This window comes from Saccoglossus kowalevskii, chromosome 5 (assembly GCF_978046115.1).
Source record: "Saccoglossus kowalevskii chromosome 5, keSacKowa6.1, whole genome shotgun sequence".
In the NCBI taxonomy this organism is placed as follows: Eukaryota; Metazoa; Hemichordata; class Enteropneusta; family Harrimaniidae; genus Saccoglossus; species Saccoglossus kowalevskii.
Window position 1 is genome coordinate 11,681,703 of NC_140645.1, and position 144,179 is coordinate 11,825,881.

The window sequence follows — 144,179 nt, forward strand, 5'->3', positions numbered from 1 at the left end:
TATTTGCAGATCACAGTGAACGACCTAAAGGTCATTAAGCCAGTTACCCCTCGTTTGCTTGTTTGTTGTGGTGTGTGCAAATATGTATTATTTTAAATGGCAATGTATGAAATTTTAAACGAAAAGTCCAGAAACCAAAACATGCAAATAAAAAAGCAAGCCAATTGCACCGCTATGATGTGTACTGTGTTTCTGATCAAGTGTCTACTTATAATATGCACTGGGGTCAGTATATAATGTATTTCAAACTGTACTGTATACAAATTTTATGTTTTTATAATTACTGAAATTAGTTTTTTTTGTGCAAAATATAATCAATCTGGATGTTTATTGCACGTATTTATGCTAAGCCGGAAAAACTATCAAATGAATCAATTTCCCACTTATTGAAAAAGTGTAATTAAGCAATTATTTGGATAGCAAACATTCGTATTTTGTCGAGCCAGGCACTAATTGTTGCTGTTCATGTCAGAACAGGATTCCGTAATGTTTAATCAAACAGGTGTGAGCATAAATTAACGATGTCGGCTAGGATAACAAAATATTAAAATAAATATTCGTTAATGAAAACGTCTCTAAATTGCTGTCAGAATACAGCAGCACATATTCAAGGCGGTTTTTACAATGCGTTACATATTCAAATATGATTAAACTAGAGACTGTATACATCATCCAATTATATTTCTTATACCTCCACCAGCGCCTCAAAGTACATCAGTAAGGAAAACGTGCAAAGCAAATTAGTCACACCACACACAAGAACATGGTAACATACATAGTACGTCAATTTTATTGTGTGGGTATCATCTTACCAAGTATTTCATTAATATATATATATATGTATATATATATAAAGGTGATATAAAACCTCTTAAATCAGGCTTTCCTCAATACTTTAAAAAATGTAAAGTGTAATAGCTATGGTAGATGTATCAATATGGTGGTTCACAAAACATCTCGTAGTAGTCATCAATGTATATGTGATACATCAAGATAAGAAAGATGTTATACTTCTGGGGTATTTTCAATATACTAATGACAATATACAATTATGCAGTTATTGACATTTCTTTGTAAGCCATATTATTTCCGTGTATAATAAATTATTTTCACGAATATCAATAAATTTGTTTAATGTGCTATTTTATAATTTGCGTGCTTACTATTGTATATATTTTCCATCAATCGTTACTCGACAACATGCAGCTCCATTGTGAGCATCAGAGTGACAATCGTAAAAATACCAGTCGCCTTTTATTTACCCCAGGCTGAGTAGCATTGCAGACAATGACACGACAACGCACCAGGTCGTTACGTGCAAATTAAACTAACATAGGTCATATTCTCCTTCACATTTTTTCCATGACATTCAGTTGTTTGGCAAAAAAAACGTCATACTGTGAATATGCTGATTATGCGGCATCGATAGAAATGTATGTGGAATTATTACATATTTGGTTTGTTTTATAAACGATTGTCCAATTTGTTGTCAAACGTTATCCAGTGTAAAAAAAACGACAGATTGTGATGGGTACTGATGTATTTGATGTATAATTTATATATAATCCCACTGTGAGTGTTATATTATATGAATATATTATGCATAGAAAGTGCGTACAGTAAAATATGTATGTCAAATTAAACGTCTCTTGCAATGACTGATTACAATAAACACTATGTCAAATCTTGTACGCACGTCAGCCTACAATTAACACAAACGGTTGTTCATATCCGTTCGAAATAAAATGAAATTTTAGTCGTAAACTACCTTATAATTTTGGGGGTTTCATACTATTATGTAACATTAAAATCTATAAAAATGCGCAAATCCCAGTAAATGTTTGAGTGTTTGTCCCGAGTTGCCATTGTTCCAAATCAATATCATCATCATATTGGTCGCATTAATTTGGAGCTGTAGCGAATTGCTGTGAACCAACGTTGAACTGTTCAAACTGTGCAAAAGTATTAGCAAATACGATCGCAAAATTGAAAGACGAACACGATGAACATAATCGACAGGCAATACATTTATATCCTACGATTCGCATATAATCCGGACACCAGATACTTCACAAAATAGTTAAAAAACAAGAACTACCCTAGAGTGCAAATATAAGTAACATAAAAATAATGCATATTTCCCACATTGTCATTTTCCAAAACAACATTCATGTCATATATGTTTACTTGAAATGTTTGTATAATATTAGTTAATATAAATCACCTTTGTATTATTGTACACCACAGTTTGCCTTTCGTATACGCTATCCGGAAATTAAGATTGAACTTTGACATTAGGTAATTGGTTGCATAGAGCAGATTCTGTGTTCCAGCACTTTCAGCAGAACCGCGACTCCAAAATATCGAATTATTTAGAAATCGAAAATCCTCATAAAGATTAGGGTAATCCTTATTTTGTCTGGCATGTTCAAATAGATTGTGAACCTTAGGTGGATTCATGTGAGTAATATTTGTTTTGGTTCCAACATCCCTGCTGTACTCAATTTCAGGGATGTTACAGCGGATGACGATGTGGTTAGAGTCAATCGCTTCACCACAATTTCTATCGAGAAGAATCCCACTGTTACCAACCACGGCACATGTGTTCTGCTGAGGAATATGAAGCGTCGAACCATCTTCTTCTTTGACGACAAATGAACTTGACCCCAGAGGAACGTGTCCTTATCGTTTGCTGTAAAACAATAACATGACAATAATAAAGATTCACCGCTGACAACCACACAACTTATGATATTATCTATTGATGAGAGAGGCTGAACTAAACACCAAGAAAATCCGTCCCGCCCACAAGTGGCGCTACTGCGATGATAACCGCAATTTAATGTGCCACATATCACCATGCAACATAGCTATTGCCTATTGAAATAGCGTGCGCCTTCTTGTTGACGCCTTGCTCTTGAATAACATCAGTAGTAGTAGTTCTTGGTTTATGAGCCGGTGATTGTTCCATGATATCGGTATTATGTAGTATTACTGAATCGCGTTCCTGTCGCCTATAACATATACATCATATATAATTTAGAGATGCCATATCTCTGTGATAGCGATAATTATTAGTACCCTTGTACACATAAATGCATCGATCCATTTATGAACATTCCGATGAAAATCACCGTGTTTTATCGAGCAACATGTTGGTAATTAAAATTTACTACATATTCTCGAATAATAATATAATCTTATTATACGCAATGATTTGTTCACAATATAAACCACAAAATGATATTAAACTTCATACGTCGACATATGTAAGTTTTGAACATTCTATGATACTTGTATATCATCAGATACACATATTTATGAAGAAAAAAAAAATATCATTACCTCGATGTGAACTGCATGTTGATTTGTCTTCTTTGTCTGGTCCCAATATGGAAGTATGAGTGCATTACAATAAAGAGAAATATTAATACTACAATGAGCGATACGAGAGATCTTCTAATCAGGAACTTCATAACGCGAGTGTGAACGGACTGCATACAGTGAATGTAAAATCTACTGCACTGAATTGCAACCAGATTTCTAGAGAGGAGAGAATATTCTCATGTACTATACGTTTGAAAACACATATGCATAAAGGTGGTACCGGTATACAAATGTTGCTAATAGCTATCAACAACATAGAGTACTGTGTGATTTCCATTATTAGAACGAGGCATTCTCATTGTTCGATATATACCGCATTTGCGTTTTCCGGCGCTAATCGACCAGTGCGTGAATCAACAATATATTTTATCAATATCTGTACGAATCGTTTGACAATATATTTCATCGCGTTAAAACATTGTTATTTTTAATTTTCCACGTTCTTGACACGTGGACGTTCTTAGATTATCTGAAGTTGAAGCGTTTTTACTAAGGAAACGTTCGATTTATTTTTTCTCCATGTGTATATTATTTTTCCGACTTTTCACTGTCATATAGTTGGAATAAAAGATTGAGATGTCGGCTTACATCATTGACATGAATGGGTCTCCGTCATTATAACCAGATTTTTGTTCTTGACAAAATTGTCAGTGGGTCATTCTTTATGCCCTAATTACACCAAATTTGATCTGTTGTAGTTACTCTAGCGGTTGTTTTGTAAATCTACGATTGTAATGAGACGAGTAAAACACATTAATAATCTAACTGTGAAATAATGGTCTTCATTCATCGTTTTTTTTTTATTTTGGTATTATTAAGCATTGTCGTTTGATGTATTAAAAAAACACAAAAAAACATGGCAATATTTTAAATTGATATAGAGTAGTTCACGGCGTCTGAACACGCACACATCATGCATGTGGGGGCAAATAACTCTTTCTTTTAAAAAAGAAAATATATCTCACCAGAAGTCTACAACATTGGAATATTTACTCAGTCAATATTTTCTGGTCATTACGAAGGAATTCAAAGCCATCGATCCAGTTACAATTGCCGACACTGGGTTTATTTGATTGTTGTGTACATGCGTGTTAGAATGACGTCACTGTGCTAGGGGGTTCTAATATTTAAATTTATCGCTAGTATACGTGTTATGTCAATACATTATTCATTAAAATTGAATAAATATTTGCTAACAGAAGAAGAACATGTGATTTTATGCGATATTTTTAATATTCAGAACTTAGTCCAGTTAGCAAAATAAAGTAAATGTTTGTGACCAGCGTGTTCGTTCAAGGTTGTGCTTTGTTTTAACACAGGCATTTGATATCTGTAGAAAATAATACTTACTACAAAATAAAGCGAACTTTATAAAATAAAAAGCAGTTGTTAATTATTTTTACTCTTATTGAATTTGTAAATATTTAGACAATTACATTAATGTATGATTCGTAATTAATAGTGAGTAACAACACTCAAATTTTCACACCAACAGAGATATAATAATGTATATTATAGGCTATCCAAAAAGATGACTGTTGTAGTAAATATTTGTATTGCTATGTACGTTTTTAGTTTAGCAGTCTTAGTATGAACTAACACCAGCGGCGACTCAATGTGCGTTTGTCACAAGCTCAAATCCGGTGTGCAAGTTCATAAAAAAAAAACTAAGTTGCGCGCGACTTGATTTTAGACTTCAACACCAATGTTTTCACTAAACATTACAAATGACATACATAATCGTACTGCGACTCACACTTTCTGGGAACTGCAGGCCAACAATTGAGTACAAGTTATGTATCCTCAAGAGAAAATGGTCCTGTATAAGACACACACGCAGCAAGCCACAAACAAGCATCACACAGCAGGCCCTAACCTGGAACCCAGTCGGCAAGCGAAAGAGAAGAAGGCCGAAGAACAGCTGGGAAGGGAATGTATATATAGTATACATTAATCATTCTATTAATTACATAGTCAAAGTCATTGAAACTAGTTACTGCATTTCTTTATTCACACTTGCCAGAGACTAATGTTAAAATTCCATCTCTGTCCAGCGATTGTAGTATCGAGTACTCCTGTTTAAAGTTATGCCCTGTGTCAAAGTCATCTAAAGTTTTGCTTTTCATCTCTCCGAAATAGTGATACGGTATCGTCCTGCCGTCTGGCCCTATACTGAAAGGATAAAATCCATATACACTGATTTTCTCACAGAGACAGAATGCTTCAGCAATTGCGACCATACCTGCTGTTGGGGCTTTAATTTCATTCACAGAACTGCAATTAAAATAAAAGCAAATGTCAATAACTTTTTGAACTACATTTTGTTTTAGTTTTTCTGTTTAATTAATTGTGTAGTATTTAATGTTTATTATGTAGTATTTGTGCATACCATCCTGAAATATGCTGTACATTTCATGAACTTGCTGTATTGCTATATTACCGTACGTCACAATAATTCGAATGAGAAACGAGTTGTTATAAATCCCGAAATACAATACTACTTGTAACAATCAGCAAACGCAATTCAAATATAGCAAAATATTGAAAGCCGAAATGATCGTCGATCATGAACTAGTTCTTACATCATGAATGATTCTTGAGTACAACTTTTATTAGCATGAATATAGCGGTATATATTATTAAACAAGGCTTTGCGTCACTCAATAATGTAAATTTTACATGTTGACCATTGTTAATTAGCACAACTTACTTTTTTAACACAGGACACTGTAGTTTCCATTTCGTGTATACTAACGAAAAGTTTAGGTTGAACTTTGACTTTAGATACTTAATGGAAAAGTCTAAACGACTCGTTCGGACAGTGTCAGTAGAACCACGACTCCATAATATCGAATTATTTAAAAAACGAAACTCCTCGTAAAGGTTAAGGGAGTCTTTATCTCTGTTCGCATGGTCAAATAAGTCGTAAACCATAGGTGCATTCATGTTAGTAATGTTTGTCTTGGTTCCGACATCTCGGCTGTACTTCTCAATTTCCGGAATATTACAGCGGATGACGAAATCGTTGGAGTCGATCTCGTTTCCACAACAGCTATTGAGAAGAATCCCACTGTTACCAACAACTGCACATGTTTTCTGCTTAGAAATAGGATGGGTTGAATCGTCTTCGTTTTTTATGACGAATGAACTTGACCTCGGTTCCAATCGTTTGCTGTAACAACAATTTAGCATGATTACATATAAATATACTGATTTGTATTGAAGTAAACATATTGATTAAACACTATAAAATTAAGACAGATTAAGATGCGAAGGCACAATGTTATCAATCGTGTTTGAGTGCGAGCTACATAAACCTATTGACGCACCTTTCATTTATTACATTATCATCGGTATTTGTGTTGATGCCTTGCGTTTGAATAACATTTATTGTGGTACTTGAGATCTCCGTTGTAAGTTTTTCAATGATATTGGTAACATACGGAACCGAATTGTCTCCTAATTTTCTATTAATATAATATACTTGTTATTAAACATATTTCGTAATACTTGCATACTTTGTGGTATGAAACATGTTTGATGCCTTGTACCTAAGATGAAGATTTATTTTTATTGAGAGGAATTTATTTCGTATTCTGTCCACAATGTAATGAATTAAGTGTGTTTGTAAAATTTAACTGTGATGAACTTCTCTAATAATGAGAAATTCTAACTACTATTTGCAATGCCATCATAATGCAAAATCAATTATACAATTAAACACTGATTAAAAAAATATTTCTATAATATGGACAAGTGAGCATATCTCATAGTATTTTTATATACATTTATTCAAACATGTGTCAGCCACTAAGCTAAATTTATTATGATTTAATATACATGAACACAAGGAAAACAATAAAATATGTAATCTCAAATTGATACTTCAATTGGTAATAGTAATGTTAATTTGTGGATCAGTCACATTTATTTAACAATATTGGTTAAAATGAGATTGCTTGATTGAGTATTCACATTGGTACAGTTACAATATATTTATAAGTGATGTACATCGACTTGTATCAGAATCAAACATTGTTTTTCTTTATGAATATCGACGCTAATTATATATATTCATAAAAAATATGATTACCTTTCTATAAACTGCGAGCGGATTTCTCCCATTTGCCTGGTATCGACATGTAAGTTTGAATGTATAACGATGAACAGAACTAATGCCACTGCAATGAGCGAAACGAACAATCTTCTAATTATGAACTTCATAATGCGAGTGTACAATTACTGCATACAGTGAAGGTAAATGGTGCTGAACTGAATTGAAATCACTGTTCCAGGAAAAAAAAATATAATATAACTGCTGCCGTGATATGCAAATTGGAAATGCAAACTAAAAAACGCTGTGTATATACAACAATTACAATCATAATATCGGACAAATAATATAGGGTCGCGTTCTAATTGTTATTAAGGTAACTGCTCGAACAAACATAAACATTTTGTTCATTTCATACAATTTAATTGTTTTCGTCTGTCGTGGGCAAGTCCTACAAGTAACTGAAATATTTCTTCAAGTGAATTACCGTTTGTATATCAATTTGTTTACTTTTCTGTGCACTATAAATAAAACAGGATTATAGTTTGAAGATTTAATTTGTTTCAGTTTGCGAATCTAATAGTGAATCAACTACGCAATACCAGTATAACCAGTTGTGTGCGGCCTCTACGCCACAACGATAACTAATTCTCACAATAATGTTTGCAACGAGAAATAACATCAACAGATTATAACACACATAATTTTCATTATTATCAAAAGACACATCCGATTTTATAATTTATTTGCGTGTACTATACTTGTCATTATCTATAGCTCGCGGAAATAATTAAACGGTGTCGTAAATTATATTAATATATAATGTTTTCTATTAATATGAGGTACCAACTCCTATTTTCCGCTAACGTGTGAATATTTATTGAGTCATTATTTGCAGATCACAGTGAACGACCTGTTGTTGTGTTGTGTTGTGTTGTGCAAATATGTATTATTTTAAATGGCAATGTATGAAATTTTAATCGAAAAGTCCAGAAACCAAAACATGCAAATAAAAAAGCAAGCCAATTGCACCGCTATGATGTGTACTGTGTTTCTGATCAAGTGTCTACTTATAATATGCACTGGGGTCAGTATATAATGTATTTCAAACTAAACTGTATACAAATTTTATGTTTTTATAATTACTGAAATTAGTTTTTTTTTGCAAAATATAATCAATCTGGATGTTTATTGCACGTATTTATGCTAAGCCGGAAAACTATCAAATGAATCAATTTCCCACTCATTGAAAAAGTGTAATTAAGCAATTATTTGGATAGCAAACATTCGTATTTTGTCGAGCCAGGCACTAATTGTTGCTGTTCATGTCGGAACAGGATTCCGTAATGTTTAATCAAACAGGTGTGAGCATAAATTAACGATGTCGGCTAGGATAACAAAATATTAAAATAAATATTCGTTGATGAAAACGTCTCTAAATTGCTGTCAGAATACAGCAGCACATATTCAAGGCGGTTTTTACAATGCGTTACATATTCAAATATGATTAAACTAGAGACTGTATACATCATCCAATTATATTTCTTATACCTCCACCAGCGCCTCAAAGTACATCAGTAAGGAAAACGTGCAAAGCAAATTAGTCACACCACACACAAGAACATGGTAACATACATATTACGTCACTTTTATTGTGTGGGTATCATCTTACCAAGTATTTCATTAATATATATATATATATATATCTATATATATATAAAGGTGATATAAAACCTCTTAAATCAGGCTTTCCTCAATACTTTACAAAATGTAAAGTGTAATAGCTATGGTAGATGTATCAATATGGTGGTTCACAAAACATCTCGTAGTAGTCATCAATATATATGTGATACATCAAGATAAGAAAGATGTTATACTTCTGGGGTATTTTCAATATAATAATGACAATATACAGTTATGCAGTTATTAACAATTCTTTGTAAGCCATATTATGTCCGTGTATAATAAATTATTTTCACGAATATCAATAAATTTGTTTAATGTGCTTTTTATAATTTGCGTGCTTACTATTGTATATATTTTCCATAAATCGTTACTCGACAACATGCAGCTCCATAGTGAGCATCAGATTAACAATCGTCAAAATACCAGTCGCCTTTTATGTAGCCCAGGCTGAGTAGCATTGCAGACAATGACACGGCAACAACGCACCAGGTCGTTACGTGCAAATTAAACTAACATAGGTCATATTCTCCTTCACATTCTCTTCATGACATTCAGTTGTTTAGCAAAAAAACGTCATACTGTGAATATGCTGATTATGCGGCATCGATAGAAATGTATGTGGAATTATTACATATTTGGTTTGTTTTATAAACGATTGTCCAATTTGTTGTCAAACGTTATCCAGTGTAAAAAAACGACATATTGTGATGGGTACTGATGTATTTGATGTATAATTTATATATAATTCCACTGTGAGTGTTATATTATATGAATATATTATGCATAGAAAGTGCGTACAGTAAAATATGTATGTCAAATTAAACGTCTCTTGCAATGACTGATTACAATAAACACTACGTCAAATCTTGTACGCACGTCAGCCTACAATTAACACAAACGGTTGTTCATATCCGTTCGAAATAAAATGAAATTTTAGTCGTAAACTACCTTATAATTTTGGGGGTTTCATACTATTATGTAACATTAAAATCTATAAAAATGCGCATATCCCAGTAAATGTTTGAGTGTTTGTCCCGAGTTGCCATTGTTCCAAATCAATATCATCATCATATTGGTCGCATTAATTTGGAGCTGTAGCGAATTGCTGTGAACCAACGTTGAACTGTTCAAACTGTGCAAAAGTATTAGCAAATACGATCGCAAAATTGAAAGACGAACACGATGAACATAATCGACAGGCAATACATTTATATCCTACGATTCGCACATAATCCGGACACCAGATACGTCACAAAATAGTTAAATAACAAGAACTACTCTAGAGTGCAAATATAAGTAACATAAAAAGAATGCATATTTCCCACATTGTCATTTTCCAAAACAACATTCATGTCATATATGTTTACTTGAAATGTTTGTATAATATTAGTTAATATAAATCACCTTTGTATTATTGTACACCACAGTTTGCTTTTCGTATACGCTATCCGGAAATTAAGATTGAACTTTGACATTAGGTAATTGGTTGAATAGAGCAGATTCTGTGTTCCAGCACTTTCAGCAGAACCGCGACTCCAAAATATCGAATTATTTAGAAATCGAAAATCCTCATAAAGATTAGGGTAATCCTTATTTTGTCTGGCATGTTCAAATAGATTGTGAACCCTAGGTGGATTCATGTGAGTAATATTTGTTTTGGTTCCAACATCCCTGCTGTACTCAATTTCAGGGATGTTACAGCGGATGACGATGTCGTTAGAGTCAATCGCTTCACCATAATTTCTATCGAGAAGAATCCCACTGTTACCAACCACGGCACATGTGTTCTGCTGAGGAATATGATGCGTTGAACCATCTTCTTCTTTGACGACAAATGAACTTGACCCCGGAGGAACGTGTCCTTATCGTTTGCTGTAAAACAATAACATGACAATAATAAAGATTCACCGCTGACAATCACACAACTTATGATATTATCTATTGATGAGAGAGGCTGAACTAAACACCAAGAAAATCCGTCCCGCCCACAAGTGGCGCTACTGCGATGATAACTGCAATTTAATGTGCCACATATCACCATGCAACATACCTATTGCCTATTGAAATAGCGTGCGCCTTCTTGTTGACGCCTTGCTCTTGAATAACATCAGTAGTAGTAGTTCTTGGTTTATGAGCCGGTGATTGTTCCATGATATCGGTATTATATAGTATTACTGAATCGCGTTCCTGTTGCCTATAACATATACATCATATATAATTTAGAGATGCCATATCTCTGTGATAGCGATAATTATTAGTACCCTTGTACACATAAATGCATCAATCCATTTATGAACATTCCAATGAAAATCGCCGTGTTTTATCGAGCAACATGTTGGTAATTAAAATTTACTACATATTCTCGAATAATAATATAATCTTATTATACGCAATGATTTGTTCACAATATAAACCACAAAATGATATTAAACTTCATACGTCGACATATGTAAGTTTTGAACATTCTATGATACTTGTATATCATCAGATACACATATTTATGAAGAAAAAAAATATCATTACCTCGATGTGAACTGCATGTTGATTTGTCTTCTTTGTCTGGTCCCAATATGGAAGTATGAGTGCATTACAATAAAGAGAAATATTAATACTACAATGAGCGATACGAGAGATCTTCTAATCAGGAACTTCATAACGCGAGTGTGAACGGACTGCATACAGTGAATGTAAACTCTACTGCACTGAATTGCAACCAGATTTCTAGAGAGGAGAGAACATTCTCATGTACTATACGTTTGAAAACACATATGCATAAAGGTGGTACCGGTATACAAATGTTGCTAATAGCTATCAACAAAATAGAGTACTGTGTGATTTCCATTATTAGAACGAGGCATTCTCATTGTTCGATATATACCGCATTTGCGTTTTCCGGCCTCTAATCGACCAGTGCGTGAATCAACAATATATTTTATCATTATCTGTACGAATCGTTTGACAATATATTTCATCGCGTTAAAACATTCAGTTATTTTTAATTTTCCATGTTCTTGAAACGTGGACGTTCTTAGATTATCTGAAGTTGAAGCGTTTTTACTAACGAAACGTTCGATTTATTTTTTCTCCATGTGTATATTATTTTTCCGACTTTTCACTGTCATATAGTTGGAATAAAAGATTGAGAAGTCGGCTTACATCATTGACATGAATGCGTCTCCGTCATTATAACCAGATTTTTGTTCTTGGCAAAATTGTCAGTGGGTCATTCTTTATGCCCTAATTACACCAAATTTGATCTGTTGTAGTTACTCTAGCGGTTGTTTTGTAAATCTACGATTGTAATGAGACGAGTAAAACACATTAATAAGCTAACTGTGAAATAATGGTCTTCATTCATCTTTTTTTTTTATTTTGGTATTATTAAGCATTGTCGTTTGATGTATTAAAAAACACAAAAACATGGCAATATTTTAGTTTGATATAGAGTAGTTCACGGCGTCTGTACACGCACACATGATGCATGTGGGGGGAAATAACTCTTTCTTTTAAAAAAAGAAAATATATCTCACCAGAAGTCTACAACATTGGAATATTTACTCAGTCAATATTTTCTGGTCATTACGAAGGAATTCAAAGCCATCGATCCAGTTACAATTGCCGACATTGGATTTATTTGATTGTTGTGTACAAGCGTGTTAGAATGACGTCACTGTGCTAGGGGGTTCTAATATTTAAATTTATCGCTAGTATACGTGTTATGTCAATACATTATTCATTAAATTGAATAAATATTTGCTAACAGAAGAAGAACATGTGATTTTATGCGATATTTTTAGTTGTCAGAACTTAGTCTAGTTAGCAAAATAAAGTAAATGTTTGTGACCAGCGTGTTCGTTCAAGGTTGTGCTTTGTTTTAACACAGGCATTTGATATCTGTAGAAAATAATACTTACTACAAAATAAAGCGAACTTTATAAAATAAAAAGCAGTTGTTAATTATTTTTACTCTTATTGAATTTGTAAATATTTAGACAATTACATTAATATACGATTCGTAATTAATAGTGAGTAACAACACTCAAATTTTCACACCAACAGAGATGTAATAATGTATATTATAGGCTATCCAAAAAGATGACTGTTGTAGTAAATATTTGTATTGCTATGTACGTTTTTAGTTTAGCAGTCTTAGTATGAACTAACACCAGCGGCGACTCAATGTGCGTTTGTCACAAGCTCAAATCCGGTGTGCAAGTTCATAAAAAAACTAAGTTGCGCGCGACTTGATTTTAGACTTCAACACCAATGTTTTCACTAAACATTACAAATGACATACATAATCGTACTGCGACTCACACTTTCTAGGAACTGCAGGCCAACAATTGAGTACAAGTTATGTATCCTCAAGAGAAAATGGTCCTGTATAAGACACACACGCAGCAAGCCACAAACAAGCATCACACAGCAGGCCCTAACCTGGAACCCACAGGGCAAGCGAAAGAGAAGAAGGCCTAAGAACAGCTGGGGAAGGGAATGTATATATAGTATACATTAATCATTCTATTAATTACATAGTCAAAGTGATTGAAACTAGTTACTGCATTTCTTTATTCACACTTGCCAGAGACTAATGTTAAAATTCCATCTCTGTCCAGCGATTGTAGTATCGAGTACTCCTGTTTAAAGTTATGCCCTGTGTCAAAGTCATCTAAAGTTTTGCTTTTCATCTCTCCGAAATAGTGATACGGTATCGTCCTGCCGTCTGGCCCTATACTGAAAGGATAAAATCCATATACACTGATTTTCTCACAGAGACAGAATGCTTCAGCAATTGCGACCATACCTGCTGTTGGGGCTTTAATTTCATTCACAGAACTGCAATTAAAATAAAAGCAAATGTCAATAACTTTGTGAACTACATTTTGTTTTAGTTTTTCTGTTTAATTAATTGTGTAGTATTTAATGTTTATTATGTAGTATTTGTGCATACCATCCTGCAATATGCTGTAAATTTCATGAACTTGCTGTATTGCTATATTACCGTCCGTCATAATAATTCGAATGAGAAACGAGTTGTTATAAATCCCGAAATACAATACTACTTGTAACAATCAGCAAACGCAATTCAAATATAGCAAAATATTGAAAGCCGAAATGATCGTCGATCATGAACTAGTTCTTATATCATGAATGATTCTTGAGTACAACTTTTATTAGCATGAATATAGCGGTATATATTATTAAACAAGGCTTTGCGTCACTCAATATTGTAAATTTTACATGTTGACCATTGTTAATTAGCACAACTTACTTTTTTAACACAGGACACTGTAGTTTCCCTTTCGTGTATACTAACGGAAAGTTTAGGTTGAACTTTGACTTTAGATACTTAATGGAATAGTCTAAACGACTCGTTCGCACAGTGTCAGTAGAACCACGACTCCATAATATCGAATTATTCAAAAAACGAAACTCCTCGTAAAGGTTAAGGGAGTCTTTATCTCTGTTCGCATGGTCAAATAAGTCGTAAACTCTAGGTGTATTCATGTTAGTAATGTTTGTCTTGGTTCCGACATCTCGGCTGTACTTCTCAATTTCCGGAATATTACAGCGGATGACGAAATCGTTGGAGTCGATCTCGTTTCCACAACAGCTATTGAGAAGAATCCCACTGTTACCAACAACTGCACATGTATTCTGCTTAGAAATAGGATGGGTTGAATCGTCTTCTTTTTTTATGACGAATGAACTTGACCTCGGTTCCAATCGTTTGCTGTAACAACAATTTAGCATGATTACATATAAATATACTGATATGTATTGACGTAAACATATTGATTAAACACTATAAAATTAAGACAGATTAAGAAGCGAAGGCACAATGTTATCAATCGTGTTTGATTGTGAGCTACAAAAACCTATTGACGCACCTTTCATTTATTACATTATCATCGGTATTTGTGTTGATGTCTTGCGTTTGAATAACATTTATTGTGGTACTTGAGATCTCCGTTGTTAGTTTTTCAATGATATTGGTAACATACGGAACCGAATTGTCTCCTAATTTTCTATTAATATAATATACGTGTTATTAAACATGTTTCGTAATACTTGCATACTTTGTGGTATGAAACATGTTTGATGCCTTGTACCTAAGATGCAGATTTATTTTTATTGAGAGGAATTTATTTCGTATTCTGTCCACAATGTAATGAATTAAGTGTGTTTGTAAAATTTAACTGTGATGAACTTCTCTAATAATGAGAAATTCTAACTACTATTTGCAATGCCATCATAATGGAATACCAATTATACAATTAAACACTGATTAAAAAAAATATTTTTTATAATATGAACAAGTGAGCATATCTCATAGCATTTTTATATACATTTATTCAAATATGTGTCAGCCACAACGCTAAATTATTATGATTTAATATACATGAACACAAGCAAAACAATAAAATATGTAATCTCAAATTGATACTTCAAATGGTAATAGTAATGTTAATTGGTGGACCAGTCACATTTATTTAAAAATATTGGTTAAAATGAGATTGCTTGATTGAGTTTTTACATTGGTACATTTAAAATATATTTATAAGTGATGTACATCGACTTGTATCAGAATCAAACATTGCTTTTCTTTTATAAATAGACATGCCAATTATATATATTCATAAAAAATATGATTACCTTTCTATAAACTGCGAGCGGGTTTCTTCCGTTTGCCTGGTATCGACGTACAAGTTTGAATGTATGATAATAAACACAACTAATGCCACTGCAATGAGCGAAACGAACAATCTTCTAATTATAAACTTCATAATGCGAGTGTACAATTACTGCATACAGTGAAGGTAAATGGTGCTGAACTGAATTCAAATCACTGTTCCAGGTAAAATAATGTATGTTAGAACTGCTGCCATGATATGCAAACTGGAAATGCAAACTAAAAAACGCGGTGTATATACAACAATAACAATCATATTACCAAACAAATACTGTGGGGTCGCGTTCTAATTGTTATTAAGGTCACTGCTCCAAAAAACATAAATATTTTATTCATTTCATACAATTTAATTGTTTTCGCCTGCCGTGGGCAAGTCCTACAAGTAACTAAAATATTTCTTCAAGTGAATTACTGTTTGTATATCAGTATGTTTTCTTTTATGTGCATTATAAATGAAAACAGTATTGTAGCTTGAAGATTTTATTTGTTTCAATTTGCGAATCCAATTGTGAATCAACTACGCAATACCAGTATAACCAGTCGTGAGCGGCCCCTACGCCACAACGACAACTAATTCTCACAATAATTTTTGCAACGAGAAATAACATCAACAGATTATAACACACATATTTTTCATTATAATCAAAAGAAACATTCGATTTCATAATTTATTGGCTTGTACTATACTTGTTTAATTCCTATAGTTCGCGGGAATAATTAAACGGTGTCGTAAATTATAGTAACATATAATGTTTTCTATTATTATGAGGTACCAACTCCTATTTTCCGCTAATGTGGGAATATTTATTGAGTCATTATTTGCAGATCACAGTGAACGACCTAAAGGTCACTAAGCCAGTTACCGCTCGTTTGTATGTTTGTTGTGTTGTGTTGTGCAAATATGTATTATGATTATTCTAAATGGCAATGTATGGCAATTTAAATGAAAAGTCCAGAAACCAAAACATGCGAATAAAAAGGCGAAACAATTGCACCGCTCTGATATATACAAAGCGTCTGATCACGTGTCTACTTATATTATGTACTGGGGTCAGTATATAATGTATTCCAAATTATACTATATACAAATTATACATGTTTTATAATTACACAAATTGGCTTTGTTTTGCAAAATATAATCAATCGGGATGTTTATTGCACGTATTTATGCTAATCCGGACAACTCCCAAATGAATCAATTGCCCACTCATTATAAAGGTGTAATTAAGCAATTGTTTGGATAGCAAGGATTCGTGTTTTGTCGAGCCAGGCACTAATTGTTGCTGTTTATGTCGAAACAGGAATCCGTAATGTTTAATCAAACAGGTGTGAGCGTAAATTAACAATGTCAGCTAATATAAAAAAATATTTAGTAACTAGCACAATAAAGTGAAGTTACCGAGTATCGTTAATATTCGTTGATGAAAACGTCTCTAAATTGATGTCAGAATATAGCAGCAAATATTCCAAGTGAATTTTACAATGCGTTACTTATTCAAATCTGATTAAACGAGAGGCCGTATAAATCATCCAATTATATTTCTTATACCTTCACCTTCGTTTCAATGTATATCCGAAAGAAGAAACAAAGTAGTTGCACACACACACAAAAACATGACAACATAACTATGACGTCACTGTTATTGCGCGGATATCATCTTACCACGTATTTCAATAATATATATATATCGGTGATATAAAACCTCCTAAATAATGCTTTGCTTAATCCGTTCAGAAAATGTAATCTTTAATGTCTATAGTAAATATAGAGGTGGTGGTTCACAAAACAAGGACTGAACGGGCCCCTGTCTCTAATGAGTTTAAAATTAGTGGGTGGAATGTCACGTGAAAATTGGCAAATAAGAAAATTGCCATATTTTATTTGTTGATCGAGGTATTATTTTTCAACGAAAGGTCAATAACTGCAAAACTGTGTGAATGATTCAATGTCAACAGTAGATTGAAAATACTCCAGAAGTATAAAATCGCATCTTGGTTCATCTCATCGATCGAAGTATAGTATCCATCAAAAAATTTGAATTAGATGTGCGGTTGTAGTTGTTGATACTGTAATCATAATAGCTTAATCCTTCATAATCTTCTGATTTATTTTTCCCTGTATGAGTGATATTTGTGACAGTGCTAAAACACATGTTATATATGTGATATCTAACCAAGGACGTTAGGCAGAAGTATTAAATTAGATTTGTTGAAAAAAAAGGGTACAATGTAATGTATGTGTACCAGTTATAGTGAACATACTGATTTCCATGTTAGAATAATAATAAATAGAATAATATATGTGATAGATATACACACAATATTTTTATCGCTTCATCGGTTTGACACATATTGGTTTAATGGAGAATTCAATACGATATCATTGGCGGATTATTTAACAGCGCCACCATCGTCAAATAACGATTGCGCTCCCCCTTCATGGTCGTGTGCGTGCTTGTGTTCCGATAACAAAAATCTAGCGTATTTTTGTTACGCTAAAACCCCATTTCATTTCCACCCATTCCGCTTATGCGACTTCTTGTGAACGAATTTTATGCATAACAGTTTTGAAGGACGGTCAAATAACAAAAAAAAAAAACAGGTCTTCGTGATTTGTGTGTAAAATGGTACAATCTGTATGTGCCGGATTAAATATGATATTCAGAAATAAACTAATGTTCCATGTAAGTATTCAAAAACATTGTTTAATCGAGAATATTCTTTATATATTTTACACACATTGCCTTACAAACACTGTTCAAAATAAATTAGTTGTTGAGTTGTTAAAAGCGCATTTTGTTCTTTAGATCTTTATGTATCGCAGTAGGTTATGTCGTCCGTCATGAAAATAACTTGAAACGGGAAAAAAAACGTGCTATGCGTCGAGAAACAGCGATGCACCATCAAGATTGACTACACAGCAACACATATCATAGTTTTGGAATTTTACCACGAGTATTTTATAGTCATCCAAAATACGTGAATTGTAGTCATATTTACTTGATACGTAGCATATTTTAACACCGATCTTGCAGTATAATAAGAATGGCATGGTACGAGTAGATAATGTATGATAATAGCACTTGTTTGCACATTTTATGTGACGTGTGTTCAAGGACGCTCAATACAGTTTAACGAAAGTATATACATGAATACTTCGAATAAATTGCTTATTGTCATACAGCTTTCTCGTGCCGCTCACTTACGTTACAGGCAGTAGCTAAATGTTGATTCAACTGAATTCCGATATGCTAGAATTGCCACGATGTATAACATATTTGGCACACAATTTTGCATGATAAAAATATAGAGTACGATAAATGTGTAGTATAATTGGATAAACAAGTTTGCTCCATCACTAACCGATGAATAAGTGGGGTTGCAGTTAAATTATCAGACATTCCAGTCAAACATATCATACAGACGGGTGCTTAAACCCATCTTTAAAACCATGTCCTTAAAACGTATTATTACGCTTCCTGGTATAAGGTTGCGCATATATCTCAACATAAAATGATATATTATATCAATTACATCTCAATTGCATAGTACCGACGATATACCAATGTTTTTTCGTGATTAAAAAAACATCCCGTGCGTAAGTTATGATAACACACATACAGGGTAACTCCCAATGTCAACTTTACGAATATCTCGTAATGAAAACTATTACGATTCGCGGGAATGTTCCGGCTCCAAGCAGATGTAAAAGACTAATTTATTTGTGACAATTACGCTACTAAGCCAAGGAAATAATTCTTGTTTCCGGTGGCTCGCTCGTGAACCCGGAAGTATTGTCGACCATCAAAACTAATCGGCGCGTGTATATATTTTTTGAAATTGTGTGAATTGAGACAATTTTATATACATCGACGTTGACGATAACGATAAATTACATGAATACACTTCAAAAGTGAATTTGCATCACCGCTCGATGTATCTATTGTTCCAGGGACCATTTCATTCAACGACGGTTGCAGTAGAAGGAATATAATATACTATATGGAATGAACCACCATTACAGTTGAGTGTACCTCTCGACATTGCGCAATTCACGGCATATATGCATCTATGTCGCAAACTAAATTTCGTGGTATACCCGGCTGCGACAGTGGTTTGTTCCGTTTTTGTTGACAACTGGTGAAAATTTGCGTAATAAGATCACTATGCCCTTACTTTGCTCGGCCCGTTACTGATTCGTAGAGGGCGCTATTTAACCGACGATGAACAGTGACACTGTTAGTAAACTATTCATACACCGTCGTTAAAACACAGTTTCAGGCTTGCTACGACTCTAATTGAACGTGTCCGGATGTGCAGGATGCCTTTGCACTTGTATATATTGTTCGTGTCATGTGCTAGCTGCAATTGTGTGGCATCATTAACACACTTACACTTATTGCAAGCTCCTTGACCTGTCGTGAACCTTCTTTTGTCCAGATTCTTTTGCACGTTAGCCCTATTGTCATGTAAATGTTTCTCAATAACTTGGGTAGAGGTCGCTTAGATGATAATTATTTGCGCAGCAAATATATCCTCGTTAAATTAATATTTATTTGAAGGTAGTCTGTAATTCTGTTGTAATCGTTTTGATAAGAAACATTAACGTGAAACTCGTTTAAAATTGTGTTACAATGGCAGCAGTGCAGGGATTGAGAGTATTTACCGGCAGCACTGATACGTCGCTGTTAAAGGGGCCTGAAATACAAATGATGAAAAATATTAAAACTATAGCCTCCAATTCAACATGACAGTATTTATTTTAATCACAATAGGCATGCGTGTTTTTTAGGATATATTCAACGCATAAGATAGAGTGATTATTCCACGCCATTGAAAAGCAGCTGTTTTTATTAATTTATTAAGGTTAACATGTTTATATCATACATCACACGAATTCACGTCGCAACGCGGAGATGTTAATGTGCACCATCGCTCGATGTAACAATCATCGGTCTATGCTAGTACGAGAGACAATTTCATTCAACCACGGTTGTAAATAGAACGATTCAGATGCCCATCTCATTTGAACATTGTTTTAAAGTTAAAATGAAGCTGCTACATGAAATAAACCATCACCCCAGTGGGGGGTGTCCCTCTCAACATTGCGCAATTCACGCCAAGTATGCATCAATGTCGCGGTAAAAAATGAAGTTACAGAATCTTAGAGGGCGCTATATAACCGACCATGGAAATTGACACTGTTAGTAAACAATTCCCACACACAATAAACACGCAACGTCTGGCTTGCGACGACCCGTCAGGGGCATTGTGGGTATACTCGTGACGTATCACTGCTTACCTAACGAGGAAACTGACCAACAACCCTAAGGAAAAATCAGTGAAAACATGTTGGGTAATAGCACTCAGGTAAGTTTTGAAACACGCTAATTACGGTAAAATTAAATGTGTGTGTACGTAATACCGAGATTGTACAATTGTTGCAGTAACTTCCGCAAAACAACTCTGAACTGTACACACAACACACAAATCTGACGTGCTCGGATGTGCGCGGTGTTTTTGCACATATATATTACTCAGTTAGTTTCAAACTATTGTTTTAGTGCCATCGTGATATATTCTACGGATTTAGAGAAATCATTAACCCAGTAATACGTACTGCATGATGTTTGACCTAGCGTGAACCACTTTTGTAAAGACTATTTTCACATCGTGGCTATTATTATGTTAATGATTTCAACAATGATTTGGGTAGAGTTCGCTTGCACAGCAGTTATTTAATCTGTACATAGTTTCTCGTTAGATTGCTACACTCTACTGAGGTAATACTATTATACGAATACTTATATGCTCTGTGATAGTATTTTAACCACTAGGACAATGAATGTCAGTGAAAAGTTTTTACAATGCCAAGAGAGCAGCGACTGCTGGATGTGTAGACGACCACGGAACTAGAATATCATGCACGAGAGTTAATCTACCTAAGTAAATACTATTAGACCCCAAAACACCAGGACAGGGTTGTTGGAAAATTACCCCGAACACAATCGTCAATTTGTAAAAAGACGATAGAACACATCGCCCGCTAGCGACGAAACGATTGAGTGACGTAAATAAAGATTACAAATTATTTATTCAGATATTTAGTTTTATTGAAATGGCGAAAATATATAATTATGTTGACGTCACAGGAGCGAATTGTCGTTCGAGGACGTGCATGAAAGAACATCACTTGAAACTGACAGATTCAACATTCTGAAGCCCTAAACACGTTTCCTTTAGCACGAATTGCTGGTATTTTTTCCATCAAAATTGCTATAGGATTGTGTGTCAAAATATTTTAGGAATCCTACGGTAATTTGCTTTATTGGAATCCCATATAATCCAGTGTCAAAATGTTTTAGAAATCCCACAGCTACAGGAAACTGTCCTACAGAACGTTGTGTCAAAATGTTTTATTCCCTGTATAATTCTATAGTATGAAGATTATTTGGGTAAAAATCCGTCGATCATATATATATGATAAAGTAAATCTCTTCGTCGGAGGCTTCCGAAAGTGCGCCATCTGTGGTGACAGGAGCTACAGTCTCTATGTTCGGTAAACAATCTCCCAATATTCTGAAAAATAAACAAAATCGCAAAATATAATTAATCAGAGCAGATCCAAAGTTTTAAAAAATCTGGATTATTTTAAATTGTATAAAATTCCTATGAAATTCTACAAACGTGTATTAAAAATAAGTCTATATGAAAACTATAAATGGACAAGGCGCAAGTGTGAAGGACAGAAAATCATGGTACTTACAATAATACAATATCATGAAGCTAAACAAATTCCGTAAAAACTAGAACATTTCTAATATAGGTACCTCTTTTTTGTATAATACAACGTATGTAAATGGCATTAATTGTTTTTAATTTAATGTAAAATCTATTGGAATTTTTGTATAAGTATTTAATAATCTTAAGAACATTTTTGAATGAGTTATGTGAACTACTCTACATAATGCTAATGTTAAGTCATGGAAACTATAGATTTCTTTATAAAGTCAATCAATATGGATAAGAAGGTCTATAACAACCGTAGATTAGAGGTTTAGAAACCTATAAGTTTTTTTAGATAATTTTTAGAAACATGTAGGAAACTAAGTTATTTTTTTCTTTTAAAACTGCCATTGTAGTATAGGAATTGTATAGTTCTATAGGACTTATGATTTCACACTGCAGACCTATTTAATTGGCAGTTTAAAGTCCTATAAAAATTTTATAATCATAAGACTTATAATTTCATGCTTTTGTTCTAGTTCTATGGGTCTGGAAAAGTAAAATTATATAGGACCCATTGATTCTTATAGAATTTTGCATACAATTATATAGGGCAGTTTTGTAAGAAAAGCCATAACAAGGAAAGTTCATACGAAAAAAAAAATCAAAAAAGGGAACACAGATTTGATTTCTAGTATCATCGCCACACACACACACGTACACAATTTTGTTGTCAATTGTCTGAAGTGGTTTATTACTGCAGATGTTCGATATTCAATGTATGTAACAATGTATGTGTCGAGACTATGAATCACTCACCACACACAGTGAATCACCGAATTAATTGATTTTTAGTTCAATAGACAAACATAAACTTTATTGATCTTTTCAGGATTTGGAAGTTGGTTACCAAATTGAATCTCTGCCATCATACGAGGAATCTGTACGAGGTAAAAATAAGTTATATAATACGATTAGAAAAATTGAGTAACTTTGTAAGTGTAAGTAAGTCCTGAGTACTTTATAACATTGCAGACATGACAAAAGAACGTATACTCAATACAAAATACAAAATAAACAAATAACATATATTTTTCTATTTCTACAGTTTTTGGGCGGCAACTACTTTAGATCAAACTGGAAATCGAAAATAGAATTTTTTTACAGGGCATGTGAAATGGAAAACAGTGCTAATAATATAACATACGACGTGTAATATGAGCAAAATTACAACTGCTGTTGAGTATAATGGTCTCCCCACGATTGGGTACAAGAGCATAGAGGTTCAACATTAAAATTGTTATCTATAAGAAACACGAAACCATCAAAAGTGGCCTTATAAACAAACATTTAATTGTTAGTGGGGTGTGCGAATTCGGCCTGTGCTTATTTTCATTACTGTTGACAAGTTTGGCCACCCAGTTTGCCTTTCACTGTGATCATATTCATATAAGCAAAAGCTCCAACTATTGTCAGACTTGACTACCCGTTCTAAATTGTGGCACTTGGAAATTAGTGTTGTGACATGTGGCAAATGTCGTACTGTTTTGGGTAATAAAATTGGGTAAATTTCTACCAGAAACAGATTAACCTGTACACCTGTATATACAAAGCCATAAATTTGATTAAAGCAAAAGAAACTGCATCTATGTATATAAATACACACGGACAGAGAACAATTGATTGGAGCACAAAATGTGACAATGCTCTCACTTCCGTGCTGATTTAAATAGCACATATCACCCGACGAAGAGAAGGGTGGTCAAATAAGTGATTGACAGAATCATTGCAAATAACTGAATAGTTGTCGGCCAGCTGCAGTGCCCTGAACAGCTATCATGGCTTACATCACCAACCGGCAGATATAAATAAAATTTCTAGGATTTCTATGAATCAACGCTATAGTCCGCCATCTTTATTTTATTATTGGATGCAACCATTATCTTATGGGGAATCCACGGGTCGTAACTTGAGGGGAGTTAACACCCATGATTTTTAAAATGCCTTGATCAATAATAGTTTAAGTTACAGAAAAACATTGTTTTGATTTTTCAGTGAACCAATAAATGCATTTGACAGGGCAATATAAAAAGTCTACCACAGCATACATTTTATATATTATATATTTTAATGTGATTGGTTTTTAATTATAGGACCTCCTCCATCATACGAGAGTTTGTTTGCTAAGGTTGTTTCTGCCAACAGGGAATCAACTGGAAAAACAGATTTTGCTCTCAAGTTGAGAAAATTATTGTGCAAAACAGGTATTGAATTTGAGTCAACAATAATCATAATGTCGAGAAATGCGATATACATCACTATATTCAAATATATTCGTATCATGATAAGTATTGTGCCACTTTATCATATTTATACGTTTTATTCTCTACCTCTAGCTGGCTTTGTATGTTGCTGTGCAGTAGTCACTGTGCTTCTCAGCGGTATACCCATTTCTATGATTGTACTTGGTGAGTATCATAAGCACTCCTCAGGCCTCGACTTATTTCTGCCGTTGGGGGCGTGACCGAGGGTCCAGAATCAGTGTGTGCCACTTGCAACATTTTACACTCCAATACGCGGGATTACGCGTTTTTTTTTCAAATACGCTATATTACTCATATGTTTATTTATATATTTTTTATTTAAAAACATTTTCTCTGACCAATATTGAGCAAATTTTATAAATATTCATGGAAGCACGAAAAATAGACCCACCCTTGAGCACAATGACATGAAGTAAAAAGCGGTGCTTTCTGTGAAACTTTGAGCGTGAGAATCACGTGTTTGGATTTAGAAATATTAATCGAAGCAACAGAAACGTTTTCTGGTTAAGTAGGCTGATAATTTCCTACTTTCTCCTGTTTTAGATGTTCAATCATTCACCAAACGCTCACATTAAGAATACATAAATACTCGAATATTCACATTCATCTGTGTCAGAGACTAGTCCAGCACGTTCGGTCGATGCATAAAGAAACAATCACAGAGAAACAATGTTGAAATAACAATTAATAGGAGAACCAAAAAAAAAATGATGAAATGATCGCAACAAATAGTTATGCATGCATGATTTGAACACAACGTCTGGACTCGTCCATTTGACTGCCGGGGTCACTGTGAAGGACACTCATCTTTTAAAGACAATGCTTGGGTGGCAAGAGATTTAGAGTAAATAAATGCAAATTACTTTGTTCTTTCGTTTGAGGTGAATTTCTTTCCAAGATGAAATGTTTGTTGTTGATTTTTAATAATTGCTTTATAATAAATTTATAAATTTTCCCTGCATTATTTTTGCAAAATCCTACCCCCTCGTTGGAATGGTCAATCCCTGGTCGAATAAATATCCCCCGCGCTTATCATTCGAACTGAACATCAAAATGGTCAAATGGGTAAATGGTATCACGTGATACGTAATATCGTGTTCGCGGTTCGTGGTATTTGTAGTTCATACTTTGGGGAGCCGCTATTCGTCGCCCATTCTACTTCTTGGTTAAATACGTACATGCAACGACATTATTTTTAACATTATTCGTTAAATTGCAAAAGGTTACTGGTTGAATAACTGCAGATCAGTAAACTATATATTCTTGAAAACACTGTATGTGAGAGCAGTGTGTGAAAAAAAACACGAACTATAGACTTATGTTAACATGTATGGACAAATGGCGTTGTTTTGCCAGACGTTGATTATTTATTTAAAACGTACATCGTACCATATGAATATTGTTGAACATTTTACTCCCAGGTAGTATGTATAAGGATGACTGCGCCATTCAACCATACATTCCAATATTTCTGATTGTCGCTGGCTCGTTCCTGTTGCTGTTCTGTTTCTGCGTTGCATGCGGTTGTTGTTCAAAAGAATGTCGAACTGCTGGCGATGAAAATGAGGAGAATCAGACTGATATTGACGATGAGTGTAGCCAGGGCAGCATTGCTACTGGTAGCGCATTGTGTATCACTTTGTTCCTGTGTGCATGGTTCATTGCCGGTGAGTTGTGCAAATGCTACGTGTTCCTGTGCCACACTGTATAAATGCGTTGTCGTTTTCGTTACTTTAACTTGTTATAGGGTGACTTTTACACCAATAGTATCATAGTTGTTTACCTGTGTATCACTAAACATGCCACGTGAACGTATTACGTGGATTAAATATTACAATATCATTATTTCACAGGTAATGCATGGGTATACGGGGCACGCGAGCCATCCTACGACCACCCGACCTCTGACGATTACTGCAACAAGACACTGTATATGTTTGCATACTGGGTTCTGATTGGCAGTTACGTAGTCACCGGACTATGTGGTTGTTTTAGTGCTGTCTGTTGTTGCGTCGTGCATTGTGTTAAATGGGAAGAGTAACTACAAAATAAAACACAAATACTTTCGTCGTTGCAATCAATCTGGCGTGGAAACAAACATTCCTGTTTAATTCGGTTCAGAAAGAAGCGTTTATTTTGTAGTCGTATTTTTCGTTGGATGCAATTATGATTCAATGAGCTATGTTTATATATTGTATATATCAAAAACATTAATCCCATTTCCTAATTTTGACGTCACATATACCCGGTTCTTATTATAATTTGTCAGACATTAGATAACCGTTGTGCATGGTAGTATATACTTGACGTCATGCCAGTAGTTAAATTGAGTGAGCTCTAAATATCCAAGCTAAGCTTGAATGAAGTTGTTATACTAGTATGCCATTGGTGATTAAAATGATTGTAGTCACGTGCATGTGTATATTACACAATTTTCTATAAAAATATGTGGGTTTCATTTGTTTTCATATTGTATATGGTGTTTATGCAAATTGTGTACACGATCTAAAAAAAACAATATGTATATTTGCTAACGGCATCACCTTAGCGGAGAAAATCAACCACACGGCGTAGTTATGACTGGCAACAATGAGTCTGAAATTATAGTATTATGATTGTTTTGTTTGATAAGCACTGTACAGTAAGGCAACAATTTCTTCGTTTATTTAAAAACTAGTATTTTAACTCACAGGTATTTCATGCAGAATCAGTGTAAACCAAACCCATTCGTAGAAATACACGTGATTCTGCTTGGGAGAGAATATTGCACTGTGGGTCCATCCCTACGGAACGACATCAACGAAAACGGAGGGTCAAGTGATCATATTCAAGGATTAATGCAATCCTCCATGGTTTGGGAAATCTGGACGGCGTGTGAACCATTTGTTCCTACGTGATGTCGCTATGGCAACAAATATAGGCGCACGACCACGATTATATGATAAATATGAGCGAAGGACCTCGATTGCCTGATAAATATGAATTTTAATTATTAATACTTTTAGATAATACATACTAATACTAATAAGAGTACATAACAAATATGCATATACATACATTTTTTACAAATGCAAATGCGATTCTACGAATACAACTGGAAATTTTACAAATACAAAAAAGATTTACAAATACAAATGGAGATTGTACGAATACAAATAGAGATTTTACAAATACAAATAAAGATTTTAGGAATATAAATAAAGATTTACAAGTACAAATGGAGATTGCATGAAAACAAATGGAGATTTTACGAATAGAAATGGAGGTTTCACAAATACAAAAAAGATTTACAAATACAAATGGAGATTGTACGAATACAAATAGAGATTTTACAAATACAAATAAAGATTTTAGGAATATAAATAAAGATTTACAAGTACAAATGGAGATTGCATGAAAACAAATGGAGATTTTACGAATAGAAATGGAGGTTTCACAAATACAAATAAAGATTTACAAATACAAAAGGAGATTTCCTGAAAACAAATGGAGATTTTACAAATAAAAATGAAGATTGTACGTATACAAATGGAGGTTTGACGAATACAAATGGGGATTTGACGAATACAAATAGAGATTTGACGAATACAAATGGAGATTTGACGAATAAAATGGAGATTTTACGTATACAAGGATACAAATGGAAATTTGACGAAAACAAATATGTATTTGACAAATACAAATAGGGATGTTACGAATATAAATGGGGTATTACAAACACAAATGGGGGTTTTATGAATATAAACTTGCCATTTATAAACATTATTTGATATATATTACCACTAAGAATTTTTAATGAATATTGCAGCGCAGAGCCTTCCATAAATATTCATATGCTTATGTGATTGCTACATACATCTGTGGAATATATTGGAAACCGCTATTGTAATTCCGACCTTGCAACTCAAGTCAAGGTGCAACAACTATGAAGTAAATAACGCGTTAACAACACAATAACTGTGCACTGGCAATGCATCCATTTACTGAATCTTTCCCTTGTCCGAAACACTCACTCGAAAGTGTTTGTTTACAGATATGAATTTTACCGTTTTGGTTAGGGTCTTGTACATTGCAGTCGGGCTTGCACTTCCATGCATTTTACCAATACATTTTTCTAATACAAATTACACTCCGGATATAAAGATAATTATGGTTTGCAATTAGCATTAAAACAAATATGTGTGGATTAACTGATAATAAACGTACGAATTTACCCAAAACAAATCTCAGAATCTGAATGATTGATATACCCACACCCCAAAACGTAACTCTAACCCCCCCCCCCATTGTATATGCCCTCTCGTTAAGTATAAACGCCCTCAGATGGGGTACATAAAATTAAATTACGAAGCGCTGGAGGGTAGTGGTATGTTTATTGTTAAGGGCGGGTTACAAAAGGGACTATTTCCACTCTATATTCATGCAGCTAGAAATTGGCCGGTGACCAGTTCCGAAAGCAAGGGCGGGAGGTACACGACCACTCGTCACAATCTTTCATAGCCCTGCCGGTAAAGTGACTGATCCACGGTTTGGATATTAAAATAAAACGTAGTTCAAGTACCGAGTCTGATAATGTTTCATTTGCGGAGTGAGTTACATAATCGTACACATTCATCATGATAGAACCACTTCTGTCTGGAACTTTCATTTTGGTAAGTAAATATAGACAGTTCATAGCAACAACAATAAAACAGCTTATTTTCTGTGTTAAACCCAGGATAATATACCAAATTTAATGCATTTTTGGTTTAAATTTGTTGATGTATCACGCGCAGATGTACATTTAATGACACATTCACACCACGCGACTACGAACCTTAATAAATATATTGCTTCCAACCCGACAGCTGATATTAATATCTAAATCTCTAGAAGCGCCATGTTAAACTCTATTTGACTCCCACGGATGCATTTTTAACATTGTTTCACTTGGATTCAGACACGTTTCCAAAGCAGTATTAACAATGTGGATTGTTATTGGAGTTTATTCCAAGGAGAGTGACAATGAGGACCGTCTGATATTATTGCCAAGTCATGCTGATAATCATCTTTTAAAACATTAATATCACAATGTATTTATAGAACATGTCTCATGGAATCATACGCTTAATAACTGTCAAAGCCGCTATGCTCGCATGAATGCTTAATAACAGTGTAATAAAATAATGACACAGACATTGTTTATTTTTTAATTATATCTGACAAAAGATATATTCTTTGCATGCACCATATATATAATATATTTACATTTTGAATATATTGTTTTTCTTTGTTTTTCAAATGTAAACGTCGTGGTGATGTCTGAATGTTTACACTCACACTTCAAATCATGTACATGTCATATAAAGATTGTCTTTAATTAAATTTACTGAAAATGTAATTTATATTTAAACCGAATAATAATATACTAGCCGGAAACTGTATGCATAATCATAATCTATTTTTGTGTGACATCTACTTCATCATCAATCCACGACATCTAAAACCAACGATTTCATGAAGTACACGTATCCGTAACTTCGGTCGAAAATAGTTTGTTTGCATCGATGCAAACGATCTTAAAATGGGCATATATACTGTCCATTACACGTATCGAACGCATGTATCAGTTCCAGCAACAAAACAGAAAATAATTTTAGGCTTAGATTATATGTATGAATACAGAACGCTTATATTATGATGCGTCGATGAGAAAGATGATAACCTTTTTACCATAATATATTTTTTTACAAACCAAATGTGTGTGTAACATTCAGCATATATTCTTTTTGAATTTTCATATTGGCTACTGGTCTAGTCTGGTTGATACAATATAACATTTCCGGTATGAATAATGTAAATGTAAAATACAGTAATCAAACCCTACTTGTGAAACTTTTGCATCTTTTGCATGTGGCGAGAACTGCGCACCATTCCTCCGCCACTGGTGTGCCAGTAAATGGGATATCAGAATGCTTTCACAGTAAATATAATGATACTACCACGATGATAATGGTCATGTACTCAATGCCTATTTTTTTTTGAAAACTATCATAATTCACTACCCATCAGAACTGCATTAAGTACATGCGCTAACATAAGATACTTGGCGCATACAAGGATTGTGCCAATATTACTACTACTGTAGTGTTTTCAAAGTTGATTACGATGTCATAGAATATATTACTGCAAATATATTTTTACCCACAATAAACAGAAAATTATGTATTTTTTTTGGAATATTCGAGTTTATTTCGTATGTTCTCTATAACATTCGGGTTTCCCCACGGCCATTCACGCTATGTCAAATACATACACACAATCTAATTAATAATGAGTTTTTTTTTCTAGAATAGCGCATTGCTTTGATGTTCTGTGAAATATTATATTGTATGATCTGCCATCACAATGTCAAAGTAGAGCAGCATGAGCTATCAGCCGTATGATCAAGGAAAACTGTATAAAAACGAAGAAGTCCGTAAATGTTTTGAATTGGCGGATCGTTCGTCAGCCGATGAAGAAACATGCGTCTTGATTTGTTGGTCTTGGTTCTTGCGTTTTCGTACATATGTGCGAGCACGTTGGTGAGTTCAGAAAAAAAAAATCTATCAATTTGAACATAGTGTTTTTTACTTTGAACTTCAACGTTTTACAAGTGCAATACTTTCAATGTTTATTCGTCAGTCTGATTTTCACCACAAATTTATGACTTGTCGCACTTTAACGATGTGAACACTTGCATGGGCGATTAATACATTATATATTGTATAAACAACTTGAACTACGATTACGATTACGAAAGAAAAGCTAATTCAAAAACAAACTACTCATATTTTTCGTGTCAATCCTAGTGAAATTTCTTCTATATTTCATTGAACTTAATTTTAGTTTTAACGTTTTTTTTTCTGTTTAATGAAGTCACAAAATCACTTACAATGCAAATATAATTTGTATATATGTGATTATAATATTTTATTTTCAATCAACGGCATCGTGTAATGCTGTTCGTAATGTCTTGCATTGTAGGGTGGAATATCAAAAGTCGAAAGAAGCGTTGGAGAGCCGGCTGATAACTGTTAGTATTATTCATTTGCTACTTTATGATTGTGGTCACGTCCGTGGTGTTTAACCTTCAGACAGACTCAGCTTCCCATTGATAACGGAGTTCACGCAAGTCTATCTGGCTCAAAATATGCAAATGTAATACGAACAAAATGCAATCCGCTGCTTTCATAAGACCTTCGCTTAATTTCAATTGACAAATATGTTTTAAAAATCGATGAGGAATTAACTTTACAACACATTAATTTTATCTGTCTGTTTTACGATGTGATTGATTTTGCAAATTAAACATTCCCCCCACTTGTGTGTTCCACTTTTTTGGTCAACGAAGTTTTATTTTCTAATAAGATGCGTAAGTATGTTTCTAGTAAATTTCTTATGTACCAATTTTGCATGCAGGACATATGTATAATTATACTCAAACGATATAGAATTATCTAGATGAACATTTTCTATATATTTATAAAAAACTTTCAACAGATCTTTGCGCTATATGAATACCAGGTGTTGTGTTTCAAATTTTTAATTGGTGTTGATTTGACAGCACGCTTCGTTGGTGGACATATGTCTCTTTTTTTTCCTTGCCGTTGTTTTGGAAAAAATAAGATCTTGTACATAACTACCTATGACGTTACTGTGTTTAGAACACATTGGGAAATTGTTCATTTCAGTGTAATAGACGCGTAAACGATTTAATTTATAATCTGCAATGACTGAATGAACGAAGGTTTGGAGTACAGGGACGTATGTTAAGATCAATGCGATCGAGCATGAGTGGTGATCGGGCGCAAATGCCGATCGGGGCAATCTTACACTCTTGTGTTTATGAATAATAGATCAACAAATATTTACTAAATGGGCCTTAATTGTCAATGAGAATAAACTGATGGATGTGTAAATTGGAACACTGTATATTCAGGCGAAGGTTTTTTCTTCTTTGAAACATAATCACAATACATATAGATATAACACATGTTATATATGCGGTGTGATTCGTGATATCATACTTTGGAACACATTTATATATGATTAAATGATGTTAATGTATCAATAATCAAAATCATTGTAGATAATATTGAAATCAATACATGCAAATGCATTTATATATATACCTTAAGTCTTCAGGTGTTAATCTTTCGATTCCTTCTTTCAATGTTTCATAGCGACCTGTGAAAATCCACCCGAATGTATCCACGGCGATCTAAATCAAACAACGTGTGATTGTACATGCGAACCCGGAAGGACAAATCCTCTATGTGACGGTAATGTGCATACTTATTTTGATATAATGTATTTGCGGGTTTCAGGATCTCGTCGTCCTATGTTGGTGCTTTTGGTCATTCTCGTTCGTAATGAAATATATTGTAATCACACAAGTTATTGACTAATTGTAATAAATCACATCGCGATTTGGTAGATAAAACTGAGGTTTGGAGTACCTCCGAAATACTGATTATTTAGCCACTTGGAGAAATTTACATATCGTGTGAGCGAACTCGTGAGGTAAACGTACATGAATCTACAGAGTATTATACTGACAAGAAACTCACGTTGGCAGTGAAACGGCCTATTTCTATGTGATTTAGTGATGTAGTATAATAAAAGTTGAGACGTTATGAATTTACTCTTTTTTTACCAGACAACTGTTGATGTAAAACTATAAAATGTGTATTTAATATTATTGTCCACGTGTTGTTTCAGAATATGACTATGAATTGGTTCTTAAAAAATCCTTGCTATTTTACGAGACTCAACGTTCGGGGCATCTGCCCAATAACAACAGAATACCCTATCGCGGTGACTCGGCCACTTCTGATGTTGACAATGATGGCAACAATATGACTGGGGGTTACTATGATGGTAAGTGAAATTTGTGAAGGGATGCACAATATGACAATAAACAATCATCAATATCCGTGTTTACGCACGACGTATGATATGGCTCAATACCGTGGCTCAAGTGAATGTAGCGTTAGGCTTGCGATGTACCCGTTTACACGAACCCAATTAATAATCGGACAATCCCAATACATGTACATGGCTTTTAGTTGTATAGTATCGTATCTCACTTAATGTAAGTTGTATGTGTAATTAATTATTTTGTTTAGTTATGCTGTGTTTCAAATGACTGTCATTCTGTTCGATGTATTGCCTATTTTTGTTGTTATATTCTTGTTGAATTGATCGAATGACAATGTATTTTTCTTTCAAATCTGTAGCTGGCGATCATATGAAAGTCACATCGACTATAGCTTTCAGTATGACTCTAATATCCTGGGGTTTGATTCACTTCACCGAATCGTATAAGAATCCTGGGTATTACAACAGGGCCTTGGATTGCATCAAATGGGGAACGGACTATCTATTGAAAACTCTAACCAAGGATCTTGTTGTTGTGGTAAACCTTCTTATTTCGCCTTTGTACATTTCACCACTTTTCAGTCATTACTACGAATCCTATCTCACCACAATTTGCCCTGGATAGCGCGTCTTTTTTGTAATGATGCTTCTTCGCTTGCAGATCGGGAACAATACACAAGATCATTCCTATTGGGGACGACCCGAAGACATGACTATGGCAAGGCCTGCGTGTCATGCCAGTCCCGCCGATAAACCTACATCAGAAGCGATGTTAACATCCGCCGCACTGTCTGCAGCAAGTATTGTTTTCAAGAATAAAGGTATTTTCTATTCCCCGCACATAGTGTTTCTTTACGAATCTTTGAATCCCGAACTTCTGAAAAGCTAACATGACCGTGATCCTAGTACCACATCACACACTATCTAATATGGAATTTGTTGAATGAATATCACCACAGCGTGACGTTCTACGTTTGTGATAAGGAGTCTTGCCATTTATATTCTATATACTATATCACACAACACACTGTTCTCATCACGGTATAGTGATTTTGAAGCTTTATTTAAAAATATTATAAATAAATGTTGCATACAGTGATTCAAATCGCTTTAAAACGAGTTAGAAAGTTTCGTCAATGTAGAGAGTGTAGGGGTTTTCTGAATGTAACATTTGTTTTTGCGGGGAGTATTACCTAGGAATATGTTTTAATTACTTTATTTTTGACATCTCTAGATCCCGCCTATTCTGATGAGCTGCTGCTAGCGGCGAAGAGTGTGTACAATATGTACAGAAGTTCGCTAGGATTCTTCAACCATCTCTGTGAAGGAGGGTACACGTGAGTAGATTTTCACACGATAATAATTCGACACTAAGTGTTTCAGGTGATCACATGTTTCAAAAGAAATATTTACATGTCATGCAATTGTGTTTGATATAAATATGTGTTGGTTGATTTTACTGAAAAGTGCACGATTAACCGCGATTGAGGCAGCAGATTTCATGAGGTACTTGGACGAAACTAACACATGATACTGAAACCGACATTTTTTTTATCTAATGCAATGACATTAATGAATTCTAAATCAGATTTCAAAGGTTCACGGAAAAAGTGGTATGGGCCGAAGCATGGTACCACAAGGCATCGGGGAAAATAGCATTCCGTACCAGAGCAAAGGAAAATTATAACACATGGAATTTAAAAACAAAACAAAAAAGATTTGCCTGGAGCAATGTGAGATTAGGCACTCAGGTAAAACAACTGTAGTCATGAACATAGATTGACGTTTGGCATGTTTTAATGTTGCCTGGCCGTTTCGTGCGAGGTCAATGTTAGCGTATATTTCGGTTCCAGTTCATATTAAAATAACTTGTCAGATTGAAGTATATTTGTTAATGCCATAATAGTTAAGCAAAGTTACCAACATTTCTCATATATGTCTGAGCACAACTCCCTGTTATCTAATCACAATGTAGTTTTCATAGCAATACAAAATAGCACACAACTAACTAAAACTAAATATACATTTTTTTAAATAATAGCTTTACAAAATCATTATTTATCACCATGGAAACACACTTCTAAACAATATGTAAATAGTAAGTTAAGCCTATTGTCAGAAAAAATATCCAATTTATGGCTTCTCCAGCTTAACAACGTTTATTCCCCTTGACGCATGCTTTAGGGATTTACGAAATGATCCGTTTATGCAGATTAAATTGCGTTATATATTTGTCAATCGGTGATAACGTTGCATATGCCTTAGTCTTGTGATATGAAGAAATAATACATGCAAAACACAGTTAATATAATGTACCATAAGCACAAATTTGTACAATTTAAAGAAGGGAAGTCGTCACCTGCGCATGCGTCAGATGGCCATAGCATGTCATTGTTTACAAATAAGCGTCTACCCATGACCATTTGCGTTTTTAGCGTGTGAGGTTATCGTCGCCTGGGATTCAATTCCCGCGCCTGCGCAGGTGACTATAGAATAGGAAAATTTTCCTCACTTTTACGATACTGAAGAGCTTTATATACGATTTAATGTGAATAATTATTGAATGCTAATGCATTTGCTGATATATTAGTATTTTATTTGAGGCAAACATAATGTTGTTCATGTTCTATAGCTTCTGATGTTCGAGGTGACGAGCACTAAAAAATATGCCCAACACTTCAAGGCATTCATGAACATTTGGTTACCAACGGGAACTATCACATATACACCATTGGGGTTAGCACATGGTATGGATTGGGGACCACTGAGACTATCGGGTAAGCAGTAAACGTTATAGTAAACGAATCTCATTAGATATTGGGCAAGTAATATTTGACCCCCCCCCCATATTTCATGTTGAATTTTAATTATAGCCAAAATTATTTGATATATTGATGCTGCTAATGACATAGTTTTTGTAATTGCATTGTTATTCGTGTATAACTTACTCAAATATCAGATGAAAAATAAATTCAAAGGCATTTTAAATTACATATTTAAATTCATTGAAAATCACTGATCGGGATTTTTCGAGATATCTATTTTATAGTTCCAAATATTATTGATTTGTTCTTGAATTACTGGAAATAGAATATAATACTCATAGTGTTATAAACTCAAATATATCTGCTTTATGTAGAAAACACTTCATTATTCCAAATGAGACGTAATTATGGAATGCGATTCTGTTCTATACTCATATACATCAAGTTTTGGCCATGGTCCTAATGAATTGGGTGTTATTAAATTACGTGACCGTGATCGAAATAATTATGTGTCGCAAGTCTTAATGTAACCAAGGTAAAAATCATTGGTTGATATGTTTCACAGCTAGAAAGATACATACATTCCCCGGTATACATTCCCAAGCATCTATCTAGATTGGCCACGGTCATATTTAAGTAATTGTATCAAATTATGTCTTAAATATAAATAGGTACACGCCATATTTACATACTATATTCCTTGTGACGAAAACATTTCAATTCTATCAGCCAAATAGCATATAATATTCTGTAAATAAATTGTGGTTTCATCCGTGAAACTTTGTAAAAGTTGACAACACTGATATTATTATTTGTTATCAAATGCAGAAGGAGAAAAACTAGGTTGGCATATATTTTAACCTTTGCTTTATAAATGGGTCCAGGATAACCGTATAACCTGTACATACTCATATACATGACTTAATATAATATAAAATGTCAAATATGTATTATGAGAATCACAATTCTTAACAATTCATAATTCAAATCGAATAACAAATTGATCCTTGGCGAAAATGCAAAATAAAATAATTCTGCATAAAAATAACTACACAACGTTTACCCGTCAGCTACACTGGTTACCAGACCTTACCAGTAACATATGTATTGTCAGGGGCCGTATGATGTTTTTCAATGTTATCATTGACAAAGTTGGAATGACTCAAACTTAAATTCTTTATTAAGGCCAAAAAATGGCGATATTGTCTTTAACAATGAAAACGTTAGCAATATACAGAATTTATGTTCTATTTACGATAATTATCGTTTTGTAATTCAATCTGAATTGAAAATATGTCTAAAACACATACCATGCCTAAGAACACATTATAACCGGCTGTGACATACCATTAACATAACAAATGACAAGTACTGTGCACTACAGGAAAAGAATATATATATATATATATATTCGTGGTATACATTAAATTACGTAATGTGTTACATATATTCCTGATTTTTCTGATCAAACTGATATTTGCATTGTTTTTTACAGCAAACTTCGCATTTATGGCTCTGCTAGCAAGGAAACTTGGTGTTGGGCCGATTACGTATGAAGAATTTGCAAAACAACAAATTGGTTACATGCTTGGCGACACGGGAAGAAGCTTCGTTACCAACTTCGGGGTAAATCCACCTGTTAGAATACACCACAGAAGCAGGTGAGTCAATGTCACGTAGGCGACATTGATTATCATCATTGTTGACGTGCCGTCGATGTGTAGAGCGAATATATTGCCCTCCCCCCAAAGTCCATGAATAATTATGGTTTATTGGTCTTTCCATGCGCAATGTGTCACGTTCATCATTTTGATATATTTCGTCTAGAAGACTTTGTGACCTTCGCGCGTACAACTCCTTCGCTGAACATTATCGGTAGTTTACCGCCGATGCCGCGAGCACTGGCGACGCACTGCTGCCATACTTTGAATATTGCGAAATGAAGATTTGTCAATGTGTTGGTAGTTTCTGTATTGTATATGATCTAATTGCGTCCTCCCTTTGGCTTTTATTTTTTTATTTTTAAAATGAAAATGACATTCTCTGATTAAATACAGATTACAATATTTGTCAAGCCATGCGACAGGGGTTATTACAAGACAATCATAGTAGGAATAATTGTAATCGTCGACGCTGTTGACATTGATGTCAATTAAATTATACCAACTTCTCACCTACCGTAATCTGGCAATATTGGTTTTTAAAACCTAATGTGGAAGCATTGTTTTTTATGTCGACGTGTTATTGTATTTTTTTTTAAATTATAGACTCTTTAAAACAAGAACCAAAAATATGTCTGCGTTTTTGACCCAAAAATGTAACAACAGTATATCAATGTCTAATTTGCTAAATAAATTATGATAAACAAAGAAATTTAATAAATATTACTTACAATAGAAATAGGATAGTTCTTGATAAGTGAGACCATTTTAAATTTTGTATGGATCGGTATGTGCGCTTTGCAGTTCTAGTTTGAACAACGTGCCGAAATGTATAATAAGACACCAACCACTCAATATTAATTTTAGTTGTACTTTATAGACAGCCCTATAATGCTCCAATCATGCGTATATGTGTACCGTATGTCGTTTCACAAATATGTATAAATATATGAGATCAAACAGAGAATCTTTATTCGAAATAAGTTTGCTTAAACCTCAATTTCACGGAGCGAGGGGTAAGTCACGTACAAATCTGCTGGAGATTATTTGGATGTCAAGCCGAGATATACATAAGATTGACAAATTATACAGTACAATCCGTTTTACTGTTAATATGCGCGCTTATTAGTCTGGCAACCTTTGATTCACTTGTACTGTTCTGCTCTGGTTGGTTGTAACTTCCAGAAAATATAAATCCCGCAGTTTGTATTCTCCAAACTAGCATTCAGTTATTTTTGTTTTGTATTTAGATGTAATACTCAGTAACTTCACAATACACTACATTTTTTTCTATTCATGACTTGGAGTTTGCTTTATTTCACATGAGCTTATTGATTCACGTCAACTGCAATCGATATTACCACTGATTCCAGTCAAGAAATTAAAACGCAACATATGTCACGCCGCGTACTGTTCCACATGTGACCGATAACAATGTATGCGTGTGTAAAATGCAGTGTTCGATGTTGTGAAATTCAAACACGCGTTGCGAGACAACTGCAACAGCCAGCTTTTATTGATCCATTGTATATGGAACCCAACAAACATCTCGCGTTTGACTGGAATTTATTTTCCATCTTTTCAGTTCATGCCCTGATAGACCGGAACCATGCGACGTGAGTTATTTGGGTTCACCAGAGCCAAACAAACAAGTTCTAGAAGGAGCTCTAGTTGGCGGGCCCGACATTAATGATAACTATATAGACGATCGAACAGAATATAAGATGACAGAGGTAGCTATAGATTATAATGCTGGATTCCAGTCTGCAATTGCAGGTACTATAACATTAACTATTAAGTAGAAGTATTGCATTCTGGGGTACAGTGCAGAGCGATACCACACTGCAGTGCCGTAGAGTTGATTTCTGCTATAGCGCCACTCAGTTGTGTTGCTTTAAATATGTAGTTCGTTGTAAATTATTGTGATTGTGTGCGAATGATATTATGATACCACAAGGCATGCCATATAACTGAGTTTTAAACTCACAACAGAATATTTATTCATTCATAGACATAACACAAATGCACGTAACGGGGTTCAATACTTCCCATTGACACATACACTAAGCGCCATCACCGTCAGAAAAACACACACACACACACTACAATTCAAGACCTTCTCTAAGACAACTATCTACACAACTATCGTTCCACCAAATTCAACAACAACCGCAAAATATTTAGCATGTATGTAATATTAATATACACGTATCTTTTCTCCTAGGTCTGCTCTACCACAAGAACAAGTAAATGAATTGGAATTTCTGCAAGGCATTGCATTATAGTCATGCCGCCTGAATTACGTTCAATCGTAACTCGTTCACTGTTTAATAGTTCTCAAACTTGAATTCATTTTCTTCGTGATTCATCAGTTCTACAATCGCATCATAATATTATTATTTTATTCACAATACTGTTTATTGAAAACAAAATACGTTAGTAATGAATATTATAATACCAAATCCAGTTCTCAGCGTGATTTTATAAGTATGAATGACTGAGTGCTGCTTATGAATTACCACCCACGACGTTTGTTAGTGCGCTCCATGCTAATGGTACGACAATACGATCACGTGGCTATATTTTGATGTGTCTCTCCGACCTGTATACTGTCGGACAATGCATTGAAATATACAAAAGAGATTCCAAGTAATTTGAAAACAATTAAATCTAACAAAAACTACAGTATAGGAAAATGTGAACATGCACTGTGTAGCGGGTGTGAGGCTTTGAACCACGTGTGACTGCAGAAGACACCGGGAATTACACACAATTCGCTGATATAAAGCTAAACGAATTGTTATTATACATGACTGCCATCAGAATATTGTATATATATTTAAATATATCGACCTAATAATGAACACGCAAAAACCGTACAATTCAATATGAATTCATGACTGGGTCTGATGAAACACATAACATAATGAATGCAAATAATACACAATAATTGAGTCGTCTTTCCAAACAATAAAAATAAAATAAAGCTTGTTTATGCTGGTCGGCTAAACTCAGCACAAGTTGACGCACATTGCTGTGCAATACTGAATAATTCATACACTAGTGTACTAAGGAAAATAGAATAAAACCGAAAATATGAGAGCACACTTGTGATACATTCACAAACCGGGTTCTTTTTACACAATACTCTAAGATATACAAATAGTTCTACAATTGCAATGCAGCAACATTTTTTGAAATATCAATTGACTCGTGTTGTGCAATTATAGGACATTATTACGTTGTTTGTGTTATTAAGCTATGATTTATTTTTTCCATTAATGGTTTGCTATTCAAGACATTTCTGGCATTGACTTTAATCATCATCCCATATGAACCGATTACTAATTGTTTTAGCGTTGTTTGTCATTGGTAGAAACACCAACGTTGTATCTTGACATGTAGAAAAAACTACAAAACACAAACAGAACGCCGACTCAGTGAAACAAAGTACGATGTAAAAAACTACCATTGACATACACTTCGGTACAATCACAACTAATTTATTTCGGTAAAAGGAACGCATACCTCTGCAAAAGTGAATGCGGTGATACACCAACAACTGTGTCGAACGCTTTGAACGTCAATTGCCCTCATATTCGCATTTCTTCGTTAAACGAAAATGGAGTCCAGCTGCGGTATAACTGGTAAAATAGCTCTGTCAATGTCACACATTCACCGTAATGTGTAAATTGTATTCAAAATCCAAGTACAATTGTAAAATTACAAAATACCGACAGGAAAGCTATTTCATGTACATGTACTGGAATGCAACAGCGACAATACTCGCTTTGAACAATAAGGTATGTGTATTTTTATCATTCGCGGGCGTAAATCAAAGATAAAACATTATTTTATCTCGGAGCATCAAACGAGAAATCAGTGTAGGAGATATTAACCGCTACATAAAGTGTATATAAAGAGAAATGAGCAATGAGTGTTTAGCATCGGTATGTCTATGGTGCTGAAGTCGTACACGTGAATATGCGTTTATGTTTTGTCTCCGTGTTCTTTGCTGCGTTTACTTTGGTAAGTTTTATTTAATTCCCAAAGTCACGATAATTTTTCATTTATGTCATTTACGCGTTAGAAGCAGCGGTTGAATATCAAAAATTTGTCAAAAAAATACTAGTAAACAATCATTTTGATACTGAGAGTAAATAACAAAAATCTGGTGATTTTGATCTATGGGTATTTGTACGTCAGCATAACGCTGTTGAGAAAAAGAGATTTTACAATACTCATTTATGTTTCTATATCTGTGCTTATATTCATATATCGAAATTTACATTTTTCTAACCTCAATTTCATCTTTCTATATTTTGCTTTGTGATATATCGCTATAAGCATGAGACATTGCAAAGAGAAAACAATAATGTAGACAAAACAGGTGAGTGGTATCCGTATTACAACCAAGCACTCACTCAACCGGTACCTAATATTGTAGCTGATAGTATTTCAATTTGGTAGCGACTTTCTCCATTACATTGAGACCGGAAGTTCATTCATTCAGTTTTCAATTTCGTACACATGATCATTTAAATACTGATAGAATAGTCTAATAATGTCTAATAGTTTGAAAAAAAAATATTATTTTACATAACTATTTTTTTGTGAAAAGCAGAAAATTAACCCATGAGTAAACTGGACGAGAAGCGGAATGTCTGGGTTTTACAAACAAATATGTTGTCATGTTATATTTTCTGGCAAGTGAACAGTCTATGGACACACTTCATGACTAATGTAAGGTAGAAACATGTGACCATATATACTGTACGTACTAACGTTTGTATAGAGGATTACCTCACGCCCAAGTTCGTATTGTTACGTTTTGAAATAAGTCCCGGCTCGAAAATCATTTTTGAGTTGTTTGTTTTCTTCTTGAGACCAGGTCTTGATGAACTTGAATGCGCAAATAAAGCATCTCTTTGTTTATTCCAATGCTTTGATTGTTCTCATCGCAGCCCACCAAAACTGCCAAAGGCACTGCCGGAAGCATGTCAATAGTTAGTTTGTATTATCAGAAACGCAGACTTGCAGCTTGCATAGCTATACATTTTTCTATTGGACAAACGACAAAAGCACAATTGGCTATCGAGTATCTCAGGCTTTATACAATGCATAGTGTGTTATAGCAGCACGTTTATTTCTTTGCGAAGAATTATGAATCATAGATAAGTTTTTAACTCGTTTTTTTTCTATCCGAATGGCAGACTAAAACACGGCAGTATTTTACACAATAGCGGTTTGGTCAGCTTATGAAATGTTGTTTGAAAAGCTCGTAAGCAGACAAACTCACGTGACCTCGTGACGAATTCACCATTACTAGTGCGTATATATGCATAAATCACTACTGTTCTATTCATATCTTTCAAACATGAAGCTTTAAAAAACACTACGACTTTCCGTTTGCGACATTGTGAAATTCTTTCTATTAGGAATAATTCATAACGAAATGTACTCCATATGTACACCAATAATAACTTTCATACAGAAAATACAATTTGCCAAATTATCTATATTTGTGCAGTATATTTGTCTTGAATTATAAAACTGAATGCAATTGAATTACAAACGTCATATTTTAGACAGTCAAAGAAAACGATGGTTATAATTACTCTTTAATTTTAAATACTGCACAACAGTACATTTAATGTAGTGTCCAACTGTCTGTGTATGCCTTTCAAGTTTGTACATTGCCGACTATAGGGATTTGAATTCATTCTATTATGGAGCTAAATATGTATATTGCACAGGTCGTTCAAAGTATCATTAAATTACAACCGGTGAGCCAAACGATTTTTTTTTTGAATATTCACTAGCTTACTTGTGCTGTTTGTGTCACTATTTAAATTGTTGTTGTATATAGAGCTTTTTATACCGTATTCGTGTCGCGCAGTGACGGGATGCTCTTAGTTTAAACGCTATTTAATTTGTAATAAACCGGCTCTATTTGCGCGGAAGGTAAATAATGCCGTCAGTACAACGGAAGGGTATAATATACGTGTTTTCGCACCAATAATAATATGAAATAGCATTTCAATTGGTTCGTTCAAAATATATAAACACACAAGCCTTTTTGACCACAAATTGTGCCTTGCAAATTCGCGATTTCTTTCGAATTTGTAGCACATGAATATTTCAAACCACATGGTCACTTTATACTACACAGTCTCTTGGCATCATTTGCTTACTTGGTCTCCACGCAGCTGTTCCGGCCCCAGGACAAGAGTTATCATAGTATATGATTACTTAACATCACACAATGAATTCCAACTTGTCTAAATGTTTGTTAATGACGGATGAAAACGAATGCTTGCCTGTATAATTACATATTCACGAAAGTACGTTTTATTATTTGGTGACGGAAAACAATTCAAACAATTCAATCTGGTTTACTGTTATTGTTTGATAATACATTCATTACCATGGAAACTTTATATGCCAACAAATCAGGGGCTGGCTTGTTGCGTGTCGTACATTGGTACTACTAATGTTATCCCTATTATTATTATTAAATTGAACATATTATGAGGTTATTTTCTAATGGATTTGAGTGCGTGACGTTGGGTATAATATTATTGTGGTACAATGTGCAAACCGACTTTGAGAGACCTAGGACAAACTGGCATTTTACAAAGTGTTTTTTGTACAAAAGCGATCTCTCGCAATGAATCCGTATAATGCATGTCTAAGCAATTTAGTTCTTGATTTAAAAAGAACGCACATTACACGCATTTCAATATAAACAAGGAAATTGTAAACTGATATTACAAAATCTCTTACGTATAATTCATTCTCAACCTCTGCAAATACGAATGCAAAGGAAATATTCAGGCGCTGTAGTACAATCCAACTTATGAGTACATGCGATTTTATTTCTGGGGTAAAAAAATAAAAATAATTAAACCAGACAGATTACTCAACTGTTTTAATGTTTGCTATGTATTACAGATAAAAAGACGACCCCAGTGTGTGTTAATGGCATTCTGGTTGACAGTTCATGTGAGTGTCCTGCGGGTTTTATTGGTGAAACTTGCGAAGGTAAACTTTACTAAAACCTACCCATATTTACATCACATCAACCGATCGTTATGCATCTTTGAGTGTTTTTCCATAACATCATTTTAGAAAAACCAAATATGTATTTACTATCCAGTGAGGAGATCATTATCTACACACGATTTACGATGACCATGATCTCCCGAAATACTGAAATTATACAAGAAAATGAAACTGAACAGGAATGGCAAATTAGAACAAGAGGCACATATGTAGAAACAAAAATACAAATCCAATGTTTTGGGAAGAAAACTGTATAAATCGAAAATGAATGTTTCTATATACGGCTGCACGTTAATAACTGGCGTACATCATTTTGAAACAAAATCGTCTCGTTAATGCAGTGCTTCAATTTCACTTATACTAGCACAGGGTCCATTGATTTTCATTTCAAGACAAATAATTTTATTGGAAACATATTAAAATTTAAATAAAACATTCATTTACGAAACATTAACAATTTTAGAGCCTCGAATTTTCACAAGGCCCAGGCATAAAAAATTATGTACTCTTAGTGGTACAATGTCTGTTAAATTAGACAATAATTTCAGAAATTCATATTCGGAAGACCAGCCTCGTAACAGGGAGATGAATTGAATATCTATGGGCGTGGATTCTGTATCAATTTGCTTTGTTCTCGGTAAAATCATATAAACGAAAGAGTAACGAACGTCATATTGTGTTGTTTCTGACGCATTAATTTGAGAAATATCACGGAACATTGGGAAGCAGTTTTGTGTGGATTATGCCGTCACAACAAATGTTTTATTTGTTGTATCAACTAAATTAATATATCAAACCGTGAACAACACATATTTTGATATGTAATCATTCAGGTTTTTGTTCAAAAATTACAGTAAATTATTTAACTGATTTATTATCCCTTCTCAGAAATGTAGCACAGCACCGTATGATTTGATAGATGTTATTGCTACTTAAAACATGTGATTCACAGCAACCATGGCAATACATTGAAATATTTAGCATATATTCTTATGGAAACAAATGCGATAATTTGTTATAGATTATGACTATAAACTGGTACTTGAAAAATCATTACTATTTTATGAAACTCAAAGATCGGGATGTCTACCTCCGATGAGGAAAAGGTGCCGAAAACGGAAGAAGGGGTATCGATATCAACCCAACAGAATACCTTACCGCGATGACTCGGCCACTGGTGATGTCGATAACCTTGGCCGCGATCTTACCGGAGGTTACTATGATGGTAAGAGAATCCCCAAAAAGTATATCAAAGAAATTAAATTTCTAAATCATGCTGGAAACGTAATAATATTAAAATAATACTTATTTTTATACTACGTTTTTTGTATAGCTGGCGACCATGTGAAAGTCACAGCGACGATAGCGTACAGTATGACCGTCATCGCATGGGGTTTGATTCACTTCATGGATGCTTATATTTCTGCTGGTCAGTACACATATGCCTTGGACTGCATCAGATGGGGAACTGACTATCTATTGAAAGTGAGGACTGAAGATGACCTGATCGTTCTTGTAAATATGCTTTTCTGTAATTTAACTCAGAATCTCCGTTACTTGTTACCATTGTGAAAAACTCTGATGTGATTTCTATAATAGTTCCCTGCTGTCAAAAAAAGTGGCTATTCAGTGGCTGTCAACATTTATTTTAACTGGTGGTGGTGGTTATCAAAACTGAAACCCGAGTATGAACAAATGGAAAAAATAAATAATTTATTCATTTAGTGACATACACGGTTTGTCTAACAAAAATGTGTGAGATTAAAATATGCTATTTACGTTGTACTAGTCCGTTGCATCGCTGTCACACGCAACGTAATATTACCGTAATTGGTATAGTACAGGTGTGATGGTTCAAATACCAAAATGGCAACAGTAACATAAAGACTTCCCTGGCGGTGATGATAACATACGAACACGGAGCCAACAGATGAGGTTTCAACTGGTACTGGTATTATTATACTCTGCAAACATCAAGTACAATAACGCGGTAAAACTCCACTACTCCAATGACTAGATACTTAAACTCCAATACAATTCAACGAGATCTCCGATCTGATCTGAACAACAAATGGTCCTTCTCAATCATTTTAGGCACATCACTGGTAATTTGAACAGCACAGCTAGCACTGATATTAGACTCCTCTTTAACCACTGCAGCTGCACCAGTAGTAGTGCTGGGTTTGACACTCTTTCTTTCTTGACCCTTGTGTTGTCCACTACGGCAGAACTTAGCCACATGTCCTACGGCACCACACTGAAGGCACTGTTCACCTTTGTCATGGTTGACATCAGTAACGTGGGATGGACATTGTGCTCTCGATGACCAACACCCTGACATACATAACACCGGATAATACTACCCTGTCCCACATCAGTATTTCTAATGGCAGTCTTATTATCGTTACGCCTCACCTGGTCCTTTGTGGATAACTGTCGACCATGTGCCACTAGGTACTGCTTTGCTATTACTGCCAACTCATCTAAATCTTTGGGTGCTCTTTCTTTAAGATAAACTGCAAGATCTTTTGTACAGGCACCAATAAACTGCTCCTTTACCATCAAGTCGGTAACACCATCATATGTTGCTGCAGTGCCTGACAACTCAACCCATTTAGCAAAATAATTCTTAAGCCGCAAAATTAACTGGTCAGGACTCTCGGAACTTTCAGGTTTAATTTTACGGAATCGCTTCCTGTACCCATCCTCTGTGAAATCGTATCTTGTCAATAGCGGTCACTTCACACGATCATAGTCAACTGCATAAGTGTCGGACATCCTGGAATATACTTCCAGTGCTCTACCAATTTTGTGGCCCATCCATCTTTATGCCAACTCGCATTCGTTGCAAACCTCTCAAACCGCAATAAATAACTATCAAGTTCGTCCTTACCATCAACAAATGCAGGCAACTTTGGTGACTGTGCATCACTGACCACATTTCGTTGACCGCCAAAATCAGCCTGTTGGAGCCCCGGCATTGGTGCTTGCAGCTCTAATTTCCTCAACTCAAATTCTCTTTCCTTTTCTCGCTGTTCTGCTTCCATTCGCAATTTCTCTCTTTCGCCTTCTTCCGCTTCCAGCCGTAACTTTTCCTTTCCTTCCTCAATCTCCCTTTCCGCTTCCAACCGTAACTTTTCCTTTCTTTCCTCAATCTCCATTTTCCTCACCTCTGCTTCTATTTCCATTTTTGCCCTTCTCTCTTCCCTCGCGGCTTGTCTGTTAGCCCGCTGAGAACTCAGTTGCTCCAAAATAAATTTCCTTTTGTCTTCTCCAGTCATTCCCAGTTCATACGCCCATTCCATCAACCCTTGTTTCGACATATCTGTTATCTCGCTGGCCATGTTGTCTTCTATATGTCTTCACTGTTCCCGGACGAGCCCCCAGATGTCACACGCAACGTAATATTACCGTAATTGGTATAGTACAGGTGTGATGGTTCAAATACCAAAATGGCAACAGTAACAGAAGACTTCCCTGGCGGCGATGATAAAATACGAACACGGAGCCAACAGATGAGGTTTCAACTGGTACTGGTATTATTATACTCTGCAAACATCAAGTACAATAACGCGGTAAAACTACACTACTCCAATGACTAGATACTTAAACTCCAATACAATTCAACGAGATCTCCGATCTGATCTCAGTGCTGAACAACTCCCCTATATATACCCACACTGTCTATAAATAGACCATTACATCAGCATATATAATGAGTCTGGAACTTACTACAAATTTCTAGAATGTTCCATTACCTTCCATTGCCTCCTACAGTGTTCTATTACCGATTCAACCAGTTTCTAAAAAAATATAGAATATTCCACCCAGACACAGTACGGTTCTAGAACATTCTCAGTGACACGGAAGTGGTAAATAAGTCGTATGTGACAATCGCGAAACCAAAATATTTAAGTACATAGTTATATTAACACATAACACTTAAATGTATATGATTGAAACTATTTATAATGATTCCTGCAGGTCGGAGATTTTACGCTAGACCATGAATTCTGGGGACGTCCTGAGGACATGACTATGTTGAGACCTGCTTGTCATGCGTCTTACAATGACGATCGCCCTACATCAGAGGCGATGCTTACTTCAGCGGCACTGTCAGCAGCGAGTATTGTTTTCAAAGAAATTGGTAAAGTATGGCGTCGACTGGGGAAGATTTATGTAATACTCCTCGTAAGACGTATCAAATCGCTTTGATATATAATCAGCCATATCTTTTTTGCGGGGGGGGGGGAGATTTTACTATGTATTATTGGTTATTACTATATTTTATTATATTCTAGATGGCAACTGACTATACCTTCACCGTGTACGCCATTTTGACGTCACAGAAGAGCTTCGTCAGTGGAGGGCGCTACTTAAAATATGATCTACTTGCTCGCCATGAATACTATGTACACAGTATATATATATAAATATATATGCGTACAATTTGTTAATCGTTATTGTATACTTTATTCATTACATGCATACTATACAATACAACCAATTACTGGAATTACATTTCGCAAAAAGCTATGTAAATGTGTGGCTGTTGTCGCCTGATGATGCAAGTCTTCTCATTCAGATACCCGATACTCGAACAATTTACTTTCAAAAGCGAAATCAGTGTACGAGAAGTTTGAAGAAACCCCTGGTTTATTCGAAGGGCCATGCCTTGATCACTATACGTGAGTACTATCTTCTGTCAAATTATAGCTTCCCATCATGCAGTATGATTAATGCACGGCATATATATAATATAAGTGTGTTATGAATAATTATTCAAATAATAATCATTTCTATTTCCGGTCTCTTGTCTAGATTTCCCAGATACACAGACAAGGTAGTATGGGCCGAAGCTTGGTATTACAAGTCGTCGAATAATGAAACCTTCAGGAGTAAGGCTGAAGCTCATTATATTCAATGGGGCCTGGAAAACACCCTTGTACCGTTTGCTTGGAATGACGTTCGAGCCGGAACTCAGGTATTTTTATTTTTGTACGTGGCTGCTGATTCACAATGCGGCTTTTATCAGCCACAATAGTCACTGTCAAAATGTGCAATATTTTGTTAGATCCGGCTGACCGATCACCAATTTTTAATGATATCAAAGCCTAGATGTACCTACAGTTTTTAGAACAGAAATAAATAAATAGAAGAGCACTATTGAAATAACAGGCAATTAAATATATACTTTTGTATGGGTTTATGTTTTCTCGTTATAATATTTTTTATACGTAACGTATTTCAATTGTTGTGGAAGCTGATACTAATAATAACATCGCCGAATATGATTAGATTAGTGTTAATGTCACAAGACACTGTGATACATGATAATTAATTATGATTATTAATTATTAATACTAGGATCGAAACAAATAATAATTGCCTGCATTATTAGAGAGATACCTGTACACCATAATCTGTGAATCAATACTAATATGTTAATGTTATTTTTAAAGTTTGGTCGTTTGAATGTTTGTTTATTCTTTTTTTTTTTCTTCTTTCTTAATACGTTGCGTTAGCTTAAAACATGTGCGAAATAACGTTGAAGAGTTTGTGACGTAATATATGTGTGTAGAGAATATGAATACCCAACTGTAAACTATTGTTAAAATTAAGAGTGTTTGAATATCGACATTGTGTTCGTATTCGTAATATAATATATTCAAACATGCGAATACCATCAACTCATCGCAAAACCATTTGAAAGCATGCAATGTTATAACCATGGCATTCAGAAAATTGAACATTGTTTCATAATCTTATCTCTATATATCAGCTTTTAATGTATAATGTGACTGGAGAAAAAGAGTATGCGGTTGATTTTAAGACATACTTGAACGATTGGTTACCTGGTCATGAAGTTGATTACACACCATTAGGTTTAGCTCATGGCGATAATTGGGCACCACTCAGAATGGCAGGTAAGTATCAGATGAAGTATAGCACCCATGTTTAATATACTGTTTCGTGACCACGCTGTGCCATTGTGACTGTGATACACATAATGCGAACCCAGTAAATTTGCACGTGAGATATTTGTGCTAAACATTGTTCTAGTTGCGCGTGTTTTGGTCGTTGCTGTCTGGTTATGATCGATTGTTTTAGAGCATTTTACTCACCGAAGAACTACAGGAATTAGGCAAATGGATTTTATTATCACAGCAAATGGCTGTTTTTCGGCGGGTTGTGTTGGCCACTGAATATATATTTTATGTCAAAAATAACATACCAAATTGGTTGCGGAATGCAATGATTATTGAGAACCAAAATAGTAACCACAGCTAGTGAACTCATATTGAAGACGTACCGATGATATGATGGATTGTCACTCGCGCCATGACTTTATGTGTACTGAATGTGGTCTAGGAATATGACTTCATTTCAAGTTTGGTAGAAAAAGGTCGTTCACGAATATAAACTCTGTATCAACAATATTAAATTCTGTTCTACTGTATACATTGTCCTATATGTATATGTGTAAATATACTATATCCATGCATACTGCTATTATTATATGTCCATTGTACTTTGAATATAAGACTATTGGGAATGAATGTCAGTGCTTCTTATTTGACTTGCTTCTGAAATTTTACGCGGGCGTATTGTATTTAATTAAAGACGACAAACGTTAAATTTTGACTCTATTTAAAACGTTTATTTCGTGTAAATAGGAATATCACAATTTCAATGCCAGGTCGTACTGACGTCCGAATGTTGAAATTGTTGAATTCAGGCCAATACAGATTGTAGGTTAATTGAGCTGGCTCATATATCAATTTATATGCTCGGTTATTGCAATTAGGTCAACATTTTCCCGTCCAACCAGGGGTAAAGTTCAGCGTTTTTGCGTAATATTCCGTAATAAAAACAAACCTGGCTGCCACCAGGATTTGACCGGACTCCACACAAAGCAGTTCGCTGATACTGTTCTAAACATTTTGTATTTCGGCATTCCCATTGTGTATCTTTGGAAAGAAACGATGCTGACGTAATGTCTTCGTGAATACTGTTCGATATCCTCGTAATGTCCTAATATTATTACATTCATACTGGAGATTGTTTAGTTATTGGTATGTCTACAATTGATATATATATATATATATTGTTTAGTTATTGGTATTGTCTACAATTGATATATATATATATATATATATATATATATATATATATATATATATATATATATATATATATATATATACAAATGGAATGCAATGTGAAACGACTAAACATACAACAAGTGATATGATTAACTTTGTCATATTCTATGCAATGAGAATCTAAATATATAGATGGGGTCACATGCGTGAGTACTATTGCGACACATTTGGACAACTATTTTGCATAATATTAGCATAAATACATGTCGTGCGTTACCCATTTAGTCCCACAAAAGTTTGAGCTCAGTAATTAGTAATCAGCTCATATCACTTTTCACAACTATTGCGTATATGTGCGCTCATAAAATACATGTTTATTTTTGTTTAGCAAACCAGGCATTCTTAGCTCTACTCGCAAATAATCTCGGTGTTGGACCAAAAACCTACACAGAGTTTGCTGAAAGTCAAATTGGTTATATGCTTGGAGACACGGGAAGAAGCTTCGTAACAAACTTTGGAGTAAATCCCCCCGTCAGACCGCATCATAGAAGCAGGTAACACAATTGATCCATATAACCGAGGCGACTTCTTTATTTGTAAATTGATCGCATGAATGAGTGAATGCTTTCCTGGAAGTTAAAATGGTTATTATATTTGATATTGCATAATGCAGTATATTGCTTATTGATCAATGCAGTACAGAGCATGATGTCATCAAGGATTAATGAGCTTTTAAATAATGATTATTATTATTATACATCTGTCACCAAAACGCCATATGTTACAGCGTGCCGTAATTCCGCGGTATTTCACGGGGTATTGTCATCCTGTCATATAAAGAAATGCGAATTTCAAATATAAAATGATTACGCGCGTAAGCGTCCTCTAATAACAAAAACAAATATGACTGCTGCCAAGGTTTGACCGGACTTCACACAAACAAGTTCGCTGAGTCTGTTCTAAACTTTTTTTATTTGGATTACGGCATTCCCGTGATGTAACCTTTGGAAGGAAAAGATGTATAATAATAGGGTTATTACGAGGATTATTATTATTATTATTTATTATTATTATTATTATTTATTATTATAACTGTTTTCATTGGCATATTTCCATATGATCACTGTAGTTCCTGCCCTTCAGAGCCAGACAGTTGTGGCTGGGCTTTCTTGACTGCAACAGAACCAAATATTCAGACCTTAGAGGGAGGCCTTGTTGGTGGCCCTCTAATTGATGACTCTTATACAGATGATCGTCAAGACTACCGGGCGAATGAAGTGGCGATTGACTACAATGCTGGATTTCAGTCTGCAATTGCAGGTAATGTATTTTAGAACCAATTTTATATCCTAGCGACACAAAATGCAAATTACACTCTTGGATGATATATAGCAACCAGTGTGATGACGAATGGAATCACAACACTTTCGTAGGACCCTGTCTGAATACTCGCACGCGTAATAATATTGTTTAATATATAGAGGAGTACATAGTTCCAGGAAGTATTGTCTGTCAGTTACAGTAGTAAAACATATAAATACCACTATTGTCTAACTATATACTATTTGCCAATGATTGGTCAGAATGTGGTCACGTGACATTCTGATCTAAATATTCCCTTAACATTTTGGAAATTGCGCAGTTGTCTTGTTTGGCTGCAATGATGATCCGTCTAACGGCGATATGTGGTTCTTATTTTTTCCTAGGCCTACTCCTCCACAGAGCTAGTCCTTCTTTATTTGCTGGTAACTTGACTTTAAATGGATTGGATTCTACAGACGCACCGGAGTACAAACGCTATTGAAGACACTTTTTTAATAGTTAAATTCTTATCATAGTTATAGTCTTATTTAATCACCTCTATCAGTATGGTATGCGTTTATTTTAACAATTTGTTTGGGCAGCATAGATCCATCTACATTTATGACAATTTACATTATTTTCGGCAATATGTTGACTCTGAAAATCACGGAAATAAGGCACGATTAGGCTACTTTTTATACAAGCAGTTTCAGGTACATCACATGCACTAATTTACACATAGAACTACAACCAAGTGATATAAGTGATATTGAACATCATTACATGTGTTCCCATGGCGCCCATATGTTTATATTGCATGAACATTAAAAAGATCGCTCAAACTATTGGAGTCAAATCCTGTACATATCATCGACATTATGGCCGTCGCCATGGCAGTGACGCAGCATTTCTAACTTAACAAATGGCGACTGTCATTGACAATGAATTGTTATTGATTGCACTATCATTGTAACGTGTAGAGCTCGTGAAATGATTACCATAGAGCAAAATAATTGCTATCGAGCCATTATTTCGACATGTAAAATATTTTCAATGTACCAATATCAACCAACCAAGGTTACTTTAGTTTATTACCAATTATCTGATTTGATTATATTGCTTAAGTGGAAAGCCCTTATTTGCATGTTTTGCTCAATAGTGATGTTAACTTGTGATGTTTTATTGATTAGATAAATCTAAATAAAGTATTATATCTGCAGCATAAAGTTGAACATGTGGTGTAATTATTTGTTCTGCTTACTCATGTTTCATTTGGTCATAAATGTTAAAATTTGTTGTATTTATTTATGTATATATGTGTCATTTTTCCTGATTGCACGTCAAATCGTTCGCGTCGATGGACATGCTTTCAGAGTCTCGTTTTTTTGTGGTTCGTATGGGGAATGTTATTATTTAGTACTACATCAGTATCTTGCGTTATCAGCTTGAAAATCGTTCTACTTGGTTTTCTATATGGTATTCTACTTGGTAGTCCATATGGTTTCATCCAGTGTGTACATACACAATATACGTGGATCCTCTGTTTAACACATATACTGAAAAATTTGTGAAACGATGATTTTTTTTCTGCTATTTTTTATCAATTATGAAATTGGCGAATGTGTAGTAATTATGAATATGAATAATTAGCTACATAATAGCTGTGATTATATATTGTTTTTGTTTAAATATAACAACATTTAGATGATCAATTCTTACCGAAATATTGTATTAGACACAACGCCATTGCAATTTGACCCTACATATATACACATGAAATGCGTCTGTAAACTAAGATTCTAGTTCTCACCATTTCGTTGAAATCGGTAACATAGTGAAAAAACGTAGGACATTGTAACGTATGTTGCAAACTATTATTGGAAAGCACACATAACATTATCAGTAAGAGATCGCAAGGCATAGACTTAGTCTCTGAAGATAAATACGTATTTTACGAATCGCCCAAAGTCCCGTTAATTTGTTTTGTACCGTAATCCCGAGGTTAGATTTACATAACTGGTTTTCAATAGACTGCGCCCTCTGAAAACCTAGACACAACCCGCGGTTATTATTGTTGTCATTGCCAAATGATTTAACGTAGAACATCGGTATATAAAGTATATGCTATGCTCTCAGAGTTAACAATTATGATGATGGACGTTTCAAATTGGCACTAATGATACATGAAATGTTTTATTAAAAATAAGTATTGGAGATAAAATACAATAGTCACATCTATCGCCGCTTTAAGACTCTGCCAAACAATTGGCCTTCCGAGTCATTGCCACCTGGACACGTTACCCGACTGTGACATTCAGCCGCAAGGTGTGTAGCCAGTTTATTATTTTGTGCAATATCCAGGTATAAGTTTACAAATGCAGCTAATAACTGTTGCACCGCAACATTCTATGTGATGATGATTTTCAAACAGCGTTCTATGAACTCACTATTTGTCATATTAATTTTAGATAGTATGTTCTCGAGTTCTACATATTACAAAAAGTACTGAGTTATAGTAAAAGTCAGGCACAATATGCTAAACTGACGGCCATGTTGTCCAATCTGGTTAGGAATTACACTTAATATGTACACTAACAGAAACGGCAGTACTGGTTAAAGTGATATTAGTTATCGAGACTAGTCGCCTGGCACTAAATTATATATCTGTTCTGTTCCTGACAATAGAATCTCCATGTTGTGTACGGCGCCCTCAATATTATACCGTTGTTTTTATTGATCATATGTTTCATTCTAATACTCTGACAGGGAGGAAGGGAAGGGGATCAGTGTGTTGCAGCGGCTCGCAATGAATCATGTTCTCAATGGCCGCATTTTCGTGTTCATTTGGTTTTTGACACTGTCACAATCCTACAATATACGAAACTATGGGACAGTCAACCTCAATAGTTCTGCAATGAAGTACGTTGTGATGTTTGGTTTGTAGTGTGGATATTTGTTGTTTGATTGCGAGTACTTTGATTTCTAATATCTAAGTCACTTTCCCTTCAAATAGATCTTTACCAGGTGTACGTATATATAATCTTGAAATAGTTGCACCCATTGCTCATTGTGTGACACTGTGAATTCTGTTTGAATATTTGAATTTGCTGCACTGAACATACTAAGTAAGTGATTCGAATGTTGTTATTATGTTTCAATAGGCTCAGTTATACTGTTTCTATATTGCTATTGATTTCAAATCACATTCTTGCCATATTGCCAGATCGACATTATTCAACAAGCATTGAAGCCCACCATGTTTAAGTGTGTTCTGTAATTATGAGATAGTATATAGTCTATTACGTGATATCGGCATACAGCTGGTTATATAAATATTTATTACACAGTCTATTACGTGATGTCGGCATGCAGTTGGTTATATAAATATTTAATACACAGTCTATTACGTGATGTCGGCATACAGTTGGTTATAGAAATATTGAATACACAGTCTATTACGTGATATCGGCATACAGTTGGTTAAAGAAATATTTAATACACAGTCTATTACGTGATATCGGCATACAGTTGGTTATATAAATATTTAATACACAGTCTATTACGTGATATCGGCATACAGGTTTTTATATAAATATTTAATACACAGTTTATTACGTGATGTCGGCATACAGTTGGTTATATAAATATTTAATACACAGTCTATTACGTGATATCGGCATACACTTGGTTATATAAATATTTAATACACAGTCTATTACGTGATATCGGCATACAGTTGGTTATATAAATAGTTAATACACAGTCTATTACGTGATATCGGCATACAGTTGGTTATATAAATATTTAATACACAGTCTATTACGTGATATCGGCATACAGTTGGTTATATAATTAGTTAATACACAGTCTATTACGTGATGTCGGCATACAGTTAGTTATAGAAATATTTATTACACACTATATTACGTGATGTTGGCATACAGTTGGTTATAGAAATATTTAATACACAGTCTATTACGTGATATCGGCACACAGTTGGTAATATGAATATTTAATACACAGTCAATTACGTGATGTCGGCATACAGTTGGTTATAGAAATATTTATTACACAGTCTATTACGCGGTGTCGGCATACAGTTGGTTATATAATTATTTATTACACAGTCTATTACGTGATATCGGCATACAGTTGGTTATAGAAATATTTATTACACAGTCTATTACGTGATATCGGCATACAGTTGGTTATATAAATATTTAATACACAGTCTATTACGTGATGTCGGCATACAGTTGGTTATATAAATATGTACTACATAATCTATTACGTGATGTCGGCATACAGTTGGTTATAGAAATATTTAATACACAGTCTATTACGTGATGTCGGCATACAGTTTGTTATATAAATATTTAATACACAGTATATTACGTGATATAGGCATACAGTCGGTTATAGAAATATTTAATACACAGTCTATTACGTGATATCGGCATACAGTTGGTTATATGAATATTTAATACACAGTCTATTACGTGATATCGGCATACAGTTGGTTATATAAATATTTAATACACAGTCTATTACGTGATATCGGCATACAGTTGGTTATATAAATATTTAATACACAGTATATTACGTGATGTCGGCATACAGTTGGTTATATAAATATTTAATACACAGTCTATTACGTGATGTCGGCATACAGTTGGTTATACAAATATTGAATACACAGTCTATTACGTGATGTCGGCATACAGTTGGTTATATAAATATTTAATACACAGTCTATTACGTGATGTCGGCAGACAGTTGGTTATATAAATATTTAATACGCAGTCTATTACGTGATGTCGGCATACAGTTAGTTATAGAAATATTTATTACACACTATATTACGTGATGTTGGCATACAGTTGGTTATAGAAATATTTAATACACAGTCTATTACGTGATATCGGCACACAGTTGGTAATATGAATATTTAATACACAGTCTATTACGTGATGTCGGCATACAGTTGGTTATAGAAATATTTATTACACAGTCGATTACGCGGTGTCGGCATACAGTTGGTTATATACTTATTTATTACACAGTCTATTACGTGATATCGGCATACAGTTGGTTATAGAAATACTTATTACACAGTCTATTACGTGATATCGGCATATAGTTGCTTATATAAACATTTAATACACAGTCTATTACGTGATGTCGGCATACAGTTGGTTATAGAAATATTTAATACACAGTCTATTACGTGATGTCGGCATACAGTTTGTTATATAAATATTTAATACACAGTCTATTACGTGATATCGGCATACAGTCGGTTATAGAAATATTTAATACACAGTCTATTACGTGATATCGGCATACAGTTGGTTATATGAATATTTAATACACAGTCTATTACGTGATATCGGCATACAGTTGGTTATATAAATATTTAATACACAGTCTATTACGTGATATCGGCATACAGTTGGTTATATAAATATTTAATACACAGTCTATTCTGTGATATCGGCATACAGTTGGTTATATAAATAGTTAATACACAGTCTATTACGTGATATCGGCATATAGTTGGTTATATAAATATTTAATACACAGTCTATTACGTGATATCGGCATACAGTTGGTTATATAAATAGTTAATACACAGTCTATTACGTGATGTCGGCATACAGTTAGTTATAGAAATATTTATTACACACTATATTACGTGATGTTGGCATACAGTTGGTTATAGAAATATTTAATACACAGTCTATTACGTGATATCGGCACACAGTTGGTAATATGAATATTTAATACACAGTCTATTACGTGATGTCGGCATACAGTTGGTTATAGAAATATTTATTACACAGTTTATTACGCGGTGTCGGCATACAGTTGGTTATATAATTATTTATTACACAGTCTATTACGTGATATCGGCATACAGTTGGTTATAGAAATATTTATTACACAGTCTATTACGTGATATCGGCATACAGTTGGTTATATAAATATTTAATACACAGTCTATTACGTAATGTCGGCATACAGTTGGTTATATAAATATTTAATACACAGTCTATTACGTGATGTCGGGATACAGTTGGTTATATAAATATGTACTACATAGTTATTACGTGATATCGGCATACAGTCGGTTATAGAAATATTTAATACACAGTCTATTACGTGATATCGGCATACAGTTGGTTATATGAATATTTAATACACAGTCTATTACGTGATATCGGCATACAGTTGGTTATATAAATATTTAATACACAGTCTATTACGTGATATCGGCATACAGTTGGTTATATAAATATTTAATACACAGTCTATTACGTGATATCGGCATACGGTTGGTTATATAAATATTTAATACACAGTCTATTACGTGATATCGGCATACAGTTGGTTATATAAATATTTAATACACAGTCTATTACGTGATGTCGGCATACAGTTGGGTATATAAATATTTAATACACAGTCTATTACGTGATATCGGCATACAGTTGGTTATATAAATATTTAATACACAGTCTATTACGTGATATCGGCATACAGTTGGTTATATAAATATTTAATACACAGTCTATTACGTGATATCGGCATACAGTTGGTTATATAAATAGTTAATACACAGTCTATTACGTGATGTCGGCATACAGTTAGTTATAGAAATATTTATTACACACTCTATTACGTGATGTTGGCATACAGTTGGTTATAGAAATATTTAATACACAGTCTATTACGTGATATTGGCATACAGTTGGTTATAGAAATATTTAATACACAGTATATTACGTGATATCGGCATACAGTTGGTTATATAAATATTTAATACACAGTCTATTACGTGATGTCGGCATACAGTTGGTTATATACATATTTAATACACAGTCTATTACGTGATATCGGCATACAGTTGGTTATATAAATATTTAATACACAGTCTATTACGTGATATCGGCATACAGTTGGTTTATAAATAGTTAATGCACAGTCTATTACGTGATTTCGGCACACAGTTAGTTATAGAAATATTTATTACACACTCTATTACGTGATGTTGGCATACAGTTGGTTATTGAAATATTTAATACACAGTCTATTACGTGATATTGACATACAGTTGGTTATAGAAATATTTAATACACAGTCTATTACGTGATATCGGCATACAGTTGGTTATATAAATATTTAATACACAGTCTATTACGTGATGTCGGCATACAGTTGGTTATATAAATATTTAATACACAGTCTATTACGTGATATCGGCATACAGTTGGTTATATAAATATTGAATACACAGTCTATTACGTGATGTCGGCATACAGTTGTTATATAAGTATTTAATACACAGTCTATTACGTGATATCGGCATACAGTTGGTTATATAAATATTTATTACACAGTCTATTACATGATATCGGCATACAGTTGGTTATATAAATATTTAATACACAGTCTATTACGTGATATCGGCATACAGTTGGTTATATAAATATTTAATACACAGTCTATTACGTGATATCGGCATACAGTTGGTTATAGAAATATTTAATGCACAGTCTATTACGTGATATCGGCATACAGTTGGTTATAGAAATATTTAATACACAGTCTATTACGTGATGTCGGCATACAGTTGGTTATATAAATATTTAATACACAGTCTGTTACGTGATAGCGGCATACAGTTGGTTATAGAAATATTTAATACACAGTCTATTACGTGATGTCGGCATACAGTTGGTTATAGAAATATTTAATCCATAGTCTATTACGTGATATCGGCATACAGCTGATTATAAAAATATTTAAATACATAGTCTATTACGTGATATCGGCATACAGTTGGTTATAGAAATATTTAATACATAGTCTATTACGTGATATCGGCATACAGTTGGTGCCATGAATAAATTCTGTTTTCTACAATGTTTCTACAATGTTCAATGTTCATTGGAATGTGTGAAATCGACATAAGAGTAGAAGAAGTAAACGTAAAGTAAATATTGACAGCAATACACACCCCCTTATACTTTCATTTACAATATTTTCATAGTGTGGCTAAGATCATCCTACCATTGAACTCGAGAGAACGGCGTTAGGTACTGGTGCTGCCTGTAGGGGAATGTGTGAAGCATTGATTTACGTAAAGCTGCAACTCATTATATACCTAGCTGATGTTCTATGTTTTTATTTTATTTTATCTTTTTGTTGAATTATCCAAAATATATATTAAAATAACATCCACTATTTATGGTTTACCGTAGTCGTCGGAGCGAATCAATAAGGTTTACTATGAGTATTATAATGAGTAATTCGAAACTGTTGTTAGAATAATAAATAAATGCACTTTTTATAGGCTAATTTGTGTCATTTTAAATAATCTGCCGAACCCATTCCACTCTTTCCCGGTAACACAGTGCATTGTGTACGTTTCCGGTGTTTGATCCTGGCGTTCAATGATCTGCATAGAAAACCTCTCACTGTAATCGAAGAATTTTAATCAGCTGTAATTAAAAATGTTTGAAAGTTTTCCCAGTGCTCTCCTACAGTCCACATGGCCCAAAATAACAGGAATTAAAACATTCATTGAACATTCAAACGAGAGCTCACAAACACCAACGAAATATTTGTTGTTGTACTTAACAAAGGAGATTGGCTCTAAACACGAAGGAACGTTTGTAGAATTAAAATAGGCTTTAGATCGTGTTACCAGATATTGTCATATGTATAGAAGAAGCGGCCATTCTGGAACATTTTCTACAGCACTTGTAAACACAAAACACAATACTATATTTTTTTCGCAACAGCAAACGACCGAAAAGGAAGGTATTATAGATTATAGGTACAGGAATGCAACAGTACCTGTAGATCAATGCGTTGTGAGTGAGGGGTTCTGACGTGTTTGTTTTTTTCTTCTTTAAAACAATAGATTCGGTTTGTGTAATAGAACATTATTACGTTGTTTGAGTCATTAAACTATAATTTATTCTCTTCATTAATGGTTTGCTATTCAATACATTTCCGGTGGTGACCGTATGTACCGATTGCTAATGCTTTTATTATTGATTATCATTGGCAGAAACAGCAATGTTGTAACTCTAAGTGTAGCAGCCTCTACACAACACAAACAGATCGCAGCCGCCCCAGTAAGAAAAAGTAAGAGATATAAAAATACTATTGTCATACACTTCGGTACAACCACAACTAATTTATTTCGGTAAAAAGACCACATACCTCTTCAAAAGTAAATACGGTGATACACCAACAACTGTGTCAAACGATTCAAATAACAATTGCCTTGACCTTCGTATTATTTCGTTAAACAAAAATGATGTCCAGCTGCGGTATAACTGGTAAAATAGCTCAATGTCACACATCCACCTCAATATGTAAATTAGATTTTAAGTCCGCGTGCGATTGTTAAAATTACATACTACCGACAAGGCAGCTATCATATGTACATAAATGCACTAGCACGAACGTTGTTGACACGTGAAAACCGTATAATTGAATAAAGATTTATGATAAGCAAAAAAATGACATGATTAGAAACTAGAAAATAATACAAAGTAAATGAAACGTCTTTCCAAATAGGTAAATACAATTAATGTATGGTTTATGCTGAACTCTACATAAGCTGACCAACATTGCTGTACAATACTGAATAAATAATATAAAATAAGTAATACATATATTTTATTCCATTTTCAAGAGTACAGTGTGCATATATATATATACCCTGCACACTGTACTCTTGAAAATGGAATAAAATGGAAAAAAAAAAACAAAGTACACCAAGTAGCTGTTTACACAATACACCAAGTCTTATAATAGCAAAACATTAATGTTTGTTCAAAACAAATCCATTGAATCGTATTGGGCAATAAGACATGTAAGAATTTAGATGTAAAAATAATATTGATATACATTTCATTACAATCAAATCTAATTTATTTCGGTAATGACGAACACTGTGAAACACCAACAACTGCGATTGGAATATCAATTGGCCTGACATACGTTTTGTTTCTTTAAACCAATATGGTATTTTGTTGCGGAATAATTATATGCATTAATTATATGTACAGAGACTCGCGTTGATCAAATTTGATGTATACCGGAACATTAAACGAGAAATCAGCTTACGATAGATGACCTCCACAGAAATTGTAGGAAAACATGCAGCGGGTGGTTATTAACGGTATGCTTGTCATTCTGCAGTCGTGTAGGTAAATATGCGTCTGTGTTTTGTTATCGCGTTCTTTGCTGCGTTCGCTTTGGTAAGTATTTTTTTTATTCTCAACGTCATGAGTTGTTTTTATGGTTTTCATATTTGCATTTTTAGTTGACTTAAACAAAATTAAATTGTGTTTTTAATACAGTTCATTGCTCACTAGTGATTATTTAACAACAAACTCCGAAAAAAAAATAGCAGGGAATTATTATTTTGCTTCTGACTTCAAATAAACAAATAAATAAATAAAATGGGTAATTTTATGGCAGCATAATAATACAGTCAGAAAAAAAGGTAGGTTGAGAAAATGAAATGTTTGAATTATACTAGTTCTTGTTTCTGATCTATATCTATATTTCGATTTTATTATTTCTAACTTCTATATGATAAATCGCTATAAGCATGAAACATTTCAAAGAGAAGAAAATAATGTAGTCACAGCAGGTGAGTGGTATTCGTATTATTACTAAGAACTCGATAACTAATATACAACTTGTAGCAACGTGGTAATGTTAAAAAAAATCCAGCGTCTCAATGTTTATATCAATGGTTTAATTTTCTTATCACAGGCCATCATAATTATCAAACGCACTACCGGTAGCATGACTATAGTTAATTGGTTCTAGTTAGGCAGCAAAGAATGAAAACAAAAATTGCAGACCACGTTCGAATTGTATAGAAAGCGATGTTCATGTAGAAATGATATAAACGCTACTTATTTGCAATCAACCCGGTCCATTTACGCAACAAATAAACAAACCGATATTACAAAAAAGTTAGAGAATAATATTTAACAATCTCGTGTTATTATATTAATTATATTCTAATAGTACGCGATGACTATAGAGTGACGCATTGTCAATCGGGATTATGATGTTAATGGGATTTATTGTGTATTTATATTTATATAAGGTTTTCGCTCCAATGACAATAAATAAATTGGTTCGTACAAACAAAATAAACAAACTACAAGCTTTTTAATCCTGCGTGATGTTTTCCAATCCCGCGTTCAAAATTTGCGAACTGCCTTGTGGAAGCGAATTACGTAGGAATTGTAAACTGATATCACGAAACCTGTTACGTATAATTCTTCCCCACCCCCGGGCGGGCAGTACTATAAACGTATGAGCACGTGGCTGCGATTATATTTCTGATGGAAACAAACTTAAAATACGTAAATCGGACAGATTGCTCATCTATTCCTCCTTTTGGTATGTATTACAGCTTGTGAGACGATCCCAGTGTGTGTTAATGGTACTCTGAGGGCGAGATCATGTACATGTATATGTTATGCGGGTTTCATTGGGGCTACTTGTTCAGGTAAATTTCACTGTATCATACGAATCTTTACACCACATAAAATGATCGCTACGCATCGTTTCCTGGATCCTAATATCATTTAAGAAAATCAAAACATGTATTTATTATCCAGTGAGGAGATTATTTTCTACACACAATTTACGATGCCCATGGTCTTCTGAAACACTAAAATTAAATACATACTATTACAATATTAGGTGACAGTTATTGAGAACCATTAGCAGATTAAGTGTATGACAATGAACTTATAGAAAGAGGCACATATATTACAACCCAAAACAAATATCTAGGGAAGACTTTATTATGATAAACTGGCACAGGATTCATTAATTTTGATATCATCAAGACTCGAACATTTTATAGTGGGTAAATAGATCACGATCAGATCATACCTCAATTGAGTTTTTAGAGGTGTTTTATAGAAAAAGTCCGATTCTGGGCGGAAACCTGCTATAGATTTAACTTTAAAACCTTAAGTGGAACATCACTAATAGGCAAATCTATTATAGCATGTTTTACACATTTCAAAAGCGAAACAAAGTACGATTAGTTGTATTATAATATTTCCAGTGAACGAAACATGAATGCAGTGATCAACATGACAGATATCATCTTCGCAATCACCTCATTATTCATATGCCGTGCATTTTCAACTGTATTCATAATCAGTATTGAATAGCAACAAGTTACAAACTAAATGACAGACAAGCTCAGGGGTTGTAACCAGACATTCCATTCCCATCTTTTTCCTCTCAATTTCATGCGATGACAGAACAGTTTGGGGTTTATAAAAGAGTTCTGTAAATTCGTTTTAGGTATAGGTTCAACAGCTGATAAATGTCGATGTTACGGGAATTAGGGCGACAGTCATTAGAAATATATATTAACACTGAAATTATACGTTATTGGCTAAAATTTTGACAAATTTGAGGTGGCAGAATAGGATATTGATTAAAAGCTATTTGTAAATAAATTAATCCTATGATGTGCGTTTGGCCGTATCGAGGTTTCACACACGGGTAAGGGTAAAGGTTTTACCGTAATATTAAACAAATTGTATGTATTCGCAAAACTCTGATTGGCGATACTTGAAAAACATAAAATGTTAAACAATATAAAAATTATCCAAATTATGACTTCTCAACGCCGGTTTGTCGCGCTCACAACACATGATTCAAAAAGGTAGAGCGAATGCTAATATACAAGACAGAGCTAGTATGCCTATCTGGATGTAATGTAATGGCGAATGGCGTTAACGTCACTAAACGATTTTTCACAAGACCCAGGCTTCAAAAATGTACTTGTAGTGGTACGATAAGTTCCAATCTACAATTCCTCGTAAATTAGAAACAATTTTAGAACTTTATTTTCAGAAGAGCAACTTTATAACATGGTCTGGAGGTAAAATGAATGTCTATGGGCGTGGGTGCGACATCAATCTGCCTTGTTCTCGCAAACGAACAGAAACGAAACTGTAATACATGTCGTATCGTGTTATTTCTGACCTTATTAATTCAGCTCATGTTGGTAATTGTACCCACGTCTGTACGGTTGTAACACCGAGACGATTGGGCCAGTGTATAATAAAATAGCATAATGTAGCAGAGCACCGTATGATTTGTTCGATTTTATTGCTACGTAAAACATATGATTCACATCAAACAATTGAAATAGTTAACAACAAAGTCGTTACATATATACTTCAATCGATGATTTGTTACAGATTATGACTATAAACTGGTACTTGAAAAATCTTTACTATTTTATGAAACTCAAAGATCGGGATATCTACCCCCGGCGAACAAAAATGACCGAAGAAAGTATCAATATGAGAACAGAATACCCTACCGCGATGACTCAGCCACTGGTGATGTTAATAATCGTGGCGGTGATATGACCGGAGGCTACTATGATGGTAATACAATAATTTATAGAAATAATTAAACTCGTTCTAAATCCTCCTCTCACTCAATTCCTAAGCCTTACAATGTCTTAAAGTAGCATTTGCCTCAGACCTCCGGTTATTATTAAAAATGTAATAATATTAAAGGAAAATTCAAAGCTATCAACACAATGCTCCTAGATGAAAGAGCGCGGCAAATGTAAGAAACTGCAATTTACGTTATTTTGTTATCACTTTTCATTGCTAGATTTCCAACTTTTCATCCATTTATGCAAAAGGTAATGAGTTCATAATGAGTTCATCTATAACTTCAAAAGTTGAACTTCAACTTAGTTGAAAGATTGGTAGATTACCGGTGCCAAAAATGCACAGAAAAAGTTGTCATGGTAGAACTGAAAATATTCATTATTGTGTATTTCAACCAAATGCTTAATTTTTCGTATATTTTATACAATTTATCGATGTGAGTAGGTATACATGTGATATATAACCAAAAAAGGGACAAAAAAGTGTCAGTCTATTTATAGCGACAAAAATTATGATTTCATTTAATTTACTTCTTGAATATTCATAACATTCAAATTCGCTTTATTATGCATATAAGAATAGGTTATATGCACACCGAAAATATGAACTGATTCGTATTAGTATTTGCCACGTCATAGATGAAGTCATTTCCGCGTTTTTCCATAACAGTGGATGTGACATCACACTTTACACACTACTATGCTGGAGAATCAAGATGGCGGACTTCATAATATTGATGCAAAATTGAATATATAAAGAATAAAACACATATAGAAAACTGAAAATTGCATTCTCGCACATATGTTGAGCTCTTTCGTCTGGGAGCATTATGTTGTTTGCTTTGACTTTAAACTAATATTTTTTTTATAATACGTTCTTTGTATAGCTGGCAATCACGTGAAAGTCACAGCGACGATAGCGTACAGTATGACCGTCATTGCATGAGGTTTAATTCACTTCAGAGATGCTTATATTTCGGCTGCTCAGTACAAATACGCCTTGGACTGCATCAGATGGGGGACTGACTATCTATTGAAAGTGAAGAATAAAAATGACCTGATCGTTCTTGTAAACATGTTTTTCTGTAATTTACCTCAGAATCTCCATTACGTGTTACCGTTGTCAAAACACGGATACTAACGTTATTGCTATAATAGTTACCTGCGGTCAATGAAAGTGGCTATTAAATTGATTAAATTAAATATGTTGCATGTCAAGATTCAGATTAACTAGTAGTGGTTATCGAAATAGAAAAACAAGTATGAAACATGAACAAAATAAATAATTCATTTATTTTGTGACACGCAATGGAACAGTCGTCTATGTAATGTAATGTCAATGACAACGAAATTACGTAGCGGATGTTTTGGGGGTATTCGAAATTTTGCAGGTTGGTCTAACTAAAGCGTGTGAGTTTAAGATATATACCATTTACATTGTAAGGTAGCATCGCCAAACCAAGATATTTGTTTATAAGAACATAGATTTAAAACACTCAGGTGTATACAATTGCAACTATGTATAATTGTTCCTACAGCTCGGAGATTTTACGCTAGACCGCCAATTCTGGGGACGTCCTGAAGACATGACTATGCCGAGACCTGCTTGTCATGCTTCTTTCAGATATGATCACCCAACAGCAGAGGCGATGCTTACTTCATCGGCACTGTCAGCAGCTAGTATTGTTTTCAGACCAATCGGTAAAGTATGGTGACGAATGGAAAAGTTGCATGCAATACACGTCGTATGGCGTCTTTCTTCTATAACGTAAATGGATCAAACAAAATCCGCTCAAACCGTTAAGATCTGTGGTCAATACAACTATGATTGTTCTGGTATTACTAGACAGACAATCAAGTAAACACAAGGATGAACTGGAATACCTTCACCCGTGTACGCCATTTTGACGTCAAAGATGAGTTTCATTACGAGAGGGCGCGACCTAAAATATGATATATATGTATATTCACTATGCTATATTATAGCATTACATCCATTATATATAAATTGTCTAACTATCAATTAATAATAATAAATTTGGAAGAAAGTTTCTTGATTATATATGTGTTCTCTAGATACCCGGTACTCGATCACACTACGTGCAAATGCAAAAACAATATACGAGATGTTGGAATAAAAACCTGGTTTATTCGATGGACCGTGCCTCGAACAATATGAGTGAGTACTATTCTCTATCAAATTATAGCTTCCCGTCATGCAGTATGATTAATGCACGGCATATATATTATATAAGTGTGTTATGAATAATTTTTGAAATAATAATCATTTCCATTTCCGGCCTCTTGTCTAGATTTCCCAGATACACAGACAAGGTAGTATGGGCCGAAGCTTGGTATTACAAGTCGTCGAATAATGACGTCTTCAAGGGTAAGGCTGTAGTTCACTATAGCCAATGGCGCCTAGATTCTATCGTTGAACCGTTTGCTCGGAATGATGTTGGAGCCGGGGCTCAGGTATTTACTATGTCCCAACTGATTTTTACTTTATTTTTACTATTTATATACCACTATAGTAAACGTCAATGTGTCTAAGGTTGTTAGACCATTTATTACTATTTCACAGCATTCTAGCAATTGAACAGCTTATGGCAATATTTCTAGTTTCCTAGTTTTGTACTGAATGAACTATAATTCATGATTAGTAATCATTTATACATGTTGATGTCATCGTTAGATATATGATCGTTTGATTGTTTGTTTCCATTTTCTTATTTCTTCTCTCGTTTTAAAATGTTCGCGTTAGCCTAATATATGTGACAGATACCTCGATGGGTTTGTTACGTAAAACCAGGCAATACTATACAATATATTCGAAAGTTTTCATTAAATAACATAATTTTTTAGATGTAAAACTCAGTTCCTCTGAGTTGATATTGTGTTCGCATTCGTACAAGAATATTTTCGATAATGCGGGTATCGTGTGATCATCAACACATCGCACAACTGTTTGAACATTCTTATCACTGTTTACCAGCTTTTAATGTATGATGTGACCCAAGAAAATGAATATGCAAATAACTTCAAGAAATACTTGAACGACTGGCTACCTGGTCGTACAGTTCCGTACACACCATTGGGTTTAGCTTATTACAAGGAGTTGTCACCACTCAGTCTGGCAGGTAAGTATAACATCATGTAATATACTGTTTCTTGTCCACGCTGTGCCAATGTGACTGTGATACACATAAAGTGACCCAGTACATTTTCACGCGAGATATATTTATCTAGCTGGCAGCATTTTGGTTGATGATGCTTGGTTATGATCGATTGTCCCAGTGTTGGTTTTCCACACAGGTAGGATGATAATGCATGTAATCACATAAATTATGTACGCAGTTAGTTGTGTTTCGTTGTCACTGAACATAATAGGTTGCAGAATGAAAAGAATATTTACAAACAGGACAGTAACCACGGCTAGCAAACTCAAAATGTAGACACATCGATCATTTATTTGGTGTCACTCGCGCCACGAATGTATGTATAAGAAATGTGGTCTGGAAATGTGAATTCAATTCAAGTTTAGTAAAAAGGGGTCGTACAAGAATATAAACTCTGTTATTATATCGTTAGCGTTTTATTTGACACCCACCTCACATCCCAATCAATCTATAATGTGATTCTGATTTGATATATAACAAATATTTTCAAACTATTTCATAATTCTTACAATAAAAATATTGGTAAACTCTGTTATATAGTATTGTATAGTCATGTAAAATGATATTAATAGGACAGTATACCAAACATCTGAAATAACTTCTTGGTCTTAACCTTGAAATCAATATATCATTTTTTTGTATATTAATTGACTGAAAATTTCCTCTCGGGTAGCATATTGAATTTTGTAAATGTACCTTTTCAATGAATACTGCCATTGCTACTCTTATATGTCAATTGTACTTGGTTTAAAATAATCCATATACGACTATTGCTATTGCGTTAATGGATGATCGTGCTGTGCTCCCTATTTAACTTGCATCTGAAATATTATGTGGCCCTAACGTATTTAATGAAAGACGACAAATGTTACATTTCGCTCAATTGAAATTTGGTTCTATCGTGTACATGATGCTCCAGTGTTGAAATAATTGTGATCAGGTCTAGAACAAACTGTAAGTTAACGTAGGCCGCCGCCGCATGGCGTGCTGTCTGGTTATTATACACCTTTTCCTTCCAAAGATACATCATGGGAATGCCAAAATCAACAAAGTTTAGAACATAATCTGCGAACGTCTCTGTGCGGAGTCCGGTGAAACTCTGGTTGTTATTATTAGAGGACACTTACGCGCGGAATCATTCCATATTTGGAATTCGCATTTCCTTATTTGGTATGATGAAAATACCCCGTAAAATACCGCAAAATTACGGCACTTATGGATTTATGGTGACTGGTGTATAATAATATATATGGTAGGACTATGAATATAAAAAAAATAAAACATTTATAACGACATCGTTCATAATCCATACAATAACCAATTTTAATGACTATATGCGTATACGTGGTGTAACAAGAGAGACTAATAATGCGATACATATGTAAACACATATAGACAACTATTTGCATTTGATAATATTTAAATATATGTCATGCCATGTGACATGCCATAACTCATTTAGTTTCACGAACGTATTTCATAAACAACTCATATCACTGTTACTTGTTTATGCGCTCATTAAATACATGTTTTAATTTTGTTTAGCAAACCAGGCGTTTTTAGCTATACTCGCAAATAAACTCAGTGTTGGACCTTAAATCTACACAGAGTTTGCTAAAAGTCAAATTGGTTATATGCTAGGAGACACAGGAAGAAGCTTCGCAACAAACTTTGGAGTAAATCCTCCTCTCAGACCGCACCATAGAAGCAGGTATGTAAATTGATCCATAACGACCGGACGACTTTCTTTATTCTATAAATTATCGCATGAATAATTGTGCAGTACTCTTTGGCATGGAATCATCAAGGAGTTATGAGCTATATAATAATGAGAATTAGTATTATTATTAGTAATGGTAGACAAACATATTAACTGATTTCGTTGACTTATTTTTTACGACCACCGTAGTTCCTGCCCTTCAGAACCTGACGAATGTGGCTGGGGTTTCCTAACTGCACCAGATCCAAATATTCAGACTTTAGAAGGAGGACTTGTTGGTGGCCCTCTAAGTGACGACTCATATACGGACAGTCGTCAAAACGTTTTGACGAATGGCGTTGCAATTCACTTCAATGCTGGATTTCAGTCAACAATAGCAGGTAATGTCTTCGGGACCAATGTTGTACAGTAGCGTCATATAACGCAAATTACAAACTTTAATGATATAGCAAACAGTCTGACGAAGCATCACATCACCGTAAATTCGTTGGGCCCTCTCTGAATACACCCACGCTTAAGAATGTCACATTGTTTTATAACTATGTGCACTACCAATAAGCATTTTATTCTATACAGAGGAGTATACAATTTCAGAAAGCATTGTTTTTCTGTTGCGGAGTAAAATATATAGTTATCTTCATTGTATAAGTATATACGTACCACATGTCAATGTTCATAATGATTAGTCGGGATGCGGTCATATGATAATCGTGAAATATTAAATTAAAAAGGGTGCAGTTGTCATGTTTGATTGCAAGGACGATTACGTCATATGTTTTTTTTTTTTCGTTTTTTCCTAGGCCTACTCCTCCACAGGATTCGTCCTTCTTCATTTGCTAGTATCAGGACTATAAATGGAATGGATTCTATTGTTGCCCCGGAAAACTAACGTTATTTATATCCATTTTTTTCAATAGTTGAAACATTATCATAAAAACAGTATGATATGTTTTTATTTTACTATATATATGCATCTACAATGATGGTAGTTTTTATTATTTGAAATAAAGCTTGGTAAGGCTGATGTTCACACATTGTCAGGTACATCACGTCACGTTGGTACATCACATGCAAAATAAAAAAAGGGGACTGTCAATGACAATGACGTGATAATAATTGCATTAACATCGCAACATGTAGGGCTCGTGAAATGATTATCAAAGAGCCAAATAATTGCAATCGAGCCAATATGTCGACATGTAAAAGATTTTCAATGTACCAATATTCACAAAACAAAGTTAAATTTTATTTTTGCCCAATTATCTTATATGGTTATATTGCCCACATTTGCATGTTTCGCTCTATATGATAATAACTTGTGATGTTTTATTGATTAGATAAATACAAATAAAATACTGACGCTCTCATTTTTTCATTCAGGTTGATATTTTGTGGTAAACACAAAACCGTCAAGCCGTTGGCGTTCATTTAACTGCTTTGCTGACCCTATGACACTTCACACTACACGGGGTCCTATTTTAGGACACTGAAACGTTGTACGTTGGGTAGTACTTTCAAATACTCACGACAGCCTAGAGAGTTTAAATAATTAATTCCGATCTTTTTCCACTGAAAGACTGCCAGGTTCAGATAACCAAAAAAGTATCCTATGCCAAAACAAGTTTTCTTTTTTTTTATCAAGGAATCAGTTTGTTGAATTGCTACACCATATCTTTCACATGCTCGCAATAAACAACAATAACACAATTATAGTATATCACATGAAGTCATTGAATTGCAACCGGTTTTGTGAAACGCTGTTTGCAATAATTTGTCCAACCCCGTGTTCACAAAATTACTCACAGCTTCAACGCGACCCGCAGCAATGGCGATTTCCTACAGCATATAGTTCACTTTTAGCCATATACTCAACCAGCCATATACTCAACACTTACACCGAAACAGTCTTTGGCTCTTGACTTAAACATTCAGTACAAGCGCCGCACAGACAACCTACGCTCACGGATTTTTCCGCTCTTCCGACCTTTGACGTGATCGATCTGAAAAGGCTTTTACCTTAAAATTACAATGTCAAATGACAAATCAATTCTTTAAATACATATTTAAAACCAAAAATATATATAATAAACGGCGGTACACCAAAAAGAACTATAGAGTGCAATATATCCATATCTGAAAAAAACTTGGTAGATTGAAATAAATATTCCTGCCCTCAAAAAATACAGTTTTTAAAAACTAACAACATAAGTACCTAATTTACAAAATGTAAACATGGACTGTAACCTTGGGTTACATTATTAGTCAGTACAACATCAGTATCTCACGTTATCTGCATAATATAAATCGTTCTAACTTGAACTTGGTTTTCATATTTACTCTATCAAGCCTCATCTAGTATGTTACATATACAATATGCGTGAATCCACTGTTTAACACATAGACTGAAAGTCGCAAAACGATGATTTTGTTTCTGCTATTTTTTGCCAATTATGAAATTGGCGACTGTGTGATAATTATAAATATGAGTAATGAGCTAGTTGTTGACAGTCAGCAACTTGGCTTCATGCGATTCTAGCCGACCAATGGTTAGAAAATAGTCGTTAGGCTAAATATGATAAATCTGTTAAAACGGCAATAGCTATGATTTCAGACTTGTTTTTATTTAAATTTAACCACATGTATACGACTAAATCTATCCGAAACATTGTTTCAGACACTCTACACGTGAATCAAAGTCAATAGGTAATTTTTCGTTCAACTGCGAGATCTCGCGAGATGCATGAAATACGCGCGTCAAACGTCTGCCGCAAAAATCGAACGATTTGATTTTGAACTCGAATGTCTTTATTTCGTCGCTCAAATCGACCGGCCGATCTTCGATAGAGGAATATTGCTTTCGAATACCCTCACTTAATCGAAATTGTATATTATCAAATGTGTAGAGCACATTATTAAACATGGAAATGCCCTCCAAAATATGTTTGCGTTTGTCGAATCCTACGCGATGTTTGTCACCACTACGACGCTATGACCTTTGTTTGTCCTGTTTTTACGTTCGATTTCACGCATGATGCGTGATTCTTGCAGTGAACGGAAAATGGTCTATTGAAAACTAAGGTTTGAGATGTCATAGAAAACTATCACGCATGTTACACACTATTACGGGAAATTACACATAAAATAACCAACGAGAGATCGCCAGAGGGAGGCTTAGTCTTCCAAGATGGCAACGTATTTGACGATTTGCCAGGACGCCCGGTCAGTTGTTATCTTGTGCCGCAAACTCTAAGGCTCGCATGGGAAACTGGATTTCAGTAGACGGCGCCCTCTAGGTACCCGGACGCAACCCCTTCGATCATCATTTTTTATTTGCAAGCTATAGCGTGTGTGCTATACATTCAGTGTTAATATTTCGGTGATGGACATTTCGAATTACCGATGTTTTATTGAAAATATATATCAGAGAAAAATAGAACATAGTTAAATATTTTGCCGCTTTGAGACACTATCAACTAATTGGATATCATAGTTAATAACCACCTAGACTAGTTACCCAATTGTAAAAATTCAGTCGCAAAACAGCAGTAGTTAGTCAAATCGCGAGGTGTGTAGCCAGCTTATTATTCGTCTCAAGAGCCAGATTCCCATATGCGTTTTCATACTCTTTAACTTTTGAAACCACAATACATAAAACGTATAGTAGTGATAACCGTAACGTACCTGATACCATGTGCTTGCCGAGAGTCGGTGGTAGCAGATACAAGTGTATCCAATAAATGTTGAACCTAACGTATTTTGTGATAATGATTTTGAAATAGCGGTGCTTGGGTTCACGAACCCAACATCTGTCAGACCCAGGTAAATTTACGACGTTATGTTGTGGAGATCACCTTGGAGCCTGGAAGAATTTTTAGATACTCCATTCAGGCACACTATACTATGATGAAGGCTATGCGGACCCATTTGGTTAAGAGTTTGCCTCAAAACTCACACTCATAGAAAACGACAGTACAGGTGAAAGTGATATCAAGGCTTGGCACATAATTATTAGTTTTGAAAAAAAAATATCTGTTCTATTCTCTCTTGATATGTACAGCGCCCTCAATTATAGATTGTTTTATTGATAATCTGGTTCAACCTAACCGTAAAAACTTGATAGAAGCGAAACGAACATTCGGCTTAGCCGCCAAATAATACAATGCGTAAAATATACTAGTGTTCAAACCCAACAATTATCAGCAGGTTACACAAAACGTGAGTGCAAACCAAAACCAAGTCGTAAAAATGAGGGTGTATCAGCTAGGGAGAGAATGTCTTTCTAGCAAGGCTGGTCAGTGCAGCCATTACTCCGTTTTAGTGAAGGACATCAATTGTTATTTCATTAATTACATATGGATATGCATGGTAATAACTTTTTGTTAAAATCAAGGTCCGGTTCACCACCTAAAACAATTGTAAAGAAAACACAAGCCTTAAGACAAATTTACAAAAACACGCTCTATTACATTGTATATTGATAGTATATTTAACTTGATATGAAGTTAATACATAATTTATTGTCAACTGCAAATATACACTAGTTCAAAATACATGGTAAAAAGAACCCCTAGACTAATATGAAACATATTTCAAATAAATTTGGAATGCCTCACACACCTGCATGTATGTTCCACCTAGAGAATCTGCCCTGATAAGAAACAAAAATGGAGGGTTACAAGCCTTGAGTTATTTTGCTCATATACTCACACCGCCTGGCTCTTACCAGAATAACTCGCTTGTGACGCGTAGATCGATGTGAAAAAAACATGATACCACATGACCGGGGAAGTAGAAGCCAGAGTGTATGCATGACCAAGATAAATGTTAGGTAATTGTTATAATGTTTTTTTTTTTTTTACCCAAAACTGTAACTATACTCCGTAACTTAGAGCCAATTTCCCACAGCTGGGTGATTTAAGCGTCAGTTTTTTCTACCGATATTCCTTTGGAAGAGCGACGGTTATGATTGTTCCTGTGCGAGCACAGTGTAATTTTTAGAATAGTCGAAGAATGCTTACATTTTTAATTTGAAAACTGTCACTATATTTCAACCAGGCACGGTAAAGTTCGGTGTAAAGTTAAAATAACAATAACAAAACAGTGTACCATGTGGTTGTTTCGCTTCGCTAAGTGTTACAGATAGCAAAACGCCGATAGGGAGCGATTGAGGGCGGTCAATGTGCTGTAGCGGCTCTCAATAAACCGTGCCCTCAATGGCTGTATTTTAGTGTTCTTATGGTTTTTGAACTTGTCAAAATTCTAAAACATACACAACCTTGGGCGGTCACCTTTAATGATTATTTCTATTGTTTGTTCATTTTGACAGAATTTTGTAGTAATTACACAACATATATATGATGATCCTTGTTCCGATTGCATCGATTTAAATGCATTCAAGGACTAATGGTTTTTGTTCGTATGGGGAATGTTATTATTTTGTACTACATCAGTATCTCATGTTATCAGCATATACGTTGATCCTCGAAAGTCGAAAAACGATAATTTTGTTCCTGCCATTTTTTTTATCAAGTCAGCAACTTGGCCATGCGATTCTAGCCTACCAACGGTCAGCAACGGTCGTTATGCTGAAAATGTTAAATCTTTAAACGCGACAATAGCTGTTTTTGCTTAAATAACCACATAATGATAATCCAACCAAACTGAAATATTGTTTTAGACAAAAACCGATTGGCAACGTGAGTTTACACAAATACACATTAAATGCGATTGGAAACTGTGGTTCAGGTTGGCGCCATTTTATTGAAATGTGTTACGTAGCGGTGTACCATAGAACATTATGATACACGTTGCACACTATTATAAGAAAGCACACGTAAAATCATCAGTGAGAGATAGAGTTAAGCTCATCTTCTCAAGATGACTACGTATGTGACGAGTTTTCAGGGCCCTGGTAAGTTGTTATCTTGTACTGGAATGCCAAAAGGTTTGCTTGACAATACTGGATTTCAGTAGATGGCACCTCCTTGAGACCTGGACACATGCCTGCGGACATTTTATTTTATTTGCAAACTGGAATATGTGCTGTACTTCAAGTGTTAGGTAATGGAATATTTTATCAAAAATACATATCAGAGTAAATCGACATATATTGTCGCATCTTAGTTAATAGCCACCTGGACAATTCAAGTTACCCGACTGTAACATTCAGTCGTATAACTACGTATAGTAGTGTTGACCGTAACGTATCTGATGTCATCTGCTGGCCAAGAGTCGACTGTAACAGATACAATTGTACCCAATAACTGTTACAGAGCAGAAAAAAATCAATAATCAAACTGTGGGCCGAGTGGTTGTTGACAGGGGCAGGGGCTTTGTGTTGTAGCGGATCGTAATACATCATGCCCTCAACGGCTGTTCTTTTTGTTTTTGAATCTGTCACAATTATACAACAAATGGACCGTCACCCTCATTTGTTTAGCAATGAAGTAAATCTCTCTCTGTGTAGTGTATATATTTTGTTATTTTAATAGGGGAGTTTGAAAGACGTTGCCGGTGTGTTTTGGCAAGTAAGGTCAATTACAGCGATGCACACTGATCTGTGTATTACTCAATACATCACACGTGGTTGCCTTGTAGTGGTGAGAATATAACATGTTATCTTGTACCGGAATTACGACAGATGACCAAGATCTGTAAAGCGATATAATTTAAACATACATAATAACACACCAATTCCACTAACAGCTTGATAAACGTACATTTACATGGATTGAGTAAATAGTCTATTTTCTAATTATTAGACCAGAAGTGATATACGCTACAAGCATATACTCTCAGTTGTTTTGAAATGTATGATTATCATTGCCATGGAAACACCCAATACAATATACCTTTAGTGACATGGCCAATTAGCTGTGCCTTGGTTCAATTGTCAAAATAAATCATCGTTCCACATGAATAAATTAGTGCTTTATTAGTGTATTATAAGTGTAGATTTATATATTAAGCTACAACCAACACAATAACATTTGGGCCAAAATGAAAACTATTTATGAATCGAAAAAAAATAGGTGAAATATTTCATCAGTTCAGTCGCTATTGAGTGTTGATAACTGTTCACGTGTATTCACTTTTAACCGTGGATGCGCAATGCCATGTTATTCGATCCTGCAACTGAAATAAGAAAAGAATTACAATTTAGTAGTATGACAGAGTGTTCAATGGATTCATTAGTTGCAACATGCAACTAAACATTAGTTAATTTGCGAGAATTTAGAGCGACGCTCTTTATCATGTTATGACAGCCCAAATTATTACTTTGCAATACTCACCTGTCTTTTATTTGCCAGCTCATTGCAAAATCATTTACATTCTCAACTAATTGTAATCCTTCACTTGTGAGCTCCTGTAAATCATCATCCGGGTTATCATTGGCATTTCCAAGCAGACCGCATACTTCGCCGTTAAAATTGTCGTTAACCTTTACATCGACACGTCCCTTACCATCCCAACACACACTAAATTCGTCACGTTTTGTAACCAGTATTTTATAATTGAATTGCCTTATTGTAATGCCATTTTCCACATCTTCCCATTTATCCACTATATCCACGATATGGATTGATGTCTGGTTGTTAATCTACAAGTTAATAATACAAGTCTCTTTGTAATATGCTGATTAATATGACAATACAATCAGTTCTGACTCCCATGAGAAGTGAAAGTGCAGAACGCACAGAAACGGTCAAAACGGCAGGTCAACGTGATTACTACTGGGCATATACGCAACACCTCCACAATGAAGAGAAAACTGTTTTACTGACAAACATTCTTGACAAAATTTCATAAATGCCTCATCAACAATGACAAAATATAGCCCTGGTGAATTAGAATGTACCCGAATATACACAACAGTGACACTACCACAAATATTTTTTTTATCGAAGATTAAAAGTTAGAGACTACTGTGATCGAAAACTAATCCAATAAAAAAAGTCATTTGTATAAATTACCAGTTTATGTTTATAAATAAACAAACAAACAAAACAAACAAACAAACAAACAAACAAAAAACAAACTAAAACACTAAGCTACATTTATTTGGCGATGTGTTCCTTTCACAATATCTCAATATCAATTTAATATTATAATCTGTTATTCTGGCATAGACTTTACTAACAGGAATGAAGGATTTCATAACATACATTATAACTCACAAATAAACAGCATACATTTTCTAGTAATTTATAAAATATTTCATTAAACTGAGTTCAAATTTTTATCAGAACACATAATAAACGATTTCAACACGAAATAAGAACAGACCTTAAATTTATTCTATCATGACAAAAGCAGTAGGGGTAAACCTATATTTCTGAACAGTAGTCAATTGGTAAACAATTTATCTAATACGCTGATTCCTCATTGTATAGTTTTCCTTTTTGAGTATGCTGGATGCGGAAGACGATTGACTGGCAACTCTTCCGTTCAGCTGATGGCCGGAATTCTTGTAGTTAGTTTTAAAAGTGAACCCAATGCGTTCACAATTATCTTTTAAATTTACTGTATTACACACAACTTCTCCAAACATCCGAATAACCAAGCAATCATCCAGCCAGTAAATCGAGCAATCAACCAGCCGTCCAAACAATCGATCGTCCGTACACGGCTACCAGAAATTAAATAAACGGTCGAGCGCACATTTTAGTGACCATTGAGGGCGTTAAAATACAGTCAAAATAATCAGAAGAATAATCGTGGTTGTAAATTCATATATATTTATAAATATAGTTTTTTTCCCATATCCTCGAATATGTTTATGCTGTATCTATTTCTCTTCTTTAATAACTCTATGAAACACGTGTAGTATTATCATTATGACGTGTTCAATAAACATTTAGCGAACTGTGCCACGGTGGTTTCTACAAATAAAGCTTATTGAATGCTGCGATTCATACAATCTACTTTACAATCGCTTATTACTTCTCTTCATTACTTACTGAAAGATATTTTCCTTGTAGTAGATCAACTCTGAAGACACTTCCTCCTTCTAAATCTATTAGCACGTAGACGGTGTCAATGTAAACGGCAGCTGTGTACGGTGTATTCAATGTTCTGGCATTCACAATATTCACAGAGAAACGTGGTGGTCCTAATGGGTCGTGACACTCTCTCAGCAACACGTACGAGCAATTGCCGCTGAATACGTACATTCGGCCATCAATAGTGTCAAACTCGGGATCTCCCCAACCACCTTCACATGCATGATTTAAATGATACAATGTTTAGACAAAGCACATATATTGGTACTTCAAATGTTCCTTAGGATAACGAGATCGAATCACAAAATTACTAATTACTAACTGCGTTATGTATATGGATTGTTTAAATAAACAAAAAGTAACATACCTGCTCGCACACCTATGCTATGATGGTTCTGATGAAGGAAAATACACGTTGATTGTTACAATATTTTAAACGTGTTAAGAGTTCCTAATGCTCTGTCATTTTATACACTATTGCTGTATAAATCATTATTCACGATAATGTGTGTTTGTTTGTTGCCGCGGACCCACATTTAACATCTATAAATATAATTCGCGTGATTATGTTGAAAAATGATGTGAGAAACAAATTGTCCGTAATATAATAACAAACTACTTTTACATGAAGTTAATGGTGTATTTCCAGTAATGTGACACAACACAATATATAACAACATATACAACAACATGCTGTAACTTGCTGGGAAAAATAAGGTGCAACAAAATGGACTGTACACGCATGCGTGTAATGATTTACAGGAAACAGATCTACCCATGAAATAGTGCTTAACTATTCACCAATGTTATATCTAATAATATTTTAGTAGATGTGGTTTTTGTGTGGAAAGTTGTTTTTACGTTTTGTTTGCGGACAATAATATTTAGTTGCCTTTGCCTATAATGTTGTTTACCGGTTGTCCAAGCTTCATTGACATAACGTGACTGGCTGTTGCTGCCACCAACGTGTAAACAAGCACGAATCTGTACATTCTGAAATGACATAATAATGAGAGGACATGACATTATTTTTACCATTGACTTGTCTGCATGCAGAACATATGAACATAACTCTGATATGTTATCACCGGACAGTTTTCCTAAAATTTCAATCTGAATTTTAACAGAAGATTTATACTCAATTTAGTAAAATATCTGCCCAAATTTTCGTTTTGTAAGTCACGTATATTTGAATCATATATTTGGCCTCTACTCGTGTACTCAGTGTATAATTTTAAAAAAATTCTAAAATCTCAGTAACTGATTAAAAAGTATTAATTGCTGCTACTATAGATAAAAGAAAGAAATCTAGAATATTGAAGCTATCGCGGTTGTTCGTATAAGTTTGTGATTGGTAACTAGAAAACAAAACATGGTAAAAATATAGATGTATCTCCAAAATATGCAACACTTCTGTGGTTCAATCCATTCATTAAATAAGCTAGATTACTACAGTACCTCAATGAGCTGCGTCGATCTAAACGGTGATTTCAATTGTAAGGATACAATGTATTTCGATGTGCAACTCCAAACTCTGGATAGGAGAGAATGAGTGAATGAGTGGATATAAAATGGTTCGTGGTGCCCAACAAATTAGTGACAATTCACCCGTTTTCAAGCTGTGCCAATACCTGTGTCTGTTTTGTGAAGAAACAATTATACCAGGCGGTGGAGCTTCGGAATAAAAGGTGACAGCACACGACTGCACAAGACTTCCACATCACAGAATCGTTTATTGTTCATATTATTTTCATGACAAAACATTATGCGTTATTGAGACATATAATTATTTCAGTGGTTTGGAACCACGGCACTGACAAACCAAAAATTACACAAAAATGTCCTGTCTCATACGGCACTTTTGCCAAAAAAAAATCGACGATCTAAATTTCAGCAGATGACGCAGAAAAAATATCTCATGCCTTGAAATGTTGCTCTGTGAAATGTGCTGCACATGTTATTATTTTATTTAACAGAATTCAAATTGTTACATACATAGACTGTAAACCATGAGATAATTGATTATTATTTATTTTTTCAAAGGACGTTTTCTTCAATGACGCACTGCATGCATATTCAGTACACGCTTACCATCTGCGACACTTGTTTATTTGGCGTATGCGTTCAACACACTCTTACTTCAAAGGGGGAGACTAGTATAGTGTAGCGAGAAACAAAGTCTTCAGTGTTTTTGTCTTGTCAGCCAAGCGTATTTAAACATTTCATAATGGCAAATACAACCAATGTGAACGTGTAGTGCAGCAATCTATGTTCCCTGCAGTTGGAATAAAATTGTTCATAACTAAATAGAAAATCATAATAAAGGTTTGTTTTAATTTCACTGAAAACGCATACACTTCCTTGCGGTAATGACAAAACACGGTGGCCTAGCCCTTGCATTAAAATTTACAATGGGAAGTATATGTTTCTCGACCAATAATTTTTTGATCAAATCAGACTAACAGACAACTCCACCTTGCTGCATGTAGTGATGTATGCAATACATACCTTTCCTATGCTACTCAAAAGACCTTTACTGATTTAATAATTATAAGTTTTATCCCCTAAAATTCGCTACGTCACAATCACTAAACTTAAATTAAATACGCAAATACACCTACCTTGTATATTCTCACTGATTCTATGGAGACTGGTGAATGGTCAATCAAGGTGAGTCGCTACCATTAAAACATGTATCACAGTAAAATATTCAATAATTATTGTGCGATGTTACACATACACGCAAGTCATTGACATTTAAAGTTATTACGGAGAAACAACGATATGTTTTTAAGAGAATATTTGCTAAACATGTATCATAGGATATCATATAAACGTACTGTGGTGTGGATAACTTACACTAGTATTCAAAACACTCAGCCTGTCACATCTTATAATATTTTTTTACAGCGTAGGTCGCCAAACAAAAGTTTGAGATACAATGGAATGTCTCCGATTGCAAACTTAAAACCTATTTCCGAATTCGTTTTCTGCAAACTTAGTTTCGTTGACCACATATTTTTATTTACGAATTTTAATGTTAGCAATCGTCCTTAAAACACCCGCTTACAGTCAGGTTGGACATGCGATATGATAAATACTGACTTGACGATAATATGAGAATCACGTGACATGCATACAAAAAATAAATATTTTTGACGCTCAGATTATATAAATATCTACAGATTATATATGTACAAGTTTTATATTCACATGGCAGTTTTTTTTGAAACAACATATTTAAAACTATCTACTAGTACAACATACACATGTATACAACTAATATATAATTATTATCTTTAGTTGGATGAGAATTTCCACTAAATAGCAGCGACAACATATCCTATAAACAACCGGCCACGACGTCTCGTTGATATCAATGGAATCACATGACTTCTCCACCTAACAGTGTTTTATTTACCGCCATTGCGGTCACTGTTCTGCTGGCCTATATAACCGTGGTAATTGAAACAGTAAACGCATATGTCGACAGAGATTGAAATATTTCGAAGGTGAAAACAAGTTGCGTAACTTTGTTGCTCTTAACGACATTTCGATGCTTACCCGAGACTAAGGCGTATTGACACAAATATAATTATTTTACAAGGCATCTATAATTTTTTATATCGTGTAGTAACTATGTTGCTCATGCAATTTGTTTTAGTCTTACTATTTAATAGTTTACTATTCCCGAACCATTTTAAATTACTTGAGGCTCTGAGAAGAACATGTGTACGTGAGTTCTGTGGATCAGACCAATGATTGATTTTGAAGGTAGACCATATATGCAATCGTATACAGAAAATCGGTCGAATCCTAAATTTGATTATAGCGCCATTAATTTGTTACATAAGAGGAAAAAAACAGGTTTCATTGACCGCAAGTCAATCACAGTACAATTAGGGGGATTGGTTTGCCAAAGTTTATTATGCATTTTCTTGCGTGCTTGAACGTATGTTAACTTGAAGATATGGACTTTTTTCTGTTTCCTCTCTGATTCCTCACATAGCATTTTAGATTAATCAAGGTAAATATATTATAAAATAACAAAAAAGTATCTTGATTATTCGCACATGTAGTTGCTTATTCTTATGGTGGCTTAGTCTCTCCGTATTGTTATTATGACTAAATTTGCATACTTACATTATTTTTTTACACTGAAATCGATTTAACATCAGGATCAGTCAGCAGAGATGTTAACCTCAACACAGTATTTGAATATCAATATTCTTAATCACCTGGGTAAAATTGACTATTTATCTTAAAGTCTGCACAGGTTATCCCCGGTCGCTTGGGATATCGTGGGTAACACTGATGGTGCAGTTCCATTGTATACATAAATAAACATATACAACGTATTGGTGGATACCATATATGCCATACATATGTATATATCTATACATGCAGACACACATATACACTTAAACACACTCGTAGCATATTTGTGTCACATTTGTTGGTAGCAACAAAAACAACGCCCTCTACAGGTGCATGACAGGATAAATGACAGAATAATTTTATTTCTTACACTTGGTGTAATGTGAAGTAAAGAAGGCAAACCGCCAGTAATATAACTGATGTGAATTAGGCATGTTCTGTGTATTATAAAATGGTTCTAGTATAACATATTGTTCAAGGAGCGGGAAAACCGGTAATTATTTAAGCATTCATTTATACACACAACTTCTGATTTTATAGACGTATTTTTTTGTCACACATAAGCGATTGTGCCAATGAGATGACGCAATAAAATGTTTGGGTATTTAATACAGTGAGCAAAGTGTTTCTTTCTGATGTTTCTGTTGTTGTTGTTGTTCATTATTACTTGAACGCCACAACGTCCTCCGCTAATGTGTATGTGCCACGCTTTGCACATTTATATGTATATTTATATGTTGATTTTCCATTAAATGCAGGGTTGACCAACATACTATAGTGTTAACCACTGATAACATCTTTCATGGACAATGTAAGAGTTGAATGTGAGAACATGCACCTTCCACGTGTACACACATTTATACACAATTATCGCTCGTTGTGTATTACTTTATAATTACGGACTGACGTTGTGTTGTCTTTCTTCTTCATTTGTATTGCAAATCTCTCATGTATTTTTGTGATTATGAATATTAATCACCATAAGGGTTTAATCATTAAAAGGATTAGCCAAAATTGATTATTTATAGCACAGTTATAGCACTGCAACGACAACAATAGTGCCCACACGCAAAATACATTTACACAACCCTCTCATCACAACTCGTTTTTTACCAACAGCTGTAGTTAATCGCGGCTATCATTTTACACATATATTGTTGTGAACACGTTTCCTGGGAGCAATATAGATTTATGTTAAATATTAAGTTATTTTAGTAATATTTTTATAATACTTTATTAATAATACGGCCACACACCCAGTCATAGATTTGTTCACACAAATTGTATAAGTAATTTCACAAGTGCAATAACACAAAAAAAATCGACACACCAATCCATAATAAGTGATACCACACTTCATAGAATTATTTATGAATCTCAAGTTAATAATTAATAGATTTTTGTATATCATTTTAGTAGAAAAAATAGGCTTTTACTAATTGTGTCATTGTCACTGCCCAAATACTGCATTTGCCTCGTTTTTAACACTGGAAATTTAATAATTCTTTGTGTAAAGGTAGAAATTATGTCCTAAAGCTATCAAATCAAATCAAGGAGTGGGAGCCTCAGCTTTTAGACAATGAACCAATGATTTCCTTGGAGTATCTAAAGTATAAAATAAGACGTTTTACAATGACCTATTCAAATTCAAAAGCTCAAGAAAAAAACACAAAACTTCATTAACTGGAATCGTTAATTGAGGACTTGGAAAATATTCTTGATAATAAATTTAAAACAGAGCAATATCATGAGACAAAATTGAAAATAGAGAAAATCTGGAATGATAAAGTACAGGGTTCCATTATACAATCTAGATGTAATCATTACGAGCTGGAAGAAAAAAGTAATAATTTTTTTCAGCATTTGGAGAGATCAAACAAAACTAAAACAACTGTGAAGCGCTTACATATTAACAATACTGAGGAAACAAATACTGATCACATCATGTCCTATATTAAAGAGTTCTATTGAAATGTGTAAGATCATTTGATAGAATCAGAACTGGGCGTCCAACAATTTTTATATAATACTAACATTTCTTGCCTAAGTGAGTAAGCAAAGTGGTCTTATGAGGGAGCACTAACTTTGAATGAATGTTTTAGAGCCTTAAACATATTACCAAAAGATAAAACACCGGGTAATGATGGCTTGTCAGCTGAATTTCATCAAACATTTTGGAACATTATTAGTTCACATTTACTCAATAGCTTAAATTACTCTCATAGAAAGGGACAGTTAACAGGGTCATAATCCTGATTGCTAAAAAAGGCAAATATAAAACATTCCTTGAAAACTATAGACTACTCTCCCTCATTAATACCGATGTCAAGATAGCCTCTAAACGCATTTATGCCATCCTGCCAACTATCATTCACCCAGACCAATGTGCGTTTGTGAAGGACAGATTTATATGTGATGCAATTCGCACAGTTTTTGATGTAATGTGGCTAACTAGACATCAAAATACACATGGCGTGTTAATATCACTGGACTTCAAAAAAGCTTTTGATTCTGTTGATCACAAATTTCTGATAAAAACATTGGAGGTATTTAATTTTGGTAACTCCTTTATAAATTGGGTAAACACGTTTTACAGTAGCATCTCTTCCTGCGTGATGAATCATGGAAGGTCAACTGGTTATTTTTCCCATTGTAGAAGGTGTGCGGCAGGGAGACCCCTTATCCCCTTATCTGTTTATAATAGTAGTGAAATTACATAATCTAACTATAAATGGTATTGGTACCGTTAAAAAAAGTATTAAGTTAGTAATGTATGCAGACGACATAACCTGTACAATTAAGCCCACCTCAATGATACCGCTCTTCAATACAGTTGACAAATTTGGAAAATGTTCAGGATTAAATCTAAATCAGGATAAAACTGAGGCACTTTTGTTGACGTGTGTTCACAGGCCAAAAGAGAAAATAAATATTAAATGGTCGAATGGAATAACAATTTTGGGATTTTTTTTTACCTATGCATCTGTCTATGAAGAAAATTTTTCAGAGAAAATTAACAGTCTGAAGTCAGTATGCTCATTGTGGTCTAGAAGAAAACTCTCAATAATTGTTAAAATACAGATCCTTAAAACCTCCGGCGTATCAGTGCCAAAATCAATTATAAAAAAAATCAATAGTATTATTTACAATTTTATTTGGAATGGAAAGGATACAATTAAAAGAAACATCCTTATTTCAGATATTGAAAGGGGTGGATTACATATGATTGGGGTGGACTCTTTTTTTAAGCACAACAGATTATATGGGTGAAACGGTTTGTTTCTGATAGCCAAGCCGGGTGGAAGGATATATTGAAGGGACTATTGAAAAAGTTTGGGGACTATGTTTTTTTGCAACTATGATGAATCACAATTTGAAAATCAAATCCCACCCTTTTATTATGATATTATCCGAGAATGTTCATCTCTGACATCATACACTCCAAAAACAACATCTGAAATTGATAAACAAATACTATGGAACAATAGATTATTAAAAAACGGCTATCGTACAGTCTATCTGAAAAGTTTGGAAAGAAAAAAAGTATTAAGAATAATAGACCTAATCGATTTCTATGGAAACTTTCATCACTGGCAATATTGGAAGGGAAAAGGTATCACTTTGACAGAATACCATACTATACAAGACCTAATCTCTGAAATACCAGATGACTGGAGAGAGAACATTCATGCTAATACCCATGAGTGGTGTGATTTTCAAAATAAAGTCAAATGGAATTCTAAGTACGTTGCAATTAATACACTGACGAGCAAAACGATGTATAAATCTTTGTGTGAAAACATTATTAAAGAGCCAAATATCGCCATAGCCTTCCAATATTTGTATGGAATGAAACAAAATGTAATTTTCAAACTACCTTTCAAGACAACAATCTCCACAAATCTTAAGGCATTCCAATACAAAATTCTACACAGAGTTTTAACAACTAATGTAAAACTGTATAAATGGAAAATAATCAAGTCCCTCCACTGTTCTTTTTGTGAAAGAGAAGAAGACACATTAGAACACTTATTTGTTAAATGTATTGTTGTAAAGAGACTTTGGAGACTGTTGCAAAGTGATTGCACACTTATTGCCAATTTTGTTTGTAATGTCAAAAATATTATTATAGGTCTATGTGAACCGGAAAATATATTATTAAATCATTTTATTTTATTATTTAAATAATATGTATATACCTGTAGGGTTCAAAAGGTTCATCCAACAAAATACGCATATAAAAGTTGGAACAGGGAAAATAGAAATATTGAACTACAAATCGCAATAAACAAAAACAAAGAGCTTATCCATTATCAGAAATGGGAACCATTAACTAATTGGCTATATAATGGGTAAATTTAGATGTTATACCAGATCACTTTTTTTTCTTCTCCTTATTTTCTTCCTCTTAATTTTACTTCCTTGTACTTCTATGCAATGTAATATTTTGTGCTGTATGTCTATATTATTGAAACGAAATAAAAAATATTGTTTAAATAAAAAAACAAAAAAACAAACAAACACTGTTGCACTTTTATTTCAGACAGACAGACAGACAGACAGACAGACAGACAGGTTTGTAATTTTGTAACGTCATTTATATCTCTTCCATAATAGAAGACGTCGAACGTCAATGACACCTCAGTGATTTTTAACTAAACAGGCCTTTTCGAAATCTCCTTTTTTGAATAATAATGTTTCATAGAGTTTGGGTTGTTTGATTGCACCTAGAATTGATATTATTTCTATAAACTAACATGTAGCAGGAATGCTTGGTGAGCAAGTACAGCCGAGCAGTTTATTAACCCACTAAAAATAGAACTGACGTAAACATCGAACGTTGTAGTTCGTTAATTGCGGAAATCTAGGTATCAGTTCACTCGCGACGTGAGTGGGATTGAAGATGACCCAATACATGCATGAGTCGTGTCTCGCCGCTGATCAAAATGGCTCTTAACTGTAGTTGCCAAAAAATGATGGTTTTATCATTAAACAACATTCTGAAGATATTTTATCATGAATGAGTTGTTTTGCTTCACATAGTTTGTGAAACAACAAACAAAATGGAGGCGCCCATTGACCGGAAGTGAACCATTTTGAAATCCTGAATGTGACAGCACACCATAATATGTTACTGCATTTATCCACTCGGTCTCGGATTCTAATTGAATGTTAATTGAATTCCAATAAAAAAAAAATTATAAAATTGTAATTCCAGTTACATGTTTATTTTTTTCTATTGTGTTCACATTATACGGTCTTAGTACCACGCGGGTTCACATAGAAAGTAATAACATGACTAGCAATGTAGTGTAAAATACAGAGAATAACGATCAAGATACAAATGCCTGATACATATTAATTAAGTATTGTTCAATCAACATAATGTCTTATTTCCTAATATGGTGAACTCGTGTTAGGGTCCCTTGTATGACAGTAAATATTTTCGAGTTTTCGCAAATGTAAGACTTTAATTAAGTTGAATTTTCATTGAATTGTCCAACGTTTCGTTCATCCAAAGTCCATACAGTTTAGCTTGTCATTTATCGTCGCCAAGATGAAGATACACTGAATATGTTATTCACATTATACAACTTCCCTTTTAAAATGAATGGGTGTGATGAGAATATCTGAAATGTGTCCTTAATATTTATCCATTAAACGAATATTTAAAACAGAGTAGTTGCATTTCTCCAACATTTGGCGGCTAGTATTTCTAATAGAATATCATTCTACTTTAACATACGGCATCGAAAAAAATGATGATCCGCGGGTCGGTTGAAAATAGATAAATTTCTCACATAAAAATTCAAGAGGTTGATTATATGACAGATCTGTTTTCGCTCTGTCTAGAATCGTGCTGAACGAATGACTTCTTCTATTGAACAACCGTCAGCTTGTGCACTATAAATACATACACTAACTCACAATTGTATAAAATGTGTTACTAATAATGTTTACTGAACACAATATGACTGAGTTAATATTGAATACAAATTATACAGTTTTTTACGATCAGTTTATTTAGCACACATGTGTAACATAAATAGCCTCATCTGTCACATACGTCCAGCCATTTTGTTTCTACAATAACCATCGCATGTATAAACTATATTCGTGTTTAAATGGAATAAAGTGCTGCTCGTCTCAAATCTTCTGTCATCCACCTTTTCTTAGTAACGCACATGTGCTTCCAACTACACCATACTATCAATGGAGGTAATTTTCTACTTTTAAATATGATGATACTCTGGCGAGGCTGGTGTAAAGTTTGCAATGGCTGACACTGCGTTGGGAATCAAACAATGATTAAACCGCAGTGTTGACGACGAAGCCATGGCCCTCAGCCGATATTTGTACACCCATTGACATTTTTGATACGTGTCTTCAAACATGTCATAAGCACTTGTCAATATATGTGTTGTCAAGACAACAGCGCTAATAATATTAGTTGAGGCTTGGCGTGGAAATATACTGAATGCAAAGTATCAAAATCAAGTTAGTTATAAATATATAGGTTATGATGTCAACTAACTTGTTAGTTTTCCAATGAAAACGTGGGTCCTATTGAAATAATTCCAGATCTTCCTGGTTAAAGATCATTAGCAAGATGTTTGCCCTCCAGTGTTCCCTTGATTGAGAAATGCTTCGAGTTAAATTTTCTTCAGGGCATATGACTACAACGTCTGGATTTTCCTTCATAAAGATGCATTTCCAAATCACTTGCCACGCTGCGACGTTTGACTCACTGACCTTAGCCCTTCGTGTGGATGTAGTTTAACAAATATTTTATTACATACATGTGCTCTTACCACTGTCCTACAGACTTTTATTAAACCCCCGCATTTTTCTATCATGCCCTGATGTCCCACAATTGTGATGAATTATTCACTTGACCATACGTCGGGTCAGTGTCATTTTCTAGCTGTGTTGCTATGCCGTGCATGCCAAACACATTCTTTAGCTTTCTCTTTGTTGGTTTATTGACTGTGGGCTAGACCGTTATCATCTGTGGATATCCGGTTATTATGCTCAATGTTACGTATTTATAGTGGCCATGTGAAATTTAAATTCATAGCAAAATCCTTATGTTGTTGTCTTTGCTTGTTGTTTGCTCAAACGTGGGCTAATCATAATTTTAGACCAATTTCATGGTGTCTAACAAGTTCAAGAATTTTTAAATGAGGTAAGTGGTGTCTGAACAGGTATTCTTTACTTGACGATTGTAGCTGCATTCTTTGTCTAATGGGGAAAGTTGCAAACACTTCGTCATGGTTTGTAATATATCTTTATATTCTACTAAACTGACATAACTCTTCCACTGTGAAAATGAAGTGAAAAAGTTGTACTTTACTAATAATTATTGGATATATGTAGCGTTCAATGAAATAATAATAGTTAGGTATATTCAAATAGCAACCGTAATGCTCAGAGGCGTGTGTTTCCGTGGTCTGAATAAACAATTACCATAGTGTATCACCGAATACATATGCTAATACTAACACTTACACAAAGGATAATGTGAATAATGACTTGCTCAAACTTTGCAACATTTTTTTTTCACAGATATAAGCTTTTGCATAAAAAATTACAACACTGATCTACATGTGATTTCATGCACTTGTATGTCAAAGACGTCAGCTTGCTTACAAAAATCATTTGATTATGACTCAGATTGAGAAATGGCGGGTCTCACATGTGAAGTAGAATGTGCTCACTCCTTTCAAAAGCTATTGTAATATTGTAAGTTTCTTATATCTTTCTCTTATTTATTTGGCTGTTTTGTTTGATCTACGTTGGTTTGTTGGTGTCTTATGGTGTCTTATATTTTTGAATTTGAGGACCTACTCCTAACTACGTCGATGTCGTCATAAACGTCTTACAAAATTCCTCTTGTCTTTCCCACTCCATGGATAATCGCCTCCAATATAACAATTTAGTCTCACGTCATTAGTTTTGCTTATTTTTCTGACTACCTAATATGTTTTACTGTTATGACGTGTCTGTATCTATCTCTGTGACCTAAATCTGTAAATGTATTTATTGTACATGCAATTTAATGCATTCACCAATTTTTTCCCTATTTTATCCAGTCAGTTCAAACTAGGATTTTGTATTAGTAGACAACAATAAGCTCAAATTTCCACCGAAATCACCCGAGAATTGATATCTTTCTAGTCTGGATTGCCGTGTCTGAGATTTAGTCCATCCTTGATCACAATGTAATATCTGTGTTATCGTAAATTACCCGTGATGATTGCTTGTGTAGTTTTTATGCTAATTTTGACAGAACATATCATATGTGCTAACTGTAGCAACTTAAATAACTCCCATTTATGATAGAGTAACACATATTTTATTCACTATTGTATTAACTACATTTGAATGTCACATCCAAATACGTTGGTTATACATTTACTTTCTATATTCCCAGCATCACATCTGCTAAGACAAGAACGAGCAAGCAAAGTTAAATTTATTTCCACTTATGAACCCGAGAAAAAATTGATTACGTAAAGTAAATTAATCGCCAGTGTTGTTAACTGTTCACATTGGAGCATTACACCGTGGATGCAATGTAAATAACCATATTATTTGATCTTGCAACTAAAAAAAAGAAAAAAAAAGAAAATATTAAAACTATGATGGCAATATGATACGAAGTGCTCGGCATTTAATGGAATACAAAGCAACCACATTTACTAGTAATGATAGCTTGAAAAATATTTATAGATTTTGGACTTTTGGTTTTTCGTGTCGAAAGCCCTTGTAACAGAAGGAAAATGTTACAAAAGTAAATGCTTTTTTTCAGTATCCAAGGCTTGATATTATAGCAAAATATATGGGTATTTATGCTGATAGAGGAATTAGGATCCAAACTAATTAATATTAAAACGATACGGCATTGTTTGGTAAGGTACAACCATCATACTCGTCGGAGATTTATGTTATGTAAACGTAGCAAATTTGTTAGAGCCCCGATTGCGAAATGAGTCTTTCGCTTGGTATATAACGCTACACTGTAAACAAATTCCGGCCAGTAGACGTGTAATAACCAGACCTTGGAAGCTTGATTAATTTCATATTATTCATGTAATGCTGGTTTTACATAAATCAAACAATCTCGCCCAGGTTTAACAAATTCTACATAAATATAGTGGAACATATATATATATATATATGATATGTTCCACTATATATATGTAGAATATATATATTCAAATCACAATATCATTTAGTGTTCATAAATTTTATACAATATCATGAACGGTCTGAGTGTATCCTCAAAAAATGTACTTGTAAAACAAGTGTTGTAAAGATTCAAAGCCGAATGTAGATTCTCGAAACGAATGAACTGGCACTCTGGGCGATATTATAATTTTACCTTACCTGTCACATGTTAAAATCGAATTTTAAAATGTGTTTTGTCACACAATGTATCATTACAATCATGTTATAATTCTAGTGCTAACACAATTATATCTTAATACACATACTATTAAACTATTATTTTCTCGTTTTGTTATAAGCATCACTCACCTATCTTTGATTTGCCAGCTATTTGCAAACTCTTTCACATCCTCTACTAATTTTAAACCTTCTGTTGTGAGCATCTTGAAATCATCATCCGGATCATTGTTGGCAGTTCCCATGAGACCGCATACTTTGCCATGGAAACTGTCGTCTACCTTTACATCGACACGTCCAATTCCATCCCAGCACACGCAGAATTCGTTCTTTTTTGTTACAACAATTTTATTGTCCTTTTCTTTTATGCTAATGCCATTTGTTTTATCTTCCCATTTATCTACGATATCGACAATGTGGATGGATGTATTGTTGTTGATCTGCGGAATAAAGATTATCATATTTATATTAAGTGTGTGTAGATAGATGATAATAAAAATGTTCATACACGACGGACAGAGAAAGTGTTGTTACCACTGAACAGTAAACATATAAATATATATAAATATATATATATATATATATATATATATATATATATATATATATATATATATATATATATATATATATATATATATATATATATATATATATATATATATATATATATATATATATATATGTATATTTACCATGATTTGTGAAAAAAAGCTTAGAAAGAATGTGCTGATCCAAGTGCACAACCCAAGTGTACAACACACCGAAGCATTTGCTGTAACACATTATTGGGGTAGTGGATTAAACATCACATATTCACTGACGGTATTCGATCAAATAAATTAAAATGTAATTTAATAAAGGTTACATAAAGGCAAAAGGACACATGTCCTAACTTTAACTTTCTGATGTATTCGATCGCTTTGTACTTACTGACAAGTATTTGTTTTGTAGTAGGTCAACTCTGAAGACACCTCCTCCTTCTAAATTTATTATCACGTAGACGCTGTCAATGTAGACGACATATTTGTACGGGGTCTTCAATGTTCTGGAGTTCACAATATTCACGGAGAAACGAGGTTGTTCCAATGGGTCCTGACACTCTCTCAGCAACACGTACGAGCAATTACCGTCAAACGAGTACTGCTTACCATCAACGGTGTGAAACTGAGGGTCTCCCGAACCCGTTCCGCCTGATAAGAATAATACGTTAATAAGTGTTTGTATTAATACCGGCATTTGAATTGCGTTTTATTTTTTTTCAAAAAAACGAGAACAAGTTTGGTTTATTTGAAAATATTTTTATTATAACTTACTTTTTCGCACACCAACGTCATGAAACTCCTGTTAAGAATTAAATAAGTTAGACGGCAGTATATTTTAGTTCATTGTAATAATGTATGAGTATTACTACCACTATTATTTATAGTAATATACTACGTGTTACAAGACCAAAACTTTGCATTTTCATGAGTTGGATTCTCTAATAATCAACAAATATTGGAACTTATTCATGAGCATTTTGAGTTACGGCTACACTATTTTCAAATAGTATAATATTATTACGGATTGTTGCTTTTTGAATCCACATGTTCAAGATCATATAATCATATCATTGTTGAAGTTGCAGAATGCGGATACGTGAAAATAGTGTTTCCTGTTATATCGGTCTAAATCATTTGTGTAGTGACTGTAGGTGTGATTTAACGTACTCCCAATAAACGGTACTAATTCGAATGTTTCAGGCCACCAAGTGTGTAGAACATTATCAATACAAAAAAAGCCATCGCCATTGGTCAATTGTGACCCGTGAATGGGGAAGAATGTATATTAATATGAATTACAAGCATGTACGAAAAACAATGGTACAATGTTTGGAACATGTTTTCTCTATTTGAAGTGTATTTTTCCTCGCTCAATGTCCACTCACAAATAAACTAAAAAAAAACATGTAGTTTACCTGTTGACCGAGCTTCATTGATATAGCAGCTCTTGTAGTTGCTGCAACAAGCATGTAACAAAGTAAGTATCTGTTCATTCTGCAATGTAAATAAAAAGCAATTTCAGAATAACATGTATTATTATTTTATAAGAAATTGAAATGACTGCATGGATGTATTATTTCAAGAGAAACTTTTGTAAAATTTATTTTTTGAGCTATTCATTTAGTAACTTATTTGTTTAGATAGTTATTGTATTTATGTATTTACATGTTTTGCCATCTAGTAGTAAATTGTAATTGTTGTTCTGAGAAATAGAAAAACAACATTCTGGAAAAACGATAAATTCACTATGTGTGTGTTTATGTCTGTTCTGTTTGTCAATATCATGAGCATGTCTAGTTTCTCGCGTTGTGGGTGAATAGATTAAACATTGGCTATCTGTCGATACTTTAGATTGTGCACATTATACGAAAGACAGCGACGCGAACGTTCACATTATTATATAAATTCGTGAGGCATTTCAATTCCCTGAAGCGTCTACTCGTTCAAGTAACGTAATTCACTGCGCTACAAATATTAAAACCTCCAGACACGTAGACATCGACGGCGAGAGTATAACGTCAATGAACTCTTAGCCAAGGAACATTACAATATTCATTTCCTAGCTTAAACTATACGCAACAAACATATAAAACGAATTGACATGAAATTGTACACGTTCAGACTGCAAATATTAAACTTTTCCGGTAATGGCTTTGACTTTCGACTAGATAAAAAAAGGCATACTTATTCCGAAGTGCTTTTTTTCATTTTAGAAACTGTGGACAGAGAGGCCCATGTCAATGCGAGTGTGTATCAGGCATAGTGCGTTATATAGTGTAGTTTTGCCCAAGCCGGTCAAACAAGGGAACGTTGATGTACTGAACAAAACAAACTGAACCTGACACGCCATAAGTCTAGCCATGTCAAAGTAAGAGTAGTTTTCAATATAATCTATGGAAACAGCAAAATTGAAAGATTGTTGAAAGATGATATAAACTGTACCATTTGTCGATATCTCTATCGTCTAAAGCAAGAAAAGTGTATGTATAATTTCTGTAAAACAGTAAACATGCATAAATTAGTACCTTAAGCAACTGCGCAATTCAATGACTTGTACAGAGATGATGTAATTCGATGTGTCGCCACAGACTCTGGAACGCATAGAATGACTGACTGGCTGAATATAGAATAAATTCTAGCAAATTAGTGACAATCCAACAGGTCTCAAGCTGTTACAATACCTGTGTCAGTTTTGTGATGAAACAATGGCACCGGAGATGAGATGTTTTTCCAACAAAGGGCAAAAGGGAAAAATAACCATCCACGCCTTATAGAGTCGATGTTGCAAAATAAAAAAGGCAATATAAAAAATAACGTGTCATCTGACACATTTGTTGTAAGTTATCTTTTATATTGACTGTGAAAAATTAACATGGTTTGAAAAGAAGAATTTTGAAGCTGTGCATTTCATGTATTGATATTATTAACAATATACTAAGCTTCAATTGCGATAACACTTTATCATTTAAAAAATGAATTTCACTCTCATGATGCATATGATTAATAAACAGTTCATGCTTACCGCAACGCCTGTCTGCGGCACCTGTGTCCATTGCGATCTACATCATCTACGTTTAATGGTCGATGCTATTGTTTTGAAAAACACTGTAAATGTATCCCAATGGCGTATGTGAGGGTTTTATCAGCAGACGAGCTATGGATATTTGGAATGAGAGACCCGAGGTTTGACTTTGAACACATCATTCTAGAATACGCTGTGTCGCATCTTCTTTTGTTATATTCAAATACACACTTGCTAGTTTAAATAACAGTTTTTGTTCACAAATTCATGACCTTAATTCTCGTACAACATAATTTTATTCCGACGAAGTTTAATGTTGATTTAAAAGAAATATGTATGAGTAACGTTATTGTGTATGTTGTTTGGATGGATTTGTACAACGATCGAAAAAAATGGAGATAGGTGGTATGGATTTAAAATGACATTGCTGTTACGAGGTTTGCTATGTTATATTGGAGAAAAAAATATTTTTTTATAAGCGTATAAAGCATTTTCCAAATTTAATGTTGTAAGTAGTACGCAATTTCCAATTTTGATTCAAAAAATAAAAAATTATCAAAAATATTATCAAAATATAATTAGGAGTTTTCTCTATCTGTAAAAACCTATTTTTTACTGTAAATGGAACTTTCATTTTATTTTTTGTAAAAGCGTAAAAATCCGTTTTTATTTCCAGTAACCTGTATCAGTCCCCTCAATAAAAGTCATCGTTAATTGGTCTACAACAAGTTCACTGTTAGTTCCTCATTATACAATATCTATACATTTAGGGACGACGTCAAAAGATCGATGTCGGATAAAAAACTTATTTCCTTTAGTTTGGGGGTGGGGGGTTTTGACCTCAAAAAGCTCCCATCCTACAAAAACGATTTTATTTTTTTAATGAAGTCAAAAAAATCTTGGAGTATTTGTAGTTCGTTTTTTTTCTATTTTGATTGTGACATGTAAAGCTAGCAAAACTTATCGAAAGACGTAGGCTTTTAAATAACAGTTACTGAAAAGTCGTAAATTTAACGCTCATACAACTACGATAATGACGCAAAGTGATAACATGTTACAACTTCATATAAAATGATAACATAGAGTTTACAGTCATAACCTTTTTATATTATTTTTTTTGATGACAGTTTATAGCCAAAACTCGAAACAAATAATGTTCAACTTGCGTGAACGTTTGCGGGTAGTGGCAAGTGTTATTTCCATCACGCGCTGCACGCTGTTTCTGTGCCCCATGTAAACAACTGCAAATATTCAAATATAACGTTCATACCCTTAAACACGTTCATGCAAGGTAAGCAATGTATCACATATAGTTCAAATGAACGCAAATACGTTTCTTTGCGCCAATGCAGATGATGTTTATTTACAAACACGAAAGGTTAATTCAGAAAACCTACTCGAATCGAAACATAGAAAAGGGAAACAAGCTAGCAAAAAAGTGAACAAAGCAAGATAACTTTCGTCAGTGCGCCCGCAAATAGGAAATGAAATTTATGTACGTGTAGGTGGCGCTATTTAAGTGAGACCGCCCTCAGTGAAGATAACTTAGGTTACATCGTATTTAATTTCCCAAACCAAATAAACTAAGTTTGTTTACGTAGACCGTAATTCTCCTTGGTAACTCAGATGATTTCTCAATGGTAACAACGTCAATTATGTTAATTTCGTTTAGCAAAACTAGCATTAATGACTGGTACAATAAAACAACCAGAAATAGCTGGTTCTTCATCAAATCTTGTATTATTTAAAACCAGTTATATATAACAACGAAACAGATTGTTGACGGAATCCAATGTGGTAGACTTTTTTTTCAGGAAAAAACCATTCATTATTTACCTGTGATGAAAACACATTCGATAGAATGCCGCTGGTAAGATTTTACACATGAAAACAAAACAAAAAGGGTGGCTCCGCTTTCTAGTACATACTCCAGTGTACTCGGCCACCAAGCCAGTCATCAGTCAGCTATAATGTTCAACGTTGTTACTAACATGTTATATCAATGATATGGATGATGGCGGATAAATAAAGTTTCCCGCTTTTTGCCAGTGTAGTTTATATTTTTTTATTGTGTATAATTTTCGAGTTCCGTTGCATTATACCTGATTGTTCTTAGTTATGTTATCGTTATTATTTTAGTAATGTGAGTTTTAGTTTTGGCGGTTTTATACATTTGGCTGTTTTGGAATGGCGTTTGTGAAAATGAGTAAATAAATCGTTGGTCGGACTGTCCCAGTGGCTACATCCTGCAACCTAACCTTATACCTATCGTGTATAGTGTGCTGTGTGTTAATGAGTTGGTCTGCAGTCCGGGGAAGATTGTGAAACAAAACATATGAGGGCGCTATTCCTTAGTATGCCACCAGATTAATGGTATCACATCAACGCGTAATATGACAGAATAAAACATCTCCCATTAATGGTTGTAAACTGTACATAACTCATCGACGACCAAGCCGAGTTCCTTCTGAGTTATAACTATAAATATGAGCTGACACAGACAGATGGCACAAACATAATTGACAAAATTCAGCATCCAAATTTCCTTGGGAGAATCTGTACTGTACAGTACACAATAGAGTAATATCATAGTATCGGGGCAACTCGTGCAGGCTTCCCTTTTACTTGAATTGTTGCTCAGCGGCAACGATGATGACATTCTACATAAGTACATCTAATATGCTACTAATTTTCAGACAAAATTATACCAACACACATTTATGTACCTCGTAGCATTGTAAATACAGCCATCAAACCAACCAATAATTCCTTGGCACTTTACTCACCTACAATTAGGTAAGTGCTAATCACACTGGTCGGAATTTGTCCCTAGTTCCAAACAATCAATACATGTATAATTTTATTATTTGCGTACAGTTAAGGGAACCTCGGATGATTTTACGCAAAACGGGATGTTTTGACGTAACTTACACCCTCCTGCAAAATTCTATTCCTTCAACCGCACGTTGCTTTTTGTGAAAAGGTCAAGAAGAAATCATACATGGGCAAACAGAGTCAATTTTCGTTGGTAAGTGTTCGATGGTGTAGGTGTTAATTATGTTTTGCTCCGCGAATTACTATGGATCATTACTTTGAAAACCATCACAGTGAATATTTTATTTGTTTGAGTCGTTCATGTAGAATAAAACCGGGAATTTATTTGCATAAACTTGCATAAACATTACACAGAAGAATATATATTGCCACTGTAAATCAGCAATAGCTATCGTAACGGCGATCAACCAATACGATCAACTGTTAGTCCGCCGAAAGTATAAATCGCTAAAACTCGTCGTCTGGTGTTCATCTTTTGAAAGTCTCTCACGTTGAATTTCCTATCAGCTACGAAAGTTTGTTCGATGTAGCTGTCCGCTCCAGTATGAGTTGAAACAATTATAAACTGTCATATAATTATGTTTAAGCTTTCACATTTAAAAAAAAAAACCAATATTAATGTACAATTTATAAGAAAGTCTTCAAAATTGGCTGTGAATGTGCCTACGAGCAGTTCAGAAAAACAGAAAAATAAAATGAGTTTATGAACGTGATGTAGTTTGAATGTACTTGTGGTATTACTTACAAACATCGTATTATTATTATCCAATATGATGTTTAATCCCGATGCTGAATTGAATGAACGCCATGTACACCGTGATTTTCTCTTTCTATGTATAGTGTTGCTCAAAGAACACAGTGATTTTGAACTGATATTGATATTGATATGCACGACTCATTGCTTAGATAGTAACGTATTGAAAATAACGTGGTTCTGTTCATGTCTGATGATCAACCTTAAAAATGTAATCGAAAACTATTGCCAAAACAACAAAAAGCAGACATTTTAAATAAAGCCATCAACGGTTTACGTTCTAAAAGTACGCGAGCAGGCCCTAAGTTTGTGAGACTGCTGTCCGGTCTTAGAGAATGAATCTTTAAAGTCTCCATTAATGATGATTACACGTCTGTAACACTTCTTATCTTTGTCGTGAAAGATTCTACTTTTGCTAAGCGAAATATTCTATTCACGTTGGTGTACATACTATTGTGCATAATAAAGAAATGCAGCGTATTTTTCGTACCATATGTTACATTCTAATCCCATGGGGGCGCCATCATGGCGGCTCGTTCATATTGGATGTTTTGTTCGACAACGTATCATAATTATGACACTGGGAACACACATGCATTTGCAATTGGATTTTGCTCTTGGCACCGTGGTAGTCATTCATGGTTTATCATTTGTATTAACTGAAAATTTGTAATTTGTTTTAGTCATTTTGTCGACAGTTGTCTCGACATTTGGGTATTTGGGTGTCAGGGGGAAATTCTTCTCCTCTGGATTCTCCACACGTGTCAGGGGGGATCTCGTCTTTTCTCTCTATCACGTCCCCTTGAGGTACGGGATCGGGAAAGACGCTTAAACATTACAGTCAAATAAACGCACACAACGAAATACGTTTCAACTCTCGTCTTTAGTCGGTCAGTCGAGCACTCTATAAGACACAGCGCCCTTGGGAAAAGTCCCCAAGATTATCGCAAGGCTGACCCAAGACTAGACCAAGACTGCGTCTATAGTGATGTACTCGCCAAGACCAACTCAAAACTCTCTTTATTCATCTTCAAAACCTTGACCAATTACAAAGCAGTTAAAAGTCGAGTTCCGTCCAGGACCTCGCATGAGCCTAAATGATGACAGATATAACACAGCCATTCGCTAGTAATCAGCTAAATAAGTCGATCATCAGATACGCGCAAACAAATTCATGACAGTGCCCTCTAAGACAAGGTGTAAACCATTATTCTCATCTTGGACATTTTAACATGGAGTCGATGGTTTAAATGTTGCTTTTTAGTTTGATACCATAAGATATCAATAGTTCTAGACAAAACTTACCACAGGAAAGGTTTACAAGATTGCACAGTGACCTATTTTTCTAGTGCATGTGTTGATTCCATTTAAATGGGTGACAGGCCGACTGTAAAATTCGTGATTCACACATTTAAACACAAATGCGTATCAACTCTCTTTTATTAAGTTTTGTTCGTAACGTAATTTGTTATGGCAAAAATTATAATATTAGATTCGACTGATTCTGTGTGAAATGAACTAGCATGATTGTTTCTACTAGGTTCAATGTATTAACGTTCAGATGTTTACATGTGGAGTATAGGAATGGATCTCTTTGGAACAGTTAAAGCAAGTTTAGTTAATAACATGAATAAATTAAATACACATAACAATTGTACCTTCGATCGAATCATTTAAAAATAATTAATAATAAATATACGACATCAACAATATGGAAGATCGGTTTAAAGCGGGAGGGTCGTCACCTGCGCACGCGCGATAATTGGGTGCCTTGCGATGATAACAACATACGATAAAAACGCAAAGGCTCATGGGTAGACGATTAAGCTTGTTTGTAAACAATGACACGCTATGGCCATCTGACGCATGCGCAGGTGACTCACCCGCTTTAAGATGAAACATTTGCTGTGGCACATTCTTGCATGAGTCTTGGCAAAAGTATAATCTGTTATAGCATGTGCGTTATATATTCCGATGCCGCGGCCACACAGATAGAAGAACTTTATCTTAATTGTGGAAGCGAAGTAAAATGTATCCTTTTGTTAGGAAACTGTACGGACTCGTTCAAATAAATGAACGGACTCGTTTAATTTGTTAAACTGTCGTCAATATTTGGTAAATATGTGCCATATGTATGTCTTTGTTTGTTCAGATCGGACACACTATTAAACAATGCTTGAACTAAACAGAATATCGGCAAAAACAAATAAACCATGCATGGCACAGTTCCATTCATTATCAAATTTAAAATATATAGTTTTCGTTTTTAGTAATATAGTTGGAACATAAACATGTCAGAGATATGAATCCAGAAACTTAATTTGAATATGATGATTTTTTACATTAACATGTTTGACATTCAGTCATCATGTTTCTGATTGTCAAACGAGTACTTTTCCATATTGAGAGATTTTGCCCTGAAACATTTTGAATACTTCTGTATATCTATGATGATGACATATGAAATTTGAACATAATCAGTCAAAGCATATCAGATATATTGCTATATGAAAAACAAAACGACTAGCATCAATAATGTCTACTGTATGTACCACGTTTAAAAAAATCCATATATAACGACCGATATATTGTTCCGAAATACCAAAAATCCTTGATTTTTGATGATTTTTGCTTTTTCTGCACAAAAATAGCCCCCCATTTTGAATCGGATATACCTGTATATCTATGTTATGATGTACGAGGGGCGATCAATAAGATATCGGCCTTCCTCATAAAACGTTAAAAAAAAAAGATTTTTCTTACACTATTTTCAATATAGTCCATCGATGTTCCAGTTTTCCTATTCCCTGCTGGAAGAAGGTTTTATCTTGGATTTTAGATATGGCTCAACAGATTGGATGACGTCATCAGTCTCAAAACAGTGACCACGCAAGTGGGACTTTAGTTTAGGAAACAGGTAGAAGGCCGACGGTGCCAGGTCAGGTGAGTAGGCTAGACAAGGGTTCAAATATACATTCGGCTGCTGCTGCCACTGCCATATGTGTTGTGTGGACGATCCCCCCCCCTTTTACTTGGGCGCCTGGGAACCCTTGTGTGTATATTGTTTCCTCTGCTCTTTTGATTATGGATCAAAGTGGTGAACCCATGTCTCATCTTGGGTTACATATCTCTTGAGGAAGTTGTCAGGATTTGACCGGCAACTAGCCAAAAGCGTCCATGAAACTTCCAACCAGTTCAACTTCTGATGTGGAGTCAACATTCGGGGCACCCACCTTGTAGACAGCTGGCTCATCACCAAGTTGTCGGACAAAATATTTTGAACTGCGCCACAATCGATGGCTGGTGAATGCCCGATATGTCAGATGGCCTCAACCTGATTGTAGGACATCCAGACCTTGGGTCATCTTTCATGCTCTCATGGCTTCGTTTAAAGTTAGCAACCCACTTCTTTACAGTGAAATAAGTAGGGGAGTTCTCCCCTGTCGTGACAATGTCTTCTTCGATTTCTTTAGTAGCCAATCGTATTTGATAGAGATACTTGATCACAGCACTAACTTCTGTCTGGTCCATTTTGTGATTTTCGTCTCACCTGCTGATTTTAAATGGGCACCACGTGCACGTGCTATTTATTGAATACCCAAATTTGAATTACTACAGGTAGACATACCCCAGAATAGGAGTTCCGCCCCTTGTTTCGTTGTGGGGTCGAGAACTTATTGATCATCCCGTTATAATGAATATGCAAAATGTGAATATAATTAGTCAAAGCATCTCAGAGATATAGAACTAGTACTGCATTTATTAAAACAAAATGTTTAACTCGTCTTTTCTCTGTTGTTACTTTATAAAGCGACGTGACTGCAAAATAATACAACCACATTATTCTACATACTCAATGCACACATACACTTATATAATGAGATAAGGTTCAGGGCTATTTTCTGACAAGCAAAAACAAATCTAAAGTTGAAAATGATGCTGCAACAATAAGACATGTATATTTATTAGCTTTCTCACGATCCCCCATTAAACAAATGGTACATTTTGAATAGCTGTACAATAAGACACACAAATACTGCAACAATGATATTGTTGAATTCTTTCGTTTTTATGGAGGAAAATATATGTTTTTGCCAAGTAATGTCCTATTTATTAAAGTTATTATTCAAACATGAAATGTTGAACACACTAGATAGTTTGTACTTTCATTCCCATTCGTTCAGTAATAATTTAGCAAATATATTAGTCAGTTATTTTCAGGGCTGTTTTTTTGAAAACACGAAATAATTTCACAAATCGAAAAGGGAAACGCAGTTTTCACATTACAATGCTTGGCATCACAATGGAGTACATATGAGCTAACAACACATAATTTACCCCTTGCACTCGAATACACCGTGTTTGGTGATCAGAGACCAAGTTGTACGAAATCGTAATTATTTCACATATGGATGTGCCGAAGGTAAATAGAAATAAATGAAGGATTTTGTTCGATTGCGTTGCTGCATGTGTTGGAGCGATAGCTTGGTATTGTCGCTGCATCTGTGCACTGTCCTGTATGTATGTGAAACATGCAAACGTATTTTGTATATTGTATTCGGTAGCTTTTAATTGAACCATCGCAAACTTTTCTATATAAAACGTCATCTCTAAAAACGATATCAATTACAACCAGTGTAAGCTTAATAGAAACCCTCAAAAAATAAAACCAATTGTAGGTTACCAGGGCTTGATATGCAATACTTTATTATGTATCTCGGAATTATGTAAATCACAGTTGTTACCATGGTACCATGGAATAATGAACAGATATGATTAGTTTCAGCGCAATGTCAAATATTTCATTTCAGTCTGTGTAAGCAAATATTTCTCATTACATTTTGATCCAATTTGGTATTTTGGTAATGTGGTTATATGCAGTCATGAACCAACATTTCAAAACATCCTGATTGGAGTTTAATAATTTTGTTTTCATAAAAAGAAAATGTCAGCATTTATTCTATATTTATATGGGAGGCTCGTAGTGCTTAACTTTATTTTCATTTATTCATTTAATTGTCCATTTTTAATAAAGTAGATTTTATTTTAATTATTTAGTTAAAGCGCGGTGGTCGTCGCGCAGCGCGTGTTTGAAAATTATTTAAACAAACAATGTATTTTACATGCGTTGTATACGTCGCTATGAGTCCCATGTCGAACAGGACGCGACGCGACGACTGCCGCCCTTTAAGTTATTGCGAGAAAAAGAAAACCAAAAAGCTGCTGGGGATTCTAGACATCTGAATGAGCTGGATGTAGTGGCAGACTGACGAGTGGCATAATTTTAATGGATATTCATTCACCCTGCAGTCGGTCACAAGACAGTATGATGATTGTGATGATGGTGATGTTGAGTAGTGCTATACTATACAATATGGCTATGCGTTTTAACAAATTCCAATTGTTATCAGCATTTTCATGAGCATTCATAGTTTGACAACGCCAGCTTTAAGTTGCAGTGCATTTAGCATAATAAGTGTACAGTTTTTTATATGAACATAACCAAAATTCGCCGACATGGCGTTTGATATACCGTACCATGTTTTGCTTTAGTGCCGGAAAAGCCTTTAACCAAATATGAAAATAAGGTTTCAGTACAGATTATCCAAAGAACCTTTTAAATTATATTGATATTTTCAAACTACAGTGAGCATTGACAATTCACCATTTATAAACTCTGGTAAGTTGACTATTATATTGAGCGGAGACGAAAATTGTATTTTCTCGTTGCGAGGTTCAACATAATTTCAATTAAAAAAACAGACTCCCATTAGCGCTGCACACTCGGTTGCGTTTTTGGAATCGACAAAGGCTTGGGATTCACAAGGTAATGGAGACGACAATCAATTTCTTGTTTGTGTACTTCTGATGTTCTTCCTCGCGTGATACGTTGGTAGCGTAAAATAATAGTTTTGTCGATTTCAGTTGACAGAAGCGTTTAAGCTTTAAAGTTGATGCGTGTTATTCAGGCCTTGGGCCTACTTCCAAACAAAGAAAACTGAGGTATATCGATCATTTTATACCGGATTGCATAGACTAAAACTACATCTCATTCAATCGCAATCGTGCATTTACAGGCGTGACATACTTTTGAAACAGCATCGCCATTTTCGGTGATAATACAATTTTAGTTTCATTACTACCTCTCACTGTTATGTAATAAAAAGTTGCAATATTAAAAATGTGAATATTCCGGCGAAATGAGCACCCCTATGTCATTATACACGACATTGTATTTGTTTGATGCATCACATATTTATGAAACGGAATAAATATAAATATCTAATATAGTAACCTTATTTGACGTCTTGCATCTAAACGAATATCAGTGGAAGTATAGCAAAACAAGACACGGATAAGGCGGTTAATTAGATTAAAGAATTGTCAACATCTGTAACAAAACTCAATCCAATTTGAATATTTTAAAACTAGACACTCAAGCCGTCGTTCTTTTATTGCGTATGGAAGGCATTCGCGAAGTTTGTACATAAGCTCGCAGCGTACATATTTACGATGTATCTGAGCGTTGGATTTTAGTCTGACCTAAAGTAAACGAAGCTATGGTCATTTTGTATCACCCAAATTCATTTTTATTGATCATTGATATAGAAACACCTATAATGATAATCGCTACTATACATGCATATAGCAAACCTTAATAGACATGTGCATTTATAACGAGGAGTGCGGACGATAATAACGTCTGTTCCATAACTATACAATGCACGAGCAGTGAAATAAATAAGCAATGCAAAAATGCCGCCAACAAACCAGTAGAACATCGTCTTGGCTAGTATCCCAACGTTATTGTCAGTAACAACTATCACATGTATCGGTCGTTTTGTATATTATTTAGATGGACAACTGAAAAAGAAAAAGAAAACGGCGCAGTTAGATAATCATACGCTGATGTGCAGATATTTGTTTTCCCCGATATGTAAATATTCTCGAATCTACCAACTCACCTATCTGGTATTTCCCAGCTTTTTGCGAATTCGTCTGTATTCGTTGTCAACTTCAAACCATCTGCTGTTAACTCCATAAGATCATCATCTGGATTGTCATCTGCATTTCCCAGCAGCCCACATACGTGACCTTTGTAAGTGTCATCAAGTTTAATATTGACGCGTCCAATTCCATCCCAACTCAAGCTGAATTCACCGGCTTTGTTCAACACAATTTTATTGTCGCGTTCCATGATTGAAATACCATTAACCTTGTCTTCCCATTTGTCTACTATGTCTACAATGTGGATTGATTTCTCGTTGTTGATCTATATAATAAATCATAAAAAATCTACATAATTAATATATGTGCATTGTTAGTTATTGTTCACTTTTATTTATTTCATTTTTATATTTAAAGATACATACAGTACAGTTTGTTAAGTGTTGCCATTTAATATTTAAATATATCAATTCGTGTACACAATACGGTCCAGGATCATCATACTCATCACTCGTCCGTCACAATTATAATCTGTTTGACATCTGATTAACTAAATTTGGCTAAAAATATATACACTTATAATGGTAATATTGTCGAATTGTTCATTCGCGTTGTATAGATCATACACAATCATATCACAATTGATTTTGTTTTGCCCGCAAATCGCTTTTTGTTGTTGCATGCGGTAAATGTAGATCCCATTCGGCGGAATATTCATCTATTGTGAATGTAACTTGTGAATGTTTCTGTGTTGAAATGGGACATCCTTAGCGATTTCTAAAATTATACCGTTATGTTTTATATGCATTTTATTTTTCTAAATAATAAATAAATGTTTCAGCTTTTAAACCATACATCTAAACACAATATAAATGGTCATGTGTACATTTGAATAGTATGAATAGTTCCAATCAACGATAACAACACACGCTAAAACGCAAAGGCTCATGGTAGACGCTTGTTTGTAAAGAGTTACACGCTATGGCCATCTGACGCATGCGCAGGTGACGACTCCCCGCTTTAACTCTTATAGTAAAATAACACAATTTATTACTAGCTAGGTCACGACATATTTTGACGTAAGCTCGTAATATTTTTTTTTTATTTTAAATCTATCATATTAGAATATATAAGATAAATTAACTTATATTAACAAACAATTAGCCACGAAGTAGAATTATTTCGAAAAGACAAATTACGCTTATTGAAATAAAGATTAAACGCCGTAGACCAATTTGGCATATTTAGCAAATATGCTCAATTTATACGACATAAGTTTACCCTAATGAATCGCATACATTCTGTAATTAGTAAACTCATCTAATTGGTTTCCTATTGTATCAAATGTGTTTCATAATGTTATGCAGCCCATGCATAATTAGTATGGCCACACACAAAAAGAACTATACATTTTTTCTTAAATTTATGATATATTGATTTTTGCATGAATAATGATGTCAACCGGCATGAGGTGCATTTCGCTGAATAGTCATTTTGTTGACTGTCCGCTTTAAACTTGATTTAATATTCAAATCATTTATAATTAATTAAGTTATATGTTGGGTGTAACTAGACAACAACACGTGGTATTTTAGGTATACATATTTATGTCATAACACCAATACATATTTGTCATTTATATTTTGGTTTTATGTGTGAAAAATCGTTTGCACATCCGCTTTAGACAAATAATGTTAATTCAAACAAATAAAATAATCATGTGAAACATAGAATGTCAAAATGATTTGCTCATGTGAATGACATAGTTCGCAACAAAACACAGCGACAAAAATAGTGCAACGACAACAAAAGAACAAAATAATGTCAATTTGGTAATTTTCACAATAGTAATTATACTCACAGAAAGATATTTTTGTTGTAGAAGATCGACTCTGAAAACACCCCCTTCTTCTTTATCTATGATTACGTAGACGCTGTCAATGTAAACAACACTTGTGTATGGGGTACTCAGGGATTCTGCATTTACGATGTTTATGGAGAAATGAGCTTGAGCCAACGGATTGAAACATTCCCGCATCAACACGTATGAGCAATTTCCTTCGAAAGTGTAACTCTTTCCATCAAGTGTGTCGAATACAGGGCCTCCGGACATTTTCGGTTCTAATTCGAACGTGAAATATTATGGTACATGTTAGCAGTAGATTTTTGTGGATATTATAAATGAATGGACTTATACCTAATATAAATGACATGTCTCGTGTACAGGCTTTTCAGGGAGAAAGCATTTGCAAAAATAAACTTACCGAATCGTGAAGTCACGCCATGGATCTCCTGTAACATAAGTGAATTGTTATCATTAAATACTCTGACGTCATCATTAACATAGTTGGTCACGTGTTTCAACAGCGTCGCCATTTTAAAATAGTGTTAATAAAATATTTAGGACTGATTGCAAATGACCTAATTTATTCATCTATAATCAAAATTAAACCATGAATCAATTAAGTTATGACGCTATATATCACTTTTGTTCATGTAATATTGATGTGATCATTGAATTGGGTGATGGGTGTGCAAAGAATATCACAAGTAGTACCATATTCTATGATGAGTTGAATGACAATATATTAACAATAAAAGCCATTGTTTAAATCATTACTGTATATTCATTTAATTGAGATATACATGAAGATTTATGTGTGCGCATGCCTCACTGTGCTAATATTTTAAACCACAATTGAAACATATTAAAGGGAAACAGTGGTCTGGTTTTTGTCACTCAGTGCATGGAATTTGAGATTTATGATCTATGATTTAATTATCTATAATTATGTGCACGCAATCTGACCCTTTGACCTAGATTTGATTGGGATGGAATAATATTTTTTTAAATAATATTCTGACGATACTTACTGCGCACAAAATATATTAAAACACAATTACGGTATGATTGTCAGATTACATCGGTGTAATTTCTAGGTTTCCTTTTCTGATTGTTGAATCTTCACGACGTGTTTGTATAATTAATGTTTGTAGTCTTCTGATAATAATTTCGATTGTTTGAAATGCCTATTGACCGTGGTCCGTTAATAATTTCTTTAAAATGTCGATCTCTCCATACTGAGTTTAGGATGCGTCAGTGTCGACGTCTGTCATTCAAGCCGAGACAGAACAAACATTGACCGTAATTCATGCGATCATAGTCAGTAATTTGACGGCTGAAAACCCAAATAATTAAACAAATAGTATTCATTATATATATTTGTTATTTTTTACCTTGAAATGAAAAAAATCGTAGAGCATCGGGTAATATATTAACAACCATTCTTACCAATCGCTTCAAGGGAGAGTAGGAAATCAAACGGCCGCAGGTCGCCTACGTTCTATGCTTAGATTTCATGACGTCGGCTGACCGTGATTGTGTATAATAGCCTAGCACAGCAATTCACACTTATTGTAAAGACCATGAAATAACATAAAGGACTTGAAAATTAACGAAAAGCTTAAAAACTAGTCTATAATAGTTGGCAGAAGACTGAGTGATCAACGGCGTCATTTTGGGCGCTATTGAACTTCAAGTACTGCATTGCAAAACTTATTGCGCGGCGATGCTGACATCTAGTGTATATTTACCAAAGTTTAACCCCAAGTCACGCACTGAACTGGCGCGTTACCTTAGCAATCATTTTCTTTGATGCTCCGAGCGTCGATCTTGTAAAATTGTTTTTATTTCTGGCGGTGCTGTAATTACGCACACTTGTATATTTCAAAATCGTTTACTTAGTGTGCTGTTTTTCTAATTACACAAATTTGTTTACAATATTGTACCGGCTCTAAAAATGTCAACATTGTAATATATCGCTTTCATAATAATTACGCAAACTCATTTATTCGATATTGGACTCAGATGAAGCTGCGTTCGCGAACGATACAAAGTGGTATAGATTTAAAGAATTGTTTAGAATTTAATAATAGTTAGTACCCGTTGTATCCTCAAACTGTATCACTAATATCACCATTTCGACCACTCCTGTACCAGTGATCAGTGCTAGGGGACCGGTCTGTGTTTTCAATGAGCCAGCGAAAGGACGAAAACAATAGAAAGGCGGTCGTTTTCCGGTCGGAAAATATCGTGCCGTCGGATAAGCGATACGCGGTCGATTAAAAAGTGGGAAGCTGTGCGAAATGAGTGCTGTAGTTCAAGTGATGTTAACGTATTTCTACTTTAGTTTCAACCCGTACAATATTTATTCATTAACTGTTTACTATAGCTAGAACGCCGTACGTACGCTGCACTTTCAGGTTAGTTCTTCTGCCGATTTCTCGCAACCAACAACATGATTTTTCCTTTGGAATTTCGATAAACTTAGCATTTTGCAGCACATACAATATGTTTTTGTAGACAGAATTCATTTTTAGATCTCAAATTCCATGTACAGAGCGTCAAAACCTAACCTCTGCTCCCCTTTAATGATTTGATATATGAGAATAAGTATAGTTTATGTTCTAAATGAGTAATAACACCACCCTGATTCATATATTGGTGGCAAAGTTGTAATGTTAATCAGCCCCGGAGAAGTTGCCTTATTCAATTTAAATTGTTTGTAAACTAAATGACAAAAACGGTATAATGCTTTGTAAAACTTAATGAGTTATACATGATACGGACATTCTCTCATCGATGTTCAAAACCAAAATCAGACCTGGAATAGTCCCCGAAATATACATTGCAAACTCGTGGACACCGAACTGGCACACGTGGTCCTGGGGAAATACAACATCCATCCTATTAGTTTTTTTATTTGCTTTGGCAACGAACATGGCTGTACGTTGAATTGACGGCAATACACAATACACATATATGTGGTGAGGAATGTACTGAAGTTTAGAAATACCAGACATGACTTCATGTATACCAAAGGGTTTCTATTTTTTTTTTCTTTTACTGCCTTTACTGATTTTTCAAGTTGTTTCCTAAACACTATCTGTGAAGGCAATAGTAGCGATTCGGTATCCAAAAAACCGGGACATTGACATGCAATTCTGCGAAAGGAAATTACAGAGAAAGCAGATCTGAGGAAGCATTTGCAAGACTCCGATGACTGTTAAACCCACAAATACACCTGCAAAGATTGAATTGCTCACGATTTCCATAAGAACTAAGAACAGTTTAGATTTACTTACCTTATGTCCAAGTTTCATTGACATGCAGTGACCAACACATGATGCAACGAAAATGTAGATCACTAAGTGTTTACACATTCTGGTAAATAAAGAATAAATTGTTAACTTTTGTATGGATAATAAATGTGTACATGGATAGCCAGTTGATGGTTGCATTCCTCACATTATTTGGAATAAACTAGTCAATAGCCGTCAATTTGACTGCAAGGAATGCATTTCAAATTATTATGAACAATCGATAAATTGGAAGCAGCAACGTGTCCAGTAATAAAGCGTGTGACTTCAGTGAGTATTGTTTATGTAAATCAAAATTGCATTTAGTAACCACATTATATTCATATAGTTCATATATGGATTTCAATATATTTCGACCGAGAAGAAATAAACCGTTCAGATTTAATATGAATACATATGTATATCATCATCAACATGCTTTATACGTGCTCCAATGTGACAAATTAAGCCACAGTTTCGGAAAAAATAATAGATTTAAAAAAATAACACAGGCCTGTAGCGCATGTTTGCAACCCAGTTGAATGCACAGTAACAACAGACATTCAATTGATCGTCCCTTTGCATTTCTCTAGTACGAATCCAGTACCTTAAATTATATGATTGCGAATTACATGGAAAATCACAGTTAATTATATAATTTATGTTCTGTATGTAAAGAAACAACTTTAGTATGCACGAACTCCGTCCATGGCATCAATTTCGATATATGTTCACGTGATATTGTTAGTTCGTTCAGCAACAAATTCAGTAAATGGCGGCAATTTTGACCATTTAAATGCTCGTACTAGTACTATATAACGTAATTGTACATAGTCGTTTAAGGTTCAATGTTTTGTTGTGTTAAAATTTGCAAAAATGCCTTAGTTTGATTATAAAATCTACAAGTAAAGACATGTTTTATTTCGATGTCATCAAACTGTCCCCTATTATCTAATACGAATTAACCGTGTTTACAAAAATCTGACTGCGTAACGCATTCTGTCACTAGTAATGTTTCGCAGTAATATATTACAATTATCTTCTAAATTTCATATACATGACTGTCCGAGTAAAGCGAAAAAAAACAGCTATAACAATGTGGTGAAATATTTATTTATATATGTAATAAGGTGAAAGCAACTCGGAACCAAAGCAATTTTTACTTCAAGGGATAAAATATAAGTAAATATGATAACACATAATAAAAGTAAAACATAATATTACCTGAGAGATACGACTGCGCCTATGTATAAGATGATATTATATGAAGTGACTATTCTGACTGAACACAAAATATTACTCGTGTACAAAATAACGTCATTTTTTTGTTTGTCCAGTTAGGGGCTCTACATCTGTTCACAAGAATCTATTATCAGGAATGTGTCATGATTAACGAAAGGACAACAAGTCAGGCGCAAAATAATTGGTCATTTACCACCCACTCACGCAGGCTTACTTACCAGTCAAGTCTATGGGCTTGAATTTAAGTGATAAATAAATGTGAAATAAATGTAATAATACTGATAACAACATATGAAAATAAACCAACTATCAAGTACATGACTCGCTGCTATTCAGCAAAGGTACCTTATAATGAAGTGGAATTGTACAGCGATTGTCAACGATTGAGACAAAACGTCATATATGTTCAATTGGCACATGACTCTCGAAGCATATTTCACTACGACTGAGAACACAAACCATTTCGTCTATTTTTATTGTAATTTGCCTACTATTATTTAAAATAAATTTAAAATTATTGTACCATAGAAAAAAACAGGATCAGTTGAATAAATGAAATGACGTTATTTACCCAGGTTGTAAGTCACGAGTTTTTCTACTATGATTTATTTTCGTAGATTATATATTTTGATATTCACGCTTCTATGTTACCGCCTACGTTTCTCATTTTGTCAGTGTGCGTATTTTTGTTTTATTATTCTCGTTCAGTCGACCGATAAACTCGAAACAGAATTAGCTGACAATTTTGTCGTTTTGTGTCCATGCATGCTCACATTAGTATTTTATGATTGTGATCATGATGTGGTTGATGATCAAGTTTATTCAGATTTGACATTCTGTCGGCGGAAAATATCTGTGATGGAGTAGCTAAAATACCGCAAAAATTTAGTATCAAATTTATGTATAAATCAATGAACGTGTCCATGTAAAACACAACACAACAGTGTATCAGGCACACATGTCATTGGGGTTCTGAATTCAATTGATCAAACGATTTGTCATGGTACCGCCTACTGCTACATAATCACGAACACATGTTTCTAAAACTGGCTCTCATTTTGAACTTCAAGAAAGAAAAACAAAAAGAATAATTAATTCTTCGTCCACAAAAAAATTATATTTATTCAAATCCGAGAATATAATTAGTTTTAATTTGATCTAGCTAGGCAATGTACACCCGAAGTGGACTTACGCAACGCGATAGGCATAAATGTGACCATTCTTTCACATAAAACATATGGGTCAGTTTGGTTAACACACTGAATGTACTGCTGCATATATTCTGCCGCCAGTCCATCGCCGGTATGTATTATCATCATCGTGATGACACATGTCAATAAAGTGAAGCAGATTTGATTTTCAATATTCACCACACCATAAGGTCAGTCTGCGTCCACCCACGAAATATTTTCACTACAACATCCAATATATAACATATAACCATTTTTAAGTAAGATAACTTTGCAACCGAGTGGTTAATCGTACACTCAAATATGTAGTATGTTTAAATACGAAATATCACGTATATGTATGTTGGTGGGTGTTATACTAAAATCCTACTGTATTTTCATCGACATTTATTGAAATATTGTATGATTGGATCAATGCATCTGATTGTTTTATCAGCAAAATCACCCTTTCTGTTACTATTCATCGTTTATGTCGTTGGGATGATTTTGTTATGTTAAATAATATTTATGTTTTCCATTTTCGAATGTATCGACCCGTCGTTAGAATTTGCAAAATAAAAACAAAACATTATAGAGTTAGAAAACAGCATATCATAACTCACTCTGTGTGTGAGTGTTCGAATCTATTTTTCTGTGACGATGTTCTATAGTATTGCCAAGCATGCGTCTGTTAGAATCGTCCTTTTTTGTTCATATCCACCTGCTGGCGAGAGATTAAATCTAATCTATAGAACATACCTCGTATTACAAAAGACTGAATTGTTATCCTATTATCTGGTTCACTAATATGATGGTCTGTTTTCACATTTACAAATTCATGTGACACGTTATTATTTTTTGATATTTTATTATTTATTTATTTACTTCGTACACAACTGTGGGTTAGTACTAGGAGTGCGTTGTCTAAAGTTTGACAGAGTGGGTTTCAAATGAAGTTATATGTCAATACATACAAAATAATGAATATCGTTACACTAACATTGGTTTAGCATCATCACATGTTCAAGCATAATCTTTGTATTCTCCATTTGTTTGCGAGGCGATTCTATTGAAATATCACCAGGGTGAAGTGATCTGAGTGTCAGCTGCAGCGTGATGAAGTCAATATAACTCTAAATATATCACCCTTTTGAAAAAGCCATGCTTAATATGTATTATCCGCCCCTGCACGCATTCTCACCTCTACTTGCTTGTGTTGAAATCGTGTAAACAATGTGACCACTGAATTTATAATTATGCTGGAGTATATCTAATGACTGACCCACGATTATCATATCAGATGTATTAAACTAGCCTAGTTATTGCCATATCTTTCTCGCTAATGGCTCGCAACAGTGTGGTCATTGTTACACGAGTTTAATACATCTGATATCACGAGTCACGACTTTTGATATTCGGTTCATCACATGTATCCAATTCGCCGCAAGTTTCAGACTCGGTTCAGTCGTTTTATGTTCAACCAGTGAAGATACTATGGAGTTTGGGTGTTCATTGAAATTTCCGTAATTATTGCCAGACCGATCAACCGGAAAAAACATGACAGATGTATTATTTTTTAGAATGCTATTTCTTAATCGAAGGAACTGGAATCGATTGCGTCAATTTGACATTATTATCAGAATACATGAGTTTTCATTACACCTTGCAATTCGATTGCACACCAATCGTTTACTAACTTTTAATATGTAGCCGAAACTATTGGATAATTGAAATATGTATAAATACATATATACATATATATATATATATATATATATTAAGCAGCAACATAATATGTAATAATGTTTGAACTATGAATTTTCACCTTTTAGTCCCCGTATTTGATCTGTTTACTCTAAACCCTTATTATTTGCCAAATGTTCGCTAGCGGTCACCGCAAATTCGTTAATTCAAGAATTTATATCCAGATTATGAAAAACAGTGTGTTTTTGCATCAAGAGGATCAGTAATCACATATGTATACACAGTTCATAATTTCTAGAATTGAAAAAAAAAGAAACGTTAATAAAAAAAGTTTTATATCTGGGTTCAGGGAATACCAGATTCAGATGTGAGCATAGACTAATACAGGCGTTTATAGTTTGCTATCATATGAACAGCTCTTCGTTTAACATTGTGTCACTTGTTACTACAGGAGCAACAATACTTTGATCACATTCATACATAACATTGAGATGCACCGGGAATATTTTGGTACCCATTTACCTTCGGTCGACGCTATATTCTCTGATGTTGTAATACTGGAATAAATTGGAACAGCATATTCCTATGCAGAGCGCGAACACTTTTAACTACAATCTGGCTGTGCAAATATCCATTTGTGGAGATATTCACAAAAATGTACACTTAAGGTAGAGATGCAGTTTAGTATTTTATTTAGTATTTTGACAAGTATTTTAATTAGTTAATCAGGAAGCCAAGATGACCTCCCTTGTCCACAAAACTATATATTTTCGGAAAGCTTATTGTATGAATTTTAAAAATTGTTTTTTTTTATATGGACACTGTAGTTTTAAATATGCACAAAAATGAGCTTTTTTGGTCAAAAGTGATTTAAAAAAAATAGCTTCTAAACCATGCTTCTTATTTCCTGTCAAAATTGGTTCATGGGTACATCTGTTTACTATTAAAACTTGAAAACTGTCTACCAGTTGTCAATTTTGCAGGGCAGCAGCTCAAATTTCACTACTTCAAGTTTATGCATAAATTAACACCCAGGCTAGTTGTCTGTTCGATTATTGTAACACTGTTCAACCAAAAACAATGCCCCGACGGCGTTTTGAAGATTGTCAATCATTTGTGAAAATTTCAAAACAAAAGATCAAAGCGCCTATGAGCTATTTTTTTTAAAGTTCTGGGATATGCACTAAAAATAAGCTGAGATAATTATAAAAAGTTAAATATGGAAATCCCGTCATTACTTTTTTTTCACCATGTTCCTTTTTTATTATTTATATACAGCCTTGCTAAATCTTGCCAAGCATTCAAAAGAGAGAATGTTTGCACCTGTTATCTATATTTTAAAATCGTTTTCGAGTATGTTCCACTATTCACAATTCTAAGACTGTTTGGATAATAAAAAGCAAAAAAACTAAATTTCACTCCAAAGGGCCCACGAACCTGCATCTCTACCTTAAGTTATATTTTCAGAGATTAACGATGTGTACGGCATAATTTTGTTCATATTGTTCTGTTGGATATGTTGAAAATTATTTACCTTCAATTTGACGCTCAAAATGTATTCATCAGTGATAAATTGAATTGAAATCTCTGACTCAACAGTTGTTGCTAACTGTCCTTCGCTAGCGCCTAGTGTATAATTGAAATACAGTACGATCCGTGCGCCAGCAGTCACTCGTGTCCGATTCTATAAATATTACTTATTGTAACAGTAGTATTTGCCGAACGGAGGATTCGTTGCATATATGTATGTACCATGTATCTCTACGGGCTATGCACGCGTTGCTGCAGAATGCCGGAGCTAATGAAAAAGGAAAAACAGATCAAACTCAACTTTAAAGTAATCCTGAGCAACTAAATTGATATATGTTGCATATGTAGGGTTTGTCTACACTGTTCAGAAGAGCCAACAACACCAGTGCGTCGTCCTATGAATCACTTGGCCGTTCGTTCTAAATAAAAGTAACTGTGAAATGTTTAAGCTATAATAAAAACATGAACTACCTGGAGAAAACATGGCAGCACAACCTTCTGATGTGCTGCGCTGCGTAAACCCTTACAAAGAATGCATATAGTGGGTTTAATAGGCTAGTGTAATATTTATTACAGTATTGTGCCATTATGTGCATTTGCATACGACAAGCTAGTGGCTCGGTGGGATACGGTCGATATAGTCATTAGTCCGCGATGACATCACACTTAGGATACCGGCGCATCAAATACATAATAAACGACAGGTTGCATTACATCACAAATCGCCAGCTTATGGAATCCCAAATTGATATTTTCAGTATAGCTACATGTAATTCCTTAGGCAAAGCACTTCAATGACCAGTACACTCTTATATGAATTGTTCACCCACGGTAGTTACACTATAAAATACATAAACACTTCAACTGAGTTTCAATGCTGAAAACTCACAATAATTATTCTACCAGCACTCAAATGATTATTACGACAGGGCAGTCTGATCACCCGTACGATATGCTCGAGTGTAATGCGATGTCCTTTTCCAGAATGAGACGCTTACCAATTAATTTCGCCGCTCACAGATCGCGGCAATATAAAGCTTCCACATTGCAGAGTACTTTCGGCGTGAAAGGGTTATGCAATGACGGGTAGCGTCGATGCCTTAGAAGTATTGGAAACCTTGAACGTTACATAGGAATTTATATATCTTGTTTATGAATGTGCAAAGGATTCATAAAGGGTGTATATAAAGTCATAATAAGACGATGACATTGAATGTTGATTAGAAAGTAAGACAAGTACTCTGCAATCAACAATGTCGAAAAAGGCAATTGCAGAGCAGTAACATTGTATGAGGAGAACAAGTGAATGATAGTGCGTAAGAAGCAAACTGTTTATAACGAATAATCGTCAATGTCAGAAACGTTATTTTGAGCGGTTATAAGTGGAAGGTGGACAACTGTATAAAAAGTTGCCAAATAAAACATAGTAAAATATTTGGCAGGTGCGAAGTTCTAGTTGACGCCTTACACTGTCCATTTTACATATTGTATAGAAAGCCTTAAAAGTTATTTGCAACAACATGAAATTATCTGCAATGTCGGGAAAGTTTAATAGTATGTTTTGAATATATTTTGTAACAATAGAAAATCATCTACAAGATCGAGTAAAAACCATGGCAACGGCAAATTATTGACGTGGTCGCAAAATATCGAAAATATCCTTGTAACACGATGTATCAATCGACAGTTTATTTTAGCCGAGGTTTCGTAAAATTCAAATACAATAACGTCTTTGTGTGACAGAGCGTGTTTGTTATAAACACATTATGTATATTGATGAAGGCAGCGTCGTTCATATCGACCACTCCGTTTCATCTAGAACCTAGTAAAAATTTCAAACAAAAATATAATCGTCGTTGATGGACGACAACAGACAATATCGGTACTTGAAACGGTTCTCGTTTCACTATTTACTCGTATGTCGTATTAGGGTCTCGTCACTGGAAGGCGGGTTTTATTTTTGGAAAGCCAGACTCACCATCACTTTGCTAGCCAGATCGCCCCGTCACATACATTGTAGCCTAGCAACCTTATAAACGGAAACTTGAAATTAACACACCAGAAATACGTATTTTGACATTTCTTTTCGCGGACAAATGTTTTTTTTTTTCGACTGAACGCTGTGTTGATATGGAAATGCAACTCTGTTCTAGAACAAAGAAAACGATGATAATAATAATTACTATAAATTATATCCACTTGCTATAATGATATTATTACGAGTCATCGTGCACATGAACGGCAAATAAGATTCGAAAAACAATTATTTTGTTACGTTGATGTAGCATAGCAAAAAAAAAAAAACGGTTGCAGTAGCACATAATCATGCGTTTGCATTCATTTCATTCATTACGGCAGCATCCGACCATATATAGCTCCACTCCCCCATCCACATATAATCAGTATAAGTTCTCTTCAATTCACCACCGAGGGCGTGAATTCGGCTCGTGTCGTGCGTTCAGGCATCAAATTGTGGCACGTGCCGAATTTGGGTGCCGAGCATCTATCAGTAGCATCTATCTAGCACGTGCCGTTCACGTGCCAACTCGGTTCCGACCGTTCACATACACATACACAGTATTTTTCATGTTGATTAAATACGAATACTGTAATTTAACTTGTTCGAGTGCCATAAAAACAACAATGGTGCGACGAACAGAATCACCTGCTTCCAAACTTCGTTAATAACTCCGTGAGTCATATCAGAAATGTACACTTGTAAGATTACACTCCGCGATTATTCATGTATAACGCAATAATAACTATTTAAGGTGTAGATGCAAGTTCGTGTGCACTGGGGAGTACATTTGTTTTTTCTTGTTATTGTCCAAACAGTCTTGGCTATAGACTGTTAACAAAACAGGTACAAACATTCTCTCTGTTTTGAATGTTTAGCAAAATTTAGCAATGCTGTACATAAATAATCAAAAAGAAACATGGTGCACTATATTATGCACTATATTTAACTTTTTACAAAACGATAATAGGTTTAAATTTGCAACTGTTACAGCCATTTCAATTATGAGCACTAGAAAACTTCTTACTGAGTGAATGGTTAATATGCAAATTATCCATTATCTCCACTTGTGTTTTTCACTTTACAGTGGAAGTTCAAATCTAAATAGCTCGAAAAATTCTTGTTTATTTTGAATAAAACTTTCACACAAAAGTTATCAGCGTATATACAGGCGTATATATATATATATATTATGTTTTGTTTTCATATTACAATGTTGTCATGCAGGATGTGTGCCGTATATTCAATCTCGGTCAGTATTTCATACTTCGAATGTCAGTGTCCGAGAATGCAAAGCTTTAAAAATAAGCCCAAACGTCATTTTGTTCGTGGAGACGTTGAAAAACTAGTGTAAACATGTCAAAATTCACTCCGAGTGCCCACGAACCCGGTTCTATACCTTAGTTACACTGACACATAGAAATTTGAGCCATTTTAGCGCCCTCTATACGTGTGAATGAGAATTGCATTTTTTTCACTAAGGGTGGCGCTATAATGAGTTTGTATCTCTCACGTCACTGGAAGTTAGGGTAATGTTGTGTTTCTTTGGTATCATTGGAAACAATTTTTGTTATCATCACAAATTGCCATGCGTGACCGATAGCCGAAATATGAAACACTTGACACAATATACCCGTTCGAGACTTATGATTTTCAACTAAGCAACATGTTACACAGGCCACATTTCAATTACCCTCGTCGATGAATATGTCAAAAACGCAACACAGACTGAACCACCAGACGTAATATATCCGACCGATATGCACTGCGACATAACCACTCTACGATAAAGCAGATGAAGGATACATTTCAGAGAGTACTAACACGTATTGTGTATTGCATCATATAAACGCAAATGCATGCAGTTAAGACCTCGTGACAACAAATACAAAACCCAGGGACTAGCGAATTTAATCCAATTTAATAGAAAATCACCATTGAATAGTTTGGTTACAGCAAACATGTGCCAACCCAATAAAACTATGACTCGTTTAGGGAAAATATTCGAACCAAACGAGATGAAATTAGCATATCCGCAAGTAAAATCGTAGAGCGAAAATATGTTTTGATAACTACCTAAAACACTTTTCTGAAAATACTAAAACACTACTGTTTTGATAGAAAATACTTTGTTATATAATACACATGTTTTTAATTACAGCAGTGTGCTTTCAATTAAAACGATATGTTTTAATGACAAACGCGAATGTGCTTTACATATAAAGTATACATGTATGTAATGGTGTAGTAAACACCACATGTTACCGTATTTTGAGTACCCTTGAATAAAAAATAAGTAAATATACCTCTCTGTGTTGAGGTATTAGATCAAAGAAGTGTTACATGTAATAGAAACCAAGTGAAAGAGAATTTCGATGGAATTCACAAAATCGAGACATATTACAACTTTTTTCGTGGATTATGTCTGTTTATTTTCTAAACCGCGGGTCCGGATATAATGGAAAGATATCCGACAGTTTTCAGTTGGCAAATGACACTCAATCGTGAAACATCGCTACGGGGTGCTCCGCAAAATCACTCTTTTCGGCACGACAAACGTTGTATCGCTATGGCAATTCTGAATTTGACGTAATTAAAATAACGTGCTCGAATGTGACGTAAACGTCGCGCAAATTTTCCAAATGACGAAGACGTTGCTACCTTTCCATATGCTGTTTTAGAAATTGTATTGTATATCTAAAAATGCATATTACATATATTCAGTTTTTATCTGTTTTTAAAAACAAAAAAGTTTAACGGATTCAGATGCAAACAAATCCGTTGGAAAATAAAACATTTCTCATTGATTACCGTGGTACGAATTCGAATTCAACATTTTATACTTATTCGTCCAAAAAAGACGGACGTAGATGGAATTGGTACATTAAAGTGAAAGTAATGTACTACCGTGTAGTCCAGTACAGTATCATATATTGAAGTGTGGGAAAATACACTGCCGTGTTGTGCAGTACAGTATCATGTATTGAAGTGTAGGTAAGTGCACTGCCGTGTAGTGCAGTACATTACCATGTATTGAAGTGTAGGTAAGTGCACTGCCGTATAGTGCAGTACAGTATCATGTATTGAAGTGTAGATAAGTGCATTGCCGTATAGTGCAGCACAGTATCATGTATTGAAGTGTAGGTAACTGCACTGCCGTTAAGTGCAGTACAGTATCATGTATTGAAGTGTAGGTAAGTGCATTGCCGTATAGTGAAGTACAGTATCATGTATTGAAGTGACGGTAACTGCACTGCAGTGTAAGGCAGTACAGTAACATGTAATGAAGTGTGGGTAAATACACTGCTGTGTAAGGCAGTACAGTATCATGTAATGAAGTGTGGGTAAATACACTGGCGTGTTGTGCAGTACAGTATCATGTATTGAAGTGTAGGTAAATGTACTGCCGTGTAGAGCAGTACAGAATCATGTATTGAAGTGTCGGTAACTGCACTGCAGTGTAAGGCAGTACAGTATCATGTAATGAAGTGTGGGTAAATACACTGGCGTGTTGTGCAGTACAGTATCATGTATTGAAGTGTAGGTAAATGTACTGCCGTGTAGAGCAGTACAGAATCATGTATTGAAGTGTCGGTAACTGCACTGCAGTGTAAGGCAGTACAGTATCATGTAATGAAGTGTGGGTAAATACACTGCCGTGGAGCGCAGTACAGTATCATGTAATGATGTGTAGGTAAATGTACTGCCGTGTAGTGCAGTACAGTATCATGTATTGAAGTATAAGTAACTGCACTGCCGTGTAGTGCAGTACAGTATCATGTAATGAAGTGTAGATAAGTGCACTGACGTATAGTGCAGCACAGTATCATGTATTGAAGTTAGGTAACTGCACTGCCGTGTAGTGCAGTACAGTATCATGTAATGAAGTGTAGATAAGTGCACTGACGTATAGTGCAGCACAGTATCATGTATTGAAGTGTAGGTAACTACACTGCCGTGTAGTGCAGTACAGTATCATGTATTGAAGTGTCGATAAGTGCACTGACGTATAGTGTAGTACAGTATCATGTATTGAAGTGTAGGTAAGTGCACTGCCGTATAGTGCAGTACGGTATCATGTATTGAAGTGTAGATAAGTGCATTGCCGTATAGTGCAGCACAGTATCGTGTATTGAAGTGTAGGTAACTGTACTGCCGTGTAGTGCAGTATAGTATCATGTATTGAAGTGTAGGTACGTGCATTGCCGTATAATGAAGTACAGTATCATGTATTGAAGTGTCAGTAACTGCACTGCAGTGTAAGGCAGTACAGTATCATGTATTGAAGTGTCAGTAACTGCACTGCAGTGTAAGGCAGTACAGTATCATGTAATGAAGTGTGGATAAATACACTGCCGTGTTGTGCAGCACAGTATCGTGTATTGAAGTGTAGGTAAATGTACTGCCGTGTAGAGCAGTACAGAATCATGTATTGAAGTGTAGATAAATGTACTGCAGCGTAAGGCAGTACAGTATCATGTAATGAAGTGTGGGTAAATATACTGCCGTGTTGTGCAGTACAGTATCATGTAATAAAGTGTAGGCAACTGCACTGCCGTGTCGTGCAGTACAGTATCATGTATTGAAGTGTAGGTAACTGCACTGCCGTATAGTGCAGCACAGTATCATGTATTGAAGTGTAGGTAACTGCACTGCAGTGTAAGGCAGTACAGTAACATGTAATGAAGTGTGGGTAAATACACTGCCGTGTTGTGCAGTACAGTATCATGTATTGAAGTGTAGGTAAGTGCATTGCCGTATAGTGAAGTACAGTATCATGTATTGAAGTGTCGGTAACTGCACTGCAGTGTAAGGCAGTACAGTATCATGTAATGAAGTGTGGGTAAATACACTGGCGTGTGGTGCAGTACAGTATCATGTATTGAAGTGTAGGTAAATGTACTGCCGTGTAGAGCAGTAGAGAATCATGTATTGAAGTATCGGTAACTCCACTGCAGTGTAAGGCAGTACAGTATCATGTAATGTAGTGAGGGTAAATACACTGCCGTGTTGTGCAGTACAGTATCATGTATGAAAGTGTAGGTAAATGTACTGCCGTGTAGCGCAGTACAGTATCATGTAATGATGTGTAGGTAAGTGCATTGCCGTATAGTGCAGTACAGTATCATGTATTGAAGTGTAGGGAAATAGACAACCGAGTAGAGCAGTACAGTGTCATGTATTGAAGTGTAGGTAAGTGCACTGCAGTATAGTGCAGCACAGTATCATGTATTGAAGTGTAGGTAACTGCACTGCCGTGTAGTGCAGTACAGTATCATGTATTGAAGTGTAGATAAGTGCACTGACGTATAGTGCAGCATAGTATCATGTATTGAAGTGTAGGTAACTACACTGCCGTGTAGTGCAGTACAGTATCATGTGTTGAAGTGTAGATAAGTGCACTGACGTATAGTGCACTACAGTATCATGTATTGAAGTGTAGGTAAGTACCCTGCCGTATAGTGCAGTACAGTATCATGTATTGAAGTGTAGACAAGTGCATTGCCGTATAGTGCAGCACAGTATCGTGTATTGAAGTGTAGGTAACTGTACTGCCGTGTAGTGCAGTACAGTATCATGTATTGAAGTGTAGGTAAGTGCATTGCCGTATAGTGCAGCACAGTATCGTGTATTGAAGTGTAGATAAATGTACTGCCGTGTAGAGCAGTACAGAATCATGTATTGAAGTGTAGGTAAATGTACTGCAGCGTAAGGCAGTACAGTATCATGTAATGAAGTGTGGGTAAATACACTGCCGTGTTGTGCAGTACAGTATCATGTAATAAAGTGTAGGCAACTGCTCTGCCGTGTCGTGCAGTACAGTATCATGTATTGAAGTGTAGGTAACTGCACTGCCGTATAGTGCAGCACAGTATCATGTATTGAAGTGTAGGTAACTGTACTGCCGTGTATTGCAATACAGTATCATGTATTGAAGTGTAGGTAAAAATACTGCCGTGTAGTGAAGTACAGTATCATGTATTGAAGTGTGGGAAAATACACTGCCTTGTAGAGCAGTACAGTATCATGTATTGAAGTGTAGGTAAGTGTACTGCCTTGTAGTGCAGTACAGTATCATGTATTAAAGTCTAGGTAAGTGCATTGGCGTATAGTGAAGTACAGTATCATGTATTGAAGTGTCGGTAACTGTACTGCAATGTAAGGCAGTACAGTAACATGTAATGAAGTGTGGGTAAATACACTGCCGTGTTGTGCAGTACAGTATCATGTATTGAAGTGTAGGTAAGTGCATTGCCGTATAGTGAAGTACAGTATCATGTATTGAAGTGTCGGTAACTGCACTGCAGTGTAAGGCAGTACAGTATCATGTATTGAAGTGTCAGTAACTGCACTGCAGTGTAAGGCAGTACAGTATCATGTAATGAAGTGTGGGTAAATACACTGGCGTGTTGTGCAGTACAGTATCATGTATTGAAGTGTAGGTAAATGTACTGCCGTGTAGTGCAGTACAGTATCATGTATTGAGGTGTAGATAAGTGCACTGCCATATAGTGCAGCACAGTATCGTGTATTGAAGTGTAGGTAAGTGCATTGGCGTATAGTGAAGTACAGTATCATGTATTGAAGTGTCGGTAACTGTACTGCAGTGTAAGGCAGTACAGTAACATGTAATGAAGTGTGGGTAAATACACTGCCGTGTTGTGCAGTACAGTATCATGTATTGAAGTGTCGGTAACTGCACTGCAGTGTAAGGCAGTACAGTATCATGTATTGAAGTGTCAGTAACTGCACTGCAGTGTAAGGCAGTACAGAATCATGTAATGAAGTGTGGGTAAATACACTGCCGTGTTGTGCAGCACAGTATCGTGTATTGAAGTGTAGGTAAATGTACTGCCGTGTACAGCAGTACAGAATCATGCATTGAAGTGTAGGTAACTGCACTGCCGTATAGTGCAGCACAGTATCATGTATTGAAGTGTACGTAACTGCACTGCCGTGTAGTGCAGTACAGTATCATGTATTGAAGTGTAGGTAAAAATACTGCCGTGCAGTGAAGTACAGTATCATGTATTGAAGTGTGGGAAAATACACTGCCTTGTAGAGCAGTACAGTATCATGTATTGAAGTGTAGGTAAGTGTACTGCCTTGTAGTGCAGTACAGTATCATGTATTAAAGTCTAGGTAAGTGCATTGGCGTATAGTGAAGTACAGTATCATGTATTGAAGTGTCGGTAACTGTACTGCAGTGTAAGGCAGTACAGTAACATGTAATGAAGTGTGGGTAAATACACTGCCGTGTTGTGCAGTACAGTATCATGTATTGAAGTGTAGGTAAGTGCATTGCCGTATAGTGAAGTACAGTATCATGTATTGAAGTGTCGGTAACTGCACTGCAGTGTAAGGCAGTACAGTATCATGTAATGAAGTGTGGGTAAATACACTGGCGTGTGGTGCAGTACAGTATCATGTATTGAAGTGTAGGTAAATGTACTGCCGTGTAGAGCAGTAGAGAATCATGTATTGAAGTATCGGTAACTCCACTGCAGTGTAAGGCAGTACAGTATCATGTAATGTAGTGAGGGTAAATACACTGCCGTGTTGTGCAGTACAGTATCATGTATGAAAGTGTAGGTAAATGTACTGCCGTGTAGCGCAGTACAGTATCATGTAATGATGTGTAGGTAAGTGCATTGCCGTATAGTGCAGTACAGTATCATGTACTGAAGTGTAGGGAAATAGACAACCGAGTAGAGCAGTACAGTGTCATGTATTGAAGTGTAGGTAAGTGCACTGCAGTATAGTGCAGCACAGTATCATGTATTGAAGTGTAGGTAACTGCACTGCCGTGTAGTGCAGTACAGTATCATGTATTGAAGTGTAGATAAGTGCACTGACGTATAGTGCAGCATAGTATCATGTATTGAAGTGTAGGTAACTACACTGCCGTGTAGTGCAGTACAGTATCATGTGTTGAAGTGTAGATAAGTGCACTGACGTATAGTGCACTACAGTATCATGTATTGAAGTGTAGGTAAGTACCCTGCCGTATAGTGCAGTACAGTATCATGTATTGAAGTGTAGACAAGTGCATTGCCGTATAGTGCAGCACAGTATCGTGTATTGAAGTGTAGGTAACTGTACTGCCGTGTAGTGCAGTACAGTATCATGTATTGAAGTGTAGGTAAGCGCATTGCCGTATAGTGCAGCACAGTATCGTGTATTGAAGTGTAGATAAATGTACTGCCGTGTAGAGCAGTACAGAATCATGTATTGAAGTGTAGGTAAATGTACTGCAGCGTAAGGCAGTACAGTATCATGTAATGAAGTGTGGGTAAATACACTGCCGTGTTGTGCAGTACAGTATCATGTAATAAAGTGTAGGCAACTGCTCTGCCGTGTCGTGCAGTACAGTATCATGTATTGAAGTGTAGGTAACTGCACTGCCGTATAGTGCAGCACAGTATCATGTATTGAAGTGTAGGTAACTGTACTGCCGTGTAGTGAAGTACAGTATCATGTATTGAAGTGTGGGAAAATACACTGCCTTGTAGAGCAGTACAGTATCATGTATTGAAGTGTAGGTAAGTGTACTGCCTTGTAGTGCAGTACAGTATCATGTATTAAAGTCTAGGTAAGTGCATTGGCGTATAGTGAAGTACAGTATCATGTATTGAAGTGTCGGTAACTGTACTACAATGTAAGGCAGTACAGTAACATGTAATGAAGTGTGGGTAAATACACTGCCGTGTTGTGCAGTACAGTATCATGTATTGAAGTGTAGGTAAGTGCATTGCCGTATAGTGAAGTACAGTATCATGTATTGAAGTGTCGGTAACTGCACTGCAGTGTAAGGCAGTACAGTATCATGTATTGAAGTGTCAGTAACTGCACTGCAGTGTAAGGCAGTACAGTATCATGTAATGAAGTGTGGGTAAATACACTGACGTGTTGTGCAGTACAGTATCATGTATTGAAGTGTAGGTAAATGTACAGCCGTGTAGTGCAGTACAGTATCATGTATTGAGGTGTAGATAAGTGCACTGCCATATAGTGCAGTACAGTATCATGTATTGAAGTGTAGATAAGTGCATTGCCGTATAGTGCAGCACAGTATCGTGTATTGAAGTGTAGGTAACTGTACTGCCGTGTAGTGCAGTACAGTATCATGTATTGAAGTGTAGGTAAGTGCATTTCCGTATAGTGAAGTACAGTATCATGTATTGAAGTGTCGGTAACTGCACTGCAGTGTAAGGCAGTACAGTAACATGTAATGAAGTGTGGGTAAATACACTGCTGTGTTGTGCAGTACAGTATCATGTATTGAAGTGTAGGTAAATGTACTGCCGTGTAGAGAAGTACAGAATCATGTATTGAAGTATCGGTAACTCCACTGCAGTGTAAGGAAGTACAGTATCATGTAATGAAGTGAGGGTAAATACACCGGCGTGTGGTGCAGTACAGTATCATGTATTGAAGTGTAGGTAAATGTACTGCCGTGTAGAGCAGTAGAGAATCATGTATTGAAGTATCGGTAACTCCACTGCAGTGTAAGGCAGTACAGTATCATGTAATGTAGTGAGGGTAAATACACTGCCGTGTTGTGCAGTACAGTATCATGTATGAAAGTGTAGGTAAATGTACTGCCGTGTAGCGCAGTACAGTATCATGTAATGATGTGTAGGTAAGTGCATTGCCGTATAGTGCAGTACAGTATCATGTATTGAAGTGTAGGGAAATAGACAACCGAGTAGAGCAGTACAGTGTCATGTATTGAAGTGTAGGTAAGTGCACTGCAGTATAGTGCAGCACAGTATCATGTATTGAAGTGTAGGTAACTGCACTGCCGTGTAGTGCAGTACAGTATCATGTATTGAAGTGTAGATAAGTGCACTGACGTATAGTGCAGCATAGTATCATGTATTGAAGTGTAGGTAACTACACTGCCGTGTAGTGCAGTACAGTATCATGTGTTGAAGTGTAGATAAGTGCACTGACGTATAGTGCACTACAGTATCATGTATTGAAGTGTAGGTAAGTACCCTGCCGTATAGTGCAGTACAGTATCATGTATTGAAGTGTAGACAAGTGCATTGCCGTATAGTGCAGCACAGTATCGTGTATTGAAGTGTAGGTAACTGTACTGCCGTGTAGTGCAGTACAGTATCATGTATTGAAGTGTAGGTAAGTGCATTGCCGTATAGTGCAGCACAGTATCGTGTATTGAAGTGTAGATAAATGTACTGCCGTGTAGAGCAGTACAGAATCATGTATTGAAGTGTAGGTAAATGTACTGCAGCGTAAGGCAGTACAGTATCATGTAATGAAGTGTGGGTAAATACACTGCCGTATTGTGCAGTACAGTATCATGTAATAAAGTGTAGGCAACTGCTCTGCCGTGTCGTGCAGTACAGTATCATGTATTGAAGTGTAGGTAACTGCACTGCCGTATAGTGCAGCACAGTATCATGTATTGAAGTGTAGGTAACTGTACTGCCGTGTATTGCAATACAGTATCATGTATTGAAGTGTAGGTAAAATACTGCCGTGTAGTGAAGTACAGTATCATGTATTGAAGTGTGGGAAAATACACTGCCTTGTAGAGCAGTACAGTATCATGTATTGAAGTGTAGGTAAGTGTACTGCCTTGTAGTGCAGTACAGTATCATGTATTAAAGTCTAGGTAAGTGCATTGGCGTATAGTGAAGTACAGTATCATGTATTGAAGTGTCGGTAACTGTACTGCAATGTAAGGCAGTACAGTAACATGTAATGAAGTGTGGGTAAATACACTGCCGTGTTGTGCAGTACAGTATCATGTATTGAAGTGTAGGTAAGTGCATTGCCGTATAGTGAAGTACAGTATCATGTATTGAAGTGTCGGTAACTGCACTGCAGTGTAAGGCAGTACAGTATCATGTATTGAAGTGTCAGTAACTGCACTGCAGTGTAAGGCAGTACAGTATCATGTAATGAAGTGTGGGTAAATACACTGGCGTGTTGTGCAGTACAGTATCATGTATTGAAGTGTAGGTAAATGTACTGCCGTGTAGTGCAGTACAGTATCATGTATTGAAGTGTAGATAAGTGCACTGCCATATAGTGCAGTACAGTATCATGTATTGAAGTGTAGATAAGTGCATTGCCGTATAGTGCAGCACAGTATCGTGTATTGAAGTGTAGGTAACTGTACTGCCGTGTAGTGCAGTACAGTATCATGTATTGAAGTGTAGGTAAGTGCATTGCCGTATAGTGAAGTACAGTATCATGTATTGAAGTATCGGTAACTGCACTGCAGTGTAAGGCAGTACAGTAACATGTAATGAAGTGTGGGTAAATACACTGCTGTGTTGTGCAGTACAGTATCATGTATTGAAGTGTAGGTAAATGTACTGCCGTGTAGAGAAGTACAGAATCATGTATTGAAGTATCGGTAACTCCACTGCAGTGTAAGGAAGTACAGTATCATGTAATGAAGTGAGGGTAAATACACTGCCGTGTTGTGCAGCACAGTATCATGTATTGAAGTGTAGGTAACTGCACTACCGTGTAGTGCAGTACAGTATCATGTATTGAAGTGTAGATAAGTGCACTGACGTATAGTGCAGCACAGTATCATGTATTGAAGTGTAGATAACTACACTGCCGTGTAGTGCAGTACAGTATTATGTATTGAAGTGTAGATAAGTGCACTGACGTATATTGCAGTACAGTATCATGCATTGAAGTGTAGATAAGTGCACTGCCGTATAGTGCTGTACACTATCATGTATTGAAGTGTAGATAAGTGCATTGCCGTATAGTGCAGCACAGTATCGTGTATTGAAGTGTAGGTAACTGTACTGCCGTGTAGTGCAGTACAGTATCATGTATTGAAGTGAAGGTAAGTGCATTGCCGTATAGTGAAGTACAGTATCATGTATTGAAGTGTCGGTAACTGCACTGCAGTGTAAGGCAGTACAGTAACATGTAATGAAGTGTGGGTAAATACACTGCTGTGTTGTGCAGTACAGTATCATGTATTGAAGTATAGGTAAGTGCATTGACGTATGGTGAAGTACAGTATCATGTATTCAAGTGTCAGTAACTGCATTGCAGTGTAAGGCAGTACAGTATCATGTAATGAAGTGTGGGTAAATACACTGCCGTGTTGTGCAGCACAGTATCATGTATTGAAGTGTAGGTAAATGTACTGCCGTGTAGAGCAGTACAGAATCATGTATTGAAGTGTAGGTAAATGTACTGCAGTGTAAGGCAGTACAGTATCATGTAATGAAGTGTGGGTAAATACACTGCCGTGTTGTGCAGTACAGTATCATGTAATAAAGTGTAGGCAACTGCAATGCCGTGTCGTGCAGTACAGTATCATGTATTGAGGTGTAGGTAACTGCACTGCCGTATAGTGCAGCACAGTATCATGTATTGAAGAGTAGGTATCTGCACTGCCGTGTAGTGCAATGCAGTATCATGTATTGAAGTGTAGGTAAATACACTGCCGTGTAGTGAAGTACAGTATCATGTATTGAAGTGTGGGAAAATACACTGACTTGTAGAGCAGTACAGTACCAAGTATTGAAGTGTAGGTAAGTGTACTGCCGTGTAGTGCAGTACAGAATCATGTAATAAAGTGTAGGTAAGTGCACTGCCGTATAGTGCAGTACAGTATCATGTATTGAAGTGTAGATAAGTGCATTGCCGTATAGTGCAGCACAGTATCGTGTATTGAAGTGTAGGTAACTGTACTGCCGTGTAGCGCAGTACAGTATCATGTTTTGAAGTGAAGGTAAGTGCATTGCCGTATAGTGAAGTACAGTATCATGTATTGAAGTGTCGGTAACTGCACTGCAGTGTAAGGCAGTACAGTAACATGTAATGAAGTGTGGGTAAATACACTTCTGTGTTGTGCAGTACAGTAGCATGTATTGAAGTGTAGGTACGTGCATTGCCGTATAGTGAAGTACAGTATCATGTATTGAAGTGTCAGTAACTGCACTGCAGTGTAAGGCAGTAAGTATCATGTATTGAAGTGTCAGTAACTGCACTGCAGTGTAAGGCAGTACAGTATCATGTAACGAAGTGTGGGTAAATACACTGCCGTGTTGTGCAGCACAGTATCATGTATTGAAGTGTAGGTAAGTGCATTGCCGTATAGTGAAGTACAGTATCATGTATTGAAGTGTCGGTAACTGCACTGCAGTGTAAGGCAGTACAGTATCATGTAATGAAGTGTGGGTAAATACACTGGCGTGTTGTGCAGTACAGTATCATGTATTGAAGTGTAGGTAAATGTACTGCCGTGTAGAGCAGTACAGAATCATGTATTGAAGTGTCGGTAACTGCACTGCAGTGTAAGGCAGTACAGTATCATGTAATGAAGTGTGGGTAAATACACTGGCGTGTTGTGCAGTACAGTATCATGTATTGAAGTGTAGGTAAATGTACTGCCGTGTAGAGCAGTACAGAATCATGTATTGAAGTGTCGGTAACTGCACTGCAGTGTAAGGCAGTACAGTATCATGTAATGAAGTGTGGGTAAATACACTGCCGTGTTGTGCAGTACAGTATCATGTATGGAAGTGTAAGTAAATGTACTGCCGTGGAGCGCAGTACAGTATCATGTAATGATGTGTAGGTAAGTGCATTGCCGTGTAGTGCAGTACAGTATCATGTATTGAAGTATAAGTAACTGCACTGCCGTATAGTGCAGCACAGTTTCATGTATTGAAGTTAGGTAACTGCACTGCCGTGTAGTGCAGTACAGTATCATGTATCGAAGTGTAGATAAGTGCACTGACGTATAGTGCAGCACAGTATCATGTATTGAAGTGTAGGTAACTACACTGCCGTGTAGTGCAGTACAGTATCATGTATTGAAGTGTCGATAAGTGCACTGACGTATAGTGTAGTACAGTATCATGTATTGAAGTGTAGGTAAGTGCACTGCCGTATAGTGCAGTACAGTATCATGTATTGAAGTGTAGATAAGTGCATTGCCGTATAGTGCAGCACAGTATCGTGTATTGAAGTGTAGGTAACTGTACTGCCGTGTAGTGCAGTATAGTATCATGTATTGAAGTGTAGGTACGTGCATTGCCGTATAATGAAGTACAATATCATGTATTGAAGTGTCAGTAACTGCACTGCAGTGTAAGGCAGTACAGTATCATGTATTGAAGTGTCAGTAACTGCACTGCAGTGTAAGGCAGTACAGTATCATGTAATGAAGTGTGGATAAATACACTGCCGTGTTGTGCAGCACAGTATCGTGTATTGAAGTGTAGGTAAATGTACTGCCGTGTAGAGCAGTACAGAATCATGTATTGAAGTGTAGGTAAATGTACTGCAGCGTAAGGCAGTACAGTATCATGTAATGAAGTGTGGGTAAATATACTGCCGTGTTGTGCAGTACAGTATCATGTAATAAAGTGTAGGCAACTGCACTGCCGTGTCGTGCAGTACAGTATCATGTATTGAAGTGTAGGTAACTGCACTGCCGTATAGTGCAGCACAGTATCATGTATTGAAGTGTAGGTAACTGCACTGCCGTGTAGTGCAATACAGTATCATGTATTGACGTGTAGGTAAAAATACTGCCGTGTAGTGAAGTACAGTATCATGTATTGAAGTGTGGGAAAATAAACTGCCTTGTAGAGCAGTACAGTATCATGTATTGAAGTGTAGGTAAGTGTACTGCCTTGTAGTGCAGTACAGTATCATGTATTAAAGTCTAGGTAAGTGCATTGGCGTATAGTGAAGTACAGTATCATGTATTGAAGTGTCGGTAACTGTACTGCAGTGTAAGGCAGTACAGTAACATGTAATGAAGTGTGGGTAAATACACTGCCGTGTTGTGCAGTACAGTATCATGTATTGAAGTGTAGCTAAGTGTACTGCCTTGTAGTGCAGTACAGTATCATGTATTAAAGTCTAGGTAAGTGCATTGGCGTATAGTGAAGTACAGTATCATGTATTGAAGTGTCGGTAACTGTACTGCAGTGTAAGGCAGTACAGTATCATGTAATGAAGTGTGGGTAAATACACTGGCGTGTGGTGCAGTACAGTATCATGTATTGAAGTGTAGATAAGTGCATTGCCGTATAGTGCAGCACAGTATCGTGTATTGAAGTGTAGGTAACTGTACTGCCGTGTAGTGCAGTACAGTATCATGTATTGAAGTGAAGGTAAGTGCATTGCCGTATAGTGAAGTACAGTATCATGTATTGAAGTGTCGGTAACTGCACTGCAGTGTAAGGCAGTACAGTAACATGTAATGAAGTGTGGGTAAATACACTGCTGTGTTGTGCAGTACAGTATCATGTATTGAAGTATAGGTAAGTGCATTGCCGTATGGTGAAGTACAGTATCATGTATTCAAGTGTCAGTAACTGCATTGTAGTGTAAGGCAGTACAGTATCATGTAATGAAGTGTGGGTAAATACACTGCCGTGTTGTGCAGCACAGTATCATGTATTGAAGTGTAGGTAAATGTACTGCCGTGTAGAGCAGTACAGAATCATGTATTGAAGTGTAGGTAAATGTACTGCAGTGTAAGGCAGTACAGTATCATGTAATGAAGTGTGGGTAAATACACTGCCGTGTTGTGCAGTACAGTATCATGTAATAAAGTGTAGGCAACTGCAATGCCGTGTCGTGCAGTACAGTATCATGTATTGAGGTGTAGGTAACTGCACTGCCGTATAGTGCAGCACAGTATCATGTATTGAAGAGTAGGTATCTGCACTGCCGTGTAGTGCAATGCAGTATCATGTATTGAAGTGTAGGTAAATACACTGCCGTGTAGTGAAGTACAGTATCATGTATTGAAGTGTGGGAAAATACACTGACTTGTAGAGCAGTACAGTACCAAGTATTGAAGTGTAGGTAAGTGTACTGCCGTGTAGTGCAGTACAGAATCATGTAATAAAGTGTAGGTAAGTGCACTGCCGTATAGTGCAGTACAGTATCATGTATTGAAGTGTAGATAAGTGCATTGCCGTATAGTGCAGCACAGTATCGTGTATTGAAGTGTAGGTAACTGTACTGCCGTGTAGCGCAGTACAGTATCATGTTTTGAAGTGAAGGTAAGTGCATTGCCGTATAGTGAAGTACAGTATCATGTATTGAAGTGTCGGTAACTGCACTGCAGTGTAAGGCAGTACAGTAACATGTAATGAAGTGTGGGTAAATACACTTCTGTGTTGTGCAGTACAGTAGCATGTATTGAAGTGTAGGTACGTGCATTGCCGTATAGTGAAGTACAGTATCATGTATTGAAGTGTCAGTAACTGCACTGCAGTGTAAGGCAGTAAGTATCATGTATTGAAGTGTCAGTAACTGCACTGCAGTGTAAGGCAGTACAGTATCATGTAACGAAGTGTGGGTAAATACACTGCCGTGTTGTGCAGCACAGTATCATGTATTGAAGTGTAGGTAAGTGCATTGCCGTATAGTGAAGTACAGTATCATGTATTGAAGTGTCGGTAACTGCACTGCAGTGTAAGGCAGTACAGTATCATGTAATGAAGTGTGGGTAAATACACTGGCGTGTTGTGCAGTACAGTATCATGTATTGAAGTGTAGGTAAATGTACTGCCGTGTAGAGCAGTACAGAATCATGTATTGAAGTGTCGGTAACTGCACTGCAGTGTAAGGCAGTACAGTATCATGTAATGAAGTGTGGGTAAATACACTGGCGTGTTGTGCAGTACAGTATCATGTATTGAAGTGTAGGTAAATGTACTGCCGTGTAGAGCAGTACAGAATCATGTATTGAAGTGTCGGTAACTGCACTGCAGTGTAAGGCAGTACAGTATCATGTAATGAAGTGTGGGTAAATACACTGCCGTGTTGTGCAGTACAGTATCATGTATGGAAGTGTAAGTAAATGTACTGCCGTGGAGCGCAGTACAGTATCATGTAATGATGTGTAGGTAAGTGCATTGCCGTGTAGTGCAGTACAGTATCATGTATTGAAGTATAAGTAACTGCACTGCCGTATAGTGCAGCACAGTTTCATGTATTGAAGTTAGGTAACTGCACTGCCGTGTAGTGCAGTACAGTATCATGTATCGAAGTGTAGATAAGTGCACTGACGTATAGTGCAGCACAGTATCATGTATTGAAGTGTAGGTAACTACACTGCCGTGTAGTGCAGTACAGTATCATGTATTGAAGTGTCGATAAGTGCACTGACGTATAGTGTAGTACAGTATCATGTATTGAAGTGTAGGTAAGTGCACTGCCGTATAGTGCAGTACAGTATCATGTATTGAAGTGTAGATAAGTGCATTGCCGTATAGTGCAGCACAGTATCGTGTATTGAAGTGTAGGTAACTGTACTGCCGTGTAGTGCAGTATAGTATCATGTATTGAAGTGTAGGTACGTGCATTGCCGTATAATGAAGTACAATATCATGTATTGAAGTGTCAGTAACTGCACTGCAGTGTAAGGCAGTACAGTATCATGTATTGAAGTGTCAGTAACTGCACTGCAGTGTAAGGCAGTACAGTATCATGTAATGAAGTGTGGATAAATACACTGCCGTGTTGTGCAGCACAGTATCGTGTATTGAAGTGTAGGTAAATGTACTGCCGTGTAGAGCAGTACAGAATCATGTATTGAAGTGTAGGTAAATGTACTGCAGCGTAAGGCAGTACAGTATCATGTAATGAAGTGTGGGTAAATATACTGCCGTGTTGTGCAGTACAGTATCATGTAATAAAGTGTAGGCAACTGCACTGCCGTGTCGTGCAGTACAGTATCATGTATTGAAGTGTAGGTAACTGCACTGCCGTATAGTGCAGCACAGTATCATGTATTGAAGTGTAGGTAACTGCACTGCCGTGTAGTGCAATACAGTATCATGTATTGACGTGTAGGTAAAAATACTGCCGTGTAGTGAAGTACAGTATCATGTATTGAAGTGTGGGAAAATAAACTGCCTTGTAGAGCAGTACAGTATCATGTATTGAAGTGTAGGTAAGTGTACTGCCTTGTAGTGCAGTACAGTATCATGTATTAAAGTCTAGGTAAGTGCATTGGCGTATAGTGAAGTACAGTATCATGTATTGAAGTGTCGGTAACTGTACTGCAGTGTAAGGCAGTACAGTAACATGTAATGAAGTGTGGGTAAATACACTGCCGTGTTGTGCAGTACAGTATCATGTATTGAAGTGTAGCTAAGTGTACTGCCTTGTAGTGCAGTACAGTATCATGTATTAAAGTCTAGGTAAGTGCATTGGCGTATAGTGAAGTACAGTATCATGTATTGAAGTGTCGGTAACTGTACTGCAGTGTAAGGCAGTACAGTATCATGTAATGAAGTGTGGGTAAATACACTGGCGTGTGGTGCAGTACAGTATCATGTATTGAAGTGTAGGTAAATGTACTGCCGTGTAGAGCAGTAGAGTATCATGTATTGAAGAATCGGTAACTCCACTGCAGTGTAAGGCAGTACAGTATCATGTAATGTAGTGAGGGTAAATACACTGCCGTGTTGTGCAGTACAGTATCATGTATGAAAGTGTAGGTAAATGTACTGCCGTGTAGCGCAGTACAGTATCATGTAATGATGTGTAGGTAAGTGCATTGCCGTATAGTGCAGTACAGTATCATGTATTGAAGTGTAGGGAAATAGACAACCGAGTAGAGCAGTACAGTGTCATGTATTGAAGTGTAGGTAAGTGCACTGCAGTATAGTGCAGCACACTATCATGTATTGAAGTGTAGGTAACTGCACTGCCGTGTAGTGCAGTACAGTATCATGTATTGAAGTGTAGATAAGTGCACTGACGTATAGTGCAGCACAGTATCATGTATTGAAGTGTAGGTAACTACACTGCCGTGTAGTGCAGTACAGTATCATGTGTTGAAGTGTAGATAAGTGCACTGACGTATAGTGCACTACAGTATCATGTATTGAAGTGTAGGTAAGTACACTGCCGTATAGTGCAGTACAGTATCATGTATTGAAGTGTAGACAAGGGCATTGCCGTATAGTGCAGCACAGTATCGTGTATTGAAGTGTAGGTAACTGTACTGCCGTGTAGTGCAGTACAGTATCATGTATTGAAGTGTAGGTAAGTGCATTGCCGTATAGTGCAGCACAGTATCGTGTATTGAAGTGTAGATAAATGTACTGCCGTGTAGAGCAGTACAGAATCATGTATTGAAGTGTAGGTAAATGTACTGCAGCGTAAGGCAGTACAGTATCATGTAATGAAGTGTGGGTAAATACACTGCCGTGTTGTGCAGTACAGTATCATGTAATAAAGTGTAGGCAACTGCTCTGCCGTGTCGTGCAGTACAGTATCATGTATTGAAGTGTAGGTAACTGCACTGCCGTATAGTGCAGCACAGTATCATGTATTGAAGTGTAGGTAACTGTACTGCCGTGTATTGCAATACAGTATCATGTATTGAAGTGTAGGTAAAAATACTGCCGTGTAGTGAAGTACAGTATCATGTATTGAAGTGTGGGAAAATACACTGCCTTGTAGAGCAGTACAGTATCATGTATTGAAGTGTAGGTAAGTGTACTGCCTTGTAGTGCAGTACAGTATTATGTATTAAAGTCTAGGTAAGTGCATTGGCGTATAGTGAAGTACAGTATCATGTATTGAAGTTTCGGTAACTGTACTGCAATGTAAGGCAGTACAGTAACATGTAATGAAGTGTGGGTAAATACACTGCCGTGTTGTGCAGTACAGTATCATGTATTGAAGTGTAGGTAAGTGCATTGCCGTATAGTGAAGTACAGTATCATGTATTGAAGTGTCGGTAACTGCACTGCAGTGTAAGGCAGTACAGTATCATGTATTGAAGTGTCAGTAACTGCACTGCAGTGTAAGGCAGTACAGTATCATGTAATGAAGTGTGGGTAAATACACTGCCGTGTTGTGCAGCACAGTATCGTGTATTGAAGTGTAGGTAAATGTACTGCCGTGTAGAGCAGTAGAGAATCATGTATTGAAGTATCGGTAACTCCACTGCAGTGTAAGGCAGTACAGTATCATGTAATGTAGTGAGGGTAAATACACTGCCGTGTTGTGCAGTACAGTATCATGTATGAAAGTGTAGGTAAATGTACTGCCGTGTAGCGCAGTACAGTATCATGTAATGATGTGTAGGTAAGTGCATTGCCGTATAGTGCAGTACAGTATCATGTCTTGAAGTGTAGGGAAATAGACAACCGAGTAGAGCAGTACAGTATCATGTATTGAAGTGTAGGTAAGTGCACTGCAGTATAGTGCAGCACAGTATCATGTATTGAAGTGTAGGTAACTGCACTGCCGTGTAGTGCAGTACAGTATCATGTGTTGAAGTGTAGATAAGTGCACTGACGTATAGTGCAGCACAGTATCATGTATTGAAGTGTAGGTAACTACACTGCCGTGTAGTGCAGTACAGTATCATGTATTGAAGTGTAGATAAGTGCACTGACGTATAGTGCACTACAGTATCATGTATTGAAGTGTAGGTAAGTACACTGCCGTATAGTGCAGTACAGTATCATGTATTGAAGTGTAGGTAAGTGCATTGCCGTATAGTGCAGCACAGTATCGTGTATTGAAGTGTAGATAAATGTACTGCCGTGTAGAGCAGTACAGAATCATGTATTGAAGTGTAGGTAAATGTACTGCAGCGTAAGGCAGTACAGTATCATGTAATGAAGTGTGGGTAAATACACTGCCGTGTTGTGCAGTACAGTATCATGTAATAAAGTGTAGGCAACTGCTCTGCCGTGTCGTGCAGTACAGTATCATGTATTGAAGTGTAGGTAACTGCACTGCCGTATAGTGCAGCACAGTATCATGTATTGAAGTGTAGGTAACTGTACTGCCGTGTATTGCAATACAGTATCATGTATTGAAGTGTAGGTAAAAATACTGCCGTGTAGTGAAGTACAGTATCATGTATTGAAGTGTGGGAAAATACACTGCCTTGTAGAGCAGTACAGTATCATGTATTGAAGTGTAGGTAAGTGTACTGCCTTGTAGTGCAGTACAGTATCATGTATTACAGTCTAGGTAAGTGCATTGGCGTATAGTGAAGTACAGTATCATGTATTGAAGTGTCGGTAACTGTACTGCAGTGTAAGGCAGTACAGTAACATGTAATGAAGTGTGGGTAAATACACTGCCGTGTTGTGCAGTACAGTATCATGTATTGAAGTGTAGGTAAGTGCATTGCCGTATAGTGAAGTACAGTATCATGTATTGAAGTGTCGGTAACTGCACTGCAGTGTAAGGCAGTACAGTATCATGTATTGAAGTGTCAGTAACTGCACTGCAGTGTAAGGCAGTACAGTATCATGTAATGAAGTGTGGGTAAATACACTGCCGTGCTGTGCAGCACAGTATCGTGTATTGAAGTGTAGGTAAATGTACTGCCGTGTAGAGCAGTACAGAATCATGTATTGAAGTGTAGGTAAATGTACTGCAGCGTAAGGCAGTACAGTATCATGTAATGAAGTGTGGGTAAATACACTGCCGTGTTGTGCAGTACAGCATCATGTAATAAAGTGTAGGCAACTGCACTGCCGTGTCGTGCAGTACAGTATCATGTATTGAAGTGTAGGTAACTGCACTGCCGTATAGTGCAGCACAGTATCATGTATTGAAGTGTAGGTAAAAATACTGCCGTGTAGTGAAGTACAGTATCATGTATTGAAGTGTGGGAAAATACACTGCCTTGTAGAGCAGTACAGTATCATGTATTGAAGTGTAGGTAAGTGTACTGCCTTGTAGTGCAGTACATTATCATGTATTAAAGTCTAGGTAAGTGCATTGGCGTATAGTGAAGTACAGTATCATGTATTGAAGTGTCGGTAACTGTACTGCAGTGTAAGGCAGTACAGTAACATGTAATGAAGTGTGGGTAAATACACTGCTGTGTTGTGCAGTACAGTATCATGTATTGAAGTGCAGGTAAGTGCACTGATGTATAGTGCAGCACAGTATCATGCATTGAAGTGTAGGTAAGTGTTCTGCCGTACTGTGCAGTATAATGTATTGAAGTGTAGGTAACTGCACTGCCATGTAGTGCAGTACAGTATCGTGTATTGAAGTATAGGTAAGTGCAGCACAGTATCATGTATTGAAGTGTAGGTAACTGCACTGACGTATAGAGCAGCACAGTATCATGTATTGAAGTGTAGGTAACTACACTGCCGTGTAGTGCAGTACAGTATCATGTATTGAAGTGTAGATAAGTGCACTGACGTATAGTGCAGTACAGAATCATGTATTGAAGTGTAGGTAAGTGCATTGCCGTATAGTGAAGTACAGTATCATATATTGAAGTGTCGGTAACTGCACTGCAGTGTAAGGCAGTACAGTATCATGTAATGAAGTGTGGGTAAATACACTGGCGTGTTGTGCAGTACAATATCATGTATTGAAGTGTAGGTAAATGTACTGCCGTGTAGAGCAGTACAGAATCATGTATTGAAGTATCGGTAACTCCACTGCAGTGTAAGGCAGTACAGTATCATGTAATGAAGTGAGGGTAAATACGCTGCCGTGTTGTGCAGTACAGTATCATGTATGGAAGTGTAGGTAAATGTACTGCCGTGTAGCGCAGTACAGTATCATGTAATGATGTGTAGGTAAGTGCATTGCCGTATAGTGCAGTACAGTATCATGTATTGAAGTGTAGGGAAATAGACAACCGAGTAGAGCAGTACAGTATCA

General features: G+C 35.3%; 8 protein-coding genes across 8 annotated transcripts; 4 read left to right on the forward strand and 4 right to left on the reverse strand.

Moving 5' to 3' along the window:
• Nucleotides 1-5,370: 5,370 nt before the first annotated feature.
• Nucleotides 5,371-7,664, reverse strand: LOC146745494 (alpha-2,8-sialyltransferase 8B-like). Its single transcript, XM_085499529.1, has 4 exons — nt 7,481-7,664; nt 6,717-6,854; nt 6,098-6,559; nt 5,371-5,661 (listed from the first exon to the last, which is right to left on the reverse strand). The coding sequence occupies exons 1-4, from the start codon at nt 7,609-7,611 to the stop codon at nt 5,394-5,396; spliced, it is 999 nt and encodes a 332-aa protein (XP_085355655.1). The 5' UTR covers nt 7,612-7,664; the 3' UTR covers nt 5,371-5,393.
• Nucleotides 7,665-13,669: 6,005 nt separating this feature from the next.
• Nucleotides 13,670-15,915, reverse strand: LOC100370196 (alpha-2,8-sialyltransferase 8B-like). The gene is made up of 4 exons (XM_085498715.1): nt 15,785-15,915; nt 15,019-15,156; nt 14,400-14,861; nt 13,670-13,963 (listed from the first exon to the last, which is right to left on the reverse strand). The coding sequence occupies exons 1-4, from the start codon at nt 15,913-15,915 to the stop codon at nt 13,696-13,698; spliced, it is 999 nt and encodes a 332-aa protein (XP_085354841.1). The 3' UTR covers nt 13,670-13,695.
• A 5,138-nt stretch (nt 15,916-21,053) lies between these two features.
• On the forward strand, nt 21,054-27,316 carry LOC102804017 (transmembrane protein 272-like). Its single transcript, XM_006820470.3, has 6 exons — nt 21,054-21,191; nt 23,440-23,497; nt 24,701-24,811; nt 24,944-25,015; nt 26,293-26,538; nt 26,725-27,316. The coding sequence occupies exons 1-6, from the start codon at nt 21,171-21,173 to the stop codon at nt 26,910-26,912; spliced, it is 696 nt and encodes a 231-aa protein (XP_006820533.1). The 5' UTR covers nt 21,054-21,170; the 3' UTR covers nt 26,913-27,316.
• A 4,944-nt stretch (nt 27,317-32,260) lies between these two features.
• LOC146745495 (uncharacterized) lies at nt 32,261-68,839 on the forward strand. Its single transcript, XM_085498716.1, has 21 exons — nt 32,261-32,264; nt 33,614-33,772; nt 34,132-34,310; nt 34,434-34,593; nt 35,007-35,109; nt 35,361-35,523; nt 36,405-36,549; nt 38,033-38,198; nt 39,784-39,974; nt 45,153-45,242; nt 46,285-46,488; nt 46,597-46,778; nt 49,248-49,454; nt 49,565-49,682; nt 49,849-49,951; nt 50,085-50,247; nt 51,046-51,190; nt 52,758-52,923; nt 53,499-53,689; nt 66,949-67,140; nt 68,693-68,839. Exons 1-21 carry the CDS (start codon nt 32,261-32,263, stop codon nt 68,734-68,736), a joined length of 3,075 nt encoding a protein of 1,024 aa, XP_085354842.1. The 3' UTR covers nt 68,737-68,839.
• On the forward strand, nt 68,741-71,931 carry LOC146745496 (endoglucanase-like). The gene is made up of 5 exons (XM_085498717.1): nt 68,741-68,855; nt 69,291-69,333; nt 69,467-69,629; nt 70,150-70,294; nt 71,879-71,931. Exons 1-5 carry the CDS (start codon nt 68,741-68,743, stop codon nt 71,929-71,931), a joined length of 519 nt encoding a protein of 172 aa, XP_085354843.1.
• Nucleotides 71,932-71,934: 3 nt separating this feature from the next.
• On the forward strand, nt 71,935-73,341 carry LOC146745497 (uncharacterized). The gene is made up of 3 exons (XM_085499530.1): nt 71,935-72,044; nt 72,243-72,433; nt 72,854-73,341. The coding sequence occupies exons 1-3, from the start codon at nt 71,968-71,970 to the stop codon at nt 72,940-72,942; spliced, it is 357 nt and encodes a 118-aa protein (XP_085355656.1). The 5' UTR covers nt 71,935-71,967; the 3' UTR covers nt 72,943-73,341.
• Nucleotides 73,342-78,961: 5,620 nt separating this feature from the next.
• Nucleotides 78,962-82,645, reverse strand: LOC102803461 (BMP-binding endothelial regulator protein-like). Its single transcript, XM_006820467.3, has 6 exons — nt 82,514-82,645; nt 81,970-82,048; nt 81,423-81,450; nt 81,014-81,267; nt 79,346-79,653; nt 78,962-79,187 (listed from the first exon to the last, which is right to left on the reverse strand). The coding sequence occupies exons 2-6, from the start codon at nt 82,045-82,047 to the stop codon at nt 79,172-79,174; spliced, it is 684 nt and encodes a 227-aa protein (XP_006820530.1). The 5' UTR covers nt 82,048; nt 82,514-82,645; the 3' UTR covers nt 78,962-79,171.
• A 10,901-nt stretch (nt 82,646-93,546) lies between these two features.
• LOC102803349 (BMP-binding endothelial regulator protein-like) lies at nt 93,547-97,784 on the reverse strand. Its single transcript, XM_006820466.3, has 6 exons — nt 97,692-97,784; nt 96,582-96,660; nt 95,938-95,965; nt 95,555-95,814; nt 94,754-95,061; nt 93,547-93,820 (listed from the first exon to the last, which is right to left on the reverse strand). Exons 1-6 carry the CDS (start codon nt 97,766-97,768, stop codon nt 93,805-93,807), a joined length of 768 nt encoding a protein of 255 aa, XP_006820529.2. The 5' UTR covers nt 97,769-97,784; the 3' UTR covers nt 93,547-93,804.
• Between the last annotated feature and the right edge of the window lie 46,395 nt (nt 97,785-144,179).

Bases quoted from the DNA above. Each gene is read 5' to 3' on its own strand.
- LOC146745495 (XM_085498716.1), top strand. The intron at 33,773-34,131 runs GTAAGTGAAATT...TCAAATCTGTAG, and splicing joins GACTGGGGGTTACTATGATG to CTGGCGATCATATGAAAGTC. The intron at 39,975-45,152 runs GTACTATAACAT...TATGTATTACAG, and splicing joins ATTCCAGTCTGCAATTGCAG to ATAAAAAGACGACCCCAGTG.
- LOC100370196 (XM_085498715.1), bottom strand. From the start codon at position 15,915: ATGAAGTTTATAATTAGAAGATTGTTCGTTTCGCTCATTGCAGTGGCA. The intron at 15,157-15,784 runs GTAATCATATTT...TTATATTAATAG, and splicing joins CGCTCGCAGTTTATAGAAAG to AAAATTAGGAGACAATTCGG. The intron at 14,862-15,018 runs GTGCGTCAATAG...TTGTTGTTACAG, and splicing joins GATAATGTAATAAATGAAAG to CAAACGATTGGAACCGAGGT.
- LOC146745496 (XM_085498717.1), top strand. From the start codon at position 68,741: ATGACTATGCCGAGACCTGCTTGTCATGCTTCTTTCAGATATGATCAC. The intron at 68,856-69,290 runs GTAAAGTATGGT...AGATGTTGGAAT, and splicing joins TATTGTTTTCAGACCAATCG to AAAAACCTGGTTTATTCGAT. The intron at 69,334-69,466 runs GTGAGTACTATT...CCTCTTGTCTAG, and splicing joins CCGTGCCTCGAACAATATGA to ATTTCCCAGATACACAGACA.
- LOC102803349 (XM_006820466.3), bottom strand. From the start codon at position 97,768: ATGCGTTCCAGAGTCTGTGGCGACACATCGAATTACATCATCTCTGTA. The intron at 95,966-96,581 runs GTAAACTACATG...AATTCTTAACAG, and splicing joins CAATGAAGCTCGGTCAACAG to GAGTTTCATGACGTTGGTGT. The intron at 95,062-95,554 runs GTAAGTACAAAG...TTTATTCCGCAG, and splicing joins TACAAAACAAATACTTGTCA to ATCAACAACAATACATCCAT.
- LOC102804017 (XM_006820470.3), top strand. From the start codon at position 21,171: ATGTTGGGTAATAGCACTCAG. The intron at 21,192-23,439 runs GTAAGTTTTGAA...TGATCTTTTCAG, and splicing joins TGTTGGGTAATAGCACTCAG to GATTTGGAAGTTGGTTACCA. The intron at 25,016-26,292 runs GTGAGTATCATA...TTTTACTCCCAG, and splicing joins CATTTCTATGATTGTACTTG to GTAGTATGTATAAGGATGAC.
- LOC146745497 (XM_085499530.1), top strand. From the start codon at position 71,968: ATGCTAGGAGACACAGGAAGAAGCTTCGCAACAAACTTTGGAGTAAAT. The intron at 72,045-72,242 runs GTATGTAAATTG...CGACCACCGTAG, and splicing joins AGACCGCACCATAGAAGCAG to TTCCTGCCCTTCAGAACCTG. The intron at 72,434-72,853 runs GTAATGTCTTCG...GTTTTTTCCTAG, and splicing joins ATTTCAGTCAACAATAGCAG to GCCTACTCCTCCACAGGATT.
- LOC102803461 (XM_006820467.3), bottom strand. From the start codon at position 82,047: ATGTACAGATTCGTGCTTGTTTACACGTTGGTGGCAGCAACAGCCAGT. The intron at 81,451-81,969 runs GTAAACAACATT...TTCCTTCATCAG, and splicing joins CAATGAAGCTTGGACAACCG to AACCATCATAGCATAGGTGT. The intron at 79,654-81,013 runs GTAAGTAATGAA...ATTAACTTGTAG, and splicing joins TACAAGGAAAATATCTTTCA to ATTAACAACCAGACATCAAT.
- LOC146745494 (XM_085499529.1), bottom strand. From the start codon at position 7,611: ATGAAGTTCATAATTAGAAGATTGTTCGTTTCGCTCATTGCAGTGGCA. The intron at 6,855-7,480 runs GTAATCATATTT...TTATATTAATAG, and splicing joins CGCTCGCAGTTTATAGAAAG to AAAATTAGGAGACAATTCGG. The intron at 5,662-6,097 runs GTAAGTTGTGCT...TTTTAATTGCAG, and splicing joins CAGTGTCCTGTGTTAAAAAA to TTCTGTGAATGAAATTAAAG.